This window comes from Nyctereutes procyonoides, unplaced genomic scaffold, assembly GCF_905146905.1.
Source record: "Nyctereutes procyonoides isolate TBG_1078 unplaced genomic scaffold, NYPRO_anot_genome, whole genome shotgun sequence".
NCBI classification, from domain to species: Eukaryota; Metazoa; Chordata; class Mammalia; order Carnivora; family Canidae; genus Nyctereutes; species Nyctereutes procyonoides.
The window spans coordinates 1-143,224 of record NW_026575018.1 but is presented as its reverse complement, the minus strand read 5'-3'; the positions used below and the strand labels follow the sequence as shown (position 1 = coordinate 143,224).

General features: G+C 48.2%; 1 protein-coding gene and 1 pseudogene across 1 annotated transcript; one reads left to right on the top strand and one right to left on the bottom strand.

Annotated features, from left to right (window-relative positions):
• Nucleotides 1-15,355: 15,355 nt before the first annotated feature.
• Nucleotides 15,356-20,938, bottom strand: LOC129520995 (olfactory receptor 9K2-like; annotated as a pseudogene).
• A 27,653-nt stretch (nucleotides 20,939-48,591) lies between these two features.
• LOC129521066 (leucine-rich repeats and immunoglobulin-like domains protein 1) lies at nucleotides 48,592-137,531 on the top strand. Its single transcript, XM_055342328.1, is given in 18 exon segments — nucleotides 48,592-48,608; nucleotides 58,509-58,580; nucleotides 96,449-96,586; nucleotides 100,313-100,471; nucleotides 102,163-102,306; nucleotides 105,346-105,489; nucleotides 107,557-107,685; nucleotides 109,723-109,801; nucleotides 114,869-114,942; nucleotides 115,767-115,838; nucleotides 119,839-120,002; nucleotides 127,536-127,856; nucleotides 129,115-129,396; nucleotides 130,145-130,564; nucleotides 130,957-131,082; nucleotides 131,690-131,836; nucleotides 135,438-135,722; nucleotides 135,828-137,531. Coding segments are annotated over 18 exon segments (3,033 nt in total). The 3' UTR covers nucleotides 136,088-137,531.
• Nucleotides 137,532-143,224: the final 5,693 nt, after the last annotated feature.

Sequence of the window (143,224 nt, the reverse complement as noted above, 5' to 3'; positions counted from 1 at the left end):
GACTACACTTTTAGTCTGTGTGTGCCTGAGGCAAGTTACTTGGGGCTCTCTGAGTTTTAAGTCTGTCATGTGCCAAATGTGGGTAATAATCCTTCAATTGAAGAATGAAAATATAAGTCAAAGTTATTCATAAAATGCATGGAGCATGAAAAATAGTATGCCCAGAGGTGGTAGTATTAGTAGTTATATTAATATTCTTTACATAGCGTACCCCCTTGATTTAACCAACTTCAAAACATTAGGACACTAGATGTTCTTAATCTGCATTTCAATACTGTGATTCCAATTTGGATTATGGGTTATTATTTCTAAGAATGCAAACTTCTAATGCCATAGAGCAACTGATTATGCACATCTTCTACTACTTCTCAGAAACCCTTGACATTTTTTTCTGAAAGTGTAAATTAATTAACACTCATAACATGTTTAAATGCCTGATACTGAAAGCTGAAAAGGGAATGGTAGTGTTAAAAAGTCTTCAATTGGTGGCTGACTAATTGCCCCAGAAGACAACTGTCGCCAGTAGGGAAGCATCTGTCTATCGTGTGAAATATTACAAAACTAAGACCTCCTGTTAAAATCTAATTAGTTTAAATGCTGTGGGTCTCTAAACTTTGTTCATGAAAAAGGTTGAGGCTTTTCTTTTTTTTTTTTTCTTAGACAGATAACATGTTGATAAATCAGAGGAACAAAATGGTTCAATGTGATGATGTCAGTTCAGTGGCCCTGCTCAACATTACCAGCTGTTTCCAAGCACCTCCCCCTGTTGGAGGGAAGAAGCCCAGCTGAGGGACGGTTTATCTCCCAGAGAAATTCAGACTGATGTTCTTGCACTTCTCCAACCGATGGACCCGTATGTAATAACATTATACTTTTCCTAACTTTGAGTTTTAGTTCTGTGTTGTATAGTGAGAACTTGTATGTGATTGGCAAAATTTGCAAAATCAGAGTAATGCTATTGATGAGGGTGATACTTACTAGTACCTCTTATGTACCTAGAACTATGAGGAGTTATTTTACGTGAATGGTCTCATTCGGTGCTTGCCAGGTAGATAGTAACTCTAAATTAGAATTCCAATTCCGGCAGTCTCACACTGGTGTGTTCTTGACACCTGGGTTCCAGAAATGTGAGATATATTTATTTTGCAACATCTGCTTAAACTGGATCAGACCTAACTTGTCAGTATTTTCCTGATCCTGATGTTACCCACTCTTAGGGCTCCCTAATGGCCGGGTTGTATGGTACTACTAAGGCCCACCTTGCCCTGGGTAAATACAGCTGATTCTGGCAGGCAGTCCTGGCAGCTTAATGACCTTTCATCATTCCATATAATTTGTAACTGTCCAGTCCTAATTTTTGCATCACTGTATGCCCACCACTCCTTCTACAGGTGGGTTGTGTATATGTACCTCTCAAGAGTCCTCTGCTAACAGATTCATCCTCAGAAAATATTAGCTGCTGGCCACCATCTTTAATGTCTAACTTCTCACTGCCTTTGATGTAATGATCTACTTGTCATCTTTGGCAGTGTTTACAATTTGTTCAGAGACCTCTGTAATTCTTGGAAATTTCACAAGTCCAGCCCATTCCTTTCTCTTTCTTTTGAGACATAACCTCTCTATCCAGGCCAACAGACTCGTTTCAATTAAAACATCAGACTTTTATCCATTCTGGTGTTTGTTTAGTAGGGAAACATCAGATTAAATTATTTTGTGGGCTAATCTTGCATTATAAAGTTGTGTGGGTGCTGTCTTTAAGCTGGCTTCTGAAATTCAAAAAAGCTGTGAACTCCCCAAGAGTAGGGCAATATGTAATGAAGAGAGGCCAGATATCAGGCCACAGAAGTAAAGGAAGAAGAGTAAGGTAGAGCAGAGAAGGGAGTAGGATAGGTCTGATTTGGAGTTTAAGTCCCTTTCATTAAATAATTTAAGGCTTTGAAAGGGTGACTTTGACTTTCTCCCAACGGTTGGCTCAGTCCCCTGGCAATAAGGCATGAGTTTGTAGCTGACTTTAATGAAGACATTATATAACTGAGTAGTTTTACGTTAGAGACATTCAAACAACTAAAATCTCATTCATAAAACTCTATTATCTTTTCCACCATACTACTTAAATCCCACCTCCCTCATTCATTCCTTTTCTTCCTTTTCAAACTTTCTCCCACACCCAATGTCCTCCTTTTATTATGCAGTGTAAATTACCTTCCCACCCCCTACTCATCCCTAGGCTTACCTTTGGATATCTGAACATTTATTACTCTGTGCTATTATAGAACAGAAAATCTATTCTATATCCAGCAAAGAAGGACACAAATCTAGGTACAGAAGATCTAAGAAAAAGCTTTATAGTGTCATTCCTCTTCTTCCTCTCTCCTCTACTGATCTCAGTGAGAATAAGGAACATTTTCCTCTCGTTAGTAATAAGTTATATTATCTTTTCTTCATAATGTAGAAATTTTTAAAAATTTGAATTGAAGTTCCTTTCCCAACCCACCCTAACACTATTTTAATATAACTACAGGTAGGTATTGCGATCCCAATACCACAAACACACAGTCAGAGAGCTTATATGCTTTAATATAACTGATTTAATTGATTGATCTTAACCTCATAAAGCATGGGAGTTGGAATTTGAACCCAGCCAATTCCATATCACTCAATTTTCTTTTTCTTTTTATTCTTTTTTTTTTAGATGTTATTTATTTACCTGAAAGAGAGAGAGAGAGAGAGAGAGAGAGAGTGATAGGGGGTGAGGAGCAGAGGGAGAGAGAGAAGACTTCCTGCTGAGCATGGAGCCTGATGCAAGGAAAGGCTTCATCCCAGGACCCGAGATCATGATTTGAACCTAAGGCAGATGCTTAACTGACTGAGCCACCCAGATGCCCCTCTTTCCATTGTCATTATATACCATGTTACAGCTTCATAAAGATAATCAGGGATCCCTGGGTGGTGCAGCGGTTTGGCGCTTGCCTTTGGCCCAGGGCGCGATCCTGGAGACCCGGGATCGAATCCCACGCCGGGCTCCCAGTGCATGGAGCCTGCTTCTCTCTCTGCCTCTCTCTCTGTGTGTGTGTTACTATCATAAATTAAAAAAAAATTAAGATAATCAAATATTCCATAGAAACTATGCAGGAGATTTTTTTTTTCAGAAGTATCTTAGAATTGGTGAAGACATGTCCTAGTTTCTAGCATGCCATACAGTATAGATGTGGAAAGTAAGAGAGCATTACGTGGTCAGAGGCGATTCCACACAAACATGATCCTCTGTGTTAGATAGTTTCTGAATTGTGGTAGCAAAAAGTTTTAGAAGTTCTTGAGCTTTGGTGCGGTACTCTATCTCAGATTGTACAAACTCTGTCTCAAATTGTACAAAATTTGTGATTTTGAATAAATAATTTTTTTATTTACTGATCTATTAGAAACAATCTGCCAGCAATCCATTTCTGTTTTCTTCCTTCCTTCCTTCCTTTCTTTTTTTTTTTTTTTAAGATTTTATTTATTATTTATTTGTGAGAGACACAGGCAGGGAGAGAAGCAGGCTCCCTGAGGAGAGCCTGATGCAGGACTCTATCCCAGGACCCCAGGGTCACGACCTGAGTTAAAGGCAGACACTCAACCACTGAGCCACCCAGGTGCCTGCTTGCTTGCTTGCTTCCTTCCTTCCTTTCTTCACTCTTTCTTCTTTCTTTCTTTTCCTCTCATTTTTTAAAATTTTTACAGAAAAGCTTGTCATTTTGCCCTCAGAAATCCACAGCATTTCTTCAGCAATATTCTGTTTCCCGTCTATTCTTTAAACATTCCTCATTTCTTTTAGGATCTTTCCTGTTATCCTCCTTCACTGATGGGGAGACAGAGTACATCTTCTCAGTACCTTTATGCCGCTGCTTCCTAACAATTATCCCCCCTCCTCCCTAAGAGCCCCCTGACTTAAACAGCATGGCATCATGCCAAGCTATCCTCTGACCCTTTGTGGTAGTCGTCTTCAGTTACTTGTCATTTCTTTTCATTGCTTGAAGACATTGACCCTGTGACACAGGTCAATACAGTTTTGACAACTGCAGCCAAAACTCTTTATGATTTTAATGTCCATGTAGATAATCCTTTTAAGTCCCTGGCCTCTCACTTTTTCTACTTCTCCTCCAATGATCTAGTCCTCAACCTTCCATCAGTCACTAATGCCCACAACCCAGACTTTGATAGGACCAGAAGACATGCCCACTCCTTGACAGAAATTTCAAGCATGTCAACTTCTGACCGTTCTAGTCACTCCCTCAAGTTTGGCAATTCCAACAATTCTTCACCCCACCTACACCTTTAATACTTTGACACTGTGCTTTATTTGTTTTTCACCTCCCTTGCGTGCTTGCTTCACTTCTTCCCAACTTTAGATTTCATGGCCAATCTTAATTATACCATCAACTCCATTATTCTTTCTACCTCTGAATGTTCCTCTGCCAGTCCCTAACGTTAGTCCATCCTCCTGCATTCTTGCAGCTTAATGCAAATGTGGGGAGAGGAGCCACATAAAACCATGGCGAATATTCTCGCTTTAAATTTACCGTGGCTTAACTCAAGCCAGGCTTCAGTGCTACCAGACAGTCCACTCCATTCCCCTAGTCCATCTTCTCTCCCGTCTTCTATTTCACACTCATGCCTCTTTCCTGAAACCTCAAACATCCTCTACCTCATCCTACTTGCAGCTCATGACACTGTCTCCCAGTTCAATGAGAAAATATGACCTGTCAGTGAGTCAATACCTGTACACACAATTACTGAATTTATCTAAACACCTCTGTCTATATCCCCATACTCTTCCTACTTTGAATTAATTATCTGGGATCCTAGCTAATACCATGTCCTCTCCCTATGCATTACTCCCTATACTTGCAGCTTACTCAAGGACAATGCCTCAGTAATGTATTGTCTCTCTCCTATATTGCCAGTTCTTCTCTAAAAAGCATTACAGCTATTGGCATAGAGCCATCACTATTATTGTTCTCATCTAAATCTATGTTTAAAATTTATAAAAAAAATAAATCTATGTTTAATATATTACCTTGTAACTATCAACCCATTGTTGTAGTCTACATTACAGCAAAAATATCCTCCTCCTTTTCACTTGAGTTTCTTCTAGTCCAGCTTCTGCCTCTGCCTCCAACCAAGTCCATCAGCACGGTTTCTACCAAAAGACCCCAATGGCCTTAATGTTACTAACCCAATGATCAATGATCTTAATCCTCATGTTACTTGACCTACCATATTTATTTGAGGTAGTTTATCAATTCTCCTTCTTTAATTATGCTCAGTAATATACATGTATAATGTATTGATTCTTGGTTCTGCCCCTCCTCTCACTGGATTCGCCCTTTAACATCTCCTTTCCTGATTTCTTTCATCGAGCCAATCTGTAAACAATATCTCTTCTCCTCTCTCCCTATACTCATACTCACCTCCCAGGGCTTAGGACCTAGGTCATCTCACCCAGTGTGGTAACTTTAAAAGTTATCTGTAGGGATCTCTGGGTGGCGCAGCGGTTTGGCACCTGCCTTTGGCCCAGGGCGCGATCCTGGAGACCCGGAATCGAATCCCACGTCGGGCTCCTGGTGCATGGAGCCTGCTTCTCCCTCTGCCTGTGTCTCTGCCTCTCTCTCTCTCTTTCTCTCTCTCTCTGTGACTATCATAAATAAATAAAAATTAAAAAATAAAATAAAATAAAAGTTATCTGTATATGGATAACTGTATGTTTCGTTTGGGGGTATCTTCACTGACCTGAAACAGATGTATCCGACTCCCTACCCCCGTTGAAAGCCAAATACTTGATTTTGCATCCCCCTAAATCCCCTCTTCCCACAACCTTCTTATTCAGTAAGTAAGAACTTAATTCTGTTTCTGTCCCATAAAATCATACTTGATTCCTTTCTTTCCATTACGCTCGCATTCAGTACATCGCCAAGTCATATTAGCTTTGCCTTCCAAATTGATATGGTATCTGACCACTTCTGCTCATAATACTCTCTGTCCTGTGAATGGATTTTAATGTCTTATCTAAATTCTGTACAGTTTATTTTCAGTCTCAAAGTGAGAGTGAGCTTTCTAAAACACAATTCAGTTAATTGTTACACACAAAACCTTCCAAAGACTTCCTTTCTTACTTGAGTAATGTTAAATCCCTTTGTTTCCCATAAGGATTTGGTCTTGTACTACATTTCGATATTATCTCCTACAACTCTCTCCTTTGCTCACTTACTCTGGCTACCTTGCTACTTCCCAGAAATAGCACCAACTTAATCACAGGGCACATTCCCTAGCTTTATGTTTTTTTGTTTGTTTGTTTGTTGCTGTTTGTTTGTTTTAATTTGTATGTTATCTGTCTCCCCATCTATCTCTATCCCTTACCTATTTCTAGGTGGTAGCCCCATGAGAGCAAGACATGTTCACTGACACATCCCCTGAACCAGGAACAGTGCCTACTGCATAGTAGATGCTTAACACTAATAATGTTCTAATGAATAAGAGCGTGAATAAATTAATCAGTTCTATAATTAAATGTGATACACATGTAATTTTGGTGATAAATTCATTTTAGGAAAAGGTATCTAGTTACTGGAGATAGAGCTATCAGAAATATGAGCTTAACTGATTTTAAGGAGGGTTTTTCATATTTTTCCTAGTTCACATTAATAGTATCATATCTAATAGATATATCCTGTGCCCAATAAAATGTATGTAGGTACTTGCATGAATTTGTTAGAAGGAACCTGTGGTGTACCCCTGATGCAATCCTGAATTTTTTAGGGTATCTGACAAAGATATGTCATTGTTTCTTAATTTTACCCATTCCTTTGTACTCCCCACAGAATTTTTCTGAATTCTTTTCTCATCCACTTCTACAGTATTCCAACTAACCTATAGAAATAATCAGTGTCAGTTTTGCATTATATTTTTATCATTTTAAATCCTAAAGTATTAATGTGTATTGTGTGGTTTGGCTCTGTTGAGTTATTGCTGCTCTGCAAAGGTAAGTAAAGATTAGGTCCTGACGTAGAAAAGTTAAATTGCGTATTATTGTTCTGTAGGCAGTGGTGGTGGGAATGAACACCAGGTGTCAAGGGAAGGATGAGGTATGGGGAGCTTCCACTTGATGCTGTAGGTATTTAATTTTTAGACTATATAAGATATTTTCCATAGAGACTAAGAGATGGGGTTCTATCTTCCTTGATGATTACACTTCAAAGAATGAGCTTCAGGTTCTTGAGAATGACATTTCGGGTTGTAAAGCTGACAAGAACAGGAAGAAGATTTACATCTCACAGGGCAGAAAAAGACTTCACAATTGGAAGTTTTCTAAAGTGAATGCTGTGTGAGGAGAGAGGTCAAGGGCCTGTAGTCAGAAAGAAGCCTACCTAATGAATAGTCTTTTTTTTCCCAAAGAAGACATACAAATGGCCAACAGACACATGAAGAGATTCGCAACAGAATTCATCATCAAGGAAATACAAATCAAAACTGCAATGACATGTCACCTTCCATGTGTCAGAACGGCTAAAATTAATAACTCAGGAAACAACAGGTGCTGGCAAGGATGTGCAGAAAGGAGACTCCTCTGACCTTGTTGGTGGGGATGCAAGATTGTGCAGCCACTCTGGAAAACATTATGGAGGTTTCTCAATAAGTTAAAAATAGAGCTACCCTACAACCCAGAAATAGCACTACTAAGTGTTTACCCAAAGGAAACAAAATATCGATTCAAAGGGGTGCATGCACCCCAGGGTTTATAGCAGCATTATCAACAGTAACCAAATTATGGAAAGAGCCCAAATGTCCATTGACTGATGAATGGATAAAATATATATAAATTCATATATATTGGAAATATATATATGTATATAATATATATGTAGTAGAATACATGTTGGAATATATATATTATACATGTAGTAGAATACATTTATATATAAATAAGAATTTATATATAAATATATATTTTATAGACAGTGGAATATTACTAAGCCATCAAAAATAATGAAATCTTGCCATTTGCAATGATGTGGATGGAGATAGAGTGTATTATACTAAGTGAAATCAGAGAAAGGCAAACACTATATGATTTCTCTCACATGTGGAATTTAAGAAACAAAATAAATGAGCATAAGGGAAGGACTAAAAGGAAAAGAGACGGAGACAAAGCATAACAGACAATAGAGAACAAACTGACAGTTGATGGAGGGATGTGGGTGGGGAATGGGCTAAATGAATGATGGGTATTAAAGAGGCCACTTGCGATGAGCACTGGCTGTTATATGTAAGTGATGAGTCACTAATTTTACTCCTGAAACCGATATTATACGATATCTTAACTAACTAGAAACATGAAGGAAAATAAAAAAGAATCCTGTCTAAAATCTATTCAACCTTAGGGGAACATTAGGAATGTCCTGGTTACATAGCAGTTCTTGTGCACTGGGTACGTTCTCTTGGATTACCTTATAACATTCCTAGAAGGTAGGGAATATAATGTATATTTTATACAAGGAAAAACACACTCAAAGGGTTAAGTTGAGAAAAAGCATAGAGGAATGATTCTGAGGTGCTATAAGAAATCCTGATTTCCTTACCCATCCTTGTCTAAGTTCTGTCTTTTGTTTTGTTTTCTCAGTATTTCATAGAACGTCTGCGAAAGGCACAGAGAGCTCTGAATATTGCTCATCCTGTCAGCCACAACACCCCTGCAGAAAAATAAAAATGCTGTAACTTTCCCCAGTTCCACCTTGACTAGTCTTGAGCCTCTCTCCACTAAGGTTTGGTCCTCCCTTTGCTTTCTCTTACCTGTGACTGATTATCCTATCCAACTCAGGGAGCATTTTTTTTTTTCCTGAAACAGCAACTCACCTCAGAGCCAATGAGTGCTTATAAGTGATTATCAAAGAAATCACTTTGGAGAAGAGAGTCTTAGGGGCTAAAGAAAAAAAATGCTACAAATGATGAGGCCTTTTAGTTGATGAGGTAAGATCAGGGAAGAGAAACCTCATTTCTTCTTTGAGCTGCTATTTCCCTCGCACAGCCTCTCTTAATCCTATCAGTCTTAGTCTTTAGCTTAGGTGAAACCTTGCATACTGGGGAAATTCTCGCATATTGGAGAACGTTTTCCCCATTGTGGGAGTTATTTCATAAGACTATTCCAAAAGGAATGCTAGAATAAATGACTTAATTGGATAACTTTGACTCCAGCTGTGATAAGCAGTTCTTGTTTACTTGATCAAAGATGTTGTTGATCATAACTTTTTATACTGCCCGAGGTTGTAGAGTGAGAAATAAGTGAAGCTGTGGTGAATTTGATTGGCAGACTGTGATTCTAGATGATTTAGGTCATGGAGAGATTATTCTGAGCAATCTGAGTGAGCTCTATCTAATCATGTAAATCCTTAGAAATGGCTCTTGGAATGCTACTCTTGCGACTCGTGATCTCAGGTTCATGAGTTCAAATCCCAGGTTGGGAGGAGTTTACTTAAAAAAATAAGGCATGTATGTCAACTATACTCAAATTTTTAAAAAGGTAAAAGCTATATCCCTCACTTTAAAGCACATCAATAGTATTTTACACACCTTTAGTGTTTGCATAATTTTCACATTTACACAGCACTTTCAGATGAGTTTAACTTGTGTTTGTCATCCCCTAAGAGCTTGATATTATCTGAATTAAGTCATCCTTTAAAATCTGAAATTGAAATCGTTTTTAAAAGGTTTTGTTTATTTATTTATTTATGAGAGACACCACAGGCACACAGATAGAGGCAGAGACACAGGCAGAGGGAGAAGCAGGCTCCTTGCAGGGAGCCCTACATGGGACTTGATCCTGGGACCCCAGGATCACGCCCTGGGCTGAAGGCAGATGGTCAACCGCTGAGCCACCCATGCGTCCCTGAAATTGAAATCTATGTATCAAATCCTAGACAAAAGTAAGGTCGTATTTTAACTTTATTCAAGAGGTACTAGACACTCTTTCTTGCTCACATATCTTCATTCTTCACACTTTCAAAATTAATTTCATCAAATGAGAATTACTATGTAATCTTTTTGAAATGGGAATCTGTGTCTAACTTTCAAACTGCTACTTAGCACAGTGCCTGCTGCTTCACAGGTGAACAAAAAATATATATATAGGAAAAAAATCATTGATTTGTTTTCAGGCAGATCCAAAAATCATTGATTTGTTTTCAGGCAAGTTACTGGAGAAATTTTGGTCAAAATAGCATAATGAACTATCCACAAGATGGCAGTAATATATACACAGGGAATGCATTATGCAATGTGGCTTTAGATATTGCTAAGAAGTTAAACTATTGTAAAGTGGCATTTGGACACTTAAAATGAGCTTACATAGTGTATTTTACCTGAATATTTTTTGTGTTGAGACACTGTTACTCATTTAGGAACAGATAATTTAGACATAATTCCATTGAAATTCACCATATGGTTGGACAAACTGATTTTCAGTTTTCTAATTGAGATCTTATAAAATATTTATTTATTTATTTATTTATTTATTTATTTATTTATTTATTATTTATTTTTAAAGAGGGGCTCCTGGGCAGCTCAGTGGGTTAAGCATCCAATTCTTGACTTTGTCTCAGGTCATGATCTTAGGGTCCTGCTCAGCATGGTGCCCCTCCCTTTTTCTCTCCCTCTCTGTTTCTCAAAAAAATAAGTAAATCATGAACATGTAATAAGATGTGGTCTATTTATACAATGGAATATTATTCACCCATCAGAAAGAATACACTGACGTGGATGGAACTGGAGTGTATTATGCTGAGTGAAGTAAGTCAGTCAAAGAAAGACAACTATCATATATGGTTTCACTCATATGTGGAATATAAGAAATAGTGAAAGGGATGATAAAAGAAGGGGGGAGACTAAGTGCAAAAAATTAGAGAGGAAGACAAACCATGAGAGACTCCTAAATCTGGGAAACAAAGGGTTGCAGAAGGGGAGATAGGTGGGAGGATAGGGTATCTCAGTGGTGGGCATTAAGGAGGGCATCTGATGAGATGAGCACTGGTTGTTATACTATATTTGGCAAATTGAATTTAAATAAAATTAAATTTAAAACTAAATAAATAAATAACATTTAAAAAAAAAACAACAAAAGCCTGATGCATGAATTTATCAATGCACCCTTGTCCACCAATTATCTTAACCAACTTATAGCTATCTCCTTATGTGATGCATAGTTATTTATTTGGTACAGGTATGAATTAAGATAGATCAAATACAAGACAAATATCATATGATTTCAGTCATATGTGGAATTTAAGAAACAAAACAAATGAACATAGGGGAAGGGAAAGAACAATAAAATAAGACAAAATCAGAGAGGGAGAGAGACCAGTGTGCCCAATAGACCCACCACAAATTTTCTATTATGGAGAAATACATATTGAATTGCAGTCATTATAATGTAAATAAAATATAAACAGTTCCATGAAAATTCTGTACTCTCCCCTATGAGATAAAAGGATTGTTTAATTAACAGTAGTTCCTTCTAATGTCCCTGGGATCATTTCCCCAAGGCCAGTCACATTTTAAATATTACAATAAAAATATATCAACTATTTAGTGCCAATGCAAAGTAGGTTAGTCTGCCTAAGGCATTTGATTAATTCTTTTTTTTAAGATTTTACTTATTTCCTTGAGAGAAAGAGAGAGAGAAAGAGAGAGAGAGAAGCAGACTCCCTTTTGAACAGAGAGCCCAACGTGGGACTTCAGGAAGTTTGGAAGCACTTCAAACACGTGGAGGTTAAGGACCATCTTGCTTAAAGATGAAAGGGTCAAGCAGGAAATTAAGGAAGAATTTAAAAGATTCATGGAAACTAATGAGAATGAAGGTACAACCGTTCAAAATCTTTGGGATGCAGCAAAAGCAGTCCTGAGGGGGAAATACATCACAATACAAGCATCCATTCAAAAACTGGAAAGAACTCAAATACAAAAGCTAACCTTACACATAAAGGAGGTAGAGAAAAAACAGCAAATAGATCCTACACCCAGCAGAAGAAGAGAGTTAATAAAGATTCTAGCAGAACTCAACGAAATTGAGACCAGAAGAACTGTGGAACAGATCAACAAAACCAGGAGGTGGTTCTTTGAAAGAAATAATAAGATAGATAAACCATTAGCCAGCCTTATTAAAAAGAAGAGAGAGAAGACTCAAATTAATAAAATCATGAATGAGAAAGGAGAGATCACTACCAACACCAAGGAAATACAAACGATTTTAAAAACATATTATGAACAGCTCTACACCAATAAATTAGGCAATCTAGAAGAAATGGATGCATTCCTGGAAAGCCACAAACTACCAAAACTGGAACAGGAAGAAATAAAAAACCTGAACAGGCCCTTAACCAGGGAGGAAATTGAAGCAGTCATCAAAAACCTCCCAAGACACAAGAGTCCAGGGTCAGATGGCTTCCCAGGGGAATTCTATCAAACGTTTAAAGAAGAAATCATACCTATTCTACTAAAGCTGTTGGAAAGATAGAAAGAGATGGAGTACTTCCAAATTTGTCTTATGAGGCCACCATCACCTTAATTCCAAAACCGTATAAAGACCCCACCAAAAAGGAAAATTATAGACCTATATCCCTGATGACGAAGGATGCAAAAATTCTCAACAAGATACTAGCTAATAGGATCCAACAGTACATTAAGAAACTTATTCACCATGACCAAGTAGGATTTATCCCCGGGACACAAGGCTGGTTCAACACTCATAAAAAAATCAATGTGATTCATCATATCAGCAAGAGAAAAACCAAGAACCATAAGATCCTCTCATTAGATGCAGAGAAAGCATTTGACAAAATACAGCATCCATTCCTGATCAAAACTCTTCAGAGTGTAGGGATAGAGGGAACTTTCCTCGGCATCTTAAAAGCCATCTACAAAAAGCCCACAGCAAATATCATTCTCAATGGGGAAGCGCTGGGAGCCTTTCCCCTAAGATCAGGAACAAGACAGGGATGTCCACTCTCACCACTGCTATTCAACATAGTATTGGAAGTCCGAGCCTCAGCAATCAGACAACAAAAAGACATTAAAGGCATTCAAATTGGCAAAGAAGAAATATAACTCTCCCTCTTTGCCAATTACAAGATACTCTACTTGGAAAACCCAAAAGACTCCACCCCAAGATTGCTAGAACTCATACAGCAATTTGGTAGCGTGGCAGGATACAAAATCAATGCCCAGAAGTCTGTGGCATTCCTATACACTAACAGTGAGACTGAAGAAAGAGAAATTAAGGAGTCAATCCCATTTACAATTGCACCCAAAAGCATAAGATACCTAGGAATAAACCTAACCAAAGAAGTAAAGTATCTTTACCCTAAAAATTATAGAACACTTCTGAAAGCAGGAAGACATTCCATGCTCATGGATTGACTGAATTAATATTGTGAAAATGTCAATGTTACCCAGGGCAATTTACACGTTTAATGCAATCCCTATCAAAATACCATGGACTTTCTTCAGAGACTTAGAACAAATTATTTTAAGATTTGTGTGGAATCAGAAAAGACCCCGAATAGCCAGGGGAATTTTAAAAAAGAAAACCATATCTGGGGGCATCACAATGCCACACTACAAGGCTGTGGTCATCAAGACAGTGTGGTACTGGCACAAAAACAGACACATAGATCAATGGAACAGAATAGAGAACCCAGAAGAGGACCCTGAACTTTATGGTCAACTAATATTCGATAAATTCGATAAAGGAGGAAAGACGATCCACTGGAAGAAAGACAGTCTCTTCAGTAAATGGTGCTGGGAAAATTGGACATCCACATGCAGAAGAATGAAACTAGACCACTCTCTTGCACCAGACACAAAGATAAACTCAAAATGGATGAAAGATCTAAATGTGAGACAAGATTCCATCAAAATCCTAGAGGAGAACACAGGCAACACCCTTTTTGAACTCGGCCACAGTTACTTCTTACAAGATACATCCACGAAAGCAAAAGAAACAAAAGCAAAAATGAACTATTGGGACTTCATCAAGATAAGAAGCTTTTGCACAGCAAAGGATACAGTCAACAGAACTCAAAGACAACCTACAGGATGGGAGAAGATATTTGCAAATGACGTATCAGATAAAGGGCTAGTTTCCAAGATCTATAAAGAACTTATTAAACTCAACAGCAAAGAAACAAACAATCCAATCATGAAATGGGCAAAAGACATGAAGAGAAATCTCACAGAGGAAGACATAGATTCAGATGCAATGAAACGCCGGGACACCTGCACCCCGATGTTTCTAGCAGCCATGTCCACAATAGCCAAACTGTGGAAGGAGCCTCGGTGCCCATCGAAAGATGAATGGATAAAGAAGATGTGGTTTATGTATACAATGGAATATTCCTCAGCCATTAGAAATGACCAATACCCACCACTTGCTTCGACGTGGATGGAGCTGGAGGGTATTATGCTGAGTGAAGTAAGTCAATCGGAGAAGGACAAACAGTGTATGTTCTCATTCATTTGGGAAATATAAATAATAGTGAAAGGGAATATAAGGGAAGGGAGAAGAAATGTGTGGGAGATATCAGAAAGGGAAACAGAACATAAAGGCTCCTAACTCTGGGAAACGAACTAGGGGTGGTGGAGGGGGAGGAGGGCAGGGGGTGGGGGTGAATGGGTGACGGGCACTGAGGGGGACACTTGACGGGATGAGCACTGGGTGTTATTCTGTATGTTGGTAAATTGAACACCAATAAAAATTAATTTATTAAAAAAATAATTATCTAAGCCATGGAAAACTGTGAAATATGTGTGTCATTCATTGAGTCTCTAGACAATTAAGAGTGAATCAACTGCCACCCTTAGGACTGTGTGCACTGCCAAGTATCTGATTCTCTCCCACAGCACTCAGAGATTATTTCAGTAAATCTGATATTTTAGTCTTTCTTCTTATCATATCAGACTTTGTTACTTCTACCAATTATATCCATATTGTGTAACACTGGTCACTGGCTCAAGATAAACAATACAAACCAAACATCATCCTCAGAGTACCAGCAACAAAGCTGGAATATATTTTCCCGAACTTGAAATATGCAGACACCGTGATCATTACCCAATAAAGATGAAGTACAGAGAAAGCCATTCCACTTCCAAATCAGCAGGCAGGCGAAAATCATCCAAATGTATTCTTCAGCTGTAAGGCTATGGGATTCAACAAATAAACTTTTTGAAATTAAGTATTTCAAAGTCATTGGATGCATTCTTTGCATCGCTGCCTTCCCAAATTGTCATAATATCCAGATGTTTCAGTGATATCACTGTTAAGATAGAATTAAATAAAAATATTTTTCCCGAGGATCTTTCTCAGAGCCTCTTTGACATCTTTGTTTCTCTGGGAGTCAATCAAAGGATTCAACATGAGAGTGACTCACGTATAACATAAGGAGCCACTTTACTCCGCTCAGGGAATCTGTCAGGGATGAAATACATAAAAATGATGGCACCATACAGGACGCTCACGACTCCTAGGTGAGAGCTGCAAGTGGAGAAGGCTTTCTTACGTCCCTCGGTGGATCTTGTCTTTAGAACTGTGGACACAATATACATATAGGACACGAGAATGACAATGATGGTGGGCAAAATAATAATGCTGCCTAAGGGAAGGGAAACCATCCTATGAAAGTAGAGATCAGAGCAAGTAATCCCTTGAAGTGGACGGTCATCACAGTAAAAGTGGTCGATGGCTCGGGAAGCACAAAAGGACAACGTCAACGTCATACTCGTCTGAAGAACCGAGCTGATGCAGACACAGAAATGGGAACCAGCCACCCACTGAATGCAGAGGCGCGTTGAGATCTGGACAGAGTAGAGGAGTGAGTTGCACATGGCAATGAAGCGGTCCTAAGCCATGGCAGCCAGGAGAAACCCCTCAGCCACAATGAAGAGGGCACAGAGAAAGAGCTGGGTCACACGCCTGCAAAGGAGATGGACTTGCCCTCAGACCAGAAGTTGATCATAGCCTTGGGCGCAACCACAGAGGAACGGAAGAGGTCAGTGAAGGAGAGGTGGCCCAGGAGGAAATACGTCGGTGTGTTCAGCCTGGGGTCACTCAGGGTAACAGCCACCATCCCAACAGTCCCCAGCAGGATCATGGCATACACAGGCGGGAAGAGCAGGAAGAGGAGAATGTGGAGCTCGCAGGAGACCCTGAAGCCTGCAGGAATGAAGTCAGTCACTTCTGAGCCATTGCTGGTTCCCCTGTCACCCATGGCAGAGACCGGTGAGAGGCACAGGGAAAAATACACAGATGAACCTGGGCTTTGAGCCTACCTACAAATAATCTCTTACAGTATTAGGATTCGTAAAGTTTTTCTATGGTCATTGTCTATTAACCTTGTAAATCACTGTGATTTGAATTTAAATTTAAGCCAATTGCAACTCATGATGAAAACAGAGGCTCGTTTTATGTCTGTATTTTCTATAAGCAGTGGAATTAGACCTCTTTCTTCCGTGTCTAACGCATTGCGGTTCCACTCAAATGCCTTACACATTTGCAAACGTCTCTTCCGTGTACGTTTCTGACTCACGATTTCTGCGATGAATTCAATGTCGTGAAACAAAGTTTGCAAGAGAGCACAAATGATAAATGACATTTGGGAAATAATTCTGGATGGAGCCTGAGTTTGGAGATTTTAGGAGATTCAGTAACCCATGATGGGAAAAACTTAACTTTGAAACTAATTTGTATGACACTCTGGCAGATGTAGAGAAAGTCATTAAATTTAAAAAGCACTTGAAAGGGGGTCCTGGGTGGTTTTGCCAGTTAACAATCCATCTCAGGATTTGGGCTCAGGCTATGATCTCACGGTTGTGAGACTGAGCCCCAAGTTGGGTTCCACGCTCTGTGGGCCGTCTGCTCGTCCCTCCCCTTCCCTCCACTTGCTCTCTCTCTCTCTCTCAAAAATATACATACATACATACATAAAATTCTTTTAAAAAACTTAAGAGGTACAATTACTTTTTGTGGATAATGGGAACTTTGCATTCTGATGTAAGTTATTTACTCACTAAGACCAAAGTTGTCCGGAAACAAACACAGAAATCATGGAGACTCACACGATAGGATTTCTCTCCAGACGGGCCTCCAGAGCACTTTCATAAAGACATTTTCCCTCCGTTTTCTCAGCCTGCAGCTTATGAATTTTTCTTGGAAGAGGCCTACAGCTAGTCTAGATGGAAGAGCTACTTTAGAAAAAGATACTGAACAAGATACATATGAGGGACTGATGATGCTTTTATATTTACCCGGGATATGACTTTCACAGTCATTATACCTCGTCGACTAGACAGCTCAACTCAAGTTGTGAACAGGGATTGTCCCCCCTTCTCCCCTCTAGGGACCTATTATGGGTGGTTCTGCATAGATGACAGTAATAGCGATAATAGCAAGCAAACAGGTGGCACTTTATATGCCAGATACTTTTCTAAATGCTTCCAGAGAAGCTCATTTAACTCATACAACAGTCAGATAAGGTGAGCACTGTTGTATTCCCTGGTTTCCAGATGAGAAAACTGAGGCATCTGCTGTGGTGGCATCTGTTGAAAGCCTCCTACTAACGAGGGTCAGAATGGGGATTCAAAGCTAATAAGCCAGACTCAGAATACGAGCCTTCTTCATCACTGCGAGACCGCCTCTGATGACAAGCCATTCCAGTGCCTTCCGCGGTGGTGCTTCTATCATACAGTCTAGTCGAAGTTTCTTATCTCACAATGAATTCCCCAGTTTTTCAGCCTGGGTTGAAATACGTTTGCATACAACATGCCCTCAAGGAGACTGGTTATTATTGTGATATTTATATTCATATTAAGTATTAATAGTTTCTTCCTTAAGATCAAAACTTCAGCTTGTCCCCCGCATATCTTCAGCATAACCTTTGTGTCTGCAATCGGCAATTGATAGCTATTTATTATGTAGATATGTGTTGAATGATCATCGAGCATGCAGCGTCAGAGAAAATTATGGACTTATTATTATTAACAACTACAGCAGTTGTTAGCATGGGATCAGCTTTAAATAGTGGCAAGTTTCTGTGCTGCTTCTCTCATTTTCTAGATGGCACCTTAGACAAGTGACTTATGTGTAGAGGCTGGTTTTGGGCAACAGGCTTGAGTAATGGAAGCTTGAGCAAGGCAAGCATGTCCGAGGTGACCCTGAGCTGACCCTAACAGGCTCTTTAAGCCATAAGACCTAACTGACCAATGGACTACTTACAACCAGGCAAAGTTAAGAAAAAAACAGAGAATTCCGTACATCCCCATACGCTCTCACTCCGCCCTGTAACTGTGTCGCCCCATCACCAGTCGGCCGGTGGCAGGCAGTCTTTCCTTTGCTGTCCTGACCCCTGCTCCCTTGCAGTGTAGTCAACAAACTTCTGTCCCCTTGGTTCTGCCTCGAGGGAATTGTTTCCCTGCCATTCCCCTGGACCCCGTCCCACTGGGATGTCACTTGCCTACATTCTTGTATGACTTCGTGTAAATATATGGCAGGTCACTATTCCACTGTATCCTCATGTAGAGGAGGGATGCAAACAATCTACCTGGCAACGTTTTCATGAGGGTATACACCTAGATAATGCCTGTAAGTAGCTTAGCACCATTCGTGACACAAGAAGCACTTGACAAATATCGACTCTTGTTGATTTTATGATATCTTTCTGCACTAATTCCACAATGCACGCCGAACCACTCAGTGCTAACTAGCTTGAAAATTAGTAATAAAAAAAATGGGCTTATTGAAATAAACCATTCTGATTTGAGGGAAGAATCAGAGAACTGTTAAAAGTCTAGAAAGAATAAAGAAATCTCAAACAAGTATAATGTTTTGTCAGAGAAAGATGACCGATGGAAAAATGGCATGGGGTCTTATTGTTTTGTTTTTATTACTCACCAGCTCCATCAAAAATTGAATCTGCAAATAACTGTATTGAAGCAAGGAAACTGAAAGGAACCCATGAGAGAAAAACCCGTTTTGTTTTGTTACTTTGCTTCGTTTCCTGCTTCTATTCTTTCTTGGACGTGCACCCCCCACCCCTTACTTTACACACGCCTTGTAATGGAAACAGCCCATCTCTCTTGTGTAAAAGGGAAAAGGAGTTAGTGATTCACTGGAATAAATAACATGTAAGGGAAGGCCTGGTGAGAATGATCTCAGGAAGCTGTCGTATGTTCCAGACCACCAGAACCAGGCATTTTTGTGCCAAGAGACCCTGGTTCCAAGGAATAATACCTGGGCCCTTGTTTTTGTTCTGACAAGTTCCTAGTTGTCTGAGAGGACACAACCAGCAGATCACCACCCTCGATAAAATCCTCAGATCCATGGGATCCCTGGGTGGTGCATTGGTTTGGCACCTTCCTTTGGCCCAGGGCGCGATCCTGGAGACCCGGGATCGAATCCCACGTCAGGCTCCCGGTGCATGGAGCCTGCTTCTCCCTCTGCCTATGTCTCTGCCTCTCTCTCTCTCTCTCTCTCTCTCTGTGTGTGTGTGTGTGTGTGTGTGTGACTATCATAAATAAATAAAAATTAAGAAAAAAAGAAAAAAAATTAAAAAAAAATCCTCAGATCCAAAGATGAGACTCGTGACCTTTTTCTGAGTCTCCCAGACACTCTCTGTCTATATAGGGACAGAGAAACCCTCTAGGCTGGTCCTGTGGCACACACCCACCCACTCCCCACCCACCCTAGATCCTCAGGGCCAGCCTGCTGGTATCAGTATTATACAAGAGCGACTTTAAGCGACTATACTTAGGTCAAAGGAAGCATATGGTACTTCGTCCATGAAAAGGGAGCCTGAAGTGGTCATGACTATTTCTTGAAAATAATTTATGCATTTGCTTTTAATCCTGCCTAGAGGCAAGGACACTGGTCATTTTAACTTTCCGGATTTATTCCTATCAAACTCACTATAATGTTAACAAATTTTTGCCCGAGGACCTGAAAAGGGAGTGTTTTTCCCAGAGTGACCAATAAACAAGTGGTTAATCTATGATATTTATCAAAGCTCACATGCTTGAAGCGTTACTCTTGCCTTTTATTATTTGGTGACTTTTCAGATCCTGGCAATAAAGCAGCAGAACTCTAATGCTTCTCTCTTGTTATTGCTTTAATTCTAGAAAGGATAAAGTTAATTAATGCCTATGCTAAAAGTGCTGTATAACCACAACGTCAAGGTAATATGAATCCCTTTCCCCCAAAATTTTCCAGATGCATATTTGTCATCCCAGGTTTCGTTCTTCTCATAGCGAAACTGGACTAATTTCCCCTATTTCTCTGTTTAAATAACTGTCCCTTTCTTATTGGTAAATTTCTTGAACGATTCTATAGTCCTTTGTGGAAGAGACACAAAGTGAATTCTCCAAATGAGGCTTCACTAGTACTGAAACAGTTCTAGGAGTTATAGTCTATAGTCATGCAGAGGGAACCCGAGGAATCAACCCGCAGGATACTCTCTGTCCTGCGTTCTTGGAGGCCGAATGCCTTTAAGGAGGTAAAGTGGATTGTCTTGGATATGGAAGTAGAGGAGGTCCTGAGCCATCTGGAATCTCAGAGGATCTACCAGAATATCAGCAGCAGTCAACCATACTGGCTTTGGTTTGGCATAACAGTGGGGTTTTTTAAATAATTGCAGCATTGAGGCTTCCCTCACCTTCTGGGAAATAGTCCTCCAGAGAGAGATGAAGTATAAGTAAGTGATTAAGATACCTCGGCTCCAGAGCCAAACCCCATGAGGACCACAGAGGCTCTGGATTAAAAACAGAAAGTAGGGGCAGCCCGGTGGCTCGGCGGTTTGATGCTGCCTTTGGCCCAGGGTGTGACCCCGGGGTCCCGGGATCGAGTCCCACGTCGGGCTCCCTGCATGGAGCCTGCTTCTCCCTCAGCCTGTGTCTCTGTCTCTCTGTGTGTCATGAATAAATAAATAAATAAAATATTAAAAAAAAAAACAGAAAGTAGGGGCAGCCCGGTGGCTCAGCGGTTTAATGCTGCTTTCGGCACCAGGATGTAATCCTGGAGACCCTGCATCGAGGCCCAGGTCGGGCTCCCTGCATGGAGCCTGCTTCTCCCTCTGCCTGTGTCTCTGCCTCTCTCTGTGTCTCTCACGAATGAATAAATAAACTCTTTAAGAATAAAGAGAAACTTTCTTCTTTTGTGACTCCTTTGGGAGAGACCAACATATTCTGATCTTAATTTCTTAGGCAGCAAAGGGGTATTTCAATTTATCCTTGCAGCAGAGTTTTGGATAGGCAACCAGAAATACATATGAAAGGAAATATTATGTTATGATACATATTTTATGAGGAAATAAAGTTCGTTTCATTCTCACACCCCAGACCGTCTGCATTTATTCTTTAACTGTGTTTTGTCAATGATAATCAATAATAAGTACAATAACGTAACAATGGTGTGGGGTGAAGTCCAGTAAATGTCCTCTAATTCTTTAAGTAAAGGAAAAATGATGATTAAGCAGATCTAAAGTTAGTTTTACTTAGTGACTTTACTTGCTTGAAAGTTGTTTACTCAGGGGCCCTCCGTTAAAGTGAACAATCTCTCTGGCATGACGGGGTGGCTCGGTCAGTTGGGCATCTGACGTTTGCTTTTGGCTCAGGTCATGATCTCAGGGTCTTGAGAACAAGCCCTTTGCTGTGCTCCATACTCAGCATGAAGTGTGCATGTCTCTCCCTCCAGTCTGCACCTGATTTCTCAAAATAAAATAAAATAAAATAAAATAAAATAAAATAAAATAAAATAAAATAAAATAAAATAAAATAAAATCTTTAAAAAATATTTCCCCACAGTCACTGTATACACGTTAGATAATTTAAAGATAGTTCTGTCTTAAAAAATCTCAAATTTTGGAAGCAAATTTTACATGAAGAAAGTAAAGTATTTTTAAAAGACTTTATTTAGTTCTTCATGAGAGACACAGAGAGAGAGAGAGAGAGAGGCAGAGGGAGAAGCAGGCTCCATGCAGGGAGCCGACGCGGGACTCGATCCCAGGTCTCCAGGATCACGCCCTGAGCTGCAGGCGACGCTGAACCGCTGAGCCACCGGGCTGCCCTGTTTCAGAGAGTTTATTGCTGTAATTTCAAAAGGACAAGTAGCCCAACATGGAAAACTTTCTCAAGAGAAGTGGGCTTTATAGCTGTATGTCATAGAAATGGCAAAACTTTGAGCCCAAAACTCTACAGAGCCCCAGAGGAAGGCCAGATGTTTGATGATGTGATTTGTAGCTCCTGGGAGCTGAATACCAAGGCTCGTGGCTTTGGGAAATAACGTGAAAGATTGTAGTGCCCGAGGCAGGAAAGGAGTTCATCCTCAAATGAACTGCATGAACATGGTCAGAGAACATCCCTGCAGCAACCAATTCTCACTAATGCCAAAGTTCGTCAAGTTTTCTAGGCAGAATATGGCTCCCTGGGACTTTAGTAAAACCCTAGAGATCATTGAGGATCCTTTCCTCTACCACCTGCCTTTCCAGAATACGCTGCATGACTAAGAATTTCCTGTCATCTCTTTGTGACAAGAAGAAATAAACCATGTTATATCTCTAAAGTAGACGTGGCTTGATGTTATCTTCGTGCCAACAGGAGACATTACTGAGTGCAGAAAGAACATTTTGTTGTACTCATAGTGATAATATTTTTTTAAGGTGTGCAATTGCCATTATAAAAGTAACACAAGGAAGATCATTTTCCTTTTCTACATCAATAACCGGTTAGGAAATGGGATGGGAAAAATCAGATCCATTCATAATAATGTCATAAACTATTAACACAAACTACAAAATACATATAAATCTTAAGAAGGCATGTGGAAGGGACACAAAAAATATGAAACTTTACAGAAGGATGTAAGAAAAAGTCGAAGGAAGGGAAGGAGACGTCTTTCTGTTTAAAACAAAATCCTGATGTAAAATAGTTTGCTAAAAATAATCGTATTTAGTGCGTTCTAAACCATCATATTAGTGATAGCTTAACACTGGTGTAGGCCCCGCCTTAGCACGGGCTCCCAGGCCTGCGTCACCCCGGGCCCCATCCGACAGGGCGCCCAGGCCAGAGCCCACTGGCGCCCTTCCCGGGAGGGGCTCCCAGCACCAGCGCCCCTGGACAGGGCCTCGCCCAGGGGAGCCGCCTTCTGCCCAGTGCCGCGCTGGCAGCTGGAAGAGTTAATGCTGCCGGGGGGGCAGCTGCACGCGTGCGTGTCCAGCGAGTCGCTGCCCCGGGTCCCCACCCCAGGAGGCCCTGGGAGGCGCTGCAAGGCCCGCAGGTGCATGCTTGGCCTTCGGGGGGTGGCAGGCGGGTGGTGCCTGGTGTCCCGAGCCCCCCATCAGGGTGGCCACCCCTGCGCCCTGGGCCCTTCGAGGTCAGGACCAGCCCCCTGAAGCTCTGCTTGGCCCTCCTCAGGGCCACGTGCCCCTCGGAGCCATCACGGGGGTCCCAGTGACGTAGGTTTTGGCCTGTGAGATGGGTCGGGGTGCGGTGTCCCTCGGCCGGCGGCCCCCAGGCTGGGATCGGAGGCTCCTGCGGGCCACTGCCACTGCAGGCTCCCTGGAGATGCGCACCCCGTCCATCTGCATCCCTGCAGTCTCAGCCAGAGCTCATGCACCCCGCTTCTCAGGGTCTGGGCACGTCGGGATGCCGAGGTCTCCTAGCGTCAGCCTTGCCCGGCAGGGGGCTGCGTGGTAGGTGCCCCGCGGGCAGCCAGGGCTAGAGCGCAAGGGCAGGGTCTTCGCGGCGGGGGATCGGGCCAGAGGGCCCGGGCACTTTGGTGACCCTCCAAGGTCACACAGGCCAGGGAGAGGGGAGCGCTAGGCTGAGCGCCACTCGAGCCAAAGGAAGGGAAAGTGGACTTTTGCTTGGGAAATGACAAAGGTGCCCCCCAAGGGAGACCAAGAGGCAGGAAGGCAGACCCAGACAGGGAGGGAGAGACAGGAGACAGAGGGACAGGCAGACACAGGGAGGGAGCCACAGACAGGGAGGGAGAGATAGAGACCGGGGGAGAGACAGGGAGAGATGCTAGGGACAGACAGGGAGGGAGAGGTAGAGACATGGACTGAGAGACATAGACAGGGAGGGAGGCCAGGAGACAGGAGGGGAGACCGAGACAGGGAGGGAGAGACAGACAGGGAAGGAGAGTTAGAGAGACAGGGAGGGAGAGACAGAGAACGTGAGGGAGAGACAAGAGGGAGAAACGGAGACAGCGGAGAGAACCCGAATCTGGGGCGGACAGACCAAGACAGGGAGGGAGATATGGAGACAGGGAGGGGAGATAGAGACGGGGGCAGAGACACAGAGATACAGGGAAGGGAGCAGGCAGGGAGGGACACACAAATACAAGGAAGGAGAGACTGAGAGTTAGTGAGGAAGAGATGGAGAGAGGGACAGAGAGGCTGAGAGATAGGGGGAGAGACCGAGAGACAGGGAAGGTGAGACCGAGAATGGAGGGACAGGCACAGGGAGGGACAAGGAGGGAGACAGCGAGGGAGAGATAGACACGGGGGGAGCCGAGAGACTGCAAGGGAGAGACAGGGAGACAGGGAGGGAGACAGAAAGGGATGGAGACTGAGAAATGTAGGGAGAGACAGAGACAGTGAGGGAGAGATAGAGGCAGGGTAGGAGACCGAGACAGAGTGAGGGAGACAAAGACAGGGAGGGAGAGATGGAGACAGGGAGGGAGAGACTGAGAGATAGGGAGGGAGACACAGAGAGACTGGAGGGAGAGACAGAGACTGGGAGGGAGTGACCAGACAGGGAGGAGAGACTGAGACAGGAAGGGAGACACAGAGACAGGGAGAGAGAGACATGGAGGGAGATGTAGACACAGGGAGAGACAGAGATAGGGTGAGACAGAGACAGGGAGGGGGAGACAGGAGGGAGGGAGACTGAGACATAGGGAGACTGATACAGGAGGGAGAGAGAGAGATGGGGAGGGAAAGACTCAGAGACATGGAGGGAGAGACTGAGAGACAGAGAGGGAGACAGAGATGACAGAGACAGGGAGGAAGACACAGCAATAGGGAGTAAGAGACAGAGAGACAGGGAGGGAGAGTTAGAGGAAGTGAGGGAGACTGAGAGAGGGAGGGAGAGAGAGACAGGGAAGGAGAGTCAGAGACACAGGGAGGGAGAGACAGAAAGGAGGGAGAGACAGAAGGGGGACAGACTGAGATGGGATGAGAGACTGAGAGGGAGACACAGAGACAGGGGAGAGAGATAGAGATGGGAGAGAGAGTCAGAAACAAGTAGGGAGACACAGAGATAGGGTTAGGGAGGCAGAGACTGAGAGAGAGATGGAGAGACCTTGAGACAGGGAGGGAGAGACAGAGACAGTGAGGGAAAGACAAGGAGACCAGGAGGGAGAGACAGAGATAGAGAGGGAGACCAAGACAGGGAGGGAGACTGAGAAATGTAGAGAGAGACAGAGACAGGGAAGGAGACCGAGACACAGTGAGGGAGACAGAGAGAGGGAGGGAGAGACAGAGACGGCGGAGGTGAGACTGAGATGGAGGGAGAGACTGAGAGACAGGGAGGGAGACACAGATACAGGAGAGAGAGACGAGATGGGCAAGCTAGAGACAGGGAGGGAGACACAGCAGGGAGGGAGAGACAGAGACAAGGAGGTAGAGCCCAAGACAGGGAGGGCGAGACAGAGACAGGGAGGGAGACACAGAGAGACATGGATGGAGAGACCCAGACAGGGAGGAGAGACCAAGACAACAGGGGTGAGAGACCCAGACATGGGGAGAGACACAAAAGAGGGAAGGACAGACCAAGAGACACTGAGGAAGAGACAGAGAGACAGGAAGGGAGAGACTGAGATGGGGGATGGAGAAATGGGGGAGAGCCCAAGAGACAGAGAGAGGGAGTGTCAGAGACAGGGAGAGACCAAGGTGGGGACAGGATGGAGAGAATGAGACAGGGAGGGAGAAAAGGGAGAGACTGAGAGACAGGAAGGGAGACACAGAGACAGGGAGAGACAGCGAGGGAGACACCGACATAGGAGGGATACACCACAACAGGGATCGAGAGACCAAAGAGTGTGAGGGAGAGACAGAGACAGGGAGGGAGACACGGACGGGGAGGGATATAGAGACAGGGTGGAGGAACAGAGAGACAGGGAGGGAAAGATGGGGAGACAGAGGGAGAGATGCAGACAGGGAGACAGAGGAGGAGAGTCACACACAGGGAGGGAGAGACAGAGATAGGGAAGGGGAGAATGAGAGACATGGATTGAGTGACAGAGACATGAAGTGACAGAGCAAGAGACAGGGATGGAGAGACCGAAACAAGGAGGGAAGGTCAGAGGGACAGGGAGGGGGAGACAGACAGGGAAGGAGACACAGAGTCAGGGAGGAAGAGATGGAGACAGGGAGGAGATACTGAGATGATGGGGGTGAGAGACCAAGGTGGGGGGAGACACAAAGACAGGGATGGGACACCAAGAGATGGGGAGGGAGAGACCAAGAGACAGGGAGAGACCGAGAGACAGGAAGGGAGACAGAGACAGTCAGAGACAGGGAGGGACACACAGACCAGGAGGGAGAGAGAAGATGGGGGAGACACAGAGAGACAGAGGGAGAGACAGTGAGACAGGGAGGGAGGAAGGAGACAAGGAGGGAGACTGAGAGAGGGAGGGAGAGAGAAAGACAAGAAAGGAGAGTCAGACGGGGGGAAAGACAGAGACCATGAGACAGAGATGGAGAGACAGGGAGGAGAGCCAGGGAGACAGATGGAGACACAGGGACAAGGAGGGTGAGACAGAGACAGAGAGGGAGAGTCAGAGACAGGGAGGGAGAGATACAGACAAGAGAAAAGACAGAGAAATGGAGGGAGAGTCAGAGACAGGGAGGGAGAGACCAAGACAGGGAGGGAGAGATGGAGATGGGAGAGAGAGACAGAGACAGGGAATGAGACAGGGAGGGAGAGACCGAGATGGGGGAGAGACAGAGATGGGAGGAGAGACACAGATGGGGGAAGAAACCAAGTCAGGGAGGGAGACACCGAGAGACTGGGAGGTAGAGACCGAGCCGGGTTTGCGTGAGGGTGAGCTCTGGGGTGGTAGACCAGGGGCCATGGGCCTACCCTGGGTCCTGGGTCCGCAGCTGTGGGTGCAGCTCCCAGCGCAGCGGTCCTTGCCTCTTTCTCGGGTGCCGGGGGGCCTGGGACGACTCTCCCTATGAGGGGAAGGGGCAGGCTGAGCTTTCCCAGAGCCCCCATCCTGGGGTGGAGAGAGGCTTCCTGCCTCACCCAGCAGGAGTATTGGGGGCCTCTGAGCTCCTCAGGACTGAGCTGGTGGTGGGATGCCTCGGGCCCAGACCCGTTGGGCAGCCAGGGTGCCCAGGAGGCTCAGGGAGGGTGCGGGTCCCATCAACGCATGCCCTGAGGGGTGGAGGAGGCACCGTCCAGCACCAGGGCAGGGCTTGGAGCAGGTGGCTTGAGGGCCAGGGGCCAGGTGCTGGGCAAGAAGAGCCCAGCCAAGGCCCTTCACTCTTCCTCCTTCCCCCTGCCCCCTCCTTCCCCCTCCAGGCCTCCCCACTCCCCTGGGCAGCATTACTGGACTCAGACCGTTAATTTGAACAGTTATTTTCTCTGATTCTAGGTATGACCGCACCTTTGATCTGTAGACCAGCCTCTTGTTTACCAGGAGTGCCGCTGTACTAAGGTGCATTCTCGTCTTATATCCACATATAAGTGCCTGTTTCAAGATACTTTACGGAAATTTTTAGCAGAGAGTCGTGTTTCAGTTCTATGATTATTCTTCTTTCTTCCTTTAGGGTTGCTTCTGTAATGAAGAAGCATTCAAACACCCTTTACTAGGCAAACATGGAGGCGGCACCCCAAGAGAAAGGTCATTTCACTCATTTTGAAAACCGGGACAAATACGATCATATTTGCCTTTTAGGCCTTGTTTAATGATGTGACTTCCAGGATGTTCATCAAATCAGTCCATCATGCTTTGCGTTTGTGGCTCTGCATTGTTGAATGGGACATTTCACACCAATCTACCACAAACATTCAATGTCCTTGTAATTCCAAAAATCCGATCTAAAAATATTCGCCACGACTTGAAGGACTTTGAATTTGACTTTGGAATTGTGAAATAGCATTGAGACAGTAGAAAGGTTTCCCTGGAGTGGACTGACCTCTGCACGTGTGTTTGAATGAGCGAAAATAATGATGTAAAAGTGAACTTGGTCTATTTCTTCCTGTATTTTTTGAGTCTGTAAAGCAGGAGTCTCAAATTCTTACTGCAGAAGTGAACACTGCTGACACTAAAAAAAAAAAAAAAAATAGCATCTTGTGTCATCCTCGAAATAATACCATAGTTGCCAGGTCATGAAAAATGACACCGCAAGGATCATGTCCTCACCTTCCGGCTTTCTTTTTTCCCTGCTCCTGTATCGTAATTAGCTTCTTACCATAGACTGAATTCTACTAGGTGAGCAGAAATGGAGCAAAGTCATCTATCAGGGGAGTACGGCTACCTCTAAAACTTTTGAATCTGCAAAATGTATAACTCGGAGCTAGTGAACATTCCTCTCTTTCCTTCAAAGACAGAGGATATTTCCCCCATGCCCCATGCTCTAAGGTGGTATCTGAAACTCCACAGAGACTCCTGGAAACTTTAGGTTCTTACTATGTTTCCAAGATGTCAGTAATGATGTAGTTTGTTCTACAAGTCTACAGCTTAGGACCTCTTCCTGACTTGCAAAAGTCTCATTCCCTTTTTGAAAAGACATCAAATGCTCTTACCAACATTTTCTATGTTTAAAATCAGTTTCACTTGTCTCTTCTTTGAAGGCACAGGATGCTCTTCAGCAGGTTAGTTTTTTTTTAATTTTTATTTATTTCTGATAGTCACAGAGAGAGAGAGAGGCAGAGACACAGGCAGAGGGAGAAGCAGGCTCCATGCACCGGGAGCCCGATGTGGGATTCGATCCCGGGTCTCCAGGATCGCGCCCTGGGCCAAAGGCAGGCGCCAAACCGCTGCGCCACCCGGGGATCCCCAGCAGGTCAGTTTCGATGTGACTATTTTGTTAAAGAATTGAGCGTTATGGATGCCTACTCCTGACTGTTGATGTCTGGTCCTTTTGCAGCATTATATTTAGTTTGAGCCAAAGTCTATGTGTTGAACATACCTGAATGCATTATTGTTCAAATTCACTAATTCTTTATTACTTAAATGCTAATTTGACACTTGTCAAAGTTTTGTTTCATGAGTGTATAAGGAAGTGGAAGCAGAACATTTTTTATAATACTATGATTTTGTTGCTTTCATGTGCATGATCTCAATAGTCACTCTGCATTGTCATTAGCAGTGCAGCAAAGTTATCTGCCCTGACAGCGTCTCAGGGGCGCTTTTACACCCCAACCACCTTTCCCACTAGATGATTTTAAATTGGATCTATGTGTCGGAGAGTCTAAGAGCTAAATAATTTCACAGCAAAGGAAATGTACCTATTTCTGAGTGAATTAATAGTGAGGGTGACAAAACATGAGAGGCACCCAGCTCTGGGAATCAAACAAAGGGTAGTGGAAATGGAAGTGGGCGGGAGTGGGTAGGGGGGTGACTGGGTGATGGGAACTGAAGGGGGCACTTGGCAGGATGAGCACTGGGTATTATGCCATATGTTGGCAAGTTGAACTCCAATACAAAAAATCTTAAAAAGCTTCAGCCAAAAAAAAAAAAATAAAAATAAAAAGAATAAAAAGCTTCAGCCAGAATGTAAAAGAAAAAATGTACCCGTTTCTTCAAGTTGTTAATTAATGAATATCTAGATAAAAACCTTAGTATTTGCTTAAGGAAGCAATTTGGGCGGCATCTACTCAGGTCGTGTAAAACTCAGATAGTGTGTGATGGTTGACATGGGGAGTCTTTAGGCCCCAGGGTGAACCCAGGATTGATCAGGGCTTTTATTCAGTGAACCAGTTTTCCGTAGGCCTGTTTCAGATCCCTGAGCTCTTTCCAGTGGTGCTGGCTCTGTCTCTTTTTAACCAGACGCTTGGAATTTGTGATTAGGCGTCTTCCTTTTCATAGTATCTTGGATCTTATTGATAAGTCAAATCTTGCCCCCCACATTTTTCTCCATACCAGGTGTTACTGAGACCAACTGTGCAATAGAAGTACATGTTTCTGGTTTGCTGTAAGCTATTAGGCCCAGAGGACCAGACATGAGACCCTATAGGGCTTCAGGGTCTTGCTTGTCTCCTTTCCTTTCTCTCCTTTTCCAGAAATGCTTATATTGAAATGTTAAAATTTTATGAAAGCATCATTGTTACCTGCTTTTTGGTGTAGATGGAAACATATTTTTTTTGAAAACATGAAAGTGTCCCAAACCTAAACATTCCTAGAGAAAAACATATCGATGTGCACATGCAGTTGTCTTTGCAAGTTTGCTAACAGTAATTTGGGTTGATGAGAAACTTCAATGACATTTATTTATTGAAAGATTTTGCTAATCAGAGAGAGAGAGTATAGCAGGGAAGAGGGGTAGTGGGAGAGGGAGAAGCAGGCTCCCCACTGAGCAGGGAGTCCCAAGTGGGGCTGGATCCCAGGAACCTGGGATCATGACCAGAGCCAAAGGGAAACGCTTCACCGACTGAGCCACCCAGGCACCCCATAAACTTACATCACCTTTAAATGAGAGGACAATACAAAATAAATGAGAGGATAAGGTCGTTTATAAAAAATTCTGAATTACACTTATCTAAAGAGATTCAAGTTTTTCCTATTAGAAGAGTATGAGATTAACTCCTGTTATTGTCACTTGATTGTCCATTTGAAAGAACTATGTTCCTTGGGTGAAGTTGTCATCATTGCTTTCATTCTCTGTATTAGAGGATCATCATCAGGGTGCCTGGGGAATGGCTGGGGGTGGAGCTCAGTGGATTAAGCCTCAGACTCTTGCTTCTTTCTGCTCTTGATCTCAGGGTCTTGAGTTCAAGCCCCACATTAGGCTCCATGCTGGGTGCTGGACATGGAGTCTACTCAAAAAAATAAAGGTTTGTAATCCTCCTCAGTGTTTATTCCTTATGAATGCCTGTAGGGTAAATACCGTTTTCTGTTGTACCACTGAAATGGGTACCTTATTCTCATGGATGCATTGAGATATTTTACTCTGTGTTGTGTGACCATCGTGTGATATCTGTGGAGTGTTCTTGGCGAAACTGGTCGGTCACTTTATTCCTGCTGGCCTCAGGCTCACTGTCACCATGACTCGCCCACTGCACATTGGTCTTCCCTGCTCATTTCTTCTCTTACCCTAATGGTTAGCAATATTTTTTATTGTCTGTCCTTTTTTGTAATGATGTCCCATTTTAAGAAAAATAGAGTGTTTATAGGCTCCTTTGTATTGTAAAAAAAAAAAACATTTATACCAGAAATAACTCTCGAGCCAAAATGGAGGAAAACATATCTTCTTTACACCTCAGCTTGCTTATTTTAAGGAGTGAGAGGTTGTCATATTTTATTGCCTCACTATTGCATGAGCTCAGGACTTTTTTCTGTCTTTTCCCATTTCTACATCTGCAGACAGTATCCAGGGTAGAACAGAATTAGCATCTTCTCATCATTTGCCACAGTTTTATTGTGAACAAGTAGGATTGAGCAGACATAGAGCCCTGCTAAGTTATCACTTCTATGTGGAGAGATAGACGTCACATCAATTCATCTAAAACCAAGGTTACTTATTAGTTTTAGAAAATTTCCTTTTCTATGTTACTGATTTGAACTGACAATTTACTAATGTGCCTACAGAGAGAAGTACATATTTTCCATGAAAGGTATTTTGTCAGTGTCTGGGAAATATTTCTCAATTAAATGGGTAATTCAAATGTTCTATTGTTGCTTCCTGACAAGTGTTTTCTTACTGAAGTGAGTATTTTTTAACTGTATCTTGATGAATTTTCCGGGTGAAAGTGGACAGAGGTGTCAGTGATCTAGAAGTCCAAGTTTTCAGATCTTCATTTATTGATTGAAGTTTCCAACTTACTTTTTTGGCAAGAGATTTGGACCTAGTTAGATTTAATTCTCAGGGCTCATCCCCAAGGAGATGGAAATCCCTCTTCAGGCTCCTGCCTGCCTCTGGCTCTGCAGCTTCTGTGGATCAGTGGCGGCCCGTTCCTCCTTCAGCAGTGTTCAGGAGCTGCAGGGAGGCTCTGGCCTCTGGACCTCTGTGCAGTGGTTGACCATGCTGTTCTGAGGGTATATTCCTTCCGTTTCTTTCCTCATGTGCTTCCACCCACCCTTCCATTAACACTGTCGCAAGAGAGCCCCTTGCCCTCCCTGCCTTGCTTTTGTTTTCTTTTATTTTTATTTTATTTTATTTTTTTTTTTTTGCTTTTGTTTTCTTTTTGCTTTTTTTTTTTTTTGCTTTTTTTGCTTTTTTTTTTGCTTTTGTTTTCTAAGGTGGAATGGACTTGCTTGTTTTTGTGGTAATGAATGACACTTAAAGATGTTTAAAGAAGTAACTTTATAAAATGCATATCTTTATTATTAATATAGTGTTCAGGTTACTGCTCATGAAAATAGGTCAGATCTTCCAGTGAGTTTCAGGGGCCGGTTTCTCTATGGTCTTAATTCCAGGAAGGGTTGTGCTTTTCTGAAACGACCTGTCATTTTGGTCTTAAGGACCAGCACGTACCCTCTATAAGTGAGTTTTCCTCTTTATGTTAGTGCTGGGAAGCTCATTGCTCACTATGAGGCTTTTTAAAAATTGTCCTTGCCCTCTGGTCTGAAAGCATAGTGTACTTCTTGTACTGGTTCAAATGATGCCTTTTATTTCTCAAGATTATGTGTTATTTTGAAGACTGCATGCTCCTGAAGTGTGCTGGTCACACATAGTATTTATTCCACAGGGAAAGAAGTGGGGTTCGTGTACCTTTTATACCGGGATGTCCTCAGTCGGGATTGAGGGCTGCTCTTACTGCATTGTGGTTACGTCGATCAAATACCATACTCACTACTTGAATGGAAATTCTCATGTTGGTAGCGGAGGAATTTTAAGTTTTAATGGGGTATGTATTTGCTTGGCATTAAAAAGATATGAGTAGTATATGAGCTTTGCTTTTAGAAGAGATTGGTTACTGTACAGTTGTCCACAATGTGTATAAAGAAAGGGACGAGCTACAGAGTGATGCAAAGAAAAGTGTTTCGAGAGAAAACAATATTCCATAAGGGTTATGATAGGGGGGCTGAGAAAGGCATCTCATTTATTCCAATTGCCCTATTCTTGTAGTCATTTTACTACTCTGGTTACTACAGTGTTCCCAAATTCAAATGGGGTTGATGTTTAAATAGGATGATACACCTTTGTCTCATTACCCTCAGATTTGGGGCTGATGGTCTGTGGGTCAGGATAGAATGTGCTGGTGGGAGCGAGAGAGGAGTCCTCACGTGAGGTGGCATGTTTCAGTGTGGCTTGTGTGGGGGACTGGAGGCTGAGTGCTGGTTGTCTGATCCGGTCCATGCTGTGACTTGGTTGTGTCATCTCACATACACTTACAGTTAATATTGACAGTTTTTGCATATGTCCATGGTGGTTTTGAGCAAATTGCATCAAAGAAGGACTAGGACAGTCTAGATTGCCTGTCCTGAATTATGATTGTATCCTTTAGTTTTGAGTTCGATTATAAATCTCTAATCATATCTCCAGAAACCTAGGATTTAGATCCTGGCTATTAAAAGACATATGTGGGATACACATGGGGATATGTGGACATTGTTTTCTCTGTTATGGATTTGAAATCAGAATGAAAAGTTGATTCGAGCATCTCACCAACAAGCTATCTATTACAGTGAAGATATGTTGAGGCATGGGAACGAAATGTAGCCAAGATTAATACTGAATTTGAGCTCGGGTGTAATAAAAAATGAGTAAATAATGTTGATTACATTTTGTAATTGTGCTACTTAAGTGCTGTTTTTGAACAGAAGAAAAACAATTAAAAAGCACAGGAAAATTTATCAAATCTGAGTTGTGTTAGTATCTAATTAGCATTAAAATTCATTCTATATTAAGCCATGTAAGCTTATTTTTTTAAAAAAAAAGCTTTTATATTTCTAAGAAAGATTTCAGGGTTCTGAGGGGATTTTTGCAAAATTTGTGGTTCCATAATTTTATTAGCTATGAATTTTCTCAAGACCTTTTACATTTTGTGCATTGGATTTAGTTATAAAATAGTAAAAATAAGGATGCTTGGAGGTTCAGTTTCATCATTCCAGCTCAGGTCATGATCTTTGGGGTCTGAGAGCAAGCCCTGCCTCTGGCTCCCCGCTCAGCAGGGAATTTGCTTGAGATTCTAATTCTCCCTTTCTCTCAGGCCCTCCAATCCCCTGCACTCGTTCACACACACTCTCTCTCTAAAATAATAAATCCTAAAAAATAGTAAAGTGATACCCATTCCAAAGGGTAGTTTTTCAGATCTATGAAAGATAATACATGAAAAGTAGACCAGCACAGTGTGTGGCACAAATTGAATCCAGGGGTACCTGCTTGTGAGATCTCTCTAAGGAAATAGTTAGAAAGTGATAGTGTCAACTTAACTGGAAAGTGCCAGTTTTAACTAAACACCTGTATAAGGGAATTTACTGTAGAGCTATGTCTGATATTGTCACTTGCTTTGCTTCTTAGTCACACATCCTTAATTTTCCTTTATTTTTCATATTTGCAAAAACCCTGGTTCCCAACTGTCTAGCAAATATTTCACATTATTTATGTGAAGAAGGCGTCAATGAGTAAGAATGAAGGACCATATATTCGTATACTACCATATTCTCATGATAGATTTTCTGCTAAACTTGTCATCAGATGATAATAGCTCGATTTACATCACCCTCTGTGACAGGTATCATGCAAGGTGCATTGACCTAGCCTCCAGCCCTGTAAACTAGGTGTTATGCACTTTTTTGGTGAATAACCCAAAACAGAGAGAGTTAAAGCACTTATTCATGTTCACATACTAAAAGTAATGGCACTGATGTTAAAATCTGGGTCAGTTTAACTCAGAGGCATATTCTCACCTGGAGAAACGTTTGCCAATGTTTGCCATGGTCCTGACCTTATTAAACGTTTGACATAATAGTCTATAATATTAAATATTTACATGTTATCAATTTCCCATTAGTATATCATTTGAGATTTTCTATATTTTAATATAAAATTCTAGAGAGCCCACAAGGTACACATGGATCATGTCCCAACAGTTCATTTCCAAATCAGTTTTTAAAGATAAGGATAAGAAATAACATTTGAAATTGCTTTAAAGTTGCTGAAAAGCGAGTATAACCAGAAGGGACAGAGAAGTATATAGGTGCAGTCCCAAAAGGGGCCTTCTGAGTACTTTGAAAAACAAATGGAATTCTGAGAAGAAGACACAATTTTATTAAGAAGTCCATTCAGCAATTGGAAGAGACGTGTAGGGGAAACATCATACTCTGTAGGTGTGTGTACCTACGAGGTGGACTTAACTGGCAGAGAATGGTCTTAAAAATAGGTGTAGATGTGCAGTATTTGGTAAAATCCCTGATGTAACAGACTAAGCAGAGGCTAAAAGGAAGTGGTGAGAATCTGGGGGAGGATGTCCTCCTTGTGTTTCCTGCTGTAGGTCTGGGGCAGCTCAGTTGATGAAATGGTGTAAGCGGCTGTCGAGGAGCAAAAACTTGAGTAGAGTAGCCTTAGACTAAGGTGAAGTAGACGTCTTGGGAAGTTGGCTTATTTTGTGCTCATAAATAAAATACCCGTGTCTTGTATTTTCTTTTTCAGAAAAGATTTTCATAACACTCTGAAATCATTGTAAATTTGTTTTTTATTTTCCTAGTTAAGTAGTAGATGATAGTACAGGGATAATATCAAAGTGGGCTCATTCCATGAATTCCAAATTGGAACAAGGTGTAACTAAAAGGTTATATCTTTACGTTGTAAAATTTTGGCATCTAGATTTCTGGAATTTTTCGATTAAAGGGCTATAACTAGATTTAAATAAGTTTTTAATTGATATTGAATCAACCTCCTTTTAAATGCTCATTATAAAAAAATAAATGCTCGTTATATTCAAATGATAGTTATGGCATGAAACACGGGCATGTTAGAATTTGTTTTGAAAATATTTATTATTCACAAATTAAGGAAAATGGTAAAATTTAAAGTGGTTAACAATTTAGAAGATGGGACTTTGAAAAATGTGATTGTTAAAATGAGTTTAAACAGAATCACATAGAAGAGACATGGCAGGGATGCCCAGATAGCTCAGCGGTTGAGTGTTAGCCTTCAGCCCAGGCCTGATCCTGGAGTCCTGGGGTCTAGTCCTGCATCACGCTCCCCACAGGCAGCCTGCTTCTCCCTCTGCCTGTGTCTCTGCCTCTCTCTGTGTGTCTCTCATGTCAGAGTTGTGGCTTTCCCTATAGTCCCCCACGTTAGCGTGTCCTACCCTAGGAGCTATCCATCCACGTTTCTCCAGTCAGCATCTCTCTGTACTCAGACTTCTCAGCTGGATTGTTCCATGCCAGGGGGATAAGAGCATCTGAGCAAACTGTGTCGAGGTGAAGGACTCCCCTCCCTCCCACCTGACCTTGCCTGGGTCTCTGCCAAGGGCCTGAGGCTGGTCGAACACCGCCGAGGAGGTATCCTCTTTATGACTCGAACAGCCCGGCAAGAGAGTTCAGGTGCCTGGACTGGAATTCAGGTTGAATCCTGTTGGCCACGCTTTGGCTGGGAAGCCACACAGGAGATGTGCCAGGCCGACCTGAGGGTGTTGTTAGGGAACAAAAAGAAGTGACACGCAAAGGAATGGCAGAGTGGAGGCCGAGGTTTTCAAAATTTGTCCAGACAACTCTTCAACCCTGTGGTCCTGATCATTACTCGGGAGATGACCAGGCGAACAGCCCTTGTTGGGAACTGCAGCTCTTCCAGAACAAGCCGCCTTAACTGAGAGTCCTGGATCAGGTGAAGGTGAGGGAGGTGGAGTTAGAAATCCTTTCAGTGTTGTGTTGTTTTTATAAACTGTGACCTTCTTAATGACACTATTTCAGGATGAAAGCACTGTGGAATGGCCACTGACTACCTGACTCAGAAGTCAATGTAAAACACCCAATGTTGGGTGGCCTTTGTGACAAAGTTGCGCCATTGTCAGGTGGTTAACGGGTAAATGATCTCAAAGGCTGGAAAGACAAACAACTTAGTTTCTCAGGACCTAGTGTGGTGGTGGGAGGTGCCCAATCTGCCTGGAGTAGAGCCAGCTGATGGGCAATGGGCAGCCCCATGGGCAGTGGGCATCCAGTGGGGGGGGCGGGCTGGGAAAGTGGTTTGCTGGGGGGAGCATGCTGGGGAATGGGCAGCAGGGAGAGAACCTGCCGTTCCTGATAAGTCACCCGGCTCCTTCTTCGGATCACACCATTCATACTGCAGTTTCCCCAGTAATCTTGATAAATCGGGAACCTCATTCCAATAGGCAGAAAACTGGGAAAAAGAGGGAGGGTCCTCCCCTACAACCCTGCCTTAACAATGATTAGGCTGGAGCTGGCTGATGGCATCAGACAATCAGGTTAATTTAAAAATTGAGAGGCAACGTGAATTGGGTACAAAGCAGTTATCCAAAACACAGGGCTGAGAATAAGTAGCATTGGAGGGACAAAGAGTAGTCAGGTTGTTTGTTTAACCTTTTAAAATATATATATATATATATTTAAATATATATGTATATAGGACTGCTTGCGCTGCATCCCAAAGATTTTGAACGGTCGTATCTTCATTCTCATTAGTTTCCATGAATCTTTTTAATTCTTCCTTAATTTCCTGGTTGACCCTTTCATCTTTTAGCAGGATGGTCCTTAACCTCCACGCGTTTGAGGTCCTTCCAAACTTCTTCTTGTGATTGAGTTCTAATTTCAAGGCGTTATGGTCTGAGAATATGCAGGGGACGATCCCAATCTTTTGGTACCGGTTCAGACCCGATTTGTGACCCAGGATGTGGTCTATTCTGCAGAAAGTTCCATGTGCACTTGAGAAGAATGTGTATTCAGTTGAGTTTGGATGTAAAGTTCTGTAGATATCTGTGAAATCCATCTGGTCCAGTGTATCATTTAAAGCTCTCGTTTCTTTGGAGATGTTGTGTTTAGAAGACCTGTCGAGGGTAGAAAGAGCTAGATTGAAGTCACCGAGTATAAGTGTATTATTATCTCAGTATTTCTTCTCTTTGGTTATTAATTGGTTTTAAATATTTGGCAGCTCCCACATTCGGGGCATATGTATTGAGGACTGTTAAGTCCTCTTGCTGGATAGATCCTTTAAGTATGAGATAGTGTCCCTCTTCATCTCTCACTGCAGTCTTCGGGATAAATTTTAGTTTATCTGATATAAGGAGAAATATGGGGATGTGTCCATGCGCCAGCCTGCGCGCACTGGTGTGGGTCCTGGACCCGGGACTGCCAGCATCTCTGCAGACCCTGGGTCCCCTGGTACACCACCCCCCCACCTGGGATCCCTGGGAACTTTGAGATCCCCTTAAACTTTGGAGCCAACTTTTTAAGACACAAGGGAAAACTATAGGCACAGGAAAGAAGACACATGGCTGGAGGGGGGCTCAGGTCTTCAACCTAAAAGGGACCTAGCTTTTTCACTGCCTTTTAACAGCAAAGACTCCTGCACCGCGGGGCGGTGGCAGGGGCTAAGCAGCCCCCGGGAGCAGTGCCGCCCTGGGGTACGGGCCGAGCGAGGGCCTGTCCCTGCTCGGTTTGGGAATGAGCTCTCAGGGGCCTCATCGGAAAGAATACCCTGCACGGGGAGGGCTGTCCTACCCAAATAACACCCAAATCGAGAGCCATCCTAAGCCATCTCTTTTTCTCAGTGATTTATGACATATATGTTCATCTTGGGTCACAGAAGAGATTCCAAGGGCAAAGCAAGGGAGGGGGACGCAGAAAGGATGGGATGCTGCAGAAGTCGGGGTTGGAAGCCAGGCTATGGTGTTTAGGTTCCCACGGGTCCTTCCTTCCGACCCGCCCTGGGTCCAGTCTCTACGTGACTTTGAGCGAGCCCCAAGACCCCTCAGAGCCTTCCTCTCTCCCCTGTTAAGTGTAACAATACCTTGCAAGCTTCTTGGGAGTATTACTACATGGGAGAACACTTGTGAAGTGCCCAGCTTGTAAAGCGAAGACCTGTAAAGTCGCATGTGATAAAAACTTGTATTAGTAGTGGTAGCATTGGGGAAAACAATTAGGATTTTTATTTATTTATGATACACAGAGAGAGACACAGGCAGAGGGAGAAGCAGGCTCCATGCACCGGGAGCCCGATGTGGGATTCGATCCCGGGTCTCCAGGATCGCGCCCTGGGCCACAGGCAGGTGCCAAACCGCTGCGCCACCCAGGGATCCCCCTGGAAGGGTCTTAAAGGTAAGAAGTAATTTGCTGTTGAAAGGATTAAAAGGAAAGAAGTACCAGGTCAGTTTCTGCAGTGAGATAAGCATTTTAATCTTACCTCTTTGCCATGGAGGAATATCAAAAACATCTTGTGAAATACTTAACTGTGTGTGTTTTTGAGCGGACATGCGGGCCCGTATCCCGTATCCCCCCCGCCCCCCCCCCCCGCCCTGTTTGTGCATCTGAATTCTCTGCCAGTTGCAAGGTGGTTCCTCCACACTAGGACAGTGTCAGCTTTATTAAATTGGCCACAGGCTCCCTAGAAGGTGAAACAATGCTCTTAATGTTCTGATTATATATTAATGAACAACCAGGCCAAGGGGCACTTGCCAAAAAAGCTACAAAGTGAGAAAGCCACCAATATCAGAGTGAACTTTGCACTCTGAAAGTGTGAATGATGTTGGGTGAAAGAAGTTTATTGCACAAGGGGAACAACTGGAATCTCTTTGATGTCGGTTAGAATCCAGGCCCCATTAGACTTTCGGACTTCCCAGTTAACTACATCTTTGCTGGTCTAGGGGACATGCTATGGTCCAGGCACAACCAGCATACTGGTAGCGGGGCAAAGGAGGTGGGGGGCGCATTGGGCATTTATATCTGCTCTCAGTGATCTTCAACTAATTTTAATCTAAAATTGAAACATATAGTCTCCAACCTTTCCACTGGAAAGACTTTTTCCAGAAATAGCATGCTGTGATTCTAAAAGCAGCCTAGATCTTAGATTAGATCTTAATCAATTAGATCTTCATCTTAATCTAATTTATTTCTCCCCATTGTGGTGACATTTTGTCCTGCCTTCTGGCTTATTCTTAATTTTTGAATGGCTGGCAGTGGGGAACCCTGCTTTCCACGGCCTTATTAAATAATTACGCAAAAGAAGAAGAAGAAGAAGAAGAAAAAAAAAACCCTGCTCTTTCCAAATCCTGAGAATTTGTTTTCTGCAGGAGGCTAATACTCCAGCTGAGGTTTTCCACCTGTGATGGCTCCCTGAGCAGAGCTCTGGTAGTGAGTCATAGTCGTTTAGGAAGCAGCAAGGATTGACTGGGTGGGAGGGAATTTTGAAGGTGGTATCATGGCTTTACCATTCAAAATGTGGGTATTTTGTCTGCTGTCCACTTCATTTATCTACTAGCACTTGGAAAATTATTTTTGCATTCTTGTGGTACAGAAGTAGCTAGTTGGCATTTTCCTTAGAATTTTGAGAGTCTGATAAGGCAGGCAGGTTTTTTTCTTTTTAAAAAAATAGCTTTATTGGAATACAATTCAAATTCCGTGAAAATCATCCTTTTAAATGATTTGATACAGGGTGTTTTAAGTAGGCTCCACACCTAGCACAAGGGTTTGAACTCCTGATCCTGAGATCAAGACATGAGCTGAGCTATGATCCAGGGTTTTTAACATATTCACAGACTTATACAACCATCACTACTAATTCCAGAACATTTTCATCACCCCAAAATGAAACCTTGTATCCACTAGCTGTCCCTCCCTATTCTTTCTTCCTCCCGCTGGCAAGATCTACTTTTTATCTCTATGAATTTGCCTATTCTGGACATTTCATATTGATGGAATCCTACAATACTAGCCTTTTGGGTCTAGCTTCTTTCCCTTACCATGATATTATCAGAGTTCTTTCATGTTAGAGCACGTATCAGCTATTTCTCCTTTTTATGGCTGCATGATATTCCATGGTGTGGATACACCACATTTTGTTTATTCACCAGTTAATGGGCTCTAGGTTGTTTCCACTTTTTGGCTCTTTTGCAAAATGCTGCTGTGGGCAAGTGTTTGTGTGAATGTGTATTTTCACTTGCCTTGGGGTATGTGTATCCCCTAAGGTGGAATTGCTGGGTCATAGGGTAAATGTGTTCAACTTTTCGAGGAACTGCTAGGCTTTTCCGGAGGCAGTATGCACTTACCGATAGCGTATAAAGTTTCCTCTTTGCTCTCAGTCTCACCAGTAGTAGTTGTCTGTGTTTTTAATGATAGCCATTCTAGTGGGTGTGAAGTGCTATCTCCTGTGGTTTTGATTTGCATTTCCCTCATGACTGGTGATGCAGAGCATCCTTCCATGGGCTTATTGGCCATTTGTGTATCTTTTTTGGAGGACTGTCCAGATTCTTTGCCTACTTTTTAATGGGGTCATTTTAAAAAGAGATTGTACGATTTTGAATGGCTTGGGGTTTTCCCCAGGTAGACATGCTTTTCTCTGTCTTACTTTCCTTAGGAGAGAGAAAGTGCATTTTTAACATTTTTTTCAAAGACTTAAGGTCTTCAGGTAGAAATAAAATGGACAGTACTTACTGGTTTATCTGTGCCCCAGCCCACCCCACTGCCCAGTCTGGAATCTCAGGCAGGGGAGGAAATGCCAGAGAACAGAATGGTGGTTATTCTTGAAGTGAATCTAGGTTTGGGGGTCTTTGCGGGAGCTCATCACACACACAGGGTTCTCCACCAGAATGGGAGGATTTGCCCACCTGTAACCTAAGGAGACTTGCTGTGCATGTACATTTATAGCCAAGTCTATTTTTTGTGCATTTCCTCTGCTCCAGGGCAAGCCTGCCTTTGCCGACAGAGCTTTGCAGCTATAAATTAGACAGAAATGCAGTATTGAGGCTGTCCAAAGGCAGTCAGGGTAATTGCTCTGGACGGGTTTACAATAGGGAGGTGTGAAGTGCTTGGTGGCAACCGGAAGCTGGGGGAGGGAAGACAAATTGAACTTGGCCGGCTTCGGTGTGGTGGGCTGACACAGCTAATTGAAAACGCTGGCCCTGGTGGCTTTTCATGGGAAAGGAAGCTGAGGCCTTACAAGGGTTTCCTTTACAACAAGAAACCAGAGGGAGAGGGGCTCATTGAGTTATGCAGGGTTTAGAACTGAATCTCTGTAAGCATTTAGAGCCTTTGGCTTGGATGTAGAAGATCAGATTTTTTTTTTTAAATTTCCTACTCTTTAGCCCCATTCTAGATGAGCCAAGTAGATAGAGGTGGGGATTCCAGGTGGTGGGAGGGACCTTAAAAGAAGGTCTAAAGGTCCGCCTTGGAAGAACATTGACAGCACTACCTTTGGCGATCCACTGACTTAGGTAGACTGACCAGTGAGCCATCTCTAGACAAGTGAAATAGGGGTTACTTGGTGGTTCCCTGTAGTCTTCTGGGTAGCCGGTAGGTGTTCTCTAACTTCTCCATTGACCTTGGAGTCTGAATTTGTGGCGCAAGACCTGGGAGTCTGCATTTTAAAGTTGAGGGTGGTGGTAGTGGGTGGGGGGGCTTGGCCTTGAAGTCTTAAACGTGAGAGCTGCCACTCTGGATAGTGGGCTTCTGTAGGCTCACTTACAGGTCCCTATGACTCCACGTCTCCCCCCCCCCGGGGTTGCTTGGTATTGGGGGTTTTCTGGAGCTTGGGCCCAGGAAGGACTGGGTGGTTCCTTGCCCAGCCAAGCCTTTTCCTCCCTCGAAGCCTTTGCCTGTGGTCTCGTCCTCCGTGACTCATCTTTATCTTCCGGTCTGAGGTTAAACATTTCCTCAGAGGGCTTTCCTAGAATGTCCAGGCAATGGTGGCTGCTATCTTATTCCAGGATAGCCTTCAGAGCACATCTTTGGTTACCTCCTCAGGGTCTGTCTTCTCCTCCTGATTGTAAACGCTCGGTGGGTAGAGGCCAGCTTATACCGCATGGTCCTAGAGCCCAGCGCCATTCCTGGCACACAGCAGGTGCTGAATGAGCATTTGTGTGTTTGTTAATTTCCAAACCAAATGTGAGTGACCACTGGCTTTTCTGCTGTGTGAATTATCCCAGGCACTCTTCCCCTATGTCCTTGAAGCATCTGCCTACACACACTTGTAGAAATAACCCCAGGTTGGCTCTTCACACATTTTCAGTGTGGTGTTATTGTTTCCCTCCCAGAGGTTCCCTTGATGCCTTTGAAGGATCAGCTGCACCTGCTAAAAGTAGCCATTTCCTAAAAACTAGAAAATGGACCCATCTCGCATTTACTTTAAACTCCGTGGTCGCAATTTCCAGAAAGCCCTTTCAAAGGCGGGATGTATAAGGTGTGGAGATGGTGGAGGTGATAGGATCTTCCTTGAGATGTGTGGTGGTTAATGTATAACCTCTTTATTAACAAGGCTCCTGGATATGCATGTGGCCTTGTGGCTATCATGGATTCATAAGCCGTGCTGTGGTTCACATGCTTGTAGTAGGTCCATGGCTGTACACAGAACTCACACTTCCAAGCTTCAATTTCCTGTGTTTGAAAAACCACCACAACCAACAACTGGGAAGGCTTGGGTCTTGCAACAGGGTGGAGATACTCAAGAAGTGGTTGGCAAAGGCTTCCTTAGATTCCTTCTCCCTTCCCCATTCTCAACATACATTTGCATGATTTTAGAGAAGGTGAAGCTAAGGGAAATCAAGAGAGAGAGGTGGATTGTGTCTCAACTCTACTGAAAAAAAAAGATCTCAGTATCCTATGGAAAAAAAATCAATAGTATTAAATATCCTGTTATAGTATGCTTATATTATAATGTAACACTAATAGTATATTATTAATGTGTTAGTGTTACTGGAGTTTTCATAATTTATAAACAAAAGGCACCATTGTTTCCCATTTAAAAATTTATTACAGACTATATAAGACTATTTCATTATTCCTGAATAAGTAAAATGTATTATTTTATGACTTCTCAAACTGTTAAATTATGTTTAAAACTGTATTTTCTAAAATCAGGAAAACTTGTGCCCAAATTTAAGTAAGTTTATTTGTAATACAAATTTCAGTTGGTACTTTCTATGCCTGTAAGAATAAACTGATAATTTCACACACACACAAAAGAGAAAAAAGAGGTGGGGAGCTAAGGTCTTAGGGCAGAGGGAATCAGGCCTTCCTTTTTGGGGAGTGTATCTTCCTTATGTAGAGAAGACAGTCTGATCTGAGATCCAGGCACTGGTCCCCAGGACGAGTGCTATTCCAACTGTACCTACTGCTCCTTCAGTACATTAGTGTCTTTGAGGGTTGTTCATTAGGAGGGGCCAGATTGGAAATGAGAGAGCATGAATACAAGAAAGTAGCAAACTAGGATAATTTTGTCCCGCATTTTTGCCTCATGAGCATTGTCTAACTGTTCCATCTGAGGGGAAAATAAATACTGGAGTTGGGATACTGTGGGACTCACAAGCTAAGCTACCCCGGTAGTGTATATCTGCCTTAACAAATAACATTTTGAAGTACTACCTGCCCCTAATGGCAACACAAGCCATCAGTTAAATAAACCAGCTGTTAAGTAAGAGCAAGAACACAAGTGTTTGCACAAACCACCTTTACATTTTCTGATCCTTGAATGTCAGTTGGTTTGTGAATTATTAACCTCAATGTGTGTGAGGAAATACTGGCTGCCTAAGTGTCGTGTATATTTTTATGTAAGAAAAAAAAAAGAATTGACCACACCCTCAGCTGCTACCATTTTCGGCTCAGTGCTTCCCTGCTTTCACTCAACAGGCGTATTTAAAGCAGAGGTAGGAATGTTGGCCTCTCACAGACCATACGTGCACCATATATCATAGCTCATCACTTGCCATCATAATTTTGCTTAGGAAGGAGCTGAAGTGATTTACAACCTGTTGGCAGACAGCAGCCTGATGATCTTTATCAGGCTATGTGGCATGTCTAGAATCCTAGTGAAGGGCTTGGTAGGGATAGCTGTCTCGTTAGGAAGAATTGTGTGTATTGGGTCAGAAAAGAAGATTTAGTAAATCAGGTAGCTGGCTTCAGACGTCTGTCACTTCCCAGCAACTTTGCAAGAAGGCTTTGAGGCAGGCTCTACAATTTGTCCCTGGAGAGGGAACCATCCTTGTCTAGTGCCTCAGCTTCCTTGGTATGAAAACCCCAAGTTGGCCGCCTCCACAAGAGCTCAGCAGTGGGTCTCCTTGGAAGAACCTAGCACAGCCCATGGAGGGAGCTGCAGTTAGCATCTGTTGCTAACTGATTTGAGGACTTTGATGGGGAAAGAGTGGAGGATTCCATCTGTGAGCCTGGTTTCTACAATGCACAGCTATTTGTGGAGGTCTAAAGGTGATATGAATAGACTAGTTACCCCTCTGCCTTTTACCTAGGAAGGGGAATTGTGTACAAGCCTTTATTTGGAGGTGAAGGGAGGAAGACTTTGTAAAGGGTGAGGAGAAGGGGGCCCACCAGACAGGGCTATTGAATAAATAGCAGATGTCTTCCTTTGAGCATTGCATACCTTTGGGTATTGGTTGCTGGATTAATCCTGCAGTGTGAGTAAGTCACACTTAGAAATGCCTGGGCCTGGTTCTAGGGGTTCAGTTGCTTTACTGCAGGGTCTAGGCTTTGCTCCTTTGCAGTCCTAAAAACATGCGTGCCATGGGAAGGGAAAGATCTGGTGCTTTGTTTCCCTTTTCCCTCTCTTTATTGTCCTCAGGTGCAATGACATTTGATATTGGAATACATTGAGCACCTTATTCTCAAACTGCCGGAATTGTTGCTGACATAGACCGCAAGCCCCGCAGCCAGCCTCCCATATAGAAATGGAAGAAAAGAAATTCAAGCTGTAAATGCATCTCTGTTTGGGGGCTTTGTAGTGGTAAATTACATGAATGAGTAAGTTGAAAAAGTGCCTGGTTTATACCACCATGAAGACCTAGGTCTTAGATAAATATTGACACCAGCAGTGTGGCAGGCCTACCATTGGTCTCACGGCCCTAAGGAATAAAAGATCTTTTCTGAGGTGCTTGTGACCTTATAAACCACCCTGACAGGTTTGTGCAGGTGCTTTCTGCAGTAGCTCTCTGGGTTTGAGAGTGGGTGGTTTTCTCTTTGTGCTTATGCAAGCTTAAACCTAACCAAAGCCAACCCCCCTCTGGTTTATCGATCACCACTGAGTGTGGGGCAGGTAAAGGAAGTTGTTGGCGCTTTTTTGCAGAGTCATGCTTGTGTGGCCATGCGAACTGGACCTGGGACCGGAGGGTCTTTTATTTGCTTTGATAGTATTTGAGAACTGAGTGTTGGAGAGTGAGAAGAGAAAGCCAGCCTGGAGAGGCTTAGCTGGAGGACAGGTTGGGTGTCATAGCTGAATGCCTTACAGAGCCAACTGTGCCACACCCCAAACCATCCTTTGTTTGATCTCCTATATCTTGTGGCACAGAACCAAATTGCCCTCTAACTAAAGAGGGCTTGGCGATGCCAGTTTCGTTAGTGTCAAGTATGCAAGAGCATCAGCCCCTTCCTATGAGATCCCTGCCCCCCTAAAAAAAAAAAAAAGAGGTAGTGAGATTATTAGAAGGAAGCCATGATAGGAGTTACTTGGCTAGGGCAAGCTCAACAGAGATTTTAACTCAGGTTAAGTTTTATTACGTCACCTTTAAAAAGGAGTGATGGTGGAAACGGGGGGGTTCATCACATCACATGTATTACGCAAAGATGTCCTACCTGTTCCTAGGGCAGCTGCCTAGATGTAGCTGATGTCTGGGTTTGGTGTGACCCATCTGCCTTGGTTTCCTACTGAGGCAGGAATTGAATGGCTCTTACCTCTCCCTAGCATGCAGAGAGGATATGGAATATCTCAAGGGACATGCGGTCTTCCTGAGGTTTCCCCAACCTGTCACTGGGACTCTGAAGGGAGTCCCTTATGATCAGTTATTGGTAGGGCTTTCATCACCGTTAGTGGTGATTTACTTTAAAAACAGACTCACATCCCACAGGTGCCAGTATTTGTTATTTGATCGAAGTAGAGTTTAGCAAGTGGAATTTAGCACGAGGACCTACCCTTTAAGACACACCTTTGTGAGTCAGTGACCTGGAACTGCAGACAGTGGAGGGGCAGGGAGAGATAGGGAAGGGCACAGATATGAGGGCCTCTCTGTGTTACAACGCATGGGGCCCTGCTGGATGTAGACGGACCACGTGGAAGAGGTGAGGCATCTTTTTAGAGGCCTTGGTAAATGATTTAAAAAAAAGAAAAAGCAGAAATGGAAGTATATGATGGTGCTGTCATTTTCACAGCCAGCTTCCTTTTTGACACAGTAAAATTTTAATATGTTCAAGGATGGCAGTCACACACCTCATCTGATTCTTTGTGCTTGTAATTGTGGTGAAAAGGAAGTACTATGTTTTAATAGCAGAAAGCAGTGTACGATAGGGCATGCTGCAGTACTGTGTGGTTGGCACCCCTTGACCTCACGTCTTCTCCATGGTTTGGCAACCAGGACCAAAGAAGTTGTACGGCCCCAGGAATACCATGTAGATGGGCTTTTTATGTTGTTGGCATTTCATGACATCCTAGTATCGTAGAAAGAAAAACTTTGCCTTTTGGCTTCAGCCAGGCACTTCATAACACACATAAACTTTAAAAAGCCCAACGGAAAAATTGACAGAACAAAATCCCAAGTTGATAAGCTAGCTAATAAAGTCAGTGACTTAACTGTTAGCCAGGAGGCTGACCTTTTAAAACTGCATTTTCTTCAAAATACTTAGCTAGAGACACTCTCGTGCCTCCATGTAATACAACAGGATGTATTCTTGAAAAGTTGTGGGTAAATTCAGTTTTTGACTTTGGCTGACTTAATACTGGGGATCTGTTCCCTGTATCTGAGGGATCTTTATTTGTAAGTTTGACATAGCTGGGAAAGAAAGGAAGGATAAACCTAGAAGATATTATTTGAATATTTAAAATCTGGAAGACGATGTTGAAAACTTAGAAGAGAATATTATATTGATAATCTTTGAAGGAACCTTGCACTTAGTCTGTTTATAATGTCGAGTATCATGGTAAGTGCAAGTACACCTGGATTTTTTTATTTGCGTTACTGATTTTGGATGCTTGGGTTTCACACAGGCACAAAGAGATATCAGAGACGTTAGTGAGTAGTGGGTGTGATTTCCGTTGGAAAAATGAAAGATCCACATATGTTACAGTGAAAACTGATCGAGGACTCCAGCACTTACCCTTGGGAAATTCTGGTTTCCCAGAAGGATTTTCCTTATGAGCAGCTCTAGCCTGGGAAGGTAGTTACACCCACTTATGTCATTTGTCCCTTAAATTGTGTCAGTGTGTGTGTACGTTTGTGTGTGGGCTGGGGAGGAAAGAGATGCTGATAACACTAAGGTAAGCTGCTGTTTGTACAGATGTATTTGCTTTAAAAAGAAAGCTTTCATTTCCTTCCTCCCTTTTAAGGGAGACAGTTAGGCAACTTACTATATATTGCTGTTTTGTAACCCAAAAGTATATTTGCCTAAAATCACCCTTCTAAATACAGTTGACCCTTGAACAGTGGGGGAGGTAGTTAAGGGAGCTGAACCCCTGCATAGTCGAAAATCTGTGTATAGTTTTCGACTTCCCCAAAACTTAACTACTAATAGCCCACTCTTGACCAGAACTGTTACTGATGACATAAACAGTCGGTTAACACATATTTTGTGTATTATATACTGAATTCTTATAATAAAAGTAAGCCAGAGGAAAGAAAATCCTAAGGAAGGAAGCTGCATTGACACTACTCTAATGTAACGTGTAAGTGGACCCACATAGTTCAAATCCATGTTGTTCAAGGGTCAACTGTACTTTATTTAACAACAACAAACCTCGATCATTAGGTGTTCAGAGATGTTACTGCCAAGTTGTTTTGTTTTTTTAATCTTTTGGCATATGTTTCTTTAACCAGAGGTTTGTGTACTCTCATTCTCATTGACTGGCTTCGTGTTCGAGGGGAGGGTGCATTGTCAGAAATGGGAGTTCAGAAAACCACCAAATCCCTTGACCCTTTCCTGCTTTGGGGAAACTCCTGAATGAGAGGGTTGAGGAGGGTATGTAATGTCTCAGATGGAGAGAAAGAGTTTGTTTGTTTGTTTGTTTTGAATATTTTAATGTGTCTGTCGTGCTCGGGAAGTAATATGTTATTGGAGCATTGAAGGTTTCATTTCTGAAGAATCCAGAGTCACTGGTGTAGAATTTCCTTATCCCTTTATCCAGCGAAATCCTCGGCTGTACCTTCTGCCAGAAAGACAGGCTTGGAATTTGACCACCCTGTTCTTGTGACCAGGAGTACTTTTTATGGGGCTGTGTTAAAACAGTTATTTTCCTATCTGAGAGGCCTTTGGTGAGGGCATGAAGTGTGTGAAATCACTCAGTGTTAAGTGGAGAATCATTTCAGTGTCTTGGGAAAGGAAATTGATCCTAGTATCACTTAGAGTTGGTGTTTGTGCCAACGTTTACACAATTTTGTTGCGGGACACATTCAAAACACTTATAGGATATTGCTAGTTTGCATCTTTCATATGTGAAACCAAATTTAATGAATTTTAAAGCTGCATCACGCTTTTAATAAACACCCTAAATTTTACAGTGGTGGTTCTATAAGATGCTCATCTTCCTGCAGATATTTTAGGGGCCGAGGGGTTCAGGTGGAGGTGTAAGTATCCTAACAGTATTCTGTGACCAGAAGGCACTGGTGGACTTCGCAGAGCACTTGGTGAAGCAGATTCCAGATTTATCCACCAGATTAATGTGTCCCTCACTTCCTGTCCCTTTTGACCGACTTTTAACTACTACAGAAGCAAAAGTCTGTTTCCTGCCTTAGTAGAGCATAGTTTTCATTTAGGAGAATCTCCCTCCATCCTTTCTCTGAAGGAACTCTATCCAGACCTTAAGTGTGATGCCAGAGGTGAGCTCGCCTTCTTGCCGCATTTCTGTCTTCTCTAGATCATGATTGATGAACCTATTGCTCATACTGGAGTGCCTGGTACCTCAGGACATGAGGGCATCATTGGACAAGAGATTGATGAGGCAGGGAGTGCCTGGCTCTGAGGCCCTAGGCTCCCTCTGTTCCACAGAATGGCTGGGTGTTCAGGAGCTAAAGATTAAGCTGTTGTGCTGGATGGTACCCGGCAAGGGTGAACCAGTCCTATTACGGGCGTGATGAGTTTGGAAAGTCCTGTAGAGCTCAAGCACTCCATGAAAGGGTGAATTTGTGATCCCTTTTCGGAAATGATAAAGTAGAGAGTAGGTGACCAGACTCCTGACCCCTCTTCTTCCCTCCCCATTTCCACGTCTTTGCACAGCCACTTCTGTAACAGCAAAACCAAATGGTGGCTGTAGACACCTCTCCCCTCCTGGGGTGGTCATGGGTGGTGTTCCTGTGTGACAGGTTTGTGGGAGGGTCAGCCTGTGGCCAGCAGCTATTTCCTGCTCAGATTCCCTTTGTGAAATACCCACTAACTGCAGAGCTGGTGAGGCCAGAGTGCCTCTTCTTAATTAAATTAATCTTTAGAGGTTAATGATGCATGTACCATATTTACTCAGAGACTGTTATGGGATATTTATGGGCTTCCCTCTGGGACCACCCCTGCAGCCTGGCATGAGACACAACACACCCAATTACTTTGTCTCTTCAGCCAAACTAAGATTTGGGTAGGAAAAACAGATTTAAAACCTCTTGCTTTAAGGAATGTAATAGAAAGAAAGCAAATGCTGATTATGGTTCATGGAGCTGGGGCTCTTGACTCTTTTGGTCAAAACTTCAAGTAGATGAACAAGGAGCTGTTTTCTTCCTTTGGAAATCCCTCCCTCCCTCCCTTCCTTCCTTCCTTCCTTCCTTCCTTCCTTCCTTCCTTCCTTCCTTCCCTCCTTCCCTCCTTCCCTCCTTCCATTTTATTTATTTATTTTACTTTACCTTTGTGGCCTTACTTCCTGGCCTTCTTCCTTAAAAACCATGTTCCTTTTCTATTCTTCTAGGATTCACTAAAGTCTTTCATTTTCTGGTTAACCTTTCTCATCATAACTATCTTCCTGCTCTGAATGCTACCTGGATGCAGTGGTACCCATACCAAGGATGCCAAATACTTACAGGGGCCAGGAAGAACTATCTGCAAATGAGTAAGAAGGGCCTAGGAGAGAGAATAGGAGTAGCGAGGTCCATGGTCAACTGCAGTACTTGCTAAAAAAAATGTTGCTGGTGGCTACTATTAGGGATGCTTTCCCAGTGATTATTTTCAAGAGAAACTGAAACTTTAATTTTTTTTGGTGAAGACTCTTTCTTCAAACACTCTTTACTCACAAACAAACATAATTTCTCTGCAGTTCAGCCTTGGCCCACGAGCCACCAATTTACAACTCCTGGTCTATCATTCAGAAGATGCTTGCCATATCAGAGCCTTTGGCTGTAATTATTTACAGAGTCTGTAATATATTCAGAGTCTTTCTGACCAGTAGGTTACAAACTCCATAAGATCACAGGCTAGATCTTACCCTAACTTGTATCAGAATTTATCAGAGCACAGTACACATTGTAGACACATAGTCACTGAATATTTGTTGAACTTGATTGGTACTAAAGGACAAAGACTTAGACTTATATTCAGATTATCCATGGGCCGGGGTAAGATGTGTGAACCATTAAGATAGAGAAGCACATATAAGATCTATGGGATTATGGAAGCAAGCCTGGGTGACTTCTGTCAGTTAATATCTTAAGCGTTGGAATTCAGAGGCCCACACTGATTTCTATAGCTGACTTTAAGGAGTAAAAGCAGGCACTCACTGTGAAGTCCTCACATGGCTAGAGCATATTATCTCTTCTTTTGAGTTGCTTGCAGGCCTCATGTGCATAGAGATTTATCAATGTAACACTTTCAGAAATTGAAATAACTGTGATTCATTCCTGACTTTCTTAAATAGAACTGACCAAAAGTTTACAAGATGAGCTGTATGTAGTGAGTTGCTATCTGAGTGATTTTGCATTTGTTTGCAGAATGCGTTTCTTTTTGCAAGCCTCAGTTTAGGGAATATGGGGCTACTTAGCTTACTGACGAAAATGGCAGCAAGTACAGAACCTTCTCCTGAGTGGGAATTCTTGCCAGAAGAATGATTCCAATTTAAGGTGCAATATTATTATTATTCTCAATATAAACCTTTAATACATATTATCAGCTTGTTTAGTTGTGGCTTTTGGTCAATGAGGGGAAAACATCACAACAGAAAAAATAAGAGCATTCAATATTGTAGGTATAAAAAGAAATCCCTTATTCTCATAAAAACTATAATTTGGATCTAGGGAGTGTAATGTGGTGATTTCATTGGAACTCGATGTGTACCACACATAATTTCTCAGAAGGTAAGAATGCAGCAGAAATGGCTTTAAAAGCTTAAGGGATTAATAAGTAACTTTAACGAGTTGTATGTTCTTCACTCACACTCCCTGAAATTTGAAAACCAATCACTTTTTCCCGGGAGTCCTAAGCAGGTGACTCCTTTTCTAATGGGTGGCACGCAGTACAGCTTTTGAGGTAAGAAGAGATAGATGACTGGGGCCCAGGTTTACTAAGAAATAAGGGGTTTCCAGGTCAGTCTTGGGTGCCCCAGGAGAGCTCCCCAGATGGGTCTTTGGATTGCTTCACACTTCTCTTTCTGGCTATATTATTCGGTTTAGCAAACACCTGAAGGCTTAACCTATGCAAAGTACTATGAAGTTCAGGGGTTGAGTTGAGTAATGGGAAATGGGCTGGCCTGGAAACCAAACTGAACACGAAAACCTCACTCCCCAGGGAATGCTTGTCATAGAGTTAGGACCTGCTTCCACTTTGAATTCTGATTCCAGTTAATGTTGAACACGGCCATGTGTTGAGCAGGAGGTTTTGTTCGGATAAGTCAGTGGCCTGTGAGCAATGCCTGTATTTGAGGATGAAGTGCTAATTATGTTGGTGTAACGATGTTGGGGTTACTTCCTCACCACAGCTTACTCAATAGCAAACAACTTTTTATCCTTCAACTCCAAGGAGTCAATGAATTATTGTTTGCCAGCTTTGAACAGTGTTTGCCAAGTTTGTAATATGTGGTTCTCGTTGTAATCCAGGGAGGTGCTGGTCAGATTATGTAAATACTGATTTAAGCCTATAGAATTACACTCAGGGCATTTTTTATTCAGTGTCTTCTTAGTGAATTGAATTTTCAAATGTCTTCTCTGTTGGGATGGTTAAGAACCTCGTGCGCCTAAAGGATATTAATGAGCTAATATTGTCGGTATCCATCTCCCACCACATTTTAAAGAAAGCTCTTGAATTATTGGGAAGTTCAAACTTATGTTTGAAATCCAATTTTCTTCTTTAAGTGCAATTCACTTTAAGTATGTATTAATTCCTGCATGATTTCAATATGGTACAGTTTTATTGTTTAAAGAGTTTATTTATTCACGAGACACACAGACAGAGGCAGAGACATAGGCAGAGGGAGAAGCAGGCTCCCTGCGGGGAGCCCTATACAGGACTGAATCCCAGGACTCCAGGATCCCAACCTGAGTCAAAGGCAGATGCTCAACCATTGAGCCACCCAGGTGTCCCTAATACAGTACACTTTAATAGAAATTTCAGCTATGATGGAAATCTCCTCTGTCTGCATTGTGCCTCACCGTAGTGGGGAGTGTCAGGTGGTGGTTGCACACTTGGAATTTAGCAAGCATGACCAAGGAACTGAATTCTTAGTTTGGTGTAATCTTGATTACTTTCTGTGTGAATGGGAGTAGCCGCCTGGCCAGTGACTACTGAATTGGACAGCACAGGTTTCCATAATGGTGAGGATTGCTCAGCTATTCAAAGACTTAGCTCTTCTCATTCAGTGGGGTCAGGGTTGGGGGTCTTTGTCAGGAAAAACGCTCAGCAAGCAGATTGTTGTCTCGCACTGTTAAACAGTTTGCTTCTCAGACACAGATAAAACCGGGATAAAACTTGAGCCATTCTCCGCAGAGGTACCTCTTGTGTGTTCTCCAAATGGTGGGCCGGACGGTCATCTTTCAGCGGATTAGCTGAAAGAATATCTATGGCTGGGCCCAGTTGTTCCAAGCTCTGCGCACCCTTTGTACGAGAACAGGGAAAATTTGTGTTATGACAATGGCTGACAAAAGGTTTAGTGAAAGCTGCAATTGGCAGTAACTGAATTCCCGGAGGTTTCTTTCCAGCCCTCTCTGCTACTGAAAGGTGCAGAAATGCTTTTGACAGCATCTGTCCTGCTGACAGATGAATTGTTTTGACAGGAGAATCTGAAACCTTCAACTGAAGACACATTCAGATGTCGGGCCTGGTAAGGGGCAATCATGTTTGGAGAAATAAGTGAGATGCTTTAGATTTGTGTGCGTGTCAGCTGCCACCTGAAAGAAAGACCTCATGAAAGTTTTTTTTTTCCCTTTTTATAATTAACCCTTTGATTGTTCTTCTGACCCAAGATGAGAATTCACACCCCTCTCTGTACAATCCTTGGGGTGAATAAACATATTTCTTTAATTGTTGAGGAATGAGTAATATCAAGAAGCATCAAACAGTGAAAGAGTCAAAAAAATTTATTTAAGAATTGCACTGAGGTATCAAATCATTATGTGGTGTACCTGAAACTAGCATAATGGTACATGTCACTTATATCTTAATAAAAAACTATGCTGGGAGAAAAAAAAGTGCTCATGACAGCATTCTTGATAATAGCAGAAAGGTGGAAATAACTCAGTTGTCCATTAGCTATCGAATGGATAAACAACATGTGGGATATGTGTATACACACACACACAAAATGGAACTTTTATTCAGCCCTAAAAGACAAGGAAATTGTGACACAGGCTACAACATGGGGGGACCTTGAGGATATTGTGCTAAGTGAAATATGCCAAACAAATCCTTAGGGATGTCTTTTTTTTTTTCCTTTAAAGATTTTATTTATTCGAGAGAGAGAGAGAGAGAGAGAGAGAGAGAGAGAGGCAGGCAGAGACACAGGCAGAGGGAGAAGCAGGCCCCATGCAGGGAGCCTGACGTGGGACTCGATCCTGGGTCCCCAGGATCACACCCTGGACTGAAGGCGGCGCTAGACCGCTGAGCCACCTGGGCTGCCTACTTAGATGTCTTCTACAGAGTAGTCCAATCCACAGAGACAAAGTAGAGTGGAGGGGGCCAGGGGGTGGGGAGGATGGGGAGTCCGTGTTTACGGGGTGCGAAGTTTCAGTTGGAGAAGAAAAAGTTGTGGAGCTGGATGGTAGTGACGGTTGCACAACAGTGTGACTGTACTTAATACCATGGAGCTGCACACTTAAAAAGCAGTTAAGTCGGTAACTTTTTATGTTTTGTATATTTTACCACAATAGAGAGCCATGCTGAGAGTTTGTCTCAGTGAGATGAGCAAACAAGAAAATGTCTCTGAGGATTGTTTCAGATTATATTTGTCAAGGAGACTGCAGTAAATATTTTCCCCATTTCCTGATCACAGCAGTTGGAGATCAGCAGCTTGTCCCAGGTTTTAGGACTGGTCACTTCTCAGACTTCAGAGCTGGATGGCTCTGCGGTGGCAGAAAGTTGAAGCCGTTGCAGGGGATCCGAGCTTCAGCCTCTGTCTTCTCTCTCTGATTGCTAATCGGCACTCTTGAGAGGAGAATGACCCTTTAGACCAGTCTGCTGACACTCATTTGTTGATAACCTGGCTTTTCTAGTTCATTCAGAGGGAAAAAGTGGCCTCATTCAGGCTGACCCGGGGAGAGCTTAAATTTCCACTTACAGGTGTCTTCATCTTCTTTGCTGTTTACCGGAATCTCAGCGTGAGGCCCTCATACTGTTTAGCTTCTTTGTAAGATTACCTTGCAGAAGACCCTTTTCCAAGGAGCCTTAATCTGAAGAGCAGGATTCATATAACATCTTGGAAATTTAAGTAAATTTTGTCTGTTCTTTAAGAGAATGACAGACCAAAGGGGTGTCATGATTTAAAAATGGTTTTATTCTAATACCATTCCTGGGGTGGGGAGTAAGGGAAGTAATTGCATTCCAGATAGTTTACCGATTAATTGCCTGAGACTGGTTCCACCCCTGGCCACATCTATAAGCCAGAGACAAGACATGCATTTTGAATCTAATAGCCTGAAGAGTCAGTTGTCCAGAATTCAAGGTTAAAAGCTGGTGGTCCTCACTCCAGATGTGGCCTGCAGGCCTGCAGGAACGTTATGTTTGGCCCATGAAGAATTGTTTTGTTTTGTTTGTTTTTAAGAATTGAAAGGATTTCACCTAAGAATTCAGAGTTTGAACTTCTCTTGAAAATGAAGAAGACTGGTCTGCATTGCCCTTGTTTTTGGACAAGAGCAAATGCCCCTTTTGATGGGCAAGCAGGTACTGCTCTGTCGGCCTCTCTGCACGCCTGGCAGGGTGACCATCCACATTACTTGCTTGCCCTCCAGGCTTCTTGCCTTTGTGACTTCTGAGTCTTCTCCTGATGTCTCCTCCATCTCCGTAACCCTCATTACTGATGATGATGCAGTTGTCGTAGATATTGTAAACTCACGTTATCTCTGGACTCAGCAACAGTATTTCTCTCCCTCTTGTTTATGCTCATGTGCTCAAAATAGAAGAAAATTTTCACTCTGTCCAGTCCTTTTTCTGATGTGGGAGTGTTTTCTCCATGTGTGGATTTTCTTTTTCAAGTCTAACCTGTTGATTTCTGTGTACCCGATCATAAATACCACCAAGCACAGACAAGCTCATGCTTGACTTCAATATGTGGTTTAAAAAATTACCACCTTCAATTTTTATAGTAACATAATCTCTGGACAAATTGCTTTTAATTCAGGCTGTGCCCTGAACACAGATGTACCATTAATTTCAAATGCAGTCTGACTTTTATTTAGATGAATGTCTTGAGCCGACAATGAAATGGCTATCAGCTGTAGGTTAGTATTGATTGGAATGTCTCTGGAGTAAGTTTAAAAGCTAGTTGCCACTTACGTGCTGCCTAAATGATAGACTTGAAACTCGTGATTTGCAGTACTGTTAATTGGCATTAATGCCTATGGAATTAATAGCTGAGATCAATACTGTTGACCTCTTTGGCATACGTGGGACTGGGTGTGTTTTGGTGGCAGGGAGCAAGGCACAGTATACACCAAGGTCCCCTCTGGACCATGTCTCTGGATTTCTGTTCCTGAAAGATCAAGCTGGTCTAGGCTGAGGGCTGATCCAAGAAGCTCGGCTGACTGAACACAGATCAGCTTGCTCCTTGTGTGCCTCTAAGGGTATAGCTGGGGGATGAAAGGAGAAGTAATTCTGAATGATATTGACAGGTGCTATCTTCTTGAGGAGGCTGCTTGCATGTATGTGATCCTTGGGTTAAAACCAGCCACAGATTTCCCATAACCATAGCTGCTCTCTCCTCTGTGACTGTCTCTCCCAGTATTTATTCATTGATGGTGGGCATGTTGTGTTCATGGAAAGCCTTATGATTAGTCTCCTGAGGTCTCCCCTTTCTAAGCAGTTCCTTCAACTTTGAGTGAGCATCTTAGCGATTTTTAGTCCATAAGATCTTGCTTAGACTAGGATTTCTCAACCCCTGGTTATTAGCATTGACACTTAGGGCTGGAGATTTGTTGTTAAGGGCTCTCCTGTGCTTTTTGTGGAATGCTTAGCAGCATCCTTGGCTTCCGTGTGCTAGATGTGTGTAGCTGACCCTGCCCCCGCCTTTTCCCTGCAGTTGTAACAACTAAAAATGTCTCCAGATAATTGCCAAATGTCTTCCCTGGTTGAGAACCATTGATTTGTAGACAGTAAAGGGTCAGTGCCTGACTCCTCTTTTTCTTTACTACTGTGTGATACTTGATGCTTTAGTAAAATATTTTTAAAATGCCATTTGGAATAGCCTTGGACCCGATTTGGTGCAAAACATTTGGGTCGCCACACTCTCATGTAGGTAGAGGACTGACTTACCTTAGAATTTCTTTAGAAGTTGCTAAGTGGTGCAGTTATATTGATTGAAATCCATATGGGGTTAGCCAATTTCAGTGATTTGAGATTTTCACAGTGACTTATTCGTGGATGCAAGTGGGGAGGAGCTATATCTGTAAATCTCAGAATGAATAAGGTTACTTAAAATAATGTATGGGATAGGGGCAATTATGAGGGAGAGGGCCTGGTTTGGGGGGCAGAGTAGAAGATTCCTGAATTTGGGGCTTAATGTTGTATGTTGATTTAATTATTATTATTTTTTTTGCTCTTCCTTTGCCAGAAACCTGAGTTACAACAAACTGTCTGAGATTGACCCTGCTGGTTTTGAGGACTTGCCGAATCTACAGGAAGTGTGAGTGCTTTCTCCTAAAACTCTGGTTGGAGGTGGGGGCCTAAGAGCTCCTTGGGAAACCGTTTCTCTCACTCCCCTGGATCAGGAGTCTAAACTGGCTGCCTATGACAGATTGTACAGCTTTCTGAGCTCCTTCACTGCCACCCTCCTCGTAGGCAGTCAGTGATGGGTGTGCTGTCATCCAGGAGAAATCATGGGTTTGCAGTGGGCATATGGGAGGATCCCCTCATCTGTGCAAACCTTCTGGACCCACTGTGTTGGCACACCTGACAGGTGCTTCCCCCCACTTACCGGGCGGAGGTAGAGCAACCTGCTCAGCAGAGGCACATGTGCTAGCCCACTCCTTCTGCTTCCCAGGGAACAAAAGTATAGAAGAATGGACAATAGAGGCTTACTTTTCCCCTCTCTTCTCCAAACAGAGCCAGGCATTATTACTGCCTTTGGAACTCTCAGCCAGCCCCCCTGCCTTGTGCAATGTCCTGTAAATCAGGCATCCCCCTTTCCTTCCTTTTTTTTTTATTTCCTTCTTCTTGACTGTAAAGAATTTTGCTTTTAACATAGATGTCAGGGTTATCAGGAATGTTAGCTCCACAGGGACTTTAGAAAAACGTCTATATAAGCCCTGCCTAACCACGGCAGAAAACTTAGAAAGTCTAGAACTATGTAAAGACTAAAATCACCAGACATAATCATTATGAACACTTAGTGAAAAATACATACCTCTACAGGCAGAATTTTGGGATCAGACTGGTCTGGCTTCTTTCCCTTCTTATAGTTTTGTATCTTTTTCATACTTAACCCTTACATTTTTGAATACATTAGTATGTAAATTAAACTTTAAATGTCCTACTTTAATTTTTATGTAAAACGACCACACGTGGATATTCCATAAATTATTCACCCCATGCTTCTACTGTCAGATATTTTTATTAGATATTATTAGGTAAGTGCTTTACATGTTTTGGTCATTGTAACTGATAGAAGCCCTTGTTTATTATTAATTTTTTATTTCATTGTTGAATGATTTATCTAAAGGAAACTTAATTTCATCACTTGGTACAATTGGCAAAATACTTGCACCCCCTAGCCCCATCGTCAGAGTCTCCAAATTGTGTTTATAGTTTCTATGTGTCTTTTAAAAAGGTTTAAATTTCCAAAGTTAAAAGAACTTCATAGTTGGAAGGAGCCCTTGGAAATACTCTGGCCAGAGCCCTAGTTTTGGCATAAGGTCAGCAGCCAGTGAAGGGAGCAAGGAAGTGTGAGGTGGGTCACTGTGCTAATTTGACGTGATAAAATACCCCCTTCTCCCTCTGCCTTGACTTTTCTCCCTCTTCAGAAGAACTCCTGTTGCATTCTGAGCAGGATGAGGCTCCTGACAGCATCCTGGGCTCTTAGTTATGTGTGTGACTGTTCGTCCTGTTGATGCACTCATGAGGATTGACTTTAGCTAGCTATTGTCCTAAGCACTGCTGTTTTCACTGCCACCTTCTCCAGACATTAGAAGGAACCAAGGCATGAGGACTTGGCTGAAATTATTTAGCACCTCGGTGTTTCTTTTCCCTTTCGGCAACGTGGATGTATGAACACATTACCAATGGTACCATAGTTATTCACTGGAGATGATGTCTAGAGCTTGGCACACAGGGAGGCTACTGAGTGTTGTTATTTCCTTCTGCTATATTTGGAACCACATAGCACCCCAAGCTGGGCACATTATTAAGAAACAAATCCTTGAGGGCCAGTTGATTGGGCTTTTTACCACCATGACCACCTGCAGTCACACTGGGATGAACAAGATGAATTCCCTAGAGCCCAGAGCAGTGGAACTTCTCACTGATGAAGGGCCTTTCCTGAAGGTCATTTTAACCCGTGGTAGAGGCAGATGGGAAGGAGGCTGTCAGGAGTAAGGGGTGGGGAAAGGATATTGAAGAAAAGAAAAAAAATCATAGTTGACACACAATTGCTTCTAAATTAACTGGGTTCAAGGCTTTCCCAGGAGCTGTCAGCTCTCCTAAACCCTGCACAGCCCTCCCTCCAACTCTGGAAACCTTAACAAGAGGAGAACCACAGGCTGGCAAAGCAGCAGGCGGTGGTTTAGCAGTGGTTTTATTTTGGAGGCCAGGAACCACAGTCCATCGTGGGCCGGGTGGAGAGAGAAAGCAAGCCGGTTGGAGGTCCCTGGAGGCCATGAGGACACTTGAGCAGCTGCTGCCAAGCCACACGGTCTTCGCTGCCCACAAGCTCTGTGGAAAGCCCACCAGGGAGGGCTTCCAGTCAGGGGTCCTGGGCGGCCAGGCTCCTCTGTTAATAAGAAGGGCTATTTATAACGTCCTCTTTAAGAGTTGCATGCAGGTCCCGTGCTTGCTGCCTGGCCAGAGAATGCTTACTCTGGGTGCTGCTGTGTGCTTTCCAGGGCCATTGACCTAAAATGTTCCTCTAGGCAGCCGGGAAGCCTGCGTGTGCCCTGCCTTTGGGTATTTATGGCTCACCCTCTGGGGTCTCGAGATCATTCTCGTGTGTGTGTGTGTGTGTGTGTGTGTGTGTGTGTGTGTGTGTGTGTGTGTGTGGGTGTTTAAGGGAGGGGTTGAAGAACCAGAGGGTGGCTTTTTGAGGCACTGCTCTTTGGCCGCCAATTACCACCACCTGTTAGGCATTTGCTCTATTTCTGGCTCCATCCTAAGCCGCTAGGTTTAAGAATTTCAGCTGGGTCCTGCCACAACCCTCTGAAGTTGATACTGGTGTTGTTTACATTTTTTCCAAAGGGAAACTGAGGCACAGTAAGGTTAAGTGATGTGCTGAAGGCTCTTCAGTTGCTAAAGGGTAGGATTGGGATTGATTGAACCCAGAGCTACCTGATTTGAAAACCTGAACTGTAAAAAAATTCCCCTTAATAATCCCTGCTCGGCTGCTCTGTCACGGTGCCTCAGTTTCTTCTTTTAAGGTGTAGTGCTAATTTAGTACCCTCCTCAAAGGGTTGACGTGTCATTGAGTGAGATAGTGGGTGTAAAGCATTCAGCGGAGATCACCAAGTTCACACATAACGGCCATTGTTTATAATGGTTAAAGTAACTATCTCCTCTATCCCCATACTAAAATAGGTACATCTGGCCATCTGGTGTAGAAGCAATGTATCATCAAGTCTTGCCGGAGTAATTTTTTCGTATGCCTTATTCTCTAGTAGCTAAAAGCTCTAATAATAGTTATGGACTAAGTGGCTCTGACTCCAAAACCTGCTCTCCTCCCGGCTATTGATGATCTTGTCCCTTCTGAGATGCAGAGCTAACTGAAGTTTCAACCTCGTGCCCAACTTTGTTATTATGTGCAGCTCTCCTTGTGTTTGGAAACAACCAAAATGTCTCCCCAATAGTGGATTGGCTAAATAAATGATAGTTCATTCTTGCCAGCAGAGGAGTACTCTGCAGCTGGTCAAAAGAACTGGGGAGATCTACTAGATATATTACTAAGGGGAAAACTGCACTGTAGAAAAGTCTGTGTCATTCACAAGCATCTGTGTAAGAGAAAAACATGTGCACATTTCTCGTAGCTGGCAGCAGGCACTTCCTCTTGGAAGCGGACCAGGGAGCTGAAGTGCGAGGAAGCCTCATTTTTCACTGTGTATTCCTGGTTATTCTCTTTTGAAACGGTTTAAAAATTTTACTGTGTGCTTCTATCAGCTATTGAATAAATAATACGGCCATTAAAAAAACAAAACGGCCCCAAAGCCCCATAACCCAAAATCACTCCTTCGGTTTGTTTTTCATTGTTTGTCAAAGCCTCCATTGATGGAGATGATAATTACTCTGAAACCCCCCCCCCTTTTTTAAACATTTGACTCTTACAAAATAAAAGAACTTCCTTTTGGCAAGCTGAGTAACTGGACACTTTTAGAGAGAATCCAGAAGACCCATGATGACATTAGAATGGGTGAGCAGGAAAAGGCTCACCTCTAGATTCTCCCCTGGGGTCAGGAAGTCCATGTGGCCCTATTTACCTTATGTACACCTCTTCTTCCAGCTCCAGAGTCAGGCCACAATTCGTGGTTTGATGCACCTGAGTGAGGCACTTCTTGCATCACCAGGAGAAGTGAGTTCAAGAAGCAAGACATTTTAGAAGGATTTTTAGGACCTTGGATAGGAGCCAGTGTGGGGCGTGTGTGACACGTAGAAAACTGCACAACCCCAGATACTCTGAAGATTTCATCAAAGACTGCCCTAAATTCCTACTTTCCTTATTCGTGGAGACTGTGCTAAGCTTTCCCTCCGAACTCTGGCTGTGCTATTTTTGACTGATCTCTATTTCAGTCTGGCAAGTTGGTTATGTCTCAGAGTGAGTGCAGTCTCCACTGCCTTCTGAGGATACTGTTCTCATGTCTACAGGGGACAGCGCCCAAAGAGAAAGCCAGTAATGGTGACGCCAACTGACTTACATTTAGCTAGCGGTTCTTTTTATGTAGGAATGATCAAGAGTTACGCGGGCCGTGCAGTTCTTCTCCTTTGGACTCCCAACTGTCCTCTGCATAAATCCAGCAGCCCTGTTGAGATCAGAGCCTGTGATCTCTGCCTAAATCTGTTTACTTGGGGCTGCCACTTTAGATCTAAAATGCCTCGTTTATCTTTAGCACTGGTCTGCTGCACCTGTACGCCCCACTTCCAGTAGTTTTGTCAGGATTTGAACTATTATTATGATGCCCCTTTTCCTTGTTCATTTATTTCTGTGAAATTGGGTGGAGCACTTTGTCACATGTGCAGTCAGGCTGGCCCGAGACTAAAGTCGTTCAGCAAAAGTTCCCCTGCAGAGAAGTCCATGCTGTTTATTTCAAGGTTTAGCATCAAGTCAGATCCTAAACAGGCTGAAGCACAACCACCATGAGGTTTAGGAGCCTTCTGGCTTGCTGGCCTTTCCACTCACTTGCAGCCGTTCTTGGGTTCAGCTCTTGCCCCTGTGACTGTCTGGTTGTGTGGCCTTAGCCTCGTGATTGCAACTGAAACTTGACTTAGAACACTTAGATATAGGGTAGGGACCAGCATTAGTACCTGGTACCTAACTCAGAGTTGTAATGATGAAGTTGCATCAGGCATGTGGAGTTGCTGCTTTAATTCTAAAGAAATCCAGGGTAGTGAATAGTTAAGAAGCTAGACTTGGGGGCTACCCCCCTGGGCCACTGCCACTTACTGTAGGTGACTATCTCGTTGGTCAATGCCTCCATAGTTTCCACTTCCTCCTTGGTACAATGGAAATGTCCATGGGATGTACCTCCCTAGCAGTCTAAAGATGAGTTAATACACCGAAAAAGCTCTTAGAGCCATGCCTGGCATGTAGTAGCCCCTCCATAGGTTAGCTGCTGCCGACACTATTATTAGCACCATGTTCTAGAACAGATCTCTAGCACTGAAGATGTTTTACGCAAGCTACCTTATTGGCAGGCAGCCCTGACCTTAGTTTTCCTTGCTCTACAAAGATCTGAGGGTCTCCTCAGGTAATGAGTACATGGATGGTACCGTGAAAATGTATTAGGAGAGATTAAAACCGCTGGAGAGTTTTCATCATCCCTGCATCAAGATAGGAAATGGATCACTGCGGGGTTGGAGGAGCACAGAGGTGAAGCAGAAACAATCTGATTCCGGGGGCAGTCAGATAAGAGACTGTGAAAGTAATTAATTGTCTACTTCAACACGCAGACAAGGGCCCTTTAAGTGAAGAAGGGATTTGCCACATGATACGGATCTGTTTTCTCTCTGCCAGATGCTTCAGTCATGAAGCTATTGAAACAGACATTCTGTGTCCCACGGCCCAGTCATTGCCAAGCCTCATCTCTAACTGGCTCTGGCGCTGCAGAAAGCAAATGGGATAATTCAAGGCCTTTTCCTTTTTTTTTTTCCTCCTGTTCACATCTATAGAAGATGGCAGACAACCAGATTATTCTATTCAAGCAAATACTAGCTGTATATTTGTATGAATGCAGCTGTTATTTCAGTGGCCTTGTCTTCAAAGAGTAACAAGATGGTCCATGTAAGAGACACACTCTTAAGAAAAAAAAAAAAAAGATAACCTAGCGTTATCCCTTTGATTCTGCATGTAGATACCGTTTCTTTCCAGCCCTGTTACCCAGCAGAAAGCTGGATCACTATGCTCTGGCTTTCTTAAGGATTTTTGGGCTCACTTTGCAAGTCTGATTTTGGAGTCTCTTCCCAGATTTGGAAATACATGTCCATGTAAGGAGGCTGGGTTGCAAAGCCTCTGGGGGCAGACTCGAGAGCTGTGTTTTGGTTTGTGGGCTTTCCCTTTCATTAAGAGATAAGAACTCTGAAAATACAGATTTAGGCTGCTGGAGCAGGAAAGGGTCTTAGAGAGCACATCTGGGCTGTGGTGGATTTTCAAAATGTCTTTGCACAAAAGTGTGTGTATGTACACATTCCTGGAAAACATGCCTGGAGGCTTCACCCAAGTTCAGGAAGCTGGAATCACAAATAGATGAGACACTACAAGCCCAGCTCCCTTGTTACTTGTTGCACAGCTGAGGCACCAGAATAACTGGCCCACATATCCCAGGCTCCTGGAGATGAGCCTGGGTGAGGCTCTGGCCCTGGGTATGAGGGCATCACCCTTGGGTGACAGCAGAGCTGTGATTCACAGAACCCCATGTCTCAGAATGTAAAAGCTGCCAGGAAAGGATGGTCTTTCTCCCCAAATCCTTTTCTGACTCTCAGCCCACAAAGAGCATCCCCATCAATGACCTCAGAGAGCTTTTGTTCTACACCCCTATCTTGTGTCATCACTGTGCCCTGTTAGTGTTGTATTTTGAGCTAGATGAGACTCTGGAAGACAGGTAGCACCCTGAGAGTGTTTGTTTCTAAACCGTGTGTGTGATAAATGGTTTTGTTTTTGTGAGCTCATGTGACTTGTCTACCTTTAAAAATTCTCTTTTAAAATTATCATCTAGGGCACCTGGGTGGCTCAGCTGGTTAAGTGTCTGCCTTCAGCTCAGGTCATGATCTCAGGATCCTGGGATCACATCCCACATTGGGCTTCCTGCTCAGCAGGGAGTCTGCTTCTCACTCTCCCTCTGCCTTTCCCCTTGTTGTTTCTCTCTCTCTCTCTCTCTCAAATAATTAAAATCTTTAAAAAAAATAAAACTCTCATCATAAACAAATAAAAAAAAAGGGATCCCTGGGTGGCGCAGCGGTTTGGCGCCTGCCTTTGGCCCAGGGCGCGATCCTGGAGACCTGGGATCGAATCCCACGTCGGGCTCCCGGTGCATGGAGCCTGCTTCTCCCTCTGCCTGTGTCTCTGCCTCTCTCTCTCTCTCTGTGACTATCATAAACAAATAAAAAATAAATAAATAAAACTCTCTTTTATTGAACATTTCAGTATCGTCTTACCATGGCCAACTCAGCACTGCTTTTTGATTTACTTTGTTTGATTTCAAATTGCTAACTTAAATGACAAACTTCTTGTTGTTACAGGTACCTCAATGACAATGAACTGACAGCCGTGCCGTCCCTGGGTGCTGCTTCATCTCACATCATCTCTCTCTTTCTGTAAGTGGTGCCACGTGGGGAACCCTGGGCTGGGTCATGAGGCCGGGACTTTATCTTGCTGACATTTGGTGCCAGGAAAACTTGTGTCCCTGTGCTCGCTGGTGAAGAACGGCCTTTCTCCACATGGCCATAATGCCCATGGCAAATGTCTTGCTGTTTGTAGAATTAAAACCTGGAAGACTTGCCTTACCCTAATTTTGGGGGAAATTAGTCTCCTCCCTGCCCAGAGGTACATAGAATTAATAAATTTCTTGGTCCTAGTGGTTAAATTGCAGCTTGGAGTAAATGGAGTTAGAGGAAGCCTTGTGAATTACAAGACAGCAAGCTCGGGTTTGTGGCAGTGAATCTGGTAACGTGACCCAGTTCACTTATACAGCTTTAAAAAAGAAAATACCCCCAGGCCTCTGAAGTCAAGCTAAAAGTAAGGAATTAGTTGATGTGATCAAGTGTTCAACAATGCTCTGGAAATGAAAAAGGCTATAAAGGAACTTAAAGAAGGAAGGAAGGTAGGATGCGAGGGGGGTGAGTTCTCGTTAGAGCTGCTAAGAGCCCTTGCTCATGATTTATGCCCACTTCAGCTCTCAGCTGGAGGTGCTTGCTTGTTTGAAACTTGCCCAGAGGTCTTTCCATATGAACCCATTGTGAGTCCAACAGTTTTCTCAACCAGACTCCATGGGCAGCCTCCTCCAGCAGAGCATCTCTCTTTTCACACTAAATTTACTTTTTTATTTGATTTTGGTTCTGCTGGTGTTAGAGCTCGTTTGCTCACCTGCATGTATCTTTTCTCCACACCGAGGCTTGGCAGGCAGAGCAGAGGGACTTGGTGGGAAGACGTCATCCACATGATGGCTGTGTAGCTTGCAGGTGTCAGGTTTTTACTGGCAGTAGGCCCTGTGTTCGGGAGGTGCTCTGTCCTTATAAGATGCAGTGCTGAGCTTAACCCTTTTCAAGGCATGGCAGGATTGAAATTGCAAGGGGTTAGAATTGTGGCCACAGCTCCATGTCCTGGACAAACAGCTTTCTATCTCTCCAAACCTCATTTTCCTCATAGAGAGTTCCCTTAATCCATTTTGCACATGGGGACGGTGAGCCAGAGGTTTAAGAGAAGTTCATTATAGTACATGAAACACCAGGCATCATGCACAACACCCAGGAAGTGTTTGACAGTTGGTGGCTGCTGCTTGTGGCCCAAGGGGCCAGGCATGATCTTACCTGTAGGACCATAGGATGTATGACTCAGTCTTTGTTTCTGTGACATGCTGGAATGAAGGTTTTGGCCTTTTGTCCCAAGATGGACAGGCCAGGGTCTGACTGTGTCTTTGTACCATCTGCCTTTATGTCTAGCATATGGAACATGTTGAACGACTATCTAAATTAAATGAGTTACCCATACCTGAGGCTAATTAAGGATGTGATGTTCTGTTGTATATTCAGAAAGCAAAGCACTAGAAGATGCTTTTGACTTCTTGCCACTTAATGTATGGTTTCTGGGCCAGCAAAGTTCTACCCGCACTGAACTCATTGGAAATGCAGAATCTCAGGCTTCAGCTCAGCCGCACTGGATCAGAAGCTGCTTTAATGAGGCCTCTTGGCCCTGTACTCACTCATTCAAGTGTGAGAAGCACTGCCTTCACTCCCCTTGCTCTTTCCTTGGGGAGGAAACCAGGGATACAGAGAACATCTTTGTGTCACCTACAGGAAACCAAGGATCCCTGAGTTCCTGTAAGTTGCCAAGTCGAGAGCTGGAACTGAGATTGGATGTGAACGCCCAGGCCCATGCTCTTTTCCTTTATCTGCTCCAATGCACCAGGTGTGGGAGTATGGCAGGTGACTCTGAACTACCCGGTGCCAGAGATAAACAGGGCCCCTAGCGTGCTCTGCAGGCCTGTATCCCTTTGAATCACGCCTTGCTCTGCTGACTAAAATTACATTTCTGTTCCTTGGCCCAAGTGTCTGGAGCCGTGGGGCTGGTTGGCCTTGTTCCTGCTATTCCAATTAGACAGCGTTAAACTATGTAAAGCAGGGAGAAGACATAAAGACTCCCTCCTGGTTTCGATTGAGTTTGGAAAATGCAGATTAGCATTGGCAGCCACCTCTTTGGCCTGACACTGGTCTCCATCTGACTTGGTCAGTGATTTCTCTGAAACCATGGAAGCTGAAGGGTGTTGATCTTCCTTTTCTCTGAGAGGCCTGTGCTCCCCTGGGTTTAGTGCCTGCAAAGTTAGGTTAGTGGTGTGACATCGGGGCAGCAGGGTTATGGATGGTTGTGCCACCATCCTTCATGCCTTTCTGTACTTCCCACGAGGGCTGTGCAGAGGACTGGGAAGAAAGTAACAGTGGGCAGCGGATGAGCGTGTCTTTCCAACCTGGTCCATGAAGCGCTCAGCACCTCTGTCCTCAAGATAATTTCAGTCCGTCAGGCTTGGAAGAGCTTGTTTTGCTGGTGTGTCTGTGGCTCTTCAGAACCAGTGAATTAAAAGGTGCCGCATGTCCAACAAACATGTAATAGGTCTCTTCTGTTGGGGCCCAGAGGCCATCCGAGAGTGTCCTCACCAGGGTTCAATGCTGTCACATCTGGGAAGCTCCTAACATAGTGTGTGAAAACATGGTAGATCAATACATGTCTCATTTCATGTCCTAATCCCCAGATTCTCATTTTCATCTCACCTTCCCGTTGTGGGCAGGCAGAGGATCCAAAAAACCAGCAAAATGTGCAAAGAGACTAGCTGGCTAAGGCCAGCTGAGGTAGAGAAGACGGCACAAGTTTCTGGGGAGGTGTTTGTAGGTGGGTCCATCAGGGAGAGGGTGGATCAGGCATATGTTCTGGGACAGGTTGCTTTTGTTTCACCTGTTGAATGAGACAGATGGTAAAAGTCCACTTGCAGCTTTCATATTCCTCTGTGACCTGGAACCTGAGAGCAGAGGCAGTGAGGTCAAAAAAGAGATGACCGAGCCCGCTGTCCTGTAAGTATTCTGGCTGCAGCAGAAGTAGTGGGTTTGTGGTCTGCAGCTCCGACCCCTGTAATTACTCATGTTTGCCTGTGGAAATCAGATCATCATCTCATCATCTCCATGCTTGGTTCCTAGTGTCCTGAGTCCATGCCTGTAACCTGGCTCCTGGACGGTGTTCCGATGCTCCAGACACCAGGGCCCTTGTTCACGGGGGTCACAGTTTGAAGGACCCTGGGGGTGGGGCGAGGAGGGGGAAGATTTGTTGTGCATCTGGCTTTACTCTCAGGGCCTCAAAACAGACTTGCCGAGTTTTGGTAACTGAAGTCATTCAGTAAAATTTCAATTGGGTAATACTTTCTGATTAAAGGAACCTAATTCAATTAAAGTATTTGTCAGCGAGTAGATTTATTTGTATCGTGTTCTGAAGATAATGCCAAAGCCATTTGTCCTTAATAACAAGCATGAAACTCAAGGAAAGCTATTAATAGGATTGGGTTGGGGAGTGAGGGAGCTAATTTGATAAAAACAGTTCTTAGAAAAAGGAACAAAAGTTTTGTTAAATGGGAGCAAAATCTGCCGGTAGGTTTTTACATTTCCGTTTTCTGTGGGTTTGTGTGTGTGTGTGTGTGTGTGTGTGTGTGTGTGTGTGTGTGTGTATTTAATTTGAAGTCCAGGAAACTCATGTTACGATTCCCACGGCAACAGTAATTTTGTCTGATGTATAAGTGACATTTCTGGTGAAGAAAAATTTCCGCTTTTCCTGTGGTGTTATTGCACTTGTATCATTGAGAAGATCGGTTACAGTGGAAATGGTTGGATTTTTTTCAGTCCTAGGAGTAAAAAGCTTGCTGTGAAATCGACATTCCCTTTAAAGCAGGGCAGCTTTTTGTCTCGTGCGTGTCAGCTGTAACATGCTTCCCATCCGGCCCTGGGCTTGGTCCAGGTAACTTCTTTTCCAGTTCAGGGGGTAGTGGGTTGGTGGGTGTACTTTTTTTTTTTTTAAGTAACCCCTATCCTCAACCTGGGGCCGTAACTCACCACCCTGAGCTGGCTTAGCCAGGGGCCCCACATTGGTGTATATTTTAAACCTTCACCATGCTTGCTCCGTTCACTTCTAGTCATGAGAAAAAAACATTTTTTTTGAAAATTATTATTTTTCCTAGATTTTAAGTAAGCTCTACTCTCAACGTGGGGCTTGAACTCAGACCCTGAGATCAAGAGTCACATGCTCCACTGACTGAGCCAGCCAGGTGCCCCTTGAAAACTGTTTTTTGGGGGGCACCTAGGTGGCTCAGTGGTTGAACATCTGCCTTTGGGTCAGGTTATTATCCCCAGGTCATGGGGTCCTGGGATCGAGTCCCACATCAGGCTCCCCACGGAGAGCCTGCTTCTCCCTCTGCCTATATCTCTGCCTCTCTGTGTCTCTCATGAATAAAAAAAAACCCCTATCTTTTTTATTAACATCTTTTTTTTAAAGATATTTATTTATTCATAGGGGATCCCTGGGTGGCTGGGGATCCCTGGGTGGCTCAGCGGTTTAGCGTCTGCCTTTGGCCCAGGGCGCGATCCTGGAGTCCCGGGATCGAGTCCCACATCGGGCTCCCGGCGTGGGCCTGCTTCTCCCTCCTCTTGTGTCTCTGCCTCTCTCTCTCTCTCTCTCTCTCTCTCTCTCTCTCTCTATGTCTATCATAAATAAATAAATCTTTAAAAAAGATATTTATTTATTCATAGAGACACACACACAGAGAGAGGCAGACACAGGCAGAGGGAGAAGCAGGCTCCATGCAGGGAGCCCGACATGGGACTCGATCCTGGGTCTCCAGGATCACACCCCAGGCTGCAGGCGGCGCTAAACTGCTGCGCCACAGGGGCTGCCCCCTATCTTTTTTATTGAGCTAAAATTAACAATAAGCATTTTAGAGTATACAGTTTAGCGGCTTTTAGTTTATTCTCCGTGCTGGGCAGCAATCATTAGTTTCTAATTCCAGAACATTATCATTACCGCAAAAACAAACTCCATACCCCATTCCCTTCCCCTCAGACTCCTGGCAACCACTAATCTGAAAATTAATTTTTTTTGAGAAAAGTATTTTTCTCTCATGTTAGCAAATGTATTTGGAAGATTTAGAATCTCCCAGGAAAAAGATCAGAGGCGGATGTCGGTCTCCACAGTTACCTATTTTGCTGTGACCTCTCGCCTAAAGAAAAATGGATTAAGTGAAAGGGATGGTATATTTAACATCTCTTTATTGGAACTTCCGGAGAATAAACCCTGAAGGGAATGAAACCTGGTGTCCTGTCTGTGACCCCACTCAGAGCCAGCCCTGGCTGGAGAACGAGCCCTGGGTGGAGTTGAGGGAGCTGGAGCCCGTGAGGGATGGAGCGTTCTCCTTGCTGTATCTTCTGGGGAAGTAAAATCAATAGGAGTACTTCACTTTCCATGAGCCTGCCTGGTAAACCTTCTAGAAAAAAGAGGGGCCAAATCAATCTTCTTTACAGGCTCATTCAAGCGGAGATCGATGCACGTTAAAGTGTAATTAAAGAGCAGGCCTTGGAGGGGGGAGTCGGTGATGAATCGGTCGTGGCCTGTCAGGGCTGAGAAGAGTCAGTCTCTACATGGGCCTGGAAGCCATGGAGAAGGGGACCCAGAGCTCAGCTGGCTGGTCTTGGAGACCGGAGCTAGGCTGTTCGTGATTAGGCAGACGGCACAGGGGACATCACACTGAGTAGTAAACAGCTGGCTGTGATTCCTAAAAACGTGTGTGTGTGTGTGGGGTGTGTGCGTGTGTGGTGTTCTCCCCCTAGTGAGTTGAGATGAGGCCTCTTCCCTTTCTCTTCACTTAGCCGCCTTTAAAACTTTCTCCATATTGCCCCACCTGGAGGAAGGTCATCATCTGCAGAAGGGATGTTAAAAGCCGTTGTTGTTTTATACCCCATGTTTATCCGCAGTAGTATGAGATCATAGTTTATCTGGCAACTTAGAGTAGTAATCTTGGATGGTGAAGCTCCTTGTGTATGGATACGGCGGGGGGCTCATAGGTGTGTGCACGCAAGGTGAGGTGGGTGTAGCAATCCTCCCAACGGTAAAGGATCATCTGCCCTTCCTTCAGAGGAATTTGCTGGACCATCCACGAATCAGGAGGCTAAGAGTGGACTTAATCCAGTTTCTTAGGAAATGTGGAATTGGGTAGCCCTTGCCCCATTCTGCTTCAGAGACGCGTCCTCCAGCTGAGAGCCCCACGTCGCCGTGCTGGTGAGGGAAGGCCAGTCTGCTTCAGTGTTGGTGTGCAAGGATACCCTGTTTGGGCCACTGGCAGCTCTTAGTGCCTGCTCCTGAGGAGTGTGGGATCCATAGTGACTGAGACACTTTAGGCAGGAACTGAACAAAGTTGCATTTAGAAAGACCCGAGTCAAATTTAAGTGAATGTCCCTGTTCCTTGAGCGGCGTGTGGCCTGTTCTTTTCCTACATGCAAAAGGCAAGCTATGGTCCTCGTCAGCAAATAGCATGTTACGTGGAAAAACCGGGCCGGGGTTCCTCTCCTGTGTCTTGAGAGGCGTGCTCACTTTCTGCCCCGTTTGCCCAGAGTTTCATTGGTGGGAACTGAAATCTTTGCTTTAGGTAAAACAGCACACCCGTTCCCTCGGGAGATCCTGGCTTTTCCTCCCATCTCCTGTGTGATTCTCAAACTGAGCCACCTGTCAGCATCACCTGGAAGGCTTGCTGAGCTGCAGATGGCCAGGCTTCAGCCCATGTCTGGAGTGCTACTAAAGAATTTGCCTTGCTCACTCACAAGTTTCCAGGTGCTGCTGCTGGTCTGGGAACCTGCCTTTGAGAACCGCTGCCTGGGCGTAAGCAATAGGGATTGTGGGGGTGGTGCAGGGCACCCCAAGACTCAGGTGTGGAATCCTTACAAAGCGGCTTAGCTCGTGGAGGGCAGTAAATTACTAAGACAAATTCTTGAAGCCGCAATAGTCATTTGTTTGGGACAGCAGGGCTCAAAAGCCTGGTGAGGTATTTGCTTCTGAGGAAGGCGCTAGGGACGATGGACCATGAGGGAGCAGGGGCGGGACAGATCTGACTGTGGCTGTGGGTTTGAGGCTCATGGCTGTTATAAATTTGTCTCTGCTAAATTTGCTGTTCATTGGTGATCACGCCGATCACCCCAGCAGACCTCCACCAGTAACTACAGAGCAGGGAGCACTCAGCCAACAGCCGAGCCTGGCAGGAGACCAGTTACTGCCTCGGTGTGCAGGTATGAAAGACTGCGCATGCTGCCCCGCCTCCCTGGGCCGGAAGAGCCAGCGCAGGGAGGTGCTTTTAGCACCACTTACCTTCCTGCTGGTTATCAGTCAGTACTATCAGATAAATCTTTGCCCTCGTCTAAGACATGAATGGTACTGCTTTGTTCCAGGTGGAAGTTAAAGGGAGCATCAGGTGCACAGTCGTCCCCTGCCCTGATGGAATCGAAATTCGGCCCACACCTGCCTGCCCACCTGCCCCCTCACTCACCCACCTCCTGGTGTCCCCGCCTTCTGCCACTGGGAGGCCATCATCCTGGTCATCAGTGAGCACATGAATGGGGAGGCTGAGATGGGTTCAGGAGGGAGACCAGGGACTCCCAGGCGGGGCTGCTGAGGCTGGCGTGAGGTAAAGCCCCCTGTGAACAAACATGCCTTACAGGCTGGAGTTTCTGCCCTCCAGGAACTCACAGGCTAGCTGCAGAGAAAGATGGGTATGTAGACGGTCGTAAGGCAGGCGAGGGCTGGGGAAGGTCTGCGGGGTTCCGCACTGCTGTCACTGGTAGGGTGGAAGAGGAGGATGTTTCCCAGATGGAGTGACATTTTAGCTGAGGCTCTCCCGGCCTGGATCTCCTTTCTTTACCCGCCTCCTAGCCCCGGCGAGTGTAAGATACAGGCGTCACACGGAGCCTCTGGCTTGCTTGACCATCGACCACCACATGGGGTACGTGGAGGAGTACTCCTGGGACATGGCTAGTTCCATTTTAAGGCCCGCTTGCCCATCCCCGTGTTTTTGCTTTGTCAGCAGGCAGGCTGCTACAAAGAGCCAGCAAGCTTCTGTTGGAAGGCAGAGCAGGACCCCTGGTTCTGAGAACTGCAGCCTCGTCAGCCGCTGGATACCACCGATGAGCCTCAAAATAGAAAATTAAACACCCAGTTGACAAGGAAAGCATTCTCCGTCCCGGAAGCTTCCCAGGGGTTCTGTCCTGCAGACTGCCTCTTGCCCTGAGTCTAAGGGAGCCTTTTGCTGGGAAAGGAGCTACAGTGGCCCTCACGGCGAGCCTGCCAAGTCACACACAGTCATGACTTGTCATTTTCCTTCTGTGTTTCCTTTTTTTTTTATTTTTCCCCCTTTCTTTGTGAGTTGGGGGTTGGTGAGGCAGCCAGATGAGCGGTACATCTGCAAGTCATTTGCTGAGAAAGTGAAGCGAACGCCAGCTGTGGGTCTGGGGAGCCGATGAAGGGGAGGCCAGGGAAATAGGAGCATGCTCATGGAGGTCACTGTCTCTTTCGGGAACGCAGTAGCTTAAGTTCTGTGGTTTAGAGTTGGCTTTTGTTGTGGGTGTGGCTCCCCCCTTACATGGTGACCATGTAAGCTTTAAATACAATCCAAGATCCACTGAGCACAGGGATGCTGATGGAATGTGGATGTCTTGGAGGGAAGTGCCTCTCCTTGCAGCCATGGGTGCCGAAAGCCCTCTGGGGCTCATGAGCCCCAGCCTGGAGGTGGAGCGCCTCCTGGGTTGCTCAGTCTCCCGTGTGAAAGGAGCTGGCCCCTGCCCATATCAACAGTCTCCTTCCAAGCAGGACCATTTCCTCCTCCTCCTCCCCCTCGCCCACTTCCTGCAGGTGGCTTCTGTAATCCACTTACCACTGGGGAAGCCCCAGGAGCGTGTGCACCTAATCCGAAAATGGCTGGCTTGACTTTGACCCGCGTGGTGACCTTGTAAAGAAGGCAGGGCCTATTGTGTCCACGCACACCTGGGAGCCATTTCCAGCTTTTATAGCCCAAGTGGAAGAAATGTGTTTGCATTTATGCTGGGCCTTCCTTTCATAAGGTCTGTCATTGTTGGCTGTTAGGCAGGGAATATGAGATTCACCCTGCTTACTCAAAGGCAGGGGTTCTTCAAGATAGAAGAATTTACTCTTTGTATCGACTCGCACAGAATTGCCATTTCTCTGTAGTTCCAAAGTGATCAAAACATCAGCCATCTCAGGGTGCCTGAGTGGCTCATCGGTTGATTGTCCAACTCTTGGTTTAAGCTTAAGTCATGATCTCAGGGTCCTGGGATTGGGCTCTGCATCAAGCTCTGCACTCAGCAGGGAACCTGCTTGAGCTTCTCTCTCCCTCTCTCCCTCTCCCCATGCTCACATGAATGAACGTGCTCTTTCTCTCTCTCTGGAATAAATAAATCTCTACGGAAAAAGCATGAGCTGCCTCTTAGGGTTCCACCTTCCAAGATGAGACATGGCAGTGGTCAGTACATGGGTTTCCTGATGTCAGGAGGTGTTGCTCTGTGTGCCTTCACAGACCCCATTTCATTGGAGTGCCTCTGCAGTCTCAGGAGATGGCATAGGGTCTGTTTTAAGCACCTTTTACAGATGAGGCACAGAGAGGGCCATAAACCTGCCTGAGATCACACAGTAAGTGGGAAACGTAGATCTTGATTTCTTTTCTGTCTACCTTTGGGGTTTGTACTCATTGAATAGAAGAAAGTATATGACCCTGGAGACCCTCAAGTGCTGACCTACCAAACTGTGTTAGGAGGATGAAGCCTAGAGTCAGGTAGCCAACAGGCTCTGATGGATCTCCAGAGTGCAGATGCGTGGTTGCTCCCACGGCAGAGGCATCTCTCAAAGCCAAGTGCATGCATGCTTCTGCCTCTGCAACGTTGCCCTCAGGTGAACCTACTTTGGGCAGCCCTGGGGTGATTTTCATTAGCTGATGCAGCATAACTGGAAGTCCTCCCCTTGCCCCCTGATCACACCCACAGGTTAGTTATTCTGAGCTGATTACGGTGGTCCATCTTTTAAGAGTGCTGTGGGGGGAAACTCAGTTTGTTGTCAGGTTCCTGCAGAGGCCAACACGTGGTACAGTTGTGCCAGCAGCTTCTCGGAGAGTGGCAACCTGCCCTCGAAGACATAACTTCAAGGCGAATTCCTGCGACATTTCCTCCCTTCCTGGATGCCTTTCAAACCCAAACAGCTGAGATAAAGGTGCCAATTTATGGTCCGATCTCTCCAACTCCTTCGACCAGGTTAGAAAAGTGTGTGAAGGCTGGCAGCAGGCAGCCATGTGGCACCCATGGGGTGGCCGCACATGAGGCCACTAGTCTCTGCTCAGCTGTGTGGATGAAGAGTGTCTTTAGGGACTAAGAAGCATTTTGTTGGGAGGGATAGGAGAGGGCTGCTGGGAGATGAGATCCTAGAGACCCAGGCAACTGTAGGAAAGGATAGCTGCAAATGGGTCTTTCCAGCTTACATCAATGCCTGCATCACAGAGCTTTTATGGGGAGGAGCAGCTCTGCATAGTGCTTAAGAGAAGGCTCTGGATCAGCAGGACTCTTGGTTTAAACCTGCCCTTGCTGTGCTCTCTTGGCCTCAGTTTGCTTACTCCTACAAAGGTATTTTCTGATGGAGCAGGTTGTGCGGATTTGCTGAATACCACGTGTGCTCAACACAGTGTAAAGTGGATTATGAACCTGCGCCTGGTGGGAGACAATGCTTTAGACACACCCCTCTCCACAGAGCGCCCTCCATTGTGGGCAGAGCAGGGCCTGATTTTGGTGCCGTGTTCCAAGGGGCTTTGGTGTTAGACCGAGGCATAGGCTATATGCATCCTCTAAGAACAGACCTCACTTGCAGAGACCCATTATGGGTCACTCACTGGTGACCTAGTTGAAGTTTATAGATCATTTCCATATTTGTGTGTGCATAGGTCCTTAAAGTCCTCATAGGCGAATTCCTGTTAAGGGAGCTCTGAGTGTAGCAGCATCATTGATTTCCTCTCCTCTCACTGCCCCTTTTTTTACCTGGGGTGGGTGCAGCAAGTCCCCGAAACAATCAGCAAATACCTAAAAGGGTCTCATTCTTGGCTGCACAGTAGAATGACCTGGGAACTAAAAAAAAAAAAACAAACCCCAAACCTAGATGTCTAGGTCCCATCCCAGAGCAAGTAATATCAAAATGTTGGGCTGGGTTGGGGGCACTGGGCACAGGAGGCACTGGTGCTTTTTTTAAATCTCCCCTGGTCATTTCGATGTGTAGCCAAAGTTTTCTAATGAGCCCAAGGTGGGTAACTGCAAGTGAAAGTATTGTCTTCCCTTTGACTCCTTCCTTCTCATACCTGTCACTGGAAGTGCCCAGGTTCCCCTACCTTCCTGGCCTGTGCTTTTTTTCTTTTTTTTTTTTTGGTCCAGGTGGAGGGGAAGTAAATGCTAAGGCTGACCCCAGGATTCTGGGGCCTCTGGCAGAGGTTTCCACTCCTGATTTAATTGGAAGACACTGTCAAGTTAACCACTTAATGACTGAGAAACTGTGTTGCCTGTGGGGTGCATGGGGGTGGGCTTCGGGTCTGCTTGGACATGCCCACCCCCTTTGGTGATTCACGGAGCTTGACTCTGGCTTTGCCCCCTAATCTGGGTCATTTGTTTGCCCTGAAAGCTGGCGTTCTGGACCATCTCTCACCTGCATTCCACCTGTAAGTCAGAGAAGTCCCCTTCTGATGGGGGTGGCGGGAGGACCGTCTTCCTGGTAAAATGATAGGCAAAACTTATTTCCATCTTTTCAGAAAACTTGTTCTTCATAATTCCAGAAGTAAGACTTTTTGCCCTTCTTTTTAAAAGAAAATCTGTAAACATGAGCTGTAGAAAGGGAACGTCCCCTCAGATCCCACCCAAAAGCTGTACTGGGAGACAGCAGGATTCTAGTGCTAACGTTGAGTTTCAATGATCATGTGATGTATGTGATGGGGTTTTGTGAGGGTCGTGCTTGGAATTGGCCCTTCCGTAAGTCAGAAAGGTAGAATTTTGGAAATGAGAGGGAAAGATTTTCTGAGACTTTGCAGAATGTGGTGTTTGTTCCAAATCGAGTGTGTTCTTTTTTATAAGGAGAAAGAGCAGTGGCTCTCCGCACTCATAGTGGTTTTTCTGCCTTGTCATTTCCTGGGAGTCCAAGTGAGGACCGGCCATCCCAGCAATCCCGGCACCCCCCCTGCCCCCCCACCCCTTTATCCCCCCCCACCCTGCCGCTCCCCAGCCTCACCAGCAGTAGTCATCCACCCTTTCACCACCGAGGGCTCCTCCCAGGTGGGGGCTGGCCCTCTTCCTCTCCTTCATTCTCCTGTGTGTGTTAATAGGACTTCTCCAGCAATTCTGTGGTTCCACCTAAGAGTATTGGACGACTCCCTAAGTTATCTAGGGAGATGGATTCAGAAAGCAAAATATTGTACGTTGTGGAAATAATCAGATTGGCTTCCTGTATAAGGCCAAGGTTCGTCTTGTCCCTGCCTCGGTGGCCTTATGGGTCATCTCTGGGAAGAGAAGGCAGGTTGTTGAGGATCCCACCTGCCTCTCCTTTGGCCTCCTTCTTGTGCATTTTAGCAGAACCTTGGCCTACTCTTTGCCCACCTCCAGCTAGATGTTGTGATTTAGGGTGACTTATCGACTGGCAGGAGAAGGCCCTTCACTTTCCTCTCAGGACATCACCCAACAAAGCATATCCTACCTCTTGACCCCAGGATGCATGCCATCTACAGTGTGATGGGTGCTGGCACCCAGGGTTGAGGGATGGGGAGGAAGCATCCTTTCTTTGGGTGCACATAGCCTCCCCATCATTCAGTACCATTCAGAGAGGAACCAGTGTCCTGCCAGTTGGCTTCCATCCCTGACCCTGCCAGAGACCCTACTTCAGGGTCTTCCACATGTCCCCTCTCCTCTTCTGGGCTGCTATTCCCTTATAGGCTGGTTCTATAACCAGAAGGGGCTGGTTCTACATCAGCCACGTTGAACCAGTGTCAAGAAGGCACAGGACCGCTTCCTCTCCTATCAGCCTGTGGGACCTGGCAATGGGGCCCTGGGTTCCTGGTAGAGGCCCAAATGGCTGAGTTCTGCCCAGTGGGCCCGCTGAGCAACATGTTGAAGAGTCTGCTTGAATGATGTGGGAGGTTAGCACCCTGGCCCACTGTTGCTGTTCACCCCAAACCTGGCACCTGTAGCCTGTCTCTCCAGGGGACTCCTCATGGTCTGTCTCCAAAGGTGCCCAGACTCAGCCCTTCCCTTCCTTCTCTGTTCCCTCCCCACGGGGCCCGCAGGGAGCTCCACACCTACCATCCAGGGAACCGTCTGCCTTATGATTGCCCCGCAGTCTGGGTTTGGTGAGGAAATGAGGGAAGAATCCCTTTGTGGCTTCCCCGTCGTCTTTGAGATAGTCTTGGTTCTTGCAGGTTTGTCCTAGATTCCCTTTCTTCCTTGCCACTTACTGCCTTGACCTTTGTGTGAAACTGCACGTGGGGAAGCCCACACAGACTGTATCTCTGGATTCTGGTCTCGTTCATGTTGTCACTGTGGTTTGAAATAGCTGTTCCTGGCCTAGCCTCCTCCCCCACACCATTGTGTCCCCATCTGTCAGTGCACCCATCACATCTGTGTTTTTCCTCCTTGACTCCAGTGTGTGTTTTTTGGACACAGGGGTTGAGGTAAGTGGGATGATGCTGCTGCAAATATTTTATATATTTTATGTATATACATATAAGCTACACATAATAGGCGTCCTGTAGATGTTTGAGTGAATGAAAAACTGAAGGACTAAAGCAGTCAGTCCAAGAATAAGCAATTGTGGGGCATGGGGCACGTATTGGGTAGTTCTAGACATTTATCATCAAGATGAAGGGAATAAGTTGGGACAAGTGATAACAGAAGTAGTCTGTTGGGGGCTCTTTGGGAGGGAGGGTGTGGCACTTTCCAGCCAAGAGATAGGACTCGCTTTTCCTGATTTGTTGACAAGCTGGACAGAGTACTACAGGAGAGAAAATGGAGTGGAAACTCCTGCATGGTGGGCAGTGTGCCTTAGAGGAAGGAGGGTGGCCCTTGTCTGGTGTGAATCCTTATCTTGCTACCTTCTAGATATGAAATTGCCTCACCCCGGTGCTCACCTGTGAGGGACCAGCAAGTGGTTTTGGGAAAGGCTTTCTCCAGAGTGAAGCTGGAGCATCACGGCAGGTCCCTCCATACATCCAGCCCATCCTGACTACTTGTCTGAGTCAGAAAGTTCAGAAACTCTAGCGTTAGAGATATGCGGCTTTCTTTGCTACAGGACATGTCAAAGCCTTTATTAATGAGGGAGTAGGGCACGGTACAGTGAGCCAGCCACCTGCCGCATGTGCTGTGTGAGATGAGTTGCATCATGTAAATTTGCCAAATGCAGAATCGAGCAGAATGAAAGGTGTTTTATGGGAGCCCTGTCTATACCTTTCCTTTGCTGTGGCCTGCTTCAGGAGCCTGCAAGGGCCCACAGGGGAGGGTGTGTGCAGGTATTCCGGAACCGTTTCATGGAAGTCCTCCAAAGCTAGTGCTCCAGGGATGATGCTTGGGGACTCTCTCGCATGGCAGTGTAAGTCTGACCCGTGTCCAGATGTGGACACCTGCTGAGCCCCGCTGCATAGCCAGGTGGTGCTGGGGCTCGGCCAGGAGAGGGCATGGGACCGCGTGGTCACTCCTGATGCTCCAGGTTGGGGCCACACTGGTCTTCTCACAGGCTTTATCAGCATCATCCCCCTTTGCACTAGGAGTCCGCACCCCCTTGTCCTTTCCTCAACAGTGGAAAATAATGAAGCAGTTCATACTTATCCCTAGATTTCAGAAATCCTAGAGTGCCCAGCGGTGTTTGGTGCTTGGCTTTCAGAGTGGAGTCCTACTAGGTCAGTTTCTGCTAGTTTGGAGGAACAGCTGGAAACCAAAGAGGTAGCATGATTCTACCATGAAATCTGTCAGGGCCTCTAATTCCACAAGGAATGTCATGACATGTTTTTTGGTGTTTTAAACTTTTGATTTTTGAGATAATTGTAGATTTGCATGCTATTTTAAATAATGATAATGTAGAAAGATTCTTCTAGACCCTAATCCGGTTCCCCCCAGTAGTAACATCTTATAAAACTTTTGTAACCAGGATATTGATGTTGGCACAGTCAAGGTATAGAACATATCCATCCCCAGAGAGATCCCTCATTTTGCTTTTCAAAGCCTCCCCATTTCCCTTCTGCCCTGACACCCTGGGCAATGTTGGATTTGCTCTCCCTATATATAACTACTTCCATTTAAAGAATGTGATATAAGTGGATTCACATATCATGTAGCTTTTTGGGACTGGCTTCCTTTCAGGCAGCATAATTCGCTGGAGAGCCATCTACTATCAGTAGTTGGCTTCTGTTTATCGCAGAATAGTACTCCATGATACGGATGTACCACACCTTGTTGAACCATTCACCTGTCGAGAGACCTCTGGGGTGTTTCCACATTGGGCTATTAAGAATAAAGCTGGTATGAGCATTCATGTGCAGGGTTTGGAGTGAATGTCAATTTTCACTTCTCTGGGATGCATGCTGTAGAGTTGCATTGTATGGTAATGGTGTGATTAGTATTGTATGGTAATGGTGTGATTACTACTTGCCGTACTTTTCCAGTGTGGCTGTACCATCTTGCATTGGCACCAGTGGCTTATGAATGATTGGGTTCTCCCCATCACGGCCATTGTTTGACAATGTTGTGCCTCTTGCCCATTTCCTAATTGGATTCTTTGCTTTTTACTGTTGAGTTTTCAGAATTTTTTTTCCTATATGTATTCTAGATACTGGTTCTTTGTTGGACCTGTGGTTTGAAAGTATTTTGTACTGGTCTGTAGCTTATCTTTTCATCAGAACAGGACCTTTCTCGAAGCAAGTGTTTCTTATTTTGATGAAGTCCAGTGTATTAATTTTTCCTTTTTTGGTTTGTGCTTTTAGCGGCAAGTAGAACTCTGCCCAGCTTTAGAACCCAGAGGTTTTCTGCTGGGTTTTCTCTAGAAGTTTGTGGTATATGTCTTACATTTGGATCAATGATGGTAGGTTTTTTGTTTGTTTTGTTTTTTAAACCTGAAACAAAGAAGATTGAAGCCTATGGTTTCAAGAAAGAAAGAGAGCAAGTGTTGGCTCCTACAGGAAGCTACAACGGGCAAGGCAAAGGAGTGGTTTGGTTGTAGGTGCAGAGCCAAGGGTATTGGAGGCAGTGCCACTTTGATGTTGTAGCAGAGCTTATCGTCTTCAGGGTAGATAAGAAAGACTGCATTAAAAGACCAGCTCCTTAATCCTACTGTACACATCCTTAACCCTCCCCAGTGCAGTCAGATCCTACATTGAAGGTGTAGGAAATTGTGTGCTAAGAGATATCCTAAACCGTATGACTGGGGAATCAGAAGTCTTCTAGGTGAAGCAGGAAGCAGGCCTGGCTTTATTTTTAAAGGCACACCAGTGGTGTCACTCCCAGAGGGGAGAGAGGGTCTTGTCTCAGAAACTGCAGCCAAGGGCTAAAGTAACCTTTTCCTCTGCTGGAACCGCAGAGCTGCTTGGGAAGCTGGCATGGGAAGCACAGGGAATGTTTCTATTGCCAGCAGAGGGCAAGTTCCATCTGTGGCCCTTGAAGGGATTTCAGGGGCACCCTGGCACCCACAGACCCACATCTCTGTCCTCTTTTTTTTTTAATTTTTTAATTTTTTTTATTTTTAAATTTTTTTATGATAGTCACAGAGAGAGAGAGAGAGAGAGAGAGAGAGAGAGAGAGAGAGAGAGAGAGAGAGGCAGAGACACAGGCAGAGGGAGAAGCAGGCTCCATGCACCGGGAGCCCGACGTGGGACTCGATCCCGGGTCTCCAGGATCGCGCCCTGGGCCAAAGGCAGGCGCCAAACCGCTGCGCCACCCAGGGATCCCCATCTCTGTCCTCTTAACCACAGGCTGTCTGATAAAGCTGCTTTGGCCTCTTCCCTCCAGAGAGCAGCATGGCCTGGGGCCAGTGGGAAGAAGGGCTTGCATATGGGCTGAGTGGATGACCCCAGACCGGGACCTTACCCCTCGGACTCTGGCTTACCAGGGGCCTTCTCTGGTGTGGTAGGGCACAGTGCTACCTGTCCCTGCTCCCTGGAGAAGGCCCAGTTTTGTCTCGTCAAACTTAACGGCCTAAGGAACTGAGAGCTACTCTCACCTGTTTAGTGACCACTCCAGTAGAAACGGGGCTGGCCAGGCCCTGCAGCGTGTGTGTGGATGCTGCAGGTCCAGGAGGCCCCCGTGCACCTGTGGAGGGGTGGGGGCGTGCGCTGTGGCCCACTGAAGGATTTGCGCCACCCCTGCAGAGTTGGGTCCACGTCCAGTGGAGTCACAGATGTGGGGTGTAGCCCGGTGCATGCCAAGAGGAGGTGGGTGGCACAGGGTACTGTCCAGAGAAGCCCTGTTCCCCAGGAATCCTTCTACCCACTTCCGTTCTTGTGCAGGTGCCACATACCGAGGAGGGCAGCAGGATAAGGACTCCTTCCTGCACTCTAATCCTAGCCGCTCTGCTTCCGGTTGTATTAACCTTCTGACGTATCTGTAAAATAGGGGCAGCACCCATCTCTTGGGTAGTCATGGGGATTCAACGAGCTAGCCAAAGCTTGACTTCTGGTAAGCACTCACAAAATGTGAACATTGAGACCACTCTTGCTGCTGCTCTAGCTCTTGCTATTCCTGCTCCATTTTTACTGAGAAAGAAGGGTGGTGTGCCTCCTTGGCGGGTAACAGCAAGAGGAGGTTCCACTATGCAGCCCAGTCCAGTACTGGGAGTGTTGGAACCATTTCCAGGAGACTGCAGAGGCCCCAGGGCACCAGTCCAGGCTCTGACTACAAAGGCCCTTTGAAGTTTTTACCACCTGGAGGCCGCTGTGTGCCCTGAGACTGTTAGGATTCAAGGGGTCCACGAGGAGACTCTGGAACCCTGTGCTAGCCCTGCCTGGAGATGAATGGGTACCTGGCGCATGAGTGGAGCAGCCCCTGCTGGCACCCCCTGGAGAAAGGCCACTGCTGCTTAGGCTGCCCCTGGGCAGTGTTCGCCCCAGAAGGCCCTCCGCCTTGGGACTGTTAGGCAGGCCAGGCGTTTATGCACTTAAGGATCAAGTCCCAAAGTTCGGTGTCTAAGGTTGCACTAACAGCTTTGTAAAATAACAATATTTACATAATAAGCACATTAAAATAGTATGCAAAAGAGAGAAGAGGAAAAATTCTGTCGTCGCCCTACTACATCCAAGAGAAAAGTATTATAGAATTTCCTATCTTTTTCCTGCCGGCCTCGTTGGGAGAGTAGCAGTCATGGGTATCCGTCAGCAGAGCACCTTGCTTTCTGCTCTGGATCGTGGTGTGGATGGCATCCTGAGTGCAAGAGCACTGCTGGCTGCAGAGGCCAAGATGGGGGCACAGCCACCAGAATGTTATGTTTTGTTCGGAAATTTTGAGTAAGGCTCCCTGGGTTAGAGTTTTCCCCCGCTATCTGAAAGAAGAGTGTTCCTCTGAAACCTTTTGTCAGCCAAAGTGTTGTAAATCAAAGAAGCAATTACCGTTTTGTCTAAGCAAAACTCATCTTTGGGTTTCTGAAGCTTAGCAAAAACAGGTCCTAACGTATGGAGGGCTTTCCTAAAAAACCAAGTGGTGGAACCCAGACGTGGGGATCCTCAAGTCCTGCCTGGTGAGGTCTCCCCGGGGGCAAAAACTACTGTGGCAAGCAAAAGAGGCTGTTGGTCTTAGATTCTCAGGCTGCCCCTTGTGCCCACACCCCTCCCCCCGCTGCTGCCCAGCGTTTCCAGTGGAGAGGAGAGGGGTGCTCACCCTGTGCAGTGCAGCAGTTGCATCACAGCACACGGCAGGGAGAGAGGGGACACTTGCAGCTACCCTCCCAGTCTTGAGATGTCAGCCGTTGCAGTGGCTTCACACCCTCTAAGATGAGCTGAGTGGACACCCCTTGTTGAAAGTTTCTGGGATTGGAGCCTGACTTTGAAGGTTCTCTTACCGCCTCCTTGCTTACCACCACCATCTCTCCACCTTGCCCACCTTTCTGTGCCAGCCCCTTGACTCTGGGAGAATCTGTGCCACAAGCTTACCATGAGGCACACTGGTTTTCCTCCCTGCTTCCTTTGAGGGACGCAGACACAGGGACCTTGAAAATGGTGATGAGAAGAAATTAAGTGAGCCCAGTGCATTCCTGCAGCACCCGTGGGCTCCCCGCTGGCATTGGGGATTGTGGTTCTGCAGGACGCAGCCCCACAGCCTGGTGCTCTGTGCACTTTCAGGCAGGGCCCCTCATCTGTGAGGACTCCAGTGTGCTGGAGAGGAACACCAGCTGTGTGCTGGGTGGCAGCTTGCCAGGGCAGGGGAGAAAAGGAGAAGAAAAAAACAAGGATGCGTTGACTGACTTAGGGAAAGATAAAGCCAAGGGAGAGAACTGAGCAGCCATGTTGGCCTTGACCAGAAAAGAAACACTTGGCTTTCCTGACCCAGGGGTGGCCCTGTGTAGATGGGAATTTCGGGTGGAAGGGGCTCATTGTTCTCGGCTTTCCATGCCCTGGCTCAGCTTGGTGCCGCTCTGCCCTGCTCAGATGCCAGGGCAGGTTACCTCTGCATGGTCCTGGAACTTATGATTCTGCAAGCATTGGCCAACCCCTAGTGTCCCCGCTAGTGTTAACATGGGACAGCCCTTCTCCCTGGGGACTGCAGTCCAGGTGTGGTAGCTAAGTGTTCCAGAGCGCACTGGTGTCTGCTAGGAGCTCCCCTAGTTGAATTCCTCATCACCCTTACCCCTGTGGCCAAGGCATGATGGGGAACTGGGACAGGGCTGCTCCTCACTGCTGCCAGGTATGGGATGGGCGGACCATTAGCCACCGCATGAGAAGCAGACCTGGCTCACCTTTGCCAATCCTGGCTAATCTGTGAATGTCTGGGGTTAAACCGGGGAAAATGCACAATTAACCTTAAAGTCCATTTTATTAGGCATTTTCTTTTAGACATGATAGGTTTTCTACCTATTAAATTCTAGGTAGACTTTAACCTTTAATTTCTTAAAAAAAATTCTAATTGGATGGTCGCCTCAGTATTTTTTTCTGAATAACATTAATTTGTTCAGATTTGTGGTGGAGAATATAGGAGACCGAACTAAGATGGCAACTCATTTGTTTATTCAACAAATATTTATTGAGCACCATTATGTTCCAAGGATGGTTCTAGGTGCGAAGGATATAGCAGTAAAGAAGACTGGTTCAAAATTCTAATTACATTCTAATGATGTAATGACCTCAGGATTTCTTAATACCTTAGGAGGATTTGTTTTCATCTGTTTGTAATTAATAGACTTTTAGAGCACTTTTAAGTTTATAGAAAAATTGAGCTGAGAGTACAGAGGCTTCCCGTATACCTCGTCCTCTGGTTTTCACTATTAACATTTTGCACGTTAGTGTGGTAAATTTGTTAGAATGGATGGGCCAATATTGATACATTATTAACCAAACCTATAGTTTACATTAGGGTTCACTGTTGTACATTCCTTGGGCTTCTGCAAATGTTTAATGACCTGTATCCACCATGACAGTGTCCTGCAGAATAGTTTCACTGCCCTAAAAATCCCTAAGCTCCACCTATTCATCCCTCCCTCTCCGTAACCCCTGGCAACCTCTGATCTTTTGCCTTTTTCAGAATATCCTGTACTGGAATCACAGAGTAGACAGCCTTTTCTGATTAGCTTCTTTCACTTAGCCATGTAGGTTTCCTTTGGAGGTTCTCTTGTCTTTTTGTTAGCACATCATGGAATGGAATGCAGAACCCTGGTAGTTTGGATGAGGATTCTGTTGATTTACGGTCACTTGTGGGCTTTGTCCCTGTAGACTTCACAGAACCACGGTGGCTGACTCGACCATTCCTGATCTTCGGCTTCCAGCTCGATGTGTAAGGGTGGGGGAAACCAAGTGGGCTCTGCTGCACTGAGCTGCCTAGGGCCAGCCACTCCCATGGGGATGGGACATCACGTCTCCCTTGCAAGGAGTTAATCAAAACAGTTCGTTGAAGACCCCAAGGGGAGAGTGACCCTAGAGGAAGTGAAGGGGTCAGGAGGTTGGTTGACACAGCTCAGTCCTACCTTCGGAGGGGTTGACCCCGCCTGGTGGAGGCTGTTTATCCCGCCACTGGGCTGCTCTTGTTTTTTATCCGATCTCCACCTGAATAAACAGATCCGGAACGTCATCTGCAGCCAGGCTGAGAATCTGCCAAAATTCCCCAGGGAACGGACGATTCACCAGCAGCAGAGGGGAGGGGTGGGCAGTGAGAAGGAGAGAGAGAAAGAAACCTGCTTATTCTGATCCTCATTTCCTGTCCAGCAAACAACCTAAGCTGGGCCGTTTCTGAGACGTCACTGGTTTCTTAGAGCAGATGATCAATGTATGCAGTAGAACAGATGGTTTTGGTTTTTGTGCTTAAGAAGGTGAATGTCAAGCAGTCTAGTTGAGGGGATATTGCTTTGGACTGTCATTCTGGGCAGCGAAATGTTTCTTCACATTGGCCTAGGAAAGCTCTTCTGGACTTGTTCTTCTTATAGCCTCCTTCTCTCCATATTTCAAGTTGCTTGTGGTGTTGGTCCTGGTACTTTGGGCACATTAACTTCTTGCCAATTTGGGGCTTAGAATAATTGTTTTCTATCCTCTTTCTTTCTTTGCTCACTAGGCCCCCACTTAAAAGAATTCTGCTGGACACCTGAATGAGATTAGATTGAGCTAGCCATGCTCTGCGGCCCCAGGCTGTATTCCTGATGCTTTTTGTGGGGGACAGGTGCAGGCAGAGGGATGTGGGAGGGTGGCAGCATCTGACATTGTGGTTGAGTGAAGCGGCGGGAAGCATCAGACTTGGATCAAATGGCTTTTCAGACACATTTCAACTCTGGGAAATTTGGTTTAAGAGAAAACTAACAATGTTGGCTAAGGCCGAACCAATGCATGCCCTGAGATTGTGCATAGGTGCCACTCCTGGATGTAGATACTTGTCGCAGGTGAGTGCAAGTACGTACCCAAAGGTATATGCACGGAATGTGTTCATGGCTGTGGTTTCTGCAGTAACCCAAACTGGAAATAACTCCATGCCCATCAACAGTAGGAAAAGTAAATTGCTGTATGCTCTGTAGAAATACGGTGATGAAAAAGAATGGCAGCTCATACAACAGCGTGGATGGATCCCCTGAGCAGAACGTTGAGTGAAAGTAGTTGGAAACCGAAGAGCCTATCGGGAGCGATTCCATGTGTATAAAGCACCAAAGTAGGCAAGATTAGTCATCGGTGGTAGAACAGAGCTGTTCCCTTTGGGAAGAAGAACTGCCAGGAGAGGGACAGGAAGGAGGCTGAATACGTTCTGAATCTGGATCTGAGCAGTTGGTACATGGCTGAACACGTGGAAAAAGGCATTGAGCTCTGCACTTAGGATGTATGCACTTCTCAGTATTCCTGTAATATTGCCATGAAAGCATTTGCAAACAAATACAACAGCTGCCGCCACTGGGCCGCATGGCCGGTTTGGCAGTGCTGTATTTTTCAACAAAGGAGAAATTATTATCTTCATCGGTGTTCTTGAAATGATTAGCCTCTTTTGGCGCTTGCGATAATACAGCCACCCCCCTCAGGTAGGCATCGGAGCCTCCCTGACTGAGTTTTACAACAAAATCAATAATAACAAGGTCACAAACTGTGTAGCCTTCTATGGGTTCCAGGTATGGGCTACAGAATTACAGCATAGCCCCAGGCAGCACTAAGGGTGTGTGAACGCCTTCATCCATTCTGGTCAGACCTTGGAGTGCCTGCTCTGGGGGTGATAAGTGCTGTGGTGCAGAACCATAGAACCAATTCTGGGACAGCACGGGATAGGGTCCTCCAAGCCTGCAGGGTGTGGATCGTAATGATGCTCACCAGGATCACTGTGCTGAGTGCAGGGTGGGGGTGGTGGTGGCAGGTGTATGACCGCCCCGCCATGCCCACCCCATTTCAGGGCTAAATTGTGCAAAACTACGTCTTAGCCAAAGGTTCAAATAAAGCAAGGCCTGGAATCAATTTTGCTGATTTTGTTAAGGAAGACCTTTAAAAGTTTGATATTGAGATAACATGGAAGACGTGCTGTTACTAGTGAGAATCAACACTCTGGGAGCGGACAGTGTGATTTCTGGGTGTCACCATAATTCTCTGGAAGAGCCGCAGGGTGTGCCTGCTTTAGATGTTAAGGACAGTGGGTTGGCCAGCTTTAGTGTGTTTGCCTAATTGGAAGAATTAAAAGGAGTAAGGATAAAGAGTGAGGATCTCCATTCTCTTAAGATCACTGTGTTTGCCTACCTGTCTCCACTGGCTCTCCTGGTCAGGGTCCTGGGTTGTCTTTTGAGGGACATAATGAAGATTAAGACTTAGGTCCCAGTTTACTTCCTGAAGAGGTAGAAGAGACATCAGTGGGAAAGATTCCAATTAGTGCCATCTGACATGGGCCCTAGAGGAACAATGGAAGGGTTCTCTGCTGTAGAGAATCATTGAGTACCATTTTGCAGGTAGGTAAGTCGGGTGCAGAAAGTAATTTACCGACAGTTCCAAGGCTGCATCAGAGCTAGAGTTAGAATCTGGGTGACTCCTCCACCAACCCAAACTGGTTGCTATAGTGTAGACCAGGGGTCAGTAAACTGTAGGCAGCAGGCTAAATGTGGCCCACGGCTCATTTCTGTAAAATAAAGTTTTACGGGAGCAGTCACACTCATTCATTTACATATTGTCCTGTTTCACTCCAGTGTCAGAGTTGAGTACTCATGACAGAAAATGCATGAGGCACAACGCCTAAAATACTATCAAGCCTATTTTAGAAGACGTTTGCTGAGTCCTGGTGTAGACAATAGGAGCATAATTTCAGGAACCAGCTGTAATCCACTTGACCCCCGTGACCCTGCTGCTTTTGATCTGCTTTCCCTTTCTTCCTGGCTGTTGTCAGTGACATGAGATCTTTTCCACCACCAACGGGAGGACCTTGTAAACGAACCTTTCACAGACCCATAGTGGAACAATCACTTATGATGAAAAGTTTTAAATGTTGGTTTCAAATGCCCCTGTCGGTTTTACCGCCCAATTCAACATCGACTCTGAAAATGTAGCCAAGTGGAGAGAGCTTATCTTGCCTGCCCTCTGCCTTTGAAGACCGATTTTATTTTTGAAGCCTTTAACAGGTGTTGGTTTAATAGACTTGTGCTGTATTAAGTTCTCCTTGCCACAGAGGGCCGCCTAGGGGGTAAACCGACACGGGGTGGAGGTGGGCACTGGGGATCAGCACCGCACCTTCCCTGGCCCCACAGCTGCAGAGCCCTTCTCACTTGGTTTCAGTGGTGGAGAGAGCCTGGGTGTCCCTCTGCAGCTCTCCGTTCCCCAAGAATCAAGGCAGCCAATCCTCCCTCAGTTACACATCCTTAAAGACATGATCTCAGAGGAACTATTCTTTCCACCCAGAATATCCATGAGTAAGGACTTGAGCTTCCCTGCCTCGTTTGCTGAGAGTCCAGAGGCACAAAGCCCTCTGGAGAGTTGCTCGCACAGGCCTCCAGGAAGCTGATACAAAAGCTAGGCCTAGCTGAGGCCGGTCATGCAGATGGGTCTGAGGAGACCAGGAAATAGCCAGCTAGCATTCAGACCCAGCCAAGCTTTGCCGAGGGCTTATGGATTGAATCCAGGACTGTGTCCTTAAAATTCTGCTGGGAGAGCCTCTGAGATGGCACGCCTGATAGTCCTGCCCTTCTGAATTTGCATTTGAGTTCCTCTTGCTTCTCAGCTGTGTGACCTCAGGAGAATCCCAGCAGATCTTCAAGCCTCAGTTTCTTTAACTATTAAGTACAGAGATTAATAGTACTTACCCCTTTAGGATGCTCTGTGATTTCCCTGTGGCTTCACCCAGGGCCTGTTGCATACAGGTGTTGAGTTATTGGTCAGCTGTTGCTAAAGAGAACTTGAGCAAAGATCTAGAAGTTACTAAGAGAAGTGTGGGCCTTCTTGGGAACTGGACAGTCAGTTACATTAAAGGAGAGACATGATGACCACCTCCGTGTTGCAAGTGGCATTCAAAATCTGGGCAGTTTCTTGAAAGAGGACCACCTGATGGAATCAGGGCAGCAAACACATTTTCACAGCTGTGTACTCTCAAGGGGGTAGGAGGGCTTCCCCTGAATACTGCCACCACGTTGGCTCTGGCATTTATGGATGGGTGTCTGGAGGGGGCATCTTGGGTAAGCCGACTTCCCGGGATCGGGTAGGATAGGGTTTGGTGGGCTGTGGTCAGGGTGTGCACATAAGCCACATTTACTGCGGGAGTGAGGAGGGGAATGTAATGCATCTGGTTGGGGATCCGTCAGTTCTCTGGCCGTGGAGTCCTGCAGAAGCTTTCGTCTGGGATTTGCTTTGAAGCACAGCTACTCAAGATGATACTCTCCAGCTGGAACACACTTATTTCATGCACAAAGCTGAGACTGAGGGCCCTGAGTCAACGATTTGTTGCTGAGAGAGGACTCAGGCCTGCCTGCTTTGCATTGAAATATGGCAGAGAAGTAGACAGGAACCAGTCATTTATTATATTTATTCATTCTTTTGCCAGAGCAGCTCCCGCAAACTAGATCCTGAGCCTGGCTCTGAGGATACAAATATGACTAATAAAAACAAGAACTGGTTTTATTGAGCAACTGTTTTGTGTCAGGTCACATCACCCGGGGGGGTATAGGAACTTCACACCTTGCTTTATAGCGGAGGCTCCTCTCAAGGTTCACACCTAAAAGTTGTGTAACTGGGATTTGAACTCAGGCAGGGCAGTGCTAATGGCAGGTTCTTCAGTGCTATGCCAAGTGCCAGCCCAGGATGAACTCCTGGCCTTGGGTGGAGTTGTCACGGTCCACAGAGATCTCTAACACAGTGTGATTTTTTTTTTGCCATGTTGGGGGTGGGTGGGTAGAGTCTACAGGAGCACAGAACTGTGTGGCCAGTTTTCCAGAGTGCAGGAGTTCAGGAAGAATTTGATCAGGGCTTTAAATTTTTTTTTAATTGTATTCATTTTATGATAGGCACACAGTGGAGAGAGAGAGAGAGAGAGAGGCAGAGACACAGGCAGAGGGAGAAGCAGGCTCCATGCACCGGGAGCCCGACGTGGGACTCGATCCCGGGTCTCCAGGATCACGCCCTGGGCCAAAGATAGGCGCTAAACCGCTGCGCCACCCAGGGATCCCTGATCAGGGCTTTGAGCTAGAGCATAGAGCAGAGAGATCAGTCCGGGGGGCGGGGGGAGACGGCAGTGCATCCTCAGCAGCTGGGACCAGCAGTGTTGAAGCCCTGAGGACCTGTGAAGGTCTAAGTGTATTGTGTTGTCTGGGCAGTACTACCACTGGGCCACTGACACGCTTTCTTTCCTTCACGTTCCCTGACTGAACTCATCTGCTTAATGATTTTCTTCTGTCTCAATGCTGACAAGTCCCAAATCTCTGAGATTCAGAAATTCAACTTGTATTCATTTTTTATGAATCATTCCACACGTACTTATTGAACACCTGTTATGTGCTTCACACTGTTCCAGTGGTTGGAGACACATTAGTGGACAGATCAGACAGGTATCTCCACCTTCCTTGAGCCATATCCTGGTGGGAGAGAAGGTGTTAAACTTAGAAATAAGCATATTACTGAATATATAGGTGATAATTAGAGCTTTTGAGAAAAATAAAGCAGGCAAGGGAGTGGAAAGTGTGTGTTAGAGAGAGATGGGCAGGAGGAGTCTGTGGGTTTAGAGAACCTGGCCAGGGAAGCCTCATTGCAAAGGCGATGTGTGAATAAAGATGGGAAGGATGTAAGGGTATGACACCTGTGCATCTGAGGGGGCGGAGCATTCCAAGCAGAAAGGCAAGTGCAAGGGTTCTAAGATGTGTGTGTGCCTGCTTATCTGAGGGCCGTGTGGGGTGGTGTGTACAGTGGAATGAGGCAGCAGAGCGGGTGTGTGGCAGTCACGTGGGCTTTGGAGACCACTGTGAGGACTTAGTCCTACATGAGATGCAAGAGTCATCGTTTTGAGTGGTAGGCAGTGGATTCTTGTGAACTGACTTGGGTGTTTTGTTTTATTTTTAAATTGCGGTAAAATACACGTAGCACAAAATTTCATCAGTTTTCAAGTGTATAGTTCAGTAGTGTTAAATACGCTCGTGTTGTACAGCTGATCTCCAGAGCTATTTCCATCCTGCAAACCTAAAACTGTCTACCCATTCAACAGTTCCCCATTCCTACCTTCTCCAGCCCTTGGTAAGAACTACTTTACTTTGTTTCGGTGACTTTGACTACTCCAGATTACCTCCTAGAAGTGAAATCATACAGCATTTGTCTTTTTGTGACTGGCTTATTTCACTTAGCGTGAAGTCCTCAGGATTCATGCTCGTTGTATAACACGTGGGTCAGAATTTCCTTTTTAAGGCTGAAATTAGTGCATTGTACGTGTAGAGTGTGCTGTGTTTATTCATCCTTCGATGCACATTTGGGTTGCTTCACCTTTTGGCTATTATGAATAATGCTGCTATGAACATGGGTGTGCTTATATCTCTTTGAGATCTGCTTTCAGTTTTTTTGGATATATAGCCAGAAGTGGTACCGCTGGGTTGTGTGATATTTAATGTTTTGAGGAACCACTATACCATTTTCTTCAACATGGCACCAGGGTTCCCATTTCTCCACATTCTTGTCCACATTCTTGTTTTTTTTTGTTTTGTTTTGTTTTTAATAGTACCAATTGTATGAGTATGAGGTTATTGATGTTGAGTTTTCACGTCCCGCTGGCCATTTGCATGTCTTCTTTGGAGAAACATCTGTTCAAGTCCTTTGCCCATTTTTTAATTGGGTTGTTTGGGGTTTTTTGTTGTTGAGCTTTAGGAGTTCTTTATGTATTCTGGATATTAATCCCTTATCAGATACATGATTTACAAATGTTTTTCCCCCATTCCTTGGGATGGCTTAACAGGTTCTCTCAGGTTACTGGGTTGGGAGTAGTCCACACACACATAGGGATGGCAGGCACACCCTCTAGCCTGCTAACCAGGTTATCTTCAGATCTGCAGACTAGAATATTTAGCATCACTGTTTGATGCAGCCCCCAGCTCTCCTCTCCAGGTCCTCTGGGCCTGTCTCTTACTCTTGTCTTCTGTCTGTGTTGCTGCCCCCTCTCTTGAACCATGGTGACATGGAGTCCCTATTCCCCAGGTTGGCCTGGGAAGCCTCGCCTGCTGTGCTCTGCCTGCCTCCCAGCTCCTGGCCTGGGTCTTCCCAGTGTCCGCCTCCAGCCCCTGGAGTTGGCCCCCACACCCTGCTCGGGGCAGAACTCAGCACTGCCCCTGGCACGTTGTGTCCCCGGTGCCTGTCACCCTCACTCTCACGCCCGGTTGTGTCTCGTCCCTGGGGCTGCCTCTTGGGCCAACTGGGGACGTCTACGGCATGTGAAAGAGCCTCCTCCTCATCACCAAGTCCTTCTTCCGCAGTGGGCCTGGTGCACCTAGGGGCCCACAACCTGTTTGAATCCATGAACAAACAGACCGGCAAGAAAGACCAAAAAAGGTATAGGATGAAGGGCAGAGACAGAGGAGAGAGACGAGGCACAATGGGAGAAGCGTCAGGGGGGCTCCCAGCTGTCCCGTGGCCCCTTCCTCTGTGTACAGTCCCTTTTTGCATGACTTCGGGCCACGGGTGCTCCTTGCCTGCTTTCTTCACATCCTCTATTCCTGGCTCCCTGGTCCTGCATTCACAGTTCCTTGGATGAGGCTCAGCTCTGTTGCCTTTCTTGTTCTTCTTTTCCCATACTTAACATAATAAAGGTTTTCTTTTCTTTTTCCCTTTTTCTTTTGGAGGCAGAAAACTGAAGAGACCATCTTTATTAAGAACATAATAAAGAACTCAAAGGACAGAGCTTTGGCAGGGAGAGGACGCAGAGGGAAAAATGGCCTTTCATTCTGGGGAGACTTCCCTGTGTGGGGAGTTGTGCTCTTGTAAATGGATTTTTGGGTTCAGGGCCTGGGAGAGTTGCAGAAAAAAACAAAGGAGTGGACAAGCAGCCCCAGAGCTTCTGGGAAAGAGAGCCTTGTTTATGCCTGTTGGAACCGATTTGGTCAAGTGTTTGTTTAAAAGAGATGCCACTTGGTAAGCGACGCCTGGCCTCCTTGTGTCGTGTTCAAGAATGCTTTGATTGGCCAGGGACCCTGACACTGTTGACTCAGAAACTGGCCTGAGTGAGTGCCTGGAACTGGAGGCCCAACAGTACCACCCAACAGATTCTGAAGTATCTGAATATTGGGATTTAAGGCTGCTGTGGTTTGATTCTGCCTGGCACAGCCAAACCCACAATTGGGGGCAGGGGTCCCCGTAGCCTCCAGCCTTGGCTAGCATTTGTTATCTTTTTCTTGATTGATAAATTTTGGTTAGTTGGTTAAGTTCAGGGGTTTCCAGAAAGAGGACTATAGGTGCAAATAAGTCATGGTGGTAAAATGCCTTTTTTGGGTGGGGATTAAGCACTCTGAACACTTAGGTTAACATCTGCTTTCGTGTGGTTTCAGCTGGGTGATCCATGTCTCTAAAAGAAGAGGTCACGGCCCCATCTTCCATACGAGGAAACCGAGGAACAAAGCTATCAAGAGGGTAGAGTCAGGAGGGTCAGATTCAATCCAGATTCTACCTGGATCTAATTCCAGGTAGACTGAGCATCAATCCTGTTCTTAGGTTGTCAGAATCGTGCCATTAAAAAAAAAATCCCTTGTGCCTGTCCTCACATGTGGCAAAACATGAGGTGTGTGATGAGCATTAAGTTGGATTAGACCTGAACTCTGGGCTATGGTGCCTGCAGTCCCATAAGTGATGGGCTTGGGCTGCATTCTGAAGATTCTAGATGAGAACCCCACCAGGAGCTGGTTGGTTTCACCAGGAACATTCTTTATGGGAATGCACACTTGTGAGTTCTGAGTTCTGGCTCGGTGTTCTCTGCCTGGTGTACATAACCCCTGCATTCTTGTCCTTGGGGAGAGCAGCCGAGGCTTTGAACTTGGGCAGACAAACATGTCACTGCCAGGAAATTCGATCTTCTGTCTAGCACCCAGCCAGCAGGTGATAACTTTGCAGAAAGAAGAAGAGGAGACCTCATTTGAAGAGCAGCACCACTTTGAGAATTATCTGAATCAGGGAAGAAGGTGTCTGAAAGAAACAGTGGGGAAAATGTTGTTTCTCTGCAAACAGACAGACTCCAGTCCCCTCCCTCTTTGTGTTTCAGGCAGCACAATAAGATCCGCGGTGCGGAGGGGAGTCAGCTGAAGGCTTACCTTTCCCTGGAGGTGCTGGACCTGAGCTCGAACAACATCACGGAGATCCGGAACACCTGCTTTCCGCACGGGCTGCGCATAAAGGAGCTGTAAGTGCCCCTGCTCTGCCGTCTGCACCCGGGGTGGGTGCAGAGCATGGGTTTCCCTCTCCCCCGTGCCCAGGCTGAGCCTGGGTGGGGAGGTGCTGGGCATGCACCTTTGGCTTTCCTCAGCAGGGCAGAGGGCGGGGGACCCCGGTCCACTGTCTTCTGTGTGCGTATTTGTAGAGCATCTCCTACTTAAGCAGCATTCTTCTTCTTCTCCTCCTCCTCCTCCTCGTCCTCGTCCTCGTCCTCGTCCTCCTCCTCCTCCTCCTCCTCCTTCTCCTCCTTCTCCTCCTTCTTCCTTCTTTCTTCTTCTTCTTCTTCTTCTTCTTCTTCTTCTTCTTCTTCTTATCCTTCTTCTCCTTCTTCTTCTTCTTCTTTCTTCTTCTTCTTCTTCTTCTTCTTCTTCTTCTTCTTCTTCTTCTCCTCTCCTCCTCCTCCTCCTCCTCCTCCTCCTCCTTCTTCTTCTTCTCCTCCTTCTCCTCCTTCTCCTCCTTCTTCTTTCTTCTCCTTCTTTCTTCTTCTTCTTCTTCTTCTTCTTCTTCTTCTTCTTCTTCTTCTTCTTCTTTTTTCTTCTTTCTTCTTCTTTCTTCTTCTTCTTCTTCTTCTTCTTCTTCTTCTTCTTCTTCTTCTTCTTCTTCTTCTTCTTCTCTTCCTCCTCCTCCTCCTCCTCCTTCTCCTTCTTCTCCTTCTTCTCCTCCTTCTTCTCCTTCTTCTTTCTTCTTCTTCTCCTTCTTTCTTCTCCTTCTTCTCCTTCTTCTCCTTCTTCTCCTTCTTCTCCTTCTTCTTTTCCTCCTTCTCCTCCTTCTCCTCCTTCTCCTCCTCCTCCTCCTCCTCCTTCTTCTTCTTCTTTCTTCTTCTTTCTTCTTCTGTTTTTTTTTTTAATTTCAGTTAGTTAACATATAGTGTATTATTAGTTTTAGAGGCAGAGGTCAGTGATTCATCAGGTGCATGTAACACCCAGTGCTCCGTATATCTCGTGGCCTCCTTAATGCCCATCACCCAGTTCCCCATCCCTCCACCTGCCTCCCCTCCAGCAACCCTCACTTTGCTTCTGTGGTTAAGAGTCTCTTATGGTTTGTCTCCCTCTCTGAATTCAGCTTGTTTTATTTTTTTCCTGTCTTCCCCTTTGATCCTCTGTTTTGTTTCTTAGATTCCACACGTGGGTGAGATCATATGATAATTGTCTTCCTCTGTTTGACTGGCTTTGCTCAGCATAATACCCTCTGGTTCCATCTACACCATTGCAAATGGCAAGATTTCATTCTTTTTGCAGGCTGAGTAGTATACCTGTGAGTGAGTGAGTGTGTGTGTGTGTGTGTGTGTGTGTGTGTGTGTGTACACACCACGTCATGATCCATTCATCTGTCGAGGGACTTCCAGGCTCTTTCCAAAGTCTGACTATTGTGGACATTTTTGCTGAGCAGCATTTTCCTGACTGCATAGATGGAAGCTGAGGCTGGGAGGGGGTGAAGCAGCCTCACAGACCCATCCCTTGAGAGGAGCCCCTAGCTCTCAGGTACCGGTGCAGCTGGAGGACAAGGCCTGTGTCCTCTCTCATTGCCTGGACTGCCTCCCAGGAGGGGTAGGAGGGAAGGTTCAGGGGTATGTAGCAAATGGCCCTGCAGGGAGGCCTCGCTGCCGAGGCTTATGCGGTGGGTGCTGATCTTCGTGGCACCCCACTCCTGAAGCCTGGTGTGAGCGCTCTTCGAGGACGTGCGTACTCCCACATCTGGGTTCCCAGGACCTCCTAGACCTTTGTGTTGGTGAGTGTCCCCTTTGCCTATGCTGACACCCCTTCACACACCCAGTGCGTGGTGGAAGGGAGGAGGCACCACTCAAACCTGTTGAGCTTACTGTTTATTGGCAGAAAAATGTTGCTTTGGGGGAGAAACTAAAAACCCCGGCTCCAGAGATGTCTTCGAATGACACGTGAGTTTTCATTCCCCGCGTCATTCCTCATCCTGACTCATTTTGGGGCTCGTTCATGAGGGTGTCGGGAGTTTTCTTGACCCCTCTGTTCAGGGAAGCCAAGGTATGGTACCCAGGTTTTCCCGAGATCCCAAGGAGGGGATGTGATTTCTCTCTTAAGCTGCATCAGGGCACCAGAATTGGAAATGGGGGGGGCCCTGGCCTTTGTAAAGCCAGGGTGACCGTGCTGAGCCCCGCACTCAGGGCTTTCCAGAAGTGTCCTGTTGCCACCTGGCACTCCCTTGCTTGGGACAAAGAAACCAGCAGCCCCTGGACTGAATTGCGGTGACCTCTCGCTGTACAAAAGCAGGAGGGACTTTCTACTCTGGCAGCTCCTGGCCCATGTACCTCCATCATACAGACTGTCCCCCTCAAATGTGCGGTGTCAGGAGCAAGCATTCCAGCCCTGCGTGCACAGAAGCCCCGTGTGCCCTGGCCTGGGCCACCGCCTGACAGAGGAGTGAGAAACGCCTCATCCCCTTCCCGTCTCTGGTGAAGCCAATTCTCTCTGGTCTTTTCCCTTTATGCTTTAGCTGCAAAGAAGCAGCATTTGTCCGGGGAAGGTGGAAGGAATGTGGCAGTAGCGGGAGCTTCTGCCAGGAATGACCTATTGCTCTTTCCTTTCCTCCCTCCTTTCCCTTCTTTTTATTAGCTGATGGGGTGAGCGCACAGCGGACTCACAGGTACAATCCGTATGTCCCGGTGTGCTGGGAGCGGAAGTGCCCTTTACAGACATGATCCTGCGGGAGGACGTCCCATTGACGAGTTGCTTGTTGTCCAGAGGGACCCTGGGCAGGTCTGCTTAACGAGTGTCTCTCTGATACACTTAACACGATTAAGATGACTTGGTTTCTACACGCTTAGGAGAGTGTAGACACGGATCTAAAGTGGTACAGTGAGACCCACTTTAACGGGGGGTTTAGCGCCGCTTTCAGCCCAGGGCGTGATCGTGGGGATCCAGGATCGGGTCCCACATCGGGCTCCCTGCATGGAGCCTGCTTCTCCCTCTGCCCCCCTCTCTGTCTCTCTTTCTCTCTCTCTCTGTCTCTCATGAGTAAATTAATAAAAATCTAAAAAAATAAAATTCAGGCTGGTAGGGCGCCTGAGAGGCTCCGCTGAGCATCCGACTCCTGATTTCGGCTCAGGTCATGATCTCAGGGGTCAGGAAGCCGAGCCCCGAGTTGGGCTCCCCACTCAGCAGGGTCCCGACTAGAGATTCTCTCCTCTCCCTCTGCCCTCCCACCTGCTCATGGGTGCGCACACGCTCCCTCTGAAATAAGTCAATCCTTTTAAGAAGTAAATACACTGTAAGGCTGCGTCTCTAACTTATTAAATCGGTTCTGACTGTGCCTGCAAGTCGGCTTTCTGATTCCTAGGGCTTTTCCTGCCGACTTCGAACCCTGGGTCTCAGTGGGCGTTGAGGGAATCCCACGGGTGGCTGTGCAGCGGGCTGGACACTGAGGGTGCTGGGGTGCTGGGACCAGTGACATCGGCCCTGCCCCCCGGCGGAGGCAGCCCTGGCCACCAGCACAGCGTGCACCAGGCTGAAGTGACCATCCGTCAGGGCCTGAAGGGCGTGGTCCTGACGCACCAGTTTCCTGCTCCCCTGCCCGGGAGTAAAGGCGATGAATGTGCCCTCGGACACCTGTCCCCGTGGGTGTGTTTAGCTTTTGTCCCCAGCTCAGCGAGGTCTGGCGTCTGCACCAGGCTGAGGAAGGCCCTCTCCTGACCATGACATTTTCTGCCCTGTCGCCGTTCCAGCAGCCTGGCAAGCAACCGGATTGGCACCCCGGAGTCAGGAGCATTTGATGGCCTCTCACGGTGGCTGGTAACGCTCCGCTTGAGCCAAAACAGGACCACCCAGCTTCCTATGAAAGCATCCACGCTCCCAGGCTGCCACAGCTGCGAGGACGGACACCTGCACTTTGACTAAGGTCAGCCACGCTCCATGGAGGCCAGATTTCCCCATGGCCCTCGCTGCACACGCAACCCCTTCCTCACTGCTCCTCGGCCAGACCCTGCGTCAACTATCACTCATGGCCCTACGGTGACTCCGCATAAAAGCAGATTAGAAGCTGGGTCTGGTGCCTGTGGGCTGCCGCAGGTTGTGGAGGAATCGAGATCCACTGAGGATATACATGCTTGTCCGCATGGGCACTTTCCAAAATGAGATGAGGAATCCTGCTGCTTAGCTGATCCTGCCTGATGCTCAGGCCGCGCGGGTTGGGGTGTTTATCTCCGGGGTTTCCGCGTGTGTGTTTTCTCTAAAGTCCCATAAAGTCTCTACTGTGGACGCTGTGGCATCCAGCACCTTCTGAGCAGTCTGAGATGAAGTTAGTGTAGCCAGAGGTAGTGAGCAAGAGGCGGGCCATTGTCCTCACTTGCTAAATCCTATAAGGTGGCTATTGTTTTGCTTTTTTGTTTGTTTGTTTTTATTTATTATTCACTCATGAGAGACCTAGAGACGGGCAGAGGCAGAGGGAGACGCAGGCTCGCCGAGGGGAGCCCAATGCGGGACTCGATCTCAGGACCTCGGGAGCATGACCTGAGCCGAAGGCAGACGTTGAACCGCTGGGCCTCCCAGGTGCCGCTTCTTGAGAAAGGATTTGTTTAGTTTTTTGATTTCCAAAGCTGAGAGCCCTCCCAGGATGGCGCGATGTTTTCGTTTTCTTGCGTCCTCCTTACATCACAAGAGTATCTCAGGAAAACAAGCCAGTGTCGGAGCCTGGGTCTGAACAGAACAGCAACTGTTCAGAGCCAGGTTCAGCGGCAGGACGGGGCGCCCACCCCAGCGCCATCACACCTGTGCTTCACTCGCTCACACACGTGCTGTCACACACACACTCACCCCATGTGGGAGATCTCTGGTCCCTTCAGCTCTGGAGAAGGTCCCTCGATGCTCAGAAGGTCGTGTGAGGGAGCAGAGTCATGATGAGACACCGTACAAGTATTTGGGGAAAACCGAGGGCTTTCTGGTCAGCCTGGGATCCCCCCTCTTCCCCTCGTGTTACTAATGGATCCAGCCCACCCGGCTCCCTGAATTTTTTTGGTGAACTGTGCTTTTGTCATGTGGAGTTGGACGCCACGTGGACGTCGCTTCATCCCCTCCTCGCCCACATGCACCAACTCCTCTCCATCCGTAGAGACCCCGGCTCATGCCTCCCCTGGGAAAGTCATTGCCATTTGCTACCCAGTGCTTAGGTTTCTCCCAGGTCGAGGCATCTGGCATGGATTGCTCCTGCTGAGCTAAGGGACACCTCACCTAAGACGTTCCCGTCCTGAGTCACACCCACCTCCTCACTGCAGGGTCCTGGGTGTTTGGGGAGGAAATGGAGCATTTGGGCATTTGGAGGCCTGGTGGGGCTGGCTTCTGGGGAACCCTGCGCCCTCCTTTGTTCACGAGCCATGGCTTAGTCAGCATCGCTGCCTGCGGGGCAGGCAAGAGCAGCGTAAGACCCACGGGGACCCCCGCGGTCCATTTGGGCTTCGCCAGGACAGCCTCACCCCCATTTTCTTTGCTGGCTCAGAAACCCAGCTGGGCCTGCATGGGCACAGTTGTAGGTGGGGCACCTGTAGCGAGGCCTCTGAACCTGCTACCTTCATCCCTTCAGGGACCTGAGTAGGGATCGGATTCGGGTCATCGAGGGCCTGACATTCCAGGGGCTTGACGGTTTGGAGGCGCTAAAGCTCCAGCGAAACAGCATCAGCAAGCTCACGGATGGGGCCTTCTGGGGACTGTCCAGGACACATGTGCTGTGAGTGTGCTGTTGGGTTCCGGGCAGGGCCCCGGCTTCGTACAGGCGCTGCGGACCTGCGTGTGCTCATTGGGCCCACACTGCCCTGCAGGGATCACTTAGGGCTCTAGCCGCACCTGGCCCCCTGCCCTTTGGGTCTCAGGAGGCTGGGCACAGCTTAGTAGCTTCGGTGACTTTGCCCAATCTAAGGGTATTTTCCTCAGAGGTTAGGAAAATCTCGGGGCGCGGGCGGGGGGCAGTTTGGGTGGGTTAGGTCAGGGAAGCAGGTTGGTGACGGTGGAAGAAGGAGCCATTGTGCTTGGGCTTCTGTCCCCTTGCCAAGTCCTCAGCGAGCAGTGGGGTGCAGAGTGGGCCTCCTCCTGCACCCTCCCCTCTCCCACGGCTACAGGGAGTTCCCTGTCTCCCTGTTTTGGATATGACCGTCTAGATGTGCAGGGGGGCCCCAAAACATGTGGTTCACCCTGGGAGATTTACTTGTGTTTAGTGAGCTAATCAAGCCGCTCGATGCAGGTGTTCCACTGTTATCAAGGGGGCACTTTTTCCACCCAGATGTGCACGGCCGCAGAGCTCGCTCGCCTGAGGCATGTAAAACAGAGAGGGGCAGAAAAGGCAGTTACTGATCTTCCGTTTTTAATTTTATTTATTTATTTATTTATTTATTTATTTATTTATTTATTTATTTATGATAGTCACAGGGAGAGAGAGAGAGAGGCAGAGACACAGGCAGAGGGAGAAGCAGGCTCCATGCACCGGGAGCCCGACGTGGGATCCGATCCCGGGTCCTCAGGATCGCGCCCCGAGCCAAAGGCAGGCGCCAAACCGCTGCGCCACTCAGGGATCCCTGATCTTCCATTTTTAATCATCTAAATTAGTTTCTTTTCAATGGGCAGTAACCTGTACTCTCATAACTGAGTAAAATCAGGGGGTACAGAAAAGTGCCTGTGGCCCCTTGCTCCCCATTCTCTCTTTACCCTGGTTCCCGTGAAGGGCAGTCCCTTGTAGCCCTTTCCTGGTTGGTTTTTCTTTTTTTTTTTTTTTTCTTTTTGAAGATTTTCTTTTTAAGTAATCTTTACACTGGGGCACCTGGGTGGCTCAGTGGTTGAGCATCTGCCTTTGGCTCAGGTCGTGATGCTGGGGTCCTGGGATCAAGTCCCCCATCAGGCTCCCCCACAATAAGCCTGCTTCTCTCTCTGCCTGTGTCTCTGCCTCTCATGAACAAATAAATACATTTTTTATATCTTATTTATTCATGAGAGAGAGAGGCAGAGGCACAGGCAGAGGGAGAAGCAGGCTCCATGCAGGGAGCCTGACGGGGGGACTCGATCCCGGGCTCCAGGATCAGGCCATGGGCTGAAGGCGGCGCTAAACCGCCGAGCCACCCGGGCTGCCCGAATAAATAAAACCTTGAGAAAAAGATGATCTCTACACCCAATGTGGGTCTCAAAGTCATGACTCCAAGATCAAGAGCCACAGGCTTCACTGACTGAGCCCACCAGGGACCCTTGGTTGGTTTACTTGTTGGTCGGTTTACTTCCCCCCCGTCTTGTCGATCAGCTGGAGATGTGTTATGGTTAACGATGTGACTTGCTCGGGGACCTGCCACGCACACGCATGCACACACATGCACACGCACACATGCGTGCCTGCACACATCCGCCCTTCCAGACCGCAGGTCACGCTCGTGTCTTTTGTCATCTTTGCAACGGAGACAGAAAACAAAGACTCTCCGTCCCGATTCATCAGCTCCGCGCTATGCTCATTATCAAAAGTGCCTCTGATGACCCCCTATTCCCACCCACCCCAAACCCACCCACACTCTGCGAGGGGGGGGCATCGGCATTAGCACCGCGGTCTTGCTTCTCCTCCCTCACTTCCTGGTCCTTGGCTTGGCCGCTCGTCTGTTTCTATCTCTTCAAAAGCACTTTTTCGTGGCCTCCTGAAACCTTGTTCGAAACTTTGAAATCCGGGCGGTGGTGTGCCGAGATCTAAAGAGAGTTCTGGGAAGACGATGGAGCCCGCACGTGGCATTTGGTTTCTAGGTTGAGCAGGTACGCACAGGTCGAGGGTGATGAGGTGCCCGAGAGGTGATTCATACACGGAGCGTTCACCTTTCAAGCAGCAGCAGAAAGTGAGACAGAGAAAAAGAAATCCTGGTTGCCCGAAGGCCTTATAATACTGGGCATGGGGCAACCTAAGAATCAGTGACTTTTATTCGAGAAGCGAGTGCGGTGGGGCCGTCCTGGGCTGGGCTGTGCAGGCCCGAAAAGCGGGGTCAGGTGTCCTCACTGCAGCCCCTTGGTGCGAGTGGAGCCCTCAGCGCCGTGCAGAAATCCTAGCGCGGCATCGTCCTGTCGGCTGCTCCTGACAGCCTTGCCAAGGGGCTACCCTGGGGTCGCTCCATCTTACGGATGTTTCAGCCCCGATCGGCCAGCAAAGCAGCAGAACTGGGATTTAAATCCAAGTAGTCTGACCCCAGAGCTAAGGCGAGCCTCCAGATGCCAGGGTCCGCAGCCCACACGCGGTTAGCCAGGCCTGGGTTTGAAATCTGGCCCCTCGCAGCCTGCAGGGCTAAGGAATGAGTCTTACACGAGTTACCTACCTTCTCCCAACCCCAGTTTTCTGATCTCTCGGGGGGGGGGGATACAAGTACCCCCGTTCTCTCTCCTTTCTCTTCCTTTCATGGGCTCGGCCACCTGCTGTGCCCTGAGCTTGGAACCCGTCTGCCCATTTGTGCGCCTGGTTCACGTGTACTCGGCGAAGGAAGGTCACCTCCAGGAAGTGTCCCCTCGCCCTCCGGCCTCGCGAGTCAGCCTGGGCGCTCACCGCCATCTGTTGGGCTTCCCCGACTTCCCCAATGTCCGACCCAGACGCACACACATAGATGCCCCCCTGCACCCCACCCCCCAGACCCCACGATCCTCGTCTGCGCTGTCGTCAGATCCTCAGTGCCCACTAGCGTGTGACCCGAGGACGTGATGGGTGTGCACATGAGAGCAGACCACCGGCGGGCCCGTCCTCCCCTGTGCGCTGTCGTTGCAGGCACCTGGAGTACAACAGCCTGGTGGAGGTGAACAGGGGTCGGCTCCGCGGCCTCCCGGCCCCGCACCAGCCCCACCGCAGCAGCAACTGCATCGCTCGCGTTGACCGTGAAGGCTGGAGCTTCTGCCCGCAGCTGCATGAGCCGCAGGTGTCCCGCTGTTGCTGTGTGTGGGGAGACTCGGGGACTCTGCTCGTGGGCGACCCTGCTGGGGTGGGAGAGCTCTAAGCCTGGTGGGTCCACAGCGGCCTGGGAAGCTCAGGCACTCAGGGGCGGGCAGGCCTGTGGCCTGTGTCGGGCTGGGACGGGGGACACAGCTCCGGCCAGCTGAGCCCTGAGCGGGACCTCGGTGCTTGGAGCTGGACTCCCTCCTGGTGGCCTGTCCACACCCCTGCGTTCAGATGAGCCGCAGCTCCGGGGTTGGCCCTGGAGAGTTTCCGAGGTAGAGCGCCCTGCTCCAGGAGGGAAGCCTCTTGTACGGACATCAGTGGGCACGCCCGGCGACGTGTGCTCCCCTAGTGACACGGCTTCCTGGGCCCTGGGCCTGAGGGATAGTGACGCCCTGAGAGCGGGAGAATTGCACGTCATCCTCAGAGTGTCCCCCCTCCTCCCGTTAGACAAGTCGTCCGGGCCCCCGGCTCCTCCCGTGTCCCTGCTCTGCACCCCTGTGGCTGGGTGGCAGGGGCCCGTGCCGAGGCGCGTGTGCACGTACTCCTCCCTGGACGGCGTGTGGCCCGTCCTTCCTCGCAGACACCTCCAGACCAGGCTGTGGGCAGGGACTGGGAATCCTGAGCCACGGACATCCTCGAGACCACGAGTGACGTCCCGGCTCCGGGCAGGGGGGCCTGGGCCTTCGGCTGTGCCAGTGGGTCCCTGACCGTGGAAGTGGCACTGCAGGTGCCCGGTGGGCGTGCCTGTGTCTGAGCCCTGTGCGGGAGTCGGGTGGTGCTTTTGGAGGAAGCAAGCGGATCCTCGCTTCTGAGCAGCTCTCGGCTCAGGCCGTGGCCCCAGCAGGGAGGCCCCGGGGCTCCTGGTTGGTCGTTGTCCAGGCCTGGGAGCCGTGAGGAGGTGAGAGGGGCCTCCTGAGCCCGCTGTGCCTGGGCCTGGCCGGTTGCTGAGTGAGGAGCCGAGCCCCGACGGGCTGGAGGCTGTGCGCGGCCCCGGTGTGGAGGCGGCAGTGGAGGTGCGTCCCCCGGGCCCCTCTGGCAGGTGGAGCAACATGAGCTGTCCTCCATCCCCACGACAAGGGGCAGAGACGGTCCCAGAGATGCCTCAACCGCCTGTCAGTTTGCCCGGCAGCCAGGGGCCTCAGAGCCAGGTTTAGGGCTGCTTTCCAGCGTTCCCGGCCCGCCTGCACGCTTGACTCTGTCGTCGCAGCTGAGGACGTATTTGCGACCACTTGCCAGGTCTTCCCGACACACAGACACACGGACGGACGCCACGACTGAGTTCTCCGGGAGGGAAATAATGTTACTCTCCGCAGCCTTTGAAAACTCCTCGATCTTCTCCAGATTTATTTTGCTTCCCCCTGGCCCAGCCCAGATTTTGCATTTTTCAAGCATGAAGGACGGGCCAAGTAACCAACCCAGGGCCCTGTGCGGGAGGCGTGTTGGGAGGAAGGTTTGAGTCGATGCTCAGGGAAGGTGTGTGATTTGGGGGGGGGTTCCCTGCCCTGCAGGCAGTAGGGGGGCATCGTGCGAGGAGGTTCCAGGAGGCCCGCTGGGGTGCGGCAGGAGGGGGGACCCTGGACCCTCCCCCCCAGGCAGGAGTTTCTGGGAGGAAGGCGGGTTCCATGCAGCGGCTAGTGGTGCCCTGTGCTGGCCGGTGTCGGGGGTCTAACAGGGCTTCCTTGCTCCCTGTCTCGAGCCCGCCGGGTCCGGGCCAGGGTCTCAGGCCCCTGTCGTGACAGGTCCCTGATAGCCTGAGTCAGGACCCCCACGGACCCGGCGCGAGGGACCGCAGCTTGACGGTCGCTGTGTTGTATGACCTGAGTCACCCTCACGGCTCAACACACCTTCCGGCCTCCGTGAGTCACACAAATATTCCAGGAGCCGAAGTCTGCGGGTGTGGGGCCCTGGTGGGCTTCCAGCTGCCCAGGCCCTCGGTGGGGGGGGGATCCCCGCGAGCCTGCCTGCCCGCGTCCTGTTGCCCACCGAGACCCTGCTGAGCGCGCTCGGGGGTACGTGACGGTGACGTTTGCTTCTCTCCCCCAGGGTCCTGTCCCTCGACGATCTCCCGCGGCTGGATGAGGAGAGCCTGGCCGCCCTGGGAGGCTGGAGCATCCCGCGCCTCAGCCGCATCGCAGAAGGCGCCTTCGAGGGACTCAGGAACCCGCGTGTCCTGCGCGTCCTTCCCTGCGGGGTGGACAGAATGCAGGGGTCCCTGGCTCAGAAGGCCGAACAGAGTCCGCCAGCCGCCGCCCTGAATTCCCTCCTCATTGCCCTCGTGTCGGAATCCGACCCAGAGCTGACCTGCGTGGGCAGAGCATCGCGCTTTTGAGAGCATCAACGGGAAAAAGAAGCGGTTGAGCAGAAAAATGCCTCTCGGTCCCCACGGGAGGTGCCCAGAGGGTGACAGTGGCTCCGAAACCCGCCATTCGCAGAGCGGCAATTGCTGCCGTGCCCTTGGCGGGACGCTAGGGTCCCACGGTTGGGAGCATCCCCCGAACCGCAGTGGGCGCTCAGGCTGTGTCCTCTTGGATCCTCCCCCTGCACCTGCGGCACGCTCGGGGTCCAGGAGGCCCCGTTTCAAGGGATGTCGTGGGAAACCCTATTTCTGTGCTTGAGCTTCAGCAGGGCCGTTCAACAAAAGGGAGGCCACAAGGTCCTTTTCTTTTCAGTTCCTTATGAGGTGGGGTTGCCAGAAGTCGCTTCAGGATGCTTTCCTGGGAGCTACGGTGTTTCTTGTCTCGGCTCCAGAGAACTCCCCGGCATCCCTGGGCATGGAGCCTCCAGGCAAGGGAGCGTGATTTCCAGCAGACGGAGTGGGATACGCAGCCTCCTCCCCGACATGCGCCGCTGCACAGAGGGCCTGCTCCGGTGTGACAGGGAGGCCGTGCACCTGCACCTGCCGAGAGGCCAGGGCAGGCTTCCGGGCTGGGCCGCCGTCGGGAGCGTGGAAGAGCCCGGGTGCCAGGCCGTCACAGCCGAGGCCAGCCGGCCTTCGAGCGTGGGCGAGGCCCCAGTAACCAGGCCAGCAACACCCAGACTGAGCCGGAAAGAAGAGAAAAGCTTTGGCGGCCAGGCGAGGGGCAGGGGACAGGCCCACAGAGCGGCAGTCGTGGGTCCAGGGCTTTCGTTTTGAAGGTGACAGGGAGACGCCCGTTGAGAGGAGGGGTCCCTTCCAGCTGCGGAATCTCATCCCGGTGCTTCGAGCTCTCTGCTCTAAGACAAAGGTCAGGGCGAGCGAGCGAGCGAGCACTGCACCTCTCCCGTGGAGCTCCCCGCCCTCCTGGCAGCGCCGATCGCTCTGGAAGGCTCCCGGGGGCCCGGAGCTGCATCCCTTCCTGTTCCTGGCCTGTGCCATGGGCAAGAGTGCAGCAGAGGAGGGCGCAGGCCCCAGAGAACCGTGGGGGACATTGGGGCAGCCTCTGGCGGGGCAGGGTGGGGGCCCGGTCACCGGGTGGGGGCCTCGCCCGCCGCTGGGATCTGCCCCGCGAGCTGGGGGACGAAGCTGAGTCATCCGCCTTGGGATCCGCATTGTTGGAGGACGCTGGGCTGGGAAGTCCGCCGGCCCCGGCACGTGGGTCACAATCTGGCTCGGCGCCCAGCTGTCGTCCCTGGCTCCGAGTCGGCGGCTGTGCAGGCCCCGCGAGGAGGGGCGACTCCGGCCTCCAAACCCACTTGCCAGCACCGAGTGGCCCCGGGGAGGACCCTGTGCCGGGGCCTCCGTCTCCCCCATCTCCTTCCTGCGTGTGCCTTCGTGGCCCCTTGGTCAAGTGTCGGAGAGGGATTGTGGCTGGCGTGAGGGCGGACCGGAACCGTCAAGAGCCTTTCTGGCTCATTCCCAGTGCCCGTGGGCAGATGCCTGCTGTGGGGCGGGCGGTTTCCCCATGTGCTGTCCGCGCCCTCTTCCCGCCCCGGGGCCTGCCCCTCCGCACGTGGGGAGCAGCCACAGAGCTGGGGGAGCCGCGTGCTCGAGGCCCATGGCAGCCTCGTGGCAGGGCTGGGCCCGCCTGCCGACGGGGTGTGTGGAACAGGCTTCTCGAAGCTCAGCACGTGCCCTCGGGTTGACCACACGTCACAGCGGGGCATCGGGAACGCACCCTGGTTTGCGGCTTCCGGGGCGCAGACTGGGCGTCCGTCTGTCTTCCCGCTTGACGTTAGAGAGAGCGGGGAGCGCGGGCTGGATGGTGAAGCTTCCTGCCGTCTCCCCCCCAGGGGTCTGGACCGTCACGAGGTTTCGGGCACAACAGAGGACGGCAGCGGCGCCTCTACGGGGCTTGACGGTCTGAGCGAGCTGTGAGTGTCTCGGCATCGGGTGCGCCGCGCTCCCGAGGCTCTCCCGGCCTCCTGTGTCCTGGGCCCAGCTGGAGCGGGGCCGCCTCGCACTGACCTTCTGTCGGGGGAGAAACGTGCGAACCAGAGCGCCGAGGCGTCCCGGCCTCTCCCTGCCCGCCGCCCCCACTGCCCGGGCGCGGGCTTCCCTGCGGCCGAGGCCCTGGTGTTCGGAGGCCCGTCGGGTTTCCTCTCGTGCTGAACCTGTGACGGACACGGGCGCCACTAAACGTTTTCTGTCTTGCTTTGCACAAGGAGGTCTTGCCCTCTTCCAAGTGCCAGCGATCGTGGGAGATTCCAAAGCCACGTACCGTTGGCGGGTTGGGGTCTCTGGGCCATACTTGTGCTGTCGCCGTGACGTCGAAGAGGAACAGCCGCTACCCTGGGCTCCTAGGACAGCCCCACGGTTGAGTCAAGGTTTCTGTACTTAAGGCCCTAGAATTTGTCACTCGTCCCGCAGGGCACGCGCACGCGTGTCGTATCTAACAGCCTCCCGAGCACGCTCTGTCGTGCGCCCACGTCGCGGCCGAGGAACGGCAGGTGAAAGGATGATGCCGCAGAGCACACGGCGGGGAGGGTCAGCGCCGGCCGGTCCAGCTCCAGAGCTCGCGCTGCCCTCCCCGTCCCGCCTGCTTTCCCTCAAGGAGCCTCCGGCAGTGGGGACGGGAGTGGCCGTGACCACGGACCAGCAAGCTGCAGGGAGGGTCTGGGCAGATGGCCCGAGGCGGTCCCCGCTGCACCGCCCCCGGCCGGCTCGGGGACGGTGAGCCTGGCGGAGTGTGCGCGTCCGACAGCGTGACCAAGGTCTGCCTTCCTTTTCCTTCCCCTACAAAAGCGCCCCCTCCTCCCCGCCTCCTGGCCCCTTGACCTAGCAAGCCTGGGAAGAGCCAGGACGGCACAGTGGCGGCGCCACGGGGGCCGAGGGGGCCGAGCAGCCATCCTGCAAGGGCCTCACTGCCCTGGACCTGCTGGCTGGGCCCTCAGTGACAGGTGTGGGAGTGGGCACGGAGGGCGGGTAGCACCCCTGGGGCCTCTGTGGGGTCTGCCCCCCCAGTGGGACCTGCAGCAGGGCTTCCCAGAGGCTCCTGCACGTGGGGGGCAGGTGGCCCCCGGGATGCTGGGGCTGCTGGATCTGTGGAGTGCGGCCTGCGCCTGGAGCCTGGCGTTGCCTCTCCCCGTCACTGCTACGTGTCCCCGGGCCTTGTCATTCTTCACCCGCTGGACCAGGCCCAGCAGTTCCACCCCAAGCCCTAGCCCGTGTGCCTCACGTTGGACACAGGCTCCCCGAGGCCAGCGCCTTCCACGCTGACCTGGTCCCGAGAGTCCGGGGCCCTCGGTGAAACACGCCGTCTGCAGCCTCCTCCCTCCCAGCCCCACTCATCAGAGTCCTGGGGCCGCAGGTTCTGTTCATGGTTCAGAATAAAGGCAGGAAGCACACAGTGCGGGGAAACGGGGACAGGAACGGCTTAATGTGATCAAACAGATGCACTTACTGACGTGGGATGGTCTCGTGGTTATGTCGCAAAAGGAAAAAAAAATCCTCCTCCTCTTGGATGGAGAAACCAAAGGGCATGATGCCTGTGACCTGCACTCCTGTTCCGCCAGCCGGGCCGGGCGGGGGACGCTGCAGGGCTGAGAGAAGACGGGCCCACTGGGCGGTGGGTGCAGCTGGTAACGGGCACGGGTGGCGCTTGTGGCGCCCCAAGGGCCTGTGGCGGGGTGTGGGATCTTGTGCGTTGAAGGGGGAAAGGAGGAGACCATGTGCTTTCCCTTGACGCTGGGGCCCAGCTCTGGTGAAAAGCCACTCCCTGGGGTGTGAGGAGGGGCCGAGGAAACCCTTAATGGGCGAGGGAAGGAAGGGGCCGGGGCCGGACTCTGCGCCCTTTGGTCCCCCTCAAGCCCCACCTGGAAGCTCCGGGCCGTGACCCCGCGCTGCGCCGTGTGAGCGGCCTGGTGGTGGGGCGTGGGGGGCGGGAGTGTGAGCCCAGACGGGCTGCCTCGGGGGGTAGGGCTGTCACGCCACGGATTCCCTGACCCTGCGGGGCTGCGGTCGGCGCCGGGTCCCTCCGACGGGGCGCGGGCTCACCCTGAAGCACGTGCAGGAAGGTGTTTGGGGATTGAGGATGGGGCCCGAGATGTTCCCGCCTTCACTCGGTTATTCAAGGTCCTGGGCTCCTTCCTGCCGCGCAGCTCAGGCCCCAATTCAAGTCCTTCCCAAGGAAGGAGCAAGGGAGCAGCACCCGTCCTCTGTGCGGGTGTGCTGGACGCGGCCCTGCCCTGCCTGTTTGCACCCGCGGCCTACAGCTGGACTGGATGGTTCTCCGGGCTGAGCTTCCTGGCAGGCCGGGACGGTTACCAGCTCGAGCGAGCTTGCCCAGCCGACCTGGGATGACGTCGCTCCCCTGTCACCTCGCCGCCACGGCCCCACTCGTAACGCCGGGGGAACGCTTCCCGGGGTCTGCGCAGGCTCCTGGTACGGGAGCGGGAAGGAGGAGCACAAGGAGGAGCAGAGGGGAGTGGTCAGTCGCTTGTGTACGGGAGGGGCAGGCCAGGGGCTGCCCCGTGGTTCCAGCTCTGTCCATGGCACTCCCCGGGGTGGGGCAGGGAGTGTGCAAAGGGGAGCGGCGGGAGCAACGAGGAAGTGGATCTGGCCACGAGGCCTCCTGATGCCAGTGAGGCAGGGCAGGCCTGGGAGGTGCTGCCCTCCTGTCTTCACGGAGGATGGCAGGGCCTGCAGGGGGCTATGCAGTGTCACAGGCAGAGGAGGGGTAGGGGAGTGGGGCCACCCGGGCACGGCTCCTGGGGTCAGTACAGGCACCGCCTTAGCACCCGCCCGGCATCCGTAGGGCTGTTAGCAAGACCTGAACGGCCTTTGGGAGCAGAGGTGCGGAAGAGGGTGGGTGGCTGACTTGCGGGGCCTCTCTCTGGGGGCCCCAGATCAGGTGCAGGCAAGGTTCAGCCGCCCACGGTCGTGAGGACGGAACGAGCCCCCCGCAGCCCACGGACCCGGCCTTCCTTTCTCGCCGCGGCCCCTCTCTTGGCTGGAGCCGGCCCAGCCTGCCTGCTTGGGCGCGACCCCAGGTGCCCGCCTGGAGGACGGAATCCAGGTGGATTCTCGCCCAGCAGCAGGACGATCACCCCCCGCATAACTGAGCATTTGTTTTATCGCTATTGTCACCCTTAGAAATCACAGGCGTCTGCCGTCCTGTACAGGAGGTCAACGTGGCCGGGGCGCCGCGGAGAAGATGAAGCGCAGCGTTTTCCTGGATCTGGTGTCCGGGGGATTTCCCTAAACATTAAGAGGTTTTCCTAGGGCCTGGAGCACAGGGACCGGCCCGGGGCATCGAGGAAGGGAGACGTCGGAAGGGCCTGGCGGGCGCTGGGGTTTGGTGCTGGGCTAGCGTCGGGGTTCGGATCCTCCGCCCGGGGCCGCCGGACGTCTGCGCGCTCGCTCGCTCGCTCGCTCGGGTCATTTGTGCCAGAACAAAAGCCTCGGCTGGAGAGAGCGCGGGAGACTCTTAGGAGGAGGCCGCTGTCACGTGCACACGGGCCGTGTCCGAGAGCCAGGGAAGTCACGGGGGTCCCAGACGCGGACACGCAGGGCTGAGCTCACAGCCGCCAGGGGGAGGCCCCGAGGGGACGAGCCTTCTCTAGTGAACTGGGGGGACCCGGCCACCCCCGTGCAACTGCCCCCGGAGCAGGGCGGGGGACGCCCCTCCTGTGGCTTGTGGTGCCAGCCGGGCCTGTCCACACGCAGCCCCGTCATCCCAGGGTCCCCCCGCACTGGCCTGGGGGACCCCAGGAGCCCCGAGCTGCCGGCCGCAGCTCAGGGCCCGTGTGGCAGCTCCGCCCGCCGCCCTGGAAGGTAGCCCTGGGCTCGGCGGAGATCTCCGGTGGCCGGTGGGCTCCCAGGCGGCACCTGGGCTCCTCGAGGGCCGCCTGCCACCCCCCCCCGGAGCTGGGACTCGGGCTCCGCAGCGGCCCCGTTCCGGGGAGGCCTCCAGGTGATGGCACTGGGCGTCCGGCTGCGGCGCCCGCGCACCTGCGGGCATGGCGTTGGGGTGCGCCTGCAGGAGCTGGAGGCAACGCCCGCCGGGCTGTCACCAGAGTGTGTGCCGGTGAGGACCGTGCCCCTCACCCCCCTAACAGGCTTCCCTCCGGAGACCACGTAGCCCAGCAGCGGGAACAGCGTTCCTGGGCTCCTGGGCTCCAGGTGTGTCGCAAGGGGCCAGGTTTGGGTTTCGGGGAAAACTCTGGGTAGTTCCCGTGCACGTTGTGCTTGGAACTGCCTGGAAGTGGGGGCCCCTCCTCACGGGTGCGCAGTCCGGGGGTGCGGGTATCTGATAACCTTGGAGGCTGACCTTTGACGGCCTGTCTGGGATTTCACGAGCCTCGGGCATCATTTGAAATCTGCGCTCAACAGCAGCAGCAGCGCATCTGGGCTCCTGCCACCGAAAGGCTCCTGCAGGCCCGCCCTGCACCCCCAGGGGCCTGCCCACAGGCAGAGGCGCAGCTCACTGTGGCCACATCCTGGCTGCCAGGGCGCGTCTCAGGGGCAAAGGGCATTTTCCTGCCCTCTTTGTGCCTCCTCTGGGAACCCTTAACCCCCAGTTTTCAGCATGGGTGGTGGGTCACCCTGCCTTTGCATTCCCTTCCACGACTCCGCTGCTGTCCCCTGGAACGGCAGTCAGTCCCCTCTTTCCCCTGCAGCCCGTGGGTGGTCCACAGAGGCAGCCCAGGCTGGTTGAGGGGGTTTCCACCGAACACCGCAAGGAGCCTTTGCAGGTGCGGCGGCGTGTGCACTTGCGACCTGTCGCCGCTGCTAAATTCGAATAACGATAAAAGTGTTTTATTTCAGAACCGGGGAAGGCCTGCACACTTCAGACCCGTAATCCGAGTGCAGGTCGGATTCCCACCTGCCCCCCACAGGACGCTCCTATCAGATGGCAGTGCCCTAATTGTGTGTTCTCCTTCTCCCATTCCTCCCTTGTCTGCCCCCCTCCGTTTTCGTTTTTTGGGCTTTCCCTGTCTCTGGATGTTTGGGAACAAGACCAGGTCCGTGGCCAAGAGAGCCTTCTCGGGGCTGGACGGCCTGGGGCACCTGTGAGGACCTCGCCGGGCCTTCCCGGACCCACAGGCCTGCCAAATGCGGCTGCCGGGGACGTCCGCTAGCGATTTAATCACATCTTGGTGAACTGAGGAACAGCCTATTTGGAAACGGCAGCTGCTTCCTTCTCATTATACGTCGGCTTCAACTTTGGCCTTTATTTTGCCCATCCCAGGGACAGTTCCAGAACAGACGGCCGGGCGGTGAGCTCCTAATTAACGTGGCTGCCGTTTGGATAAATGCCTCCTCCTCCCCGCTCCTGCCCTGCCCCACCATGGCCCTGGCTCCTCCACAGACCCCAGGCTGCTCACCTCGCTCGGGGCCGGCGACCTGGCCCGGCCCAGCTGACCGCCCTGCTGCAGCAGCTTCCCCGGCCGAGCGCTCAGGGGGCTTGGCCAGGAGGGTTTCTCCTGCTGTGGCTGCCTGCGGGCGCCCGGGAGGAGGAGGATGGAGCCAGCTCGCGGATGGCAGATGCTGTCACCATCGAGGGCAGATGCCCCTAGCACCTGATTCTTCGTCTGTTTTGTGTGGGAGTCCGCTTCCACCCGAATCCTGCTCGGAAAGGTCTTGCCTGCCGACTTGCAGAGCGGGTCTCAAGCCAGCCTCGACGCGGCCCCCAGGCTGGCGTGCCTCCGAGGTTGTCCTCCGTGCTTGTCCCAGCCACGTAGGGTGGGCTTGGGACGTGGGGTCTGGCTCGGATCTCTGGCTCACAGGTGCACCGGGACTACCCTGAGCGTTCCCGAGCCCCTCAGCGCCACGCATGGCTGACCTGGAGGGTGCCCAGGCTTTGTCTGCGTGAGTAAAGCCTGTTCTTCTGCAGGAACCTTGGAGAGAAAGCGATCAGCCCCGTGCAGTCCGATGCCTTTGTGAAGACGGAGGATGTCCAGGAGCCGTAAGCACCTGGGACTCCATGGCCCCGGCCAGCCTGCGCGGAGAACTCAGAGCTAGAGTTGCCTTTATTCCGTGATGCCTCCGTTCAGATGCCCAGTGGGGCCGTCTGTATTCGTGGGTGGGTCGTCCTGAGAAAAAGCGCCCCATGGAGGCCTGTCCTGGGTTAGGGTCAGCACAGCCTTTCCTACAGGGTCCCATAGTATTTCCAGCTCTGTGGGCCCCAGGGCTCCGGTCGTGGCAACCGCACTGTTGTCGCGGAGAGTCGCCGTAAGCAACACACGAGCGGGTGGACGTGGCCGTGTGCCAGTAAATTCTTATTCACGAGAACCGGGCCTGCAGGCCGTAGGTTGCCGACCATGGCTCTAGGTGACGTGAAACGGATCCTCTTCTGGAAAACGTACACTCGTCCCTGTAACGACGTCGAGGGCCAATTTCCCTCCTTTAGATTTGCGCAAAATGCAGCAGCTGCATCGAGAAGGGCTTCTAGAGGGAGTGTGCTGGCCGACGAGCGCGGCGGAGAACGCGTGGGACGGTCCCAGGGAGCTGCCTTGGGAGGTGCTGCTGCCGCCGTAGACGTTCGCCGCGGGCTCTGGGGTAACGAGGGTCCGAAGAGCTTGCCTGCGCCCTGGGCTCTGGCCAAGGAGCTCGTCTGGGTATTCGGGGGGCAGCACCCGAGCTCCCTTTCTTCTTCCTGTGCGTTAATGTGGTTCTGCAACCAACAAAGTGTAGCTGTAGCATCAGGCTCCGAAAGTTTGGGCTTTTGGCTCTTAGGAGAGTTGACAGAAGTGCGGATGCCGGGGGACGGCTGTCGTTGGGTCCTGACCTCCTCCTCATTCCTGAGCCGCTCCGGGTGGGCCCCAGGGAGAAACGGGGAAGCAGGAAGGCGGAGTTCCCCTGCGTTAGGATGAAAGCAGGCCCTGGGCGACATCCCTCCAGGTAAGTGAGGGGACGGGACGCCCTTTGGCACCTGCTTTATGGCATTTATGTAGCTGTTGGGCAGCTGCTCCTTCTCAGAAGGGTCAGGATCTTAGGTGGTGAGTGTTCACGTGTACTTCTTTCCACTTTTCTTTGCAATTCTCCAAATATGGTAACATGGGAAGTAATCTCATTAGATGGGGAGAGGATGTTCTGAGAGAAAAAGGGAAGGACACGGACATGTTCCTTCTGGCCTCCCTGAAAATTGACGTTTCCTGAGATACTTTTCTAGTTGGGAAGAACTGGCCCCTTCCAGGTGCTTAGGACCACCCCCCCCCGCCCCCAAATATGCTCCAGTGTGGTTCTGGAGGCTCAGCCTCAGCCCCTGCCTGGGGTTCCCGCTGCTCGCTGCATGTGCCCTGCTGCGGCTGGCCCTGGGCCCGGTCCTCTGATGGGAGAAACGCTGAATTCCACTTGGTCATTTCCTTCCGCCATCTGATCAAGGCAGGTTGTGCTGTGCACTTAGTCATGCTCGGGGTAAATATCCACAAGCGATGATCAGAAACACACTTTGGGCTGGAATCGCGAAGAGGCCCCGTAAAAGCCGGCAGCGTGATGGGACGTGATGGGAGGCGGGAGTTGCGGAAAGCTGTGCCCGTTGGCCGCAGACGAGGGAGGAGAAGTGGGAATCTGCAAAGCCTTGGGGTTGCGGGAAGTTCCCAGCCCCGCCTTCCAACCTCACCTTTGTCTTTAAAGCAGTGGGGGGGGGTCCCTGGGTGGGTCAGCGGTTTGGCACCTGCCTGCAGCCCGGGGTGTGATCCTGGAGACCCGGGATCGAGTCCCACGTCGGGCTCCCTGCATGGAGCCTGCTTCTCCCTCTGCCTGTGTCTCTGCCTCTCTGTGTGTGTGCGTGTGTGTGTAGGGCAGGTCTGCGGGTCCTTACTGTGTGGCTGCACTTGTTCTTCATCTGTCTTGTTAGTCCTTTTCCTTTTTTCAAGAGAGACAACCAGCACGCCTGCTTATGAGCGCTGGGGGGAAGGCAGAGGAAAGAGCGAGAATCTCCAGCAGGATCCACACCCAGCACAGGCCCCGACACCAGGCCCTGTCCCGTGACCCTGAGATCACGACCGAGCTGAAGTCAGAAGTCAGACGCGTGAGTTAACACCCGAGCCACCCAGAAGCCCCCGTTTGTGGGTCCCGCCTTGCTCTTTAGGAAAGTTTTCTCTGCGCCCCGACCCCCCACTCTCCTCTGAGGCCTCGTGTCCTCGGCGTGAGGCAGGCTTCCCTGTGCAGAAGGCAGGAGAGCTGGAGCCAGCCAGGCCGGCACCACGCGGCGTGGGCTGCAAGGTTCCCACACGCGTTTCTGATCAGCGGTAGATGCCAGGTTTGCTTTCCTGGCTGCGTTCCTGGGGCGCAGATGCAACAGGTCCCTGCGCCCCGCACGAGGGCCTCGGCGCTCACAGCCACAGCCCAGTGGCTTCCTCCAGACTTGACTCGGGCCTCCCTGCTGGTGACACTAAGGGGGCAGTCGTGCCCCCCCCCCACCCGTGGCTGTGTGACGGGGGCCTGTGCCGGCGCTGCTGACAGCGGGAGCGCCGCTCTCTCGGTGGCGTGGACGTGGGGTCTCCCCCCAGCCCCCCTGCGGCAGGCGCCCGCGTGGGGAGCCGGGCCTGTGGCTACCCCAGGGCTGGCTGCGGGAGCCCTCCCGGCCCCGCACGGCCCCGCACCAGTCCACCGAGGAGCAGCCCTCGGGCGACACCTCCGACAGGGCTACCGGCCCCGCAAGGGCAAGTGTAGAAGTCGCTGAAAAGAAAAAGCTGATGCTGCCGTAGAGGTCCGCTGTGGCCAAGCGTCCCAGTTAGGGTGGCTCTGAGGTCAAGCACCTTCCAAAAGTACTTTAGTATCAGGTGGCTCGCCTGGGAGCCCAGGAAGGGGCCGGAAGAGGAGGTGTCCCTGACCTGCGCTCGCAGCGTCCGTCCGTCCGGGCTTGCGCTGCCGTCCCCCTTGTCCCCTACTAGTTGACACTTCTCCGCTCGCTCGTGGGAAAGCCGGAGAGGGGAGGACAGAAAGCCGGGCCTTTGGGGGCCTGCTGACACGTGAGGACCGTGGAGGAGAGGAGCTTCCTGCGATGCTGTGGACCTGCTCGGGACAGGCGTGCGCCCCGTCTGTGGCCGTGCAGGCGGCTGCTCCTTGCAGGGGCGCCCGGGTGCCCTCCGCTCCGGCTCCGGCTCCGGCCTGGAGCCTTCCGAGAACAGGCGGCCACACTCTTCGGGTGACTTGTCCTCTTGGGACTCCTCGGGAGGGACTGTCCGCCGAGATGCCGATTCCGGTTTCTGTTTAAAAAGCTTGTCCTCGGTTGCTGAGGAATGAAAAAGAAAATATTCTCCGTTTCGGCTGGAGCGTCCCAAAACCAAAGTGGTGCACTCTCCGGCTCCCTGGGCAGCGGCAAGCGACCAGGCAGCACCGTCGGGGCGCGGGCCCACTGCTGCGGCCTCCCGAACCCCGGCGAGGCTTGCGTTTTGGAAGTAAGGAAACCTTCATCTTTGCCAAATAAAAACCCAACAGCAATATAGAAAAAGAGCCCTCCTCGGAACTTGTTTCAGAATTTAGGTCACAGTTTCAGATGGGGTTTGGAAGCCCCAGTAGCCGATCAGGAGTGGGGGGGCGGGGAGTAGAGAGGGGACAGCTCCTCACCCCGTCAGATGGGCAGTGGCTGCACGAGGCGAGCTGGTGCCCCCCACCCCCCCAGGGCAGATTAGAGCAGGGAGTGCCTGGCATTGAAGATGTGTGAACTCCGGGGGTGGGGTACGCCATGGGGCATTAAGGCCGTGGTGTCCGCGTCACCTGGGAGCTTGGTAGAAAGGCCAGGTCTTGGGTTCCCTCTCTAACGTCCGAGCCAGAGATGCACATCATGAAAATCCTCAAGTAGATGGTATGTCCTGCCCTAGGTCACTGGAGAGGAACTTGGGAGAAAAATCTCCCTTTCTGGATTGCTGGTGTTAACAACAGACGGTCGTCAGAGGGGACTGAGGGAATATCCCTTTCCTGAGGTCCCACCTCAGATGTCCCTTTTGTTTTGCTTTCAGCCGTATTAGCAGTGACAGCTTCCTGTGTGACTGCCAGCTGAAGTGGCTGCCGCCGTGGTTACTGAGCAGGACGCTGCAGGCCTTCGTGACGGCCACCTGCGCGCACCCAGAGTCGCTGAAGGGCCAGAGCATCTTCTCCGTGTCGCCGGAGAGTTTTGTGTGTGGTAAGATTGTCTTCGTGATTTTTTTTTTTTCATGAAGGGCAGTGAGGCCAGGAAGAACCTCTCATTATGGGAGTGACTGCTGTGATCAGAGTAAACCCCAATTCCTGGTTACCAGTCAGCTCCTGGATGCGATTTATTTCCCACTGAAACCACACATAGTATTTACTGTAGAGACGCCTCATTATGTGGTTCGTGGAGTCTGTGCATTTAATCAGAAGGGAGCCTGTGTTGGTTCAGTTACAAATCAGAATAATCAGTTACTGGAAGAAAGTTGTGTTGTCTCAAGACGGCTCTAGAGCCCAGGTTGAGCTGTGAATTTACTCAGTGTATGAGGCTGGGGTTTTAATGTGTGTTTCTTTCCAGCCCCAAGAATGAAAGGTGTTAAACACAGGAAGAACAAGTCTCAGGAGAACAGTTACTGTAGTAAAAATAATTCCTTGTTGTTGACTTGCACTCTTGCTGTTTCTCCAAACCACTGAAATCTGCACTTGTAGCTTTACGCTCTTTTTCCCTTCTGACCGTTGGAGCATGGGTCTTTCCATCTTTGTGACCAGGGGTGATGGGAATCCCAGGTTTGGTTGCAAAGAACACAGAAGATGCCGACCGGCTGGAGACTCTGTGCACGCGCACACACACCACACTCCAACCGAAATGCACTGCCTCTTGATCGATGAGACGTGGTCAGAGAATGAGATGAATTCCAAGTGGTTCCTGGTTTCTAAGCAGGAGTGAGGGTGAAATCAGAAGGTGATCCCCACTAAGCAGGTGGGATCAGAACTCCTGTGCAGGCGTGAGTCCACCTGACTTTTGTCCCCTGCCCAGTCGGTATGGGGTGTGCCTTGGGTGTGATGATCCTCACCAGGAGCTTCCCAGCAGGGTGGGGACCCCTGCAGTCCCCTTCTCCATCCTGCTTCTGGGGCAGAGCGTTAGTCGATGCGCCTGCTGAAGTCTGAGTACAGCTGCCCCCTCTTTACACCTCCGTCCACCACCATTTCTATACATAGGCTTGCCCTCCTGTGTGCTAATCCAGTCCAGCAAGAAGCCTTAAGAACACCCAGTGAGGTACAGCCCTCCAAAATGAACTTTCTGTACTGATCAGTCTGTTGGGACCTCTGTGCAGAATGTAAAATTGCATCTAGCTCCCGTTCCCTAGGACAAAATGATTGTGCAATCCACTGTTCACCGGGAGCTGGGCCTTGTCCATCAAACCGTTAATCAACCTTCCTGCAGTGGAGCTTTCTGTGCCTTCCTCCCTTTTCCTGTCACAGGGCATCATCTGCCCCTTTGGATAAGCCAGGGTGGGACTTGGCCCTGCCTTGCCCTGCCTCTGGCCTGTGGCCCTGGCATGTTCCGGGATCCAGCAGCCCTCTGCTCCCTAGCCCCGCCTCCACATCGTAGCTCAGGCTCACCACCAAAACAGTCACCGGCTCTAAATGGGAATCGTGAAAAACACCTGGCAAGAGATCAGAGTTTTAAGCTGTGTGGGAGTCTTCCCCCTCCTTTTTTATAAAATGGAAAAATTACCACTTCACACTCATGCGCACTGCTAGCATCAAAAAGTCAGATAACAAGTATTGGTGAGGATGGTGGGAAATTGAACCCTCTTGCACTGCGGGTGGGAATGCAGAATGGTGCAGCCCCCTTGGAACACAGCTTGGAAGTTTCTCAATTAAACTTAATTGGGATAACCTGCTCCTAGCTGTGTACCCAAGAGAAACAAAAATATGTCTGCATAAAACTTGGACACAAATGCTCATGGCAGCATTGTTCAGAATAGCTGAAGAGTGGAAATAATCCAAATGCTCATCACTTGAGTAAATAAAATACGGTATAGCCACGTCCTGGAGTATTATTCGGCCATAAAAAGGAATCGTTCATACATAGATGAACCTTGAAATATGTAAAGTGAAAGAAGCCACCACAAAAGACCATACCCTCTATGATTCCTTCCATATGGCAAGTCCAGAAGGAGTGAATGCAATGTCTAGAATAGGTCCCCATTTAGGGACCGCTGCAGGGGCGGGTGGTAGGTAGGTTGGTGATTACTGGTGGTTTAGGGTGGAGGGAGAAGGGATGATAATTAAAAGGTAGGGAGTCTTTTTTGGAGGGCATGAAAACGTTTGGATATTTACTGTGATGATGTATCATGAACATACATAACAATCACCTGTGTTAAATGTGCTGATTAATAGTCTTCAGAATTTTGAAAAGCTGTATACTCCTCACTACTAATTTTAGAACATTTCCATCACCAATAAAAGAAACTCCAGGTTCACAGGCGTCACACCCTACTCTCCTGTGTCCAGGTCCTGGCAGCCACTACTCTACATTGTATCTCTAGGATTTCTCTGTTCTGGATGTTTCATATAAATGGAATCCTACAATATATGGTCTTTTATGATGAGCTTTTTAAATTTAGCATAAGTTTTTAGTATGTATTAGTTCTTTTTATTTTGGGGAAGAGAGAGAGTGTGAGTAAGCCATGAGTTGGTGTTGGGGAGGGTCAGAGGGAGAGGGAGAGAGGATCTTAAGCAGGCACCACACCCAGCACAGAGCCTGACTCAGGGGTTGATCTCATGACCCTGAGATCATGGCGTGAGCAGAAATCATCGAATGCTTGACCAGGGAGCCACCCAGGTGCCCCCTTACTTCATTTTTCTTCATTATTTTTTTTTAATGGCTGAATATTACATTGTATAGATAAACATTTATTTAGCCATTCGTCAGATGATGGACATTTAGGTTGTTTCTAATTCTTGGTTGTTATAAATAATGTTGTGAACATTCATTCACATGTAAATTTTTACGTGAATTCTCTTGAGTGCACACCTGGGAACAGAATTGTGGGTCATAGAGAGAACTCTGTTAACTTCTTGAGCAGCACCATTTCATATTCCCACTAACAAGGAGTGAATGGTATCCTGCAAGTGTGTTGAAATCATTTCTTAATTTTGATAGGTTTTTACTGAATTGCTGAAGATTCTCTTTGTATTTTATTGTTATGTCCTTTGCAAAAGACAGTTTTACTTCTTCCCTTCCAATTTCGATAGCTTTTTTCTGGTGTGGTTGCGCTAGGGTGCAGTGCTGAGTAGAGGTGGTGAGGGCAGACGCTCTCGTCTCTTCTGATGGGGGGGAAGCATACAGTCTTTGACCATTAGATAGGATGGTGTGCACTTTTCATAGATGACCTTTATCTGGTTAAGGAATGCCCTTCTATTTTTAATTTGTTGAGTATTTTCATCATGAAAGGGTGTTAACTTTGTCAAATGTTTTTTGCTGCATCTGTTAAGTGATCACGTGGGATTTTTTTTTCTCCTTTTCCATAAAGGTCTCTAATTTTGTTTTTATCTAATTTTGTTATCTGAGAATACTTGGCTTATACAGTAGAGTCAGGGACTGTTCACTCCTCACCTATCTTTTTGGAAGAATATGTGAAAGATTAGTGGTAATTATTCTTTAATTTTGGATAAAATTTATCAGTGTAGTCATTTGGATCTGGCCTCTTATGTGAAGTTTTAAAATTTGTTTCTCTATTTGGATTTTTTCTTGAGTCAGTTGATAGTTTGTCTTTTTCAGAAGTTGTACATATATGAGGTTATCTCATTTGTTAGCATGCAGATGGTTCATAGTGTTCTCATTCATTGCTGTAAGGTTCGTCGTCATGTACCCTCTTTATTTTCCTAATTTTAGTGTTTGAAATTTTCTCCCCATCACCCCAAACTCTGCGAGTCTAGAGTCTTCAATTTTGTATTTTCAAAGAAGTAACACTTGTTTTCGTTGATTTTTTTTTCCTCCATCTTTGTCGTTTATTTCTGCTCTAATTATTATTTCCTCTTGCTTGGTTTGGATATAGCTTGTTTTTCTGAGTTCTTAAAGAGGAAGATGAGGTCATTAATTTGAGAACTTTCTTAATGTAGACATCTACAGCTCTAAATCTAGAAGCATGGTTTTAGGCTTGAGCTTTTAAGTTTTGGTACTTGTGTTTTCATTTTCATTCATCTCAAAATATTTTCTAATTTGTCTTATGATTTCTTCTTCAACTTACAAAAGTGGAGTGTAGTTTCCACAAATTAGACTCCCAGTATTCCTTCTGATACTGATTCCTGACTTCATTTCACTGTCATTAAAGACACTTTGTAGCATTTCTGTCTTTTTAAAAATTTATCGAGATTGGTTTTTTTTTAGCATAACATATGGTCTGTTGGAGAATGTTCCACGTGCACTTGAAAATGTTTATTCTACTGTGGTAGGGTGGAATGTTCTGTAGATATCTGATAGGTCTATTTGGCTAATGGTGTCATTTAAGTTTTCTGTTGCCTTGTTGATCCGCCTAATGGTTCTATCCCTCATTGAACATGGAGTATTGAATTGTACAAACTGTTGTTGCATTGTCTGTTTCTTCGGTTTTCTGTTTCTGCTTCTTGTTTTGTGGAGCTCTGTTAGACGCACATGTGTTTGATGTTTAGTCTTTAGAGATGATCGTTTTACATTATAAGAAGTTACTCTTTCTCCTTAGTTAACCCTTTCTGTCTTAAAGTCTATATTATCTGATAATTAGATACCAAAGCTCTCTTTTGGCAGCTGTTCCTATTTGTGACTTTGAATATAAAGTGTATCTCTTAAAAAAAAAAAAAAACATGTAGCTGGGTCATGGATTTTTATCCCATTTTGGTAATCTTGCATTTTGACCAGAAGGTTTAATTGATTTGTTTAATGTAATCACTGATAGGATAGAATTTACTGCTTGCTGTTTGTTTCCTGTGTATTTTAGGTTTTTAGTTCCTATGTGTCTTCATTACTGACTGGTTTCGTATTAGGTATCTTTTGATGTACCATTTTCATTCCCTTCTTGTTTATTTTACTATTTTTTTAGTTACTTTCTTAATGATTGCTGTGGGGATTATAATTAACATCTTAAAACAATCTAGTTCAGATTAAAATGAAATTAATCTCAGTGATTACAAAATTTTGCTCCTACTAAGCTCCATTTGTGGAGCTGCTCCTTTGTGGTACTGGTGTCATGTAAATTACATCTTTATTCATCACAAGCCTATCAACGCGGTTTTGTGATTGTTGCTCTATGTAGTTGCCTTTTAAATCAGATAGAAGAGTGTTTCAAAAATATTCTGTACTTGTATACTTACATATGTAGTTATTTTAATGGTGCTTTTTATTTCTTTGTGTGAATTTGAGTTACTACTGTGACCTTTCATTTCAGCCTGAAGGATTCTCTTTAATATTTCTTGTAGGGCAGGTGTGGTAGCAGTGCATGTCAGGTTTTTTGCTTTTAAATCTGAGAGTGATTTAATTTCTCCTTCACTTTTGAAGGACAGTTTTGCTAGATATAGAATTCGTAGCTGACAGTCTCTTTCAATACTTTGACCATGTTTTCCTACTCACCTCCATGGTTTCTGATGAGAAATCAGCTGCTAATGTCACTGAGGATCCCTTGTATGTGATGGGTCACAGCTCTCCTGTTGCTTCCAAGATTGTCTTTGACTTCTGACAGTTTGCTATTAAATTTCTGGGTGGAGACCTATGAGTTTTAATTTTTGGGTTCATTGAGCTGCTTGGATGGTTGTAAATGCCTATTTTTCATCAAATTTGAGAGGTTTGGGGCTATTATTTCTACAAATACTCTGTTTCTTTTATCTCCTTCTTGGGCTCCCATTATTTGTATGTTTTGTACTTGATGCTATCCCACAGGTCTTTCTGACTATTCCTTATCCTTCATTGCTTTTTGTTTCTTAGATTGGATAGTCTCAACTTCACTAACTCTCTACCTGCTCAGTTGGGCTTTTGAGCCCCTCTGGTGGATTTTTCATTTCAGTTATTATACTTTCAAACTCCCAAATTTATATTTGGTTTACTTCTACAATTTCTAGTTATTTTTTTAAAATATTTTATTTATTTATTCATGACAGACACAGAGAGAAGGCAGACACACAGGCAGAGGGAGAAACAGGCTCCTCACAGCCCAGTGTGGGACTCGATCCCAGAATTCCAGGATCACGCGGAGACAAAGGCAGACTCTCAACAGCTGAGCTACCCAGGCGCCCTAATTTCTAGTTCTTTATTGGTGTTTGGTGTGAAAGTATTCAGATACTTCTCCTTTAATTTTCTTAGACGTGATTTCCTTTAGTTCTTTGAACATACTTATAAAGCCAATTTAAGGTTTTTATTAAGTCCATGATCTGGGCTTCCCCAAGAACAATTTCCATGGATTGCTTTTTCTTCGTTTCTTTGCATGTTTTGTAGTTTTTTTTTTTGTTGGAAACTGAGCCTTTAAAATAATATGGCAACTCCAGAGATCAGATTCTCCTCTGTCTTCCCCCTGGTTTGCTGTTGTTCTGTTTATCATTACAATTTGTTTGGACAAATTGTTTGTTTGGACAAATATTGTAGTCTGTTATGTGCAGCCACTACAGTCCCTCCCTGGTTAGCTAATGACTGGACAGAAAATCCTTAAATCACTTCGGAAAGTCATTCATCCTCTGCCCAGCATCTCTGTTGTATGTTGACGGTATGCCACTACTTCCTGTTTAGTACCGAACCATACTCACGGGTAAGAAATGAGGATCCTCTCAGGTCTGTCTTGGGTATGCATATTGCCCTGCACATGCACGTGGCCTTCTAGAGCCTTAAGAACATGTTGGACCTTTTCAGTGCCCATGGTCTGCATTTCATTCACTGTTTTTTCTAGTCTTTTGGCCAGTGTCTTTTTGGCCTCAGCTGATATGGCCTCACCATGGGCTGCTGCTTGTTTCCATCAGATGTCCAATGGATAGGGCTTCCTTGCTGAGCCAACTGCCTCAGGTCACATAATGCCAGAGGATGGGGCTTTTGTTGGGGCTCCAAACCCATTCTGCCCCTCTCGGTGGTTGTTAAGCTGTTTGGTTTTAAGGATACCACAAAGCTAGGAAGAGAGGGATGGAACATAAGCTAAATTAGAATGTCACAAAGCTCATTTTCCTTCCTGAAATTCAGGCATTTTTTTGAGTCAACCCTCCATGGGTTGTTAGGGCCTTTTGGTTGTTACAGCCTTCTGGAATTCTTAAAAAGTTAATCATAACCATTTTTGCTAGTGTTGTTGTGGCTTTCATGGAGGTGCAGATTTTTGGAAGAGTTTGTCTCGCATTCTGGAAGTGCTTCCTACTCCACTCCTTTTGGAGTGAAGTTTGTGGGTAAGGTCTATGCAGTCATGACTGATGAGAATCACTTCCTGACTCTGTTAGTGTGTTCTGTGTTAAGGTAGTTAGCAAGTGAGGCGAACCGTGGCATTCTCATGGAAATTCTTGAAATACATGCTTTGGTACACGCATGCCAGTGGATGGGTTTGTTGTAATCAAGGAGTTTGGTCATAGAGGTGATACTGCCCAGAGGTTTATAATGGATAAGGCCAGATATCCGTGGTATGAGTCGCTTACAGTGTTTGGTGGAGCTGAGGGCAAGCAGAGACCCTGAAAGATGTGGTCCCTCTGTGTCCTGAGAACCTGGGTGGGAGACTCTTAAATTTGGCTCTCCTCTCCCCAGATGACTTACCAAAGCCACAGATTATCACCCAGCCAGAGCCCACTATGGCTGTTGTGGGCAAGGACATCCGGTTCACGTGCTCAGCAGCCAGCAGCAGCAGCTCCCCGATGACATTTGCCTGGAAGAAGGACAACGAGGTTCTGGCCAATGCCGACATGGAGAACTTTGCTCACGTCCGCACACAGGATGGGAAGGTGATGGAGTACACCACCATCCTGCACCTGCGCCACGTCACCTTCGGACATGAGGGCCGCTACCAGTGTGTCAGCACCAACCACTTCGGTTCTACCTACTCCCACAAAGCCAGGCTCATTGTGAATGGTAAGGAAGTGCTGTTCACTCCAGTGTAGGAGTCCTCTAGAGCCACCCGTGCTTCTCTGTGATCCGGGTGGGAGGGATACAGACAGGAGACACGCAGCTTCACTGGCACATTACTGTATCACTAGCACCCGGCTGGCCCCCGAGCAAGTTTTGTAGATTTCATGAAGGCTTTTTCTCAGTGATTTACCTGTTTTTGAAGACTTATTTTCTATCCAGCTGTTATGTTCAATGAAATTATGGGCCCAAGCCTCGTATTTTTATCCATTTATTATTCTTTGCAAACTTTGACGTCTGATATCCAGATCCCAAGCAAACCCTGACTGTAGGGAAGCTCTTGCCCTCTGAGCTTTAGAGCCTATCAAGGTGGCTTTTCTCAGGGCTGCTATTTGTTAGAGTGAGTTTAGGGTAGAAGACAAGTCAATAGCTAGAGTAGGTAAGCCCCCACCCACCACAGTAACCTGATTAAACCTCCCGTTAAAAAGTGCTGGAACCACCGTGTCTTGAAGCCCTTAAAGATCACAGGAAAGCACAGTCTTTACCCCACTTTGGCCTACTGTCTTGGCTTATCCTGAAGGAGTCCTCTTTGTTATCAAAAGCTCCGTGAGCAGTTAGACTTCCCACCGAAATGACCTTGATGGGAACTGCAGTGATGCCCCGGTCTGTGCTGGATGCTAACTGCTGGGTCAGGGAGTATGTGGCAGAAATAAGCTAACCAACTGCCTATAGCTCGTGAGCATCCAGTGACGTGGCCCCAACACCCCTCCCCTCCATGGGTTTCTTCAAGAGGGAAGGGCCATCCTGTTGCTCTGCCCAGGGAGAGGGCTGGTCTTCCTTCCTGCTCTCATTACATCCTATTGGAGCAGATACCTTTGTTTCCCGGGCTCTGTTCCGGTGGCTACTTAAGGCAGGCAAGTGTCAGACCCCAGCATTTATGGGGTATCTCCATATGGAAAGATTGCCTCATAAGGGATCAAAGGGGAATGGCTTCATAGAAAGTTTCCATCTTAGGGGGCTGAGAGCAGTCTTGGGTTAACGAGAGAGCCAGCCCGGGAAGGAAGAGGCTGGGCAGTTTTGGGAAGCCTACTGCTCCTCTCTCAAAGGCGGTGGGCACTCCCACCGTCTGTTCTAGCCCAGCCTTGGCACAAAGGGTGGGGAGGGGACACCCCCATATAGAGCGGGAGGTCTCTTTCCCAGAGGATTGTCCGGCCTTTGCATCCTGCTTTTCCTTAATGCGAGCCTGACGGTATGTATTTTGCAGTGTTGCCGTCATTTACCAAAATCCCCCACGACCTTGCCATCCGCACCGGCACCACGGCCCGTCTTGAATGTGCAGCCACCGGCCACCCTAACCCCCAGATCGCTTGGCAGAAGGATGGAGGCACGGATTTCCCTGCTGCTCGTGAACGACGCATGCACGTCATGCCCGATGATGATGTATTTTTCATCACAAATGTGAAGATAGAGGACATGGGGCTTTACAGCTGTACCGCCCAGAACTCGGCCGGCACCGTTTCCGTGAACGCCACCCTGAAAGTCTTTGGTTCGACCACTCCTCCCCTAAGTATATGAGTACACGTGTGCGGATGTGGGAGAGGGCCCTCGAATAGCACAGATACCTAGTGGCGAGGTTCTCAAACGCTTCTGTGGAACCTACAGTGGCTGAGTGTGGTGTCCTGGTTCTAGTTGTTTAAAATGTTGAGATGTTGGGGATCCCTGGGTGGCACAGCAGTTTGGCGCCTGCCTTTGGCCCAGGGCGCGATCCTGGAGACCCGGGATCGAGTCCCACATCGGGCTACCGGTGCATGGAGCCTGCTTCTCCCTCTGCCTGTGTCTCTGCCTCCCTCTCTCTCTCTCTCTCTCTCTGTGACTATCATAAATAAATAAAAATTAAAAAAATAAATAAAAATAAAATGTTGAGATGTTGACCTGCTAACATTTTCTTGAACAAGTGTTTTTTTTTTTTTAAGATAGCCACTGAATTAAGGGAGTATTTTTTATAGAGCTTTGATATGGAACATTCTAGACCTGGCCTGCTGAAGAATAGAGGCCTGGCCCAGGAGAGGTGGGGGAGGAGGGGTTTCTGTGTGGCTCGGGGTTAGTTCCCCTCCTTGTTGAAGCCACCCCCCCAGGATGGTAATGATTTAGTCATTGTGTTCGGTCTTCTAAAAAGCTCGCCACTCTGGTAAAAGATCTCAAGTGGCACTTCACTGAGGAGTTGGACTGTCCTTTGTCCAGAAGACAGGGCAGGCCCACAGAATAACCATATGGTCTCCTCTGACTTCTTGCAGAAAGCCCGTCCCTGGTGGTACCTCTGGAAGACCGTGTGGTGTCCATGGGAGAGACGGTGGCTCTCCAGTGCAAAGCGACCGGGAACCCCACCCCCCGCATCACCTGGTTAAAGGGGGGCCGCCCCCTGAGCCTCACTGAGCGGCACCACTTCACCCCCGGCAACCAGCTGCTTATCGTTCAGAACGTGGTAGTGGAGGACGCGGGCCAGTACACGTGTGAGATCTCCAACACCCTGGGCACGGAGCGGGCGCACAGCCAGCTGAGCATCCTGCCCGCCCCTGGCTGCAGGAAGGATGGCACCACGTGAGGCACCTTCACCATCGCAGTGGTGTGCAGCATCGTCCTGACGTCCTTGGTCTGGGTGTGCATCATCTACCAGACCAGGAAGAAGAGTGAGGAGTACAGTGTCACCAACACAGGTTAGCCGCTGCTGGCTGAGCTCGCCAAGGGGAGAAGAGCGGTGCTGTCCGTAGAGGAGGCAGGTCCACAGGGGCACCCTTGGCCCGTGCTTGGTGGCCGCCGTGTGCTGGCTTGTTGCCGCAGTGACCTCACGGTACTGTGCTTCTGCTAGTCCTGGCTCCCCTGCCATCACTGCGCTCTCTTTTGCGGGCTCAGACCTCTGACTGCTCCATTTTTGCACCCAGGTGGGGAGCGAGGCTAAGCTGGGCCCTCCAGACAAGCTCTCTACACAGCCTGGGCGGCTGCTGTTGACAGATTCTGCTGTCTGGGCCTGACGTTAACAAGTGTTTTCATTTCTTATCACCACAAAAGATCAGGGTACCTGGTATTTGACCATCATGTCTCCTTGCAGATGAAACCATTGTGCCGCCGGATGTTCCAAGCTACCTCTCTTCTCAGGGGACTCTTTCTGACCGACAGGAAACTGTGACCAGGACTGAGGGTGGCCATCAGGCCACTGGGCACATCGAGAGCAACGGTAAGGCCTCAGAGCCTGACGTGGCCATGTCCTCAGGAGCCTCCTGCCCCTTCCCAGGGCAGGTGCATGGCTGTACGTCGAGCACATCTGACCCAGAAAGCTGGCCGACTCAAGCCTTCTGTCGGGTTCTCTTAGCCCTGCCCTGTGCATGGTTTGCAAGGTTTTAAAAATCCAACCCCTGGGAAGTTACTACATGGGGCTTACATCCTAGTCAGGATGAGGTAGGATTGAAATAAGAAGCCGCAAAGGGCATTACAGGTCCTGAAAGCAACCCATTCGTTGAGTAGGGGATAGGCCCAGGCCTGCTCTGTGGCCCCATGTCTGCTACTAGAACATTCTCCTAGGGTGAGCTACCTCTACAGGGGAGACTGCATGCTTGCAGGGGCAGGTCTGTCCTTCTAAGAACTGCTCGCCAGCACGGCTCTGAACACCAAAAGGCCTGCCTGCAGGGAAGCCTGTTACAAATGCTCCTTGCTGGTCAGCCCAGGCACCTACCACCGTAAAGAACATTGTAAAAAGGACCATTTTAGTAGCCTTGCCACTTGTTCTCATCAGGCTGACTCTGAGGAGTGAGCCCCTCATTTCTAACTGTGGGAATCTACTGCAGGTGTTTGTCCAAGAGACGCAAGCCTCTTTGCAGAGGTGGACGCTCATGGCGTTACGTGCAGGCAGCCCCAGCTCTGCACCGGATGTAACAAGGAGCCGTGGGACGGGATGGAGAAAGCCCAGCGGAGACCTGGTCCGCAGAAGATGGGTAAGAGATGCTCTCACCAGGCAGTCTTCAGTTCTTTTTTTTTTTTTTATAAATTAATTTTTATTGGTGTTCGATTTACCAACATACAGAATAACACCCAGTGCTCATCCCGTCAAGTGTACCCCTCAGTGCCCGTCACCCATTCACCCCCACCCCCCACCCTCCTCCCCCTCCACCACCCCTAGTTCATTTCCCAGAGTTAGAAGTCTTTATGTTCTGTCTCCCTTTCTGATATTTCTCACACATTTCTTCTCCCTTCCCTTATATTCCCTTTCGCTATTATTCATATTCCCCAAATGAATGAGAACATACACTGTTTGTCCTTCTCCGGTTACTGTGGCCAAGTTCAAAAAGGGTGTTGCCTGAGTTCTCCTCTGGGATTTTGATGGAATCTTGTCTCACATTTAGATCTTTCATCTATTTTGAGTTTATCTTTGTGTATGGTGCAAGAGAGTGGTCCAGTTTCATTCTTCTGCATGTGGATGTCCAATTTTCCCAGCACCATTTATTGAAGAGACTGTCTTTCTTCTAGTGGATCGTCTTTCCTCCTTTATCGTATATTAGTTGAGCATAAAGTTCAGGGTCCACTTCTGGGTTCTCTGTTCTGTTCCATTGATCTATGTGTCTGTTTTTGTGCCAGTACCACACTGTCTTGATGAACACAGCTTTGTAGTACAACCTGAAATCTGGCATTGTGATGCCCCCAGATATGGTTTTCTTTTTTAAAATTCCCCTGGCTGTTTGGGGTCTTTTCTGATTCCACACAAATCTTAAAATAATTTGTTCTAAGTCTCTGAAGAAAGTCCATGGTATTTTGATAGGGATTGCATTATACGTGTAAATTGCCCTGGGTAACATTGACATTTTCACAATATTAATTCTGCCAATCCATGAGCATGGAATATTTTTCCATCTCTTTGTGTCTTCCTCAATTTCTTTCAGAAGTGTTCTATAGTTTTTAGGGTATATTTTGAGAACCATTTGAATGGTAAATGGTTCTCCAACCTTTTATTTTCAGGTTGTAGGTGTCCTTCTGTCTAAAATGAGTCTCTTGTAGACAGCAAATAGATGGGTCCTGTTTTTTATCCAGTCTGAAACTCTGCGCCTTTTGATGGGGTCATTAAGCCCATTCACGTTCAGAGTTACTTGAACTTCTTCTTAAAGGGGAGTTTTAAGAGTCCCCCTTAAAATTTCTTGCAGAGCTGGTTTGGAGGTCACATATTCTTTCAGTTCCTGCCTGTCTTGGAAGCTCTTTATCTCTCCTTCCATTTTGAATGAGAGCCTTGCTGGATAAAGTATTCTTGGTTGCATGTTCTTCTCATTTAGGACCCTGAATATATCCTGCCAGCCCTTTCTGGCCTGCCAGGTCTCTGTGGAGAGGTCTGCTGTTACCCTAATATTCCTCCCCATGAAAGTCAGGGACTTCTTGTCTCTTGCTGCTTTAAGGATCTTCTCTTTATCTTTGGAATTTGCAAGCTTCACTATTAGATGTCGAGGTGTTGAACGGTTTTTATTGATTTTAGGGGGGGATCTCTCTATTTCCTGGATCTGAATGCCTGTTTCCCTTCCCAGATTGGGAAAGTTTTCAGCTAGGATTTGTTCAAATACATATTCTGGCCCTCTGTCCCTTTCGGCGCCCTCGGGAACCCCAATTAAACGTAGGTTTTTCTTCCTTAGAGTGTCATTTATTTGCCTTAATCTGTCTTCATGGTCCCTTAATTGATTGTCTCTTTTTTCCTCAGTTTCCCTCTTTGCCATTAACTTGTCTTCTATGTCACTCACTCGTTCTTCCACCTCGTTAACCCTCGTCTTAGGACTTCTAGTTTGGATTGCATCTCATTCAATTGATTTTTAATTTCTGCCTGATTGGATCTAAATTCTGCAGTCATGAAGTCTCGTGAGTCCTTAATGCTTTTTTCTAGAGCCACCAGTAGCTGTAGAATAGTGCTTCTGAATTGGCTTTCTGACATTGAAGTGTAATCCAGATTTTGTAACTCTGTGGGAGAGAGGGCTGTTTCTGATTCTTTCTTTTGAGGTGAGGTTTTCCTTCTAGTCATTTTGCTCAGTGCAGAGTGGCCAAAAACAAGTTGTATTGGAACACGGGGGAGTATCACTGGTCCGTCCAGCTGGTCTTCTGGGGGAGGGGCCTGCTGTGCTGATTTTCAGGTGTTAGCACTTGGGGGAGCTGCTCTGCCCCTGCCTGCTGCAGGGCTCAGCGGGGGTTGTTTACCCCGTGGGGCCCCAGGAGGAACAGTCGCAGTTGCTATGGCAACTCTGGAAGCCTGGATTCAGCCTCCGCAGGAACTACGGGGCTCGGGGCTCTCGGCTCTCCGTCCGCAGGGCCTGGAGGCTCCGGGGCGGGGCCGCTGATCTGCTCAGCTCGGGGCAGGAGCGTCCTCGCTGTCCTGGGCCCTCCCGGCCTCTGCCTGTCCCGGGGGAGGCCGGATCCTGGGCTGTGTCCCGGCGCCCTGTGCTCCGGGGCCTGCGCTGGTGGATTCGCGCTCCCGCCCCGCAGCTCCCTCCCTGGAGCCGCTCCCGAGCCCCTCCGAGCTGCTCCGGTCGGTCCCGCCGTGCGCGCTGCAGCCCTTAGGGAGCTCGGAGCACTCTCCCTGCGCTCGCAGGTGTCTGTTAGTGTCCCCGGGAGCCCGAGGGCATCCCCGCCCTCCTGGGTCCTGCTCCAACTCCCTGCGAGCCCCTTTCCGCCCGCCCGGGAAGGTTGGTGCAGCTCCTGCTCCTCCGGGACGGGGCTCTCCTGTCCTGGGGACACTCGCCCCGGCCTCAGCCCGGCTCCTCGCGGGGCCCCTCCCCCTCGGAGGCCTTTTGTTCCTTTATTTCTCTTTCCCCGTCTTCCTACCTTGATAGAAGCGCGGACTCTTCTCACTGTAGCATTCCAGCTGGTCTCTCTTTACATCTCAGGCCGAATTCGTAAATTTTCAGGATGGTTTGAAGGTTATCTAGGTAATTTGGTGGGGACAGGTGATTGGGGACCCTGCTCTTCCGCCATCTTGCCCCTCCCCTCCAGTCTTCAGTTCTTGAAATTAAAATTCAAGTAGACCTGTTCATTCAGTGAGAGGGATGCATTCCCGGTCTAAGACTAGCTCAGAATTTGGTATTCAGTGCATAAACAGGAAGCTGTGGCCTGGCTCTTGTAATCTGAAGTAGCATGTCTCCTAAATAAATCTGTGCTGTGGTGAGCCTGGGCTTGAACTTTCCAGATTTATAGGCAAATTAAATAAGGGGCAAGGCCCAAATCAAAGTATCTTTTCACCAGGGCTGTTTTTGAGGCTATTTGTCTAATTATTCCAAAGACTCCTGACACCACAGGGATGTCATGCAGTGGGATTTTTTTTTCTCTTCTCTGTGATCAGAGCAGTAGGACCACTTTCTCTCATGAAGCAATTAATCTGAAATGCTGAAACATGGAGGGCCCATTCTTCACTAATGGCTCGGTATCAGCCCAGTCCTTTCTCTGGGCTGATGCAACACTTGGGGGAAGAGGGGAGTTTTTAGAGTTGGTCTGTGCAGGCCCCTGGAGCTCCCTGTTCCGGGTGGGGATGCAGACCTTGGTGGCCATGGCTCTAATCCATCTCCGTCCCTGCAGAGCACAGTGGCCCGGCTGCGTGCGGTGACTGTAACACTGACTCGGACGGTTACTCCAAGGAACAAGCTTTCTATCCTCAGCCTGTGACCAGAGACGGCACACAGCCAGGTACACTAAGCAGCCAGGAGCCCAGTCAGACGGACCGAGAACGTTCTCCGCATCATGTGACCAGTGGGACTGCTGACAGGTCCCGCGCCGACTGCAAGGGGTCCCTCTATCCCAGTAACCACGACAGAATGCTGACACCCTTGAAGAAAAAGCCAGTGGCACCTGTAGATGGGAAAGGTAGATGCTCATGGTCTTCCAAGGAGGCACCTGCAGGTGGGGGCGGGGAGGGGGTCGGTAAGCAGCCAGACGGGAGGCTCTGACGTGCCCTCTCCTTTCTCACAGGGGCCTCCTCTGGGACTCTAGCGAGGCTGTGTGAGCCAGACTCCATAGACCTCCAGCCTCCCTCGACATTAACTCCAGGCAGTCCCGAGCTCCCAGAAGCCTCCTCAGGCTTTCCTGACGTCCCCAGTGAAGGCCAGCACTTGCTTCTTTCCAACAGACACCTCCCCCAAGCGTGTGACTCCAGTCCCGAGTCCCTACCGCTGACAGGACAGCTCCCCGGGCAACGGGGAGTACCCCTGCTCTTTGCACCGAAAAGCTAGGCTTTGTCTACCTCAGCTCTTGTGTCCGTCTCTACAGGAAAGAGGTAGGAGAGGCTGTAAGGAAGCTTGAGTTCAAGCGTCACTGATGTGTACAGAGTTTTTAAACTTCCATGTGGAGTGTCCGTGGTCTAAAGGACTTGCAGCTGAAGCACAGAACCGCCAGAGGCTATTGTGTACAAAAGCAGAAAAGTATTTGATACCATTGTACGTAAGAGTTTTCAGAGATTTCCTATATATTATATATCTTTTGCAGAGGCTATTTTAATCTTTAGTGCATGGTTAACAGAAAAAAAAAGTACAATTTTGACAATATTATTTTTCATATCAGGTTGCTGTTTAATTTTGGAAGGGGGGCAGGGAATAATAGTTCTGGTGCCTTAATGCACGGATGGAAGTTGTAGAAGCTAAAAACCACATCTGCTCCTAGGAGTATCTGGCGGGTGGGGAGGGGAAGTCCTTGGGTTTGTATTGCACTTCATAGGCCAGCCCCGTGGGAGGCTGTACGGCCCGAGCCTTCGTGTGCGTTGGAACTCACTTCCTGTCAGTATTGCTCACGTGTGGCTGCTCTTGCAGTTCACCTCCCTGCAGAGTCCAGAGATGCCCATGTCGTCCTGTACCTCTGCCATACGTGACTTTCTTGAAAGCTTAAGTTCTTGCCAAGCAGGATGGGGGTAGTTAATCTGCCACGAGGCATTTGTTCCAAGCAATTAAGCACCACCTGCCTTTCTTCTATGAGAAAAGCAAATGTGGTTGTCATCCCGATCATTCGATTGTCATTCGAGGCTTTTTATTAAGGTAGAGGCTGCTGGTGTTGGTACCTGTGGATTTGTCAATAGTGATGTTTTAGTTCTGCCAATATAATTAATATGACATTGATCATGGGGGAGAAAAAGGATCGAGTCCTTACTTTTCAGGGCTAGCTTATCTCTACTGAGGATCCGGAGCCTGTTCTCTCCACGTCCTTCCCTCCCACCGACAGACCCGGGCTGGGACTGTACAAGCTTAAGAAGCCCTTGACCTGGGCCTATTTGCACTTTGGAGACCGGTAGCCAACCATCTTGTGAGTGCCAATGTGTATTTCAGGAAAAACTGCATTGAAACAAGGTCCTTAAAATCTCAGAAAGCAAGTTCCTTTAGCCAAAAAGCTGAAGGTAGAGACTGACAAAATGGTTGTTATATTTTACTGTCCGGTGTCATCACTGTTCTAAAAGGTAAGCACATTCAGACTTGTGTTCTCAACAGTCAACTGATTGTTACTTCCACAAAATATGTGAATTTGCTGCTTCTGAGAGGCAATGTGAAAGAGGAAGTATTACTTTTATGTACAAAGTTGTTTATTTATAGAAATTTTGGTACAGTGTACATTGAAAAACATGTAAAATATTGAAGTGTCTAACAAACGGCGTTGAAGTGTCTTTAATAAAGGTTCATTTATAAATGCTGATTGTGTGGCTGGGGCATTCTTCTTACCTACGCTGTAAGCGGCACTGTTTCACCCCGTTCTGTTCCAAAAACTCCCTTACATTCTGCCTTTAATTATCTGTTTTCCCGAAAAGGGGAAAATTTCTTCTCGGCAAGCAAAATCATATACTTGTTTGCTCCGGGGAAGATACACCACCCCTGGATTCCTGAGATTTCTAACAAACACCTGGAGCTTATTAGTCAAGCTCTGAAATGGTGACCTCCCCCATTTCGTCCCTTCTAATTTCCAGTACTGTGCAACAGACCTGACCAGGCGTGGAGAAATGGTGCTGTCTCCCCGCTGGCCCAGGCCCCTCCTTTGGGGCTCCCGGGGAGAAGCGGGACTCAGGTCCTCAGTGGGCCCACCACGCCCTCCCAGCCCTGGGCTGCAACTGCTGGCTCTGTCTCACACCACGCGGGCTGCTGGACACTTCTCTGTAAAATAATACAGTCGTGTTCTTTAGGGGACATCTGAGGGTAATTAGGAACAGCAGCCTGGCTGCCAGAAGAATGCCTGCTTGCACCTGCAGTTCATTGTTTTTAAACGGAGCCCGAAGCTTCACCACAGGGAGACACCCAGTGTCGGGCACCACTTTCCTGCTCCCTGTCGAGCTCCCACCCCCGCCCCACCCCCGCCCACCACGACCCAATGAGAAGCGTCTGTGCCTCCCTCGGTGTCCGCTAGCACGGGGCAGGAGAGGCAGGACAGCTACAGATCCAATGAAGGCTCTGGGCAGCATCACCACATGGATTTATTACGGGGGTCTGAGAGGAGGGCACCACCAGGGCCGGGGCTCCGGTCCTCGCACACCGGAGCCTGGCGACTGCAGCTGCTCGCACGGTGTCCCCTTCCCTGAGAGCAGAGCATGGGGCACCGTCCTGGAGTCAGGGGCTCGCCCTGCCAAGTTCCAACAGCAAGCTGCGGGGTTGCTCATAAGCACCAAGAAAGATGAAACCTCCCAGACCGATGGCTGCCGTTCGAGGGAAGACACCTGCAAATAATCCAGGGGAGGAAAAAAGCAGAAGGAAAAGACTTTTTTTAAATTGGTGTGTGTAAAAAAGGTTAAATTCCAACACCCACAGCTTGCACAGCTCAGCACACCATGCCCATTAGACCCCACACGGCACTTAGAGCGTGTGCTTTTGCTCTCAGAATGGCGCTGAATTACATTCCCAAGCAGACTCGCTGAAGTTGGGTCCCAGCTGCTTGTTAGCCAACGTGGCTAAATACCAAACCTCTTACTTGGGAGCCTCACAATTAAGTCTAGTAATTGGTTAAGAAAAACTCTGTCTCCACAACAGTCCCGTTGAAAACTTGCAGACCGGCTGTGTCCCTGGGAGATGAGGAACGGGACCCTGGGAGTGGAGTCACAGGCCTAAACCGTGGGGTGGCCTCGGCCCACCCTGGGGATGAAGGTAGGCTCTGTGTGTTGGAGATTTTCCCGCAAATCTGCCGCTCCTCCCAGTGACTCAGTTGCATTTTGTCCTGACCCGAGAGGCCCCCGGATGTGATGCTAGACCAGGGAAGTGAGTCTCCATGCATTCCCTAGTTGTCTTCTCCTCTGGGGAAGGACCAGAAGGGCCAACGACCCAGGCAGAGCCTCTCGAAGGTTCAGTCCCCACGCACCGCATGAGGCCGGTCAGAGGTGCGAATAATCAAAGGCAGAGTAAAAGAACAATATTACTGGGGATGCAAACTGGAGGTTCACTCTCGAAAAACCACCCCGTGGCTGTGCACAGGTATTTGTTCGAAGGGGTTCGTCACGGCCCTGCCGCTAACCAGAGAAACTGCAGAGGCCCCGCCCGAGGCGGCCCCCAGGAACCGACACAGATTCCCACAGCAGGCTCTGACAAAAGTCCAGTCCCCAAGCTGTGCCCCTGGTCACGGCAAGGATGTGTCCTCAACTTTCTCCGGGGGGCCAGGATGACAGGAAACATTCCCTGTCTTTCTAGAATAACTGAGCCTTTTTACCAAGAGTGTGACTTCTGTAAGCAGAGAAAATCAGAACTAAAGGGCTTTGTAGTGAGGACGCTTTGGGTGAGGTCTAGGGAAGGCAAGTGTAAACGGTCAGGTTTTCGGAAAAGGACATCACCCCTAAGAGGAGGAACATCCCCAGTAAGCTAAGTAGGGACTGGCCAAGAACGTGGGCGGAGAGGGACCCCGCGGCCCGGTTTCGGCAGGCCTGCTGGCACAGGTCAGCGCGCCTCCTGAGCGTTTCTGAGGAGAACGGACTTCGTGTTGGGGGGCCCTTACGATTGAAGTCATTAAGTGAAATACTACAGACGAGAATCTCTTGTTCTTGTCTAGAAGTAGCCACGGAAGCGATACAAGGAGAAAAGCCGGCTCAGCGTCAGGCACGGTTTCTGCGTGAGGTGTTCGGTGAGGACAGAAACTCCTCAGTTACGGCTTCGAGGCCCCTGGGACCCTCCTGCCCGACCTACAGAGAAGGGGGCCAGGCGGGAGGCCTGCAGGGGCCGGGACAGGGGGCGCCTCTGCCACGAAAGCCTCCCTCCCTCCCGAGAGGCCTGTCTGGGTTCAGCCCTTGCTGCTTGCTCCTGGCTGCTCCTGGCACCAGGCAGATGGAAGCAGTTTATGGCTTCACTAGACGACACCTGACTCTATTAACATAATTATAGCCTTAGAGCAGAGTCATTTGTAGAGCAAGCGCCCCAACCAGCGAGGGGGCCGACGCTTGAGCAGAGCGGGGCTGGGGCTGGGGCTGTGCTGGCGGACCCCGGCGGGCACCGAGCGGGGGCACCGAGCACGGGGCGGCCGCGAGCGTTACACGGAGGGCGCGGTCCGGAAACGGGGCAGGCCAGCCTGGGGGCAAGGGGCCAGGAGCGATGCAGGCCCAACGGGCTTCGCCCTCCGCTTTCCGGCTGGTGGACTGGAGGAGCGAGTGGTGTTTCTATTTGGGAGAAGCCCGTCTGCCGCAGAGCGGAGAGCCCAGCCGGTGCCAGCACGTGGTCTGCCCCGTGGACCACCAGGCACCACCGAAGCGTCCCCACTTGCCCGGGAGGCCAGCACGGGTCCCTGCGGGGGGAGGAGGCTGCTCCCGCGGGGCAGGTGTGCTCAGGGCTGGAGGAGGGGCGGCAGGGGCCGTGTGGGAGGCAGACAGGCGGCCAGGCCAGCCCGGCCGGGAGGCTTCGGGCCCTGGATGCCCAGGGCTGGGGGGTAGAGCAGGGGCCCAAGCCGGCAGGGATCTTTTTGTTTTGCTTGCTTTAGGTTACAATCCTTTGGTCAAGTTAGTTGGTGCCTCTGATCCTCTCAGTAGGAAGCTGGTGGAAAGGAGCATCTCTTAAGGGACAAGTGCGGCTGCTTGGAACACTAAGGACAGCCCCGTGTACTACTGAGAGCCCCAGCGGGAGAGGCAGATTTCCACATCACCTTTGCAGGGCTGACACTGGGGACACCCTGGCCTCTGCCTCTCATTCTGGCGCGGCCCAGTTACTCAACACCGAGCACGCAGCCCAGCTAGGAGAGGGAGGGTTCCGTTGCCATCAGCTCCCCGAGGGAAGGCCTCGGCAAGCTCTCGGTGCCCGGGGCGCTGCCCACCCTGCCGTACCCGCCTCTGGCCGCGGTCTCAAGGAAGGCAGATGCCCTGCAGCTCCATACCAAGTCCACAGAGCTGAGTCAAGAGCAGAGGTCTGACCCGTAGTTGCCATAAAATCAAACATGAGCAACAGTGAAGCAGATCGGGCGGCGAAATTCAGCATACGGACTTTATGGTCTAAAAAAGCTGCTGCAGGCAACATGTCCGTGTCCCCAAACCTGCTGGAAACACTGAGAATCTTTCACCTGCTACTAAAGAGTGGCCTTCGAGCTCTCTCTTCTCTCACACCATTTCACCGTTCAATGGGAGATCTGCGTCAAAATCCATGTGTCTGAGCTACGAGCCACCAGCTTGCGCCAAGGTAGCTGCAAGTGGCTGACTTGCGGTGCACGTGCTCCCACTCCGCCGTTCCCTTGCACATGCTCAAATACTCCTTCCCATTAAACCCTCTTCTTGTCTCAAAATCCTTAAGTCCATCATCAACCAGCAGCAGTCCTTCACAGGTGGCCCATTCAACAAAACCACCTGACACGACCTACTTTTCAAACTACCAGTTGGAAATTTTGAATAGAAAATGAGGCCATTCTCCTGCAAAAACCTTACCCGGGTCCTGATCAATATGCCTCATGTTCCCCAACTATCAGCCAGCTGGAAGAAAAACCTGGCAAGTGCACACAACACTATAATCAAATCACCAACATGGCACCTGGACGAGGAGGTGGCAGTGCCTCAGCTTTGCTCTCCCCACCAGCCAAATCCTGCCACAACGCTCACTCCTGGCCCTCCAGGAGGAGGCTGAGGCTTTGCTCTCTCAGGAAAATCACTCGTAGGCCATTCCAAAGAGAACGGTGTAATTTCGCACACCTGTAGACCCAACACTTGGATCTCTTTATAGATTGTAAAAGCAACGTGGAAAGCACGTTTTGAAAAGCAGGCGTTTGAAGACATGATGCTAGAAGTCTGCGGCGCTGAGGAAAGCACAGAGTGGGTTCTAAGCAAGACCACGCACTCGGTGGTACAGGGAAAATAGCTGTTACTGATAACAGTCCTAAGTCTCCCCAACCACAAGCGCTTTCCTCTAAATGTCACCCTGGCTCCCTTGCATTCCTAAATTACGTAACTGGAAGCCTGTTTGCTCAGAGCTGCAGCCCAGAACCTGGGGGGGTGGGGGGTGGACGTGGATGTCCTCCAACGCTGAGATGGCCAAGTCTGGCAATCACGTGGCTAGACATTGCGTCAACCTGACTGTGCACTAGCATCTCACATAGGCGACATCGAGTATGTTTTATGTGGTGTAAACAGAGACCCAACCAGGCCGACCAGAAGGAAGGAAAGGGGTTCATCCCGCTCAGGCTAAGGGAGGAAGAGCCGGGGGAGGGGCGGAAAGGCAGTTCCACCTTCCCTCTTGTCCTTACCCTGACAGCCCCTGCGTCCTCCAGACCCCGTGCAGCGCAGAGAGTACATTGCCGCTAGCGGTGCTGGAACCAGCCTGTGTAACAGGACAACAGACAGAGCCATTATCTTATGAAATTCCCCAACTGATCGTCAGATGCACAGCTCCCACCACCACCCTTTAGGACAGTCTGAAACAGTGGGGAGCTTCTCCGGAGTCAGGGCCCCCGGACCGCACTAGACCAGAAGCCCTTCCACTCCAGCCCACAGGTAAGCCTCCCAGGAAGCTCCTTTCCTAGGCTCTCGCAGTACTGAGCTGGATGCAGAGCTCACTGGATAATGCACCGACAGCTGTTGGACCGGAAGAAGACTGAGAACAACAGTAACTGCTCTGAGAAGAATGGGCCATAATCATACAGCCGGTCCAGCTGTGAACTCACCCAAGTAGCTAATAAACACATTTAGTAAAGAGCACTGTGTTCAATTTAAAACAGGACCGACCGATACTCTCAGGTTGGCCTTGTCAACCTACATATTAGAATCTCGCATTCATCTTTCCACTTTTCCGTAAGGGTAGGACTTTTTTTCTATTGTTGTGCCCCAGATATGTTATGCACATCGCATTCCATGAGATCTTGGTCTAGCTTTTTCTGTATCATCTTTTCAACAAAAAAAATTTTTTTAAAGATTTTATTTATTTATTCATGGGGGGGTGGAGCAGAGACACAGG